General features: G+C 39.9%; 2 protein-coding genes across 3 annotated transcripts; one reads left to right on the top strand and one right to left on the bottom strand.

Annotated features, from left to right (window-relative positions):
- Nucleotides 1-22,647: 22,647 nt before the first annotated feature.
- Nucleotides 22,648-31,686, top strand: oc90 (otoconin 90). Its single transcript, XM_037531245.1, has 5 exons — nucleotides 22,648-22,855; nucleotides 25,970-26,068; nucleotides 27,561-27,732; nucleotides 30,245-30,351; nucleotides 31,142-31,686. Exons 1-5 carry the CDS (start codon nucleotides 22,648-22,650, stop codon nucleotides 31,552-31,554), a joined length of 999 nt encoding a protein of 332 aa, XP_037387142.1. The 3' UTR covers nucleotides 31,555-31,686.
- A 294-nt stretch (nucleotides 31,687-31,980) lies between these two features.
- Nucleotides 31,981-132,749, bottom strand: efr3a (EFR3 homolog A (S. cerevisiae)). 2 transcript variants are annotated; one of them, XM_017699223.2, is made up of 24 exons: nucleotides 132,670-132,749; nucleotides 132,221-132,378; nucleotides 105,795-105,871; nucleotides 104,412-104,539; nucleotides 104,155-104,305; nucleotides 93,416-93,537; nucleotides 90,182-90,331; nucleotides 81,846-81,953; nucleotides 69,673-69,751; nucleotides 63,932-64,067; nucleotides 60,033-60,200; nucleotides 58,990-59,104; nucleotides 58,509-58,560; nucleotides 55,457-55,629; nucleotides 52,904-52,979; nucleotides 51,902-52,063; nucleotides 51,419-51,550; nucleotides 50,294-50,361; nucleotides 49,136-49,263; nucleotides 40,895-40,980; nucleotides 40,735-40,783; nucleotides 40,527-40,630; nucleotides 39,631-39,680; nucleotides 39,415-39,520 (listed from the first exon to the last, which is right to left on the bottom strand). In XM_017699223.2, exons 2-24 carry the CDS (start codon nucleotides 132,228-132,230, stop codon nucleotides 39,415-39,417), a joined length of 2,430 nt encoding a protein of 809 aa, XP_017554712.1. In that variant the 5' UTR covers nucleotides 132,231-132,378; nucleotides 132,670-132,749. The 2 variants fall into 2 exon arrangements, with proteins under 2 accessions (XP_017554711.1, XP_017554712.1); XM_017699222.2 differs by lacking the exon at nucleotides 132,670-132,749 and having other exon boundaries at nucleotides 31,981-39,520; nucleotides 132,221-132,654.
- Nucleotides 132,750-142,976: the final 10,227 nt, after the last annotated feature.

Here is a 142,976-nt window from a genome sequence, read left to right as displayed (position 1 = left end):
AAACTCTGAATGTGATTCTGCAAGCTGACGTGTTTCACTTTGGCCAACCTGCATGTGCACATTGTAACTCCTGTGGTGGCAGATTTAAAGGAGCAGCTTAAAGGAGCATCACCAAATTCTTATAATACATTACTTGGTTGGACAGGTTCAATATTTCTTTTTTGGGATTATGTTGGAGCTCTCTGAAATCAAGCAGTTGTGTTCAAGTGCAAATTAAATGTTCAAATGGTTCATCTGTGTTCATGAATACAAGATATTCATTCGTAGGAGATATTTTATTATGATTTAAAGTTAAGGCTAAAAGTTATTGTTGTGCTTTTCCCTTTCACAACATGTTATTTCTTGACATCAAAATGAATAGAAAAAAAGTGGGAAGTGCAGAATCACATATATATGTAATCACATAATAACTTTTGAATTTTGTAGCAAAACAAAAGCAATATTTCAACTTCTAAGGTTTAAACTATATTTCAGGAGTTCTATCCATCTGTTTAGTCTGCAATCACAACTTTTAGCAAAATAGCCTGGTGTACTTTGGGATTTATTATATTGTGCTTTATGGTTTATTGTTTTCTAAAAACAATATCACTCAAAGCGGTGGGTTACAGTGATTTTACCACAGTTAAGTTACTTCACTGTAATGCTCAGCCAATTATGGCTTATTTCCCTACAAATGTCCAGGACTCAATAGTAGGTCCATACGTCAATTCTTCACTTGTTTAAGAATAGTTTAAGAATAAATCAGTTTGTAGTGTTTTCCATGTAATTAGTAAATAATAGGCCTTAGGCTGTTACAAACCTGGGATTTATAGGGTTGCACACTGTCTAAACACAGGCTAAAGAAGAATTACACCAACATCTCAAAATTTCTGTATAATTCAATTGAATTACTTTGTATACAAAGACAGTGCAAGTGACCTAAAATGAAATTCTATATTCCATAGAGTTAAGTCAGAATTTTTCACAGTGGTGGTGACAGGAACTAGACATCTAAAGCATTTAATGTAAGTTATTGTATGAAATAATTGGGAATATACTATCTCATGCCTGGGACATTGTTCTGCAATAGATTTGAGAGAGTTTTTGGCCTGAAACTTATTTTTAAAATACATGCAGGGTGTAGTAAGGCAAAATGCTACATAATAAACTTTTTTTTTAATTTACCATTATTTTACAACATTTCATGTGAACTCTTTAAACTCATGTTGGTTCACTTGTGGTTTTGGATAGTAAATAAAATGGCTATATTTTTAGTGTAGACATTGTGATCCCTAATTCCTAACACCACCAGTGTAAAGAAAATCAGTTTCTCATTAAAGGACCATTTCACATCAAAACAAGATGACTTTGTTTACATCTCAATGATCGAACAATGCAGCAGTTTAGAAAGTTTGTTGTAATTCCCCTTTAATGTGCTATCTAAACATAAGATTTGAGAGATGTATGAAGCCACCAGTGACTTTTATTTAGCCAAGTGTTGCCCTAAGAGATCAGGAATGGGTAGACAAATGAGTTGAAGCTATTTACATTTTTTGGATATTGTTTCATTGTTGTGTAGAATATACTTGTTCTGATTCATTATGCATGATTAGGAACTTGAGACAAAGTTACAACTTTCTTTCATGTGTGGAATTTTCTTTTTCACATTGCATTTCAAGGCATTTACTTAAATGAACAACTACACTTATGGAATTCTTGCGGCTTTTACGTCAATCCTACTCCTTGCCATGATATGATTAAGATATCTGCAATAATCTATATATATTTTTTTTTATACATATAGGACAACCATGCTGCTGATGCCAATACTCCTGCTCTCCACCTTCCCAAATGGTAAGATTTTAATATGTATTTTGTACTGTAATTGAGTATATTATGCTGCACTTTCTTGCACAGTTGCACTTTGTGTTGTCCTAATGCCTAGTTTTGGAGTCTTGTATTATATCACTTGCACTATTTGGCCCTGTAAACACAATTCCTCTCTTTTATGTTTGACTGAGGCCTTGGAAGAATGTTATTCCACTCTTAGATACCGGGATATGGATGAGATGTAGGCGTATAAAATGCACCGTTGTATTGATCTGAAGGCAGTAATTCACAGTGGCATTCCTGGGGGACCTGAGGTGGCACTTGCTCCCAAAGAAATTTACAACCCCAATTCCAATGAAGTTGGGACGTTGTGTAAAACATAAATAAAAACAGAATACGATGATCTGCAAATCCTTTTCAACCTATTTTCAATTGAATACACTACAAAGACAAGATATTTAATGTTAATGGATCAATTTTATTGTTTTTTGTAAATATTCACTCATTTTGAATTTGATGCCTGCAACACATTCCAAAGAACTTGGGACAGGGGCAACAAAAGACTGGGAAAGTTGAGGAATGCACATACACCTGTTTGGAACATTCCACAGGTGAACAGGTTAATTGGAAAAAAGTAAGTGTCATGATTGGGTATAAAGGGAGCATCCCTGAAAGGCTCAGTCATTCACAAGCAAGGATGGGGCGAGATTCACCACTTTGTGAACAACTGCGTGAGCAAATAGTCCAACAACGTTTCTCAACGTGCAATTGCAAGGAATTTAGGGATTTCATCATCCACAGTCCATAATATCATTAAAAGATTCAGAGAATCTGGAGAACTCTCTGCAAGTAAGCAGCAAGGCAGAAAACCAACATTGAATGCCCGTGACCTTCGACCCCTCAGGCGGCACTGCATTAAAAATTGACATCATTCTGTAATGGATATTACCACATGGGCTCAGGAACACTTCAGAAAACCACTGTCAGTGAACACAGTTTGTCGCTGCATCTACATGTGTAAGTTAAAACTCTGCCATGCAAAGCGAAAGACATACATCAACAACACCCAGAAACACTGCCGGCTTCTCTGGGCCCGAGCTCATCTGAGATGGACGGACGCAAAGTGGAAAAGTGTCCTGTGGTCTGACGAGTCCACATTTCAAATTGTTTTTGGAAATCATGGACGACGTGTCCTCCGGGTCAAAGAGGAAAAGGACTGTCTGGATTGTTATCAGCGCATAGTTCAAAAGCCAGCATCTCTGATGGTATGGGGGTGTGTTAGTGCCCATGGCATGGGTAACATGCACATCTGTGAAGGCACCATTAATGCTGAAAGGTACATACAGGTTTTGGAGCAACATATGCTGCCATCCAAGCAACGTCTTTTTCAGGGACGTCCCTACTTATTTCAGCAAGACAATGCCAAGCCACATTCTGCACATGTTACAACAGCGTGGCTTCGTAGTAAAAGAGTGCGGGTACTAGACTGGCCTGCCTGTCTCCCATTGAAAATCTGTGGTGCATTATGAAGCGCAAAAGACCCTGGACTGTTGAGCAACTGAAGTTGTACATCAAGAAAGAATGGGAAAGAATTCCACCTACAAAACTTCAACAATTAGTGTCCTCAGTTCCCAAACATTTATTGAGTGTTGTTAAAAGCAAAGGTGATGTAACAAAGTGGTAAACATGCCCCTGTCCCAACTTCTTTGGAATGTGTTGCAGGCATCAAATTCAAAATGAGTGAATATTTAAAAAAAACAATAAAATTGATCCATTAACATTAAATATCTTGTCTTTGTAGTGTATTCAATTGAATATAGGTTGAAAAGGATTTGCAAATCATCGTATTCTGTTTTTATTTATGTTTTACACAACGTCCCAACTTCATTGGAATTGGGGTGGTATTGTGCCATCATGAGTGCCTGCACACGGAAGCTGATAATTAATAGATTGTCAATCCTGCAAAGAGTTGTCGCTTCTTTTTACGAATCAGGAAGAAATAGTCTGTCTGCATGTGTCTAGCTTCTAACTGTGTAACTTCCAGACCTCTGTAACATGTAGTGTGATTTCATGCACACCAATACTGTAGTGTTCACCTCTGTTAAAAGAAACACTGATTTTGGAAACTACCTAAAAATAACATGCCAAAACATTTTTTGAACAAGCTGCAACATGATCATTCTCAGATTTTGGTAGTTATCTAATTATTCAAGTAGTCATGTAAACAACATATTTTGGCTTCTTAGACAAGATAAAGAGAGCTGGATTTTAGATGCAAGGTCTATGATAGCAAGACTTGGGGAGCAAAACAGAAACCAGCTACATGCTTGTTGTGATGAATAATTTAAATATTTTTCATCCTCTAGATGAAGTATATTCATATTTTCTGGATAACTGACTCAATCTTAAAAAAAAGCTGTGACATGACATTCGTGTTGTATGTCATGTTTACAGCACGTCTTATGCTGTTTGCATACAGGCAGGTTGCAATGTAGAATCATTGCCTGGCTCACGAAGAGCCAAAGTTTCTCCTTATCTGATTACCCAAATGCATGTTAACACATTAAATTAATTACTGACAAAATCTTTTTCTGCAGTTATCAGATTATTAAGTGTATGTAAATGCACTCATAGTTCTCTGTTCTTGGTACATTGTTTTGTTATTAAGTAGGTGAAGACTAACATATCACTACTTCATCTCAGCAGAACAAAGTTCATCTAAAATAAAAATGTTCAGGATGTTGTTCAAATGCATTACTTGAATACAGCAGTTAAAGCAGAAATTAAAATTCATTTTGGAGCTGATTTGCTTACAGTGTATTATTTTATATTGTTTAATATTTTATGTAATTTTGTTACACTCAGGCTCAGGTCAGCTTCAAACCCAAAACATCATACTGTGTTGTGGGTCAGGTTCAGACTCACAGGGTGATGCTGCATGTCGTGTCGTGTCGAGTTGGGTCACGTTCTGACATAAAATTCTCAGGCTGTATTCAGGTCTGTACCAAAATTGCAGTACCCTGGACCAAAGGAAGTAGGAATAGTTTTATATTGTTTTGCCTTAGATGCTAAGGATGTTTGAAACATTTTCACATGAAATGATTCTGAATCAACCTAAAATAATCAAATTAAGTGGTGAAATTAGAGACTTCATGATGTACTGAATTGTTCTCTAAAGATTCATCTTTGAACTGAGTTATTGGGAAAGATTTATACACCTACTAAGACTGCAGTACAATTCTTCTCGATTACTGACTCTAGTGATTGTACCTGTGAGCAGTAAAATGTACTGATGTATTGGAATGTCTGTCTATTGCAGTGCAAAGCAGTGCTGTGTTCTGCCCAGATACCAGTGACCTCAACACAGACCAGCTTCTGATTGGTGAGCTGATATCTGAACCCTTAACATGAAGCTAAAATAAGAAAGGCACATTGATGCTCCTGATCTGTAATATGAAACACACACACACACACACACACACACACACACACACACACACACACACACACACACACACACACACACACATTTTCTAAGCCGCTTCTCCCTCAGGGTCATGGGTGAAACAGCCGAATTTGAGAAGATTGTGTTGTGCGTTTACTGTGCATTTAACTCTGATGTTCCTCTCCTGTAAACACAGATATGGAGCTTTGGTCTGTGTGTCAGTCTGCTGTACATGTGTGTGTTGCAGGTTGTCTGGGTGTGCAGTTCAGCTGGCTTTATGCAGTGTTTGATAATTTGCCATCTGTGCTGAGGTTTGCTGTGTGGATGCGCTGTGAGACCGGCGTGTGTCCGGCTGAGCTGCAGGAGCACAGACACCATTGCAGATACACACCACTCACGCAACCACCTGCAGACCCCCTTGACCGGTGAGACCACAAAGAGAGAGAGAGAGAGAGAGAGAGAGGTAAGGTAGAGGGGAGAGAAAGAGAGGAAGAGAGGGAAAGAAAAAGAGTGAGAGAAAGAGAAACAGGAAAAGAGAATGGAAGAGAGGAATGGATAAAAAGTGAGAGACAGAATAAAAAAGTAAAGGTAGATAGAGCGGAAAAGCTGAGGGTAAGAAAGGAAGTGAAGGAGGGAGAATCAGGAGAGAGAATAAAAATGAGGGATAGAGAAAAAATTAAAAAAGAGGAAGAGAAGGAGGGACAGAAAAAGGAGTGAATAAATGGGGAGGGAGAAAGGAAGAGAGGGATAAAACAAGAAAGAGAGATAAGGGGGAGATAGGGAGTGAAAAAGGAAGAGAGTTGGACAAAAAGAGAAAGATGAAAAGGAGTGATACAGACAGCACAAGTGGAGGAGAAAAGGGAGGTGGGGTGGAGAGAACAAAAGCAAAAGTGTAAGAGAAAGAGAGGATGGGAGCAAAGGGAGAGAGAGGGAGCAAGAGAAAATAAGAGAAGGAGTAAAAGAGCACAAAAGTGGGGAGAGAAAGAGGGAGAGTGGAAGAGAGAGGGAAAAAAGTGGAGACAAGAGAGAAATAGAGGGACAGAGACAAAGTGGGGGAGGAAGGAAAGTGGAAGAGGAAGATGAGATGTGATGGAGAAGTGAAATTAGACTCAGCAGGAGAATAAAATTTTAAAGATGAATCAACTTCACAGCGGAGACTTAATACATGCAGAGAAAACACAAACATAGTAGCTAATTTAACAACTCACCTGTGTGTGTGTTTGTGTGTGTGTGTGTGTGTGTGTCTGTGTACATGTAGATGCTGTCTACAACATCGGAGATGCTTTCAGGAACTAGAAGGGAGAAGCTGCAGACAAACACCACCGACACACACCAGCTTCACCTGCGACTTCCTTACCAACAACAGTTGTGGTACACACACACACACACACACACACACACAGACATACACACACGCGCACCCCAATACGGCCTATTGTACTTTGACTTTGACAGGTTCATTATGTTTTATTCATTTTCAGTTATGCAAGTGATCCCGTATTTGAATCAGATTCACAGATGACTCATATTTTATCAGATCACTAAATGATTCATTTGTTGACTTCCACAGATTCACTTGATTTGTGTGAGGAAGGATTCTGTCTGTGTAACCAAGAAGCCATAGCCTGCATTTCCAACAGCTCACAGGTTCAAGTCAACAAACAGCAGGAGAAATCCACTGCAGGTAAGCCAACCTGTCAGGGTGGTACAAACAGCAGTGGCTCTTAGTGGGACCCTATGCACTGTCCAGTGGTGAAAGTATCAAACCAGGACGATGGGGTGGGCAACTAGGGCTCTTAACTGCTTTACTGAACCTCTTACATTTCCACTTGCACAAAACACCCCTGGGCACATGTGCAGCTATGATAACTTAATAATGTCCCTCAACCAATAACCTACATTACAGCACCACTTAACTGAGACAACAGTAGCAAGTAAATAAGCAAATTAACTAGTTTTTTAGTATGTTCAAAATTACTTTTGTATTGTGGGCATTTTTTTTGCACTGAGGCCCATATGATCCTAGTTATGCTACTGTTCAGTTGTGTCAGTTGTCTTAAGGCAAGGCTAGTAACAGCATACTGGTAACATGTTACAGTAATTTATTTTTGCTGTATTATTACAGTGTAAATTCTTGTAATCGCATTACAGAGTTATTAAGAATTACATTATTCATTATTAGACTCCAAGGGAGCAGTATTACTTATGGGCAATGCATTCAAAACATTTTGACTATTCTACCAAATGAACTGTTTAAATCTGGATCCTGCAGTAAAAACAGTAAGTGCTCTGTTTAAACCCAATGAATAAGCTGGGATTGTAATAAGCTAAATAAATTAAAAAATCATCATTTATGAGGTACTTTTTATTATCCCAAACTATAACCCCTACATTTCAACTTGTCAAACTAATCCTTACATTTATCAATTTTGTTTTTTTAAAAAGATTTCTGTGAAAGGTGAAGTTAAAAGTTTGATTTTTAAATATAAAAAAAAACCCAACAACAATGTCCTTTTTCATTTCACTACCAAAACTCAAAAAGTTGTAGTCCATTTGTGGAATCTTATTTTAGCCAGACTCCTGCATTCTAGAGCAGGAAGAGAGACTGCATCTCTGTCCCTCATGGCCACATGGTGAGCAGTTAGATCCCGTTGATTGTAAGTAAATGTGTCACAAAGTCTGCAAATCAGTGTGTAATCTAAAGAGTTGTCAGTACTGAAACACATATTTTTTGCAATGAAGTAAACTTGCATTTTAATGAAAATATGATTTTAACTGTGTACAGCTATTCAAAGCTGTGCTTGGTAGTCATGTACTGGCTTTTATACTCAAAATTATCTAAAATGTTCACTATGAAACTACTAGAAAATACTTAAACATTTGGTACAATTCAGTGGTGTTATGAATGTTTTGGTAGTGACAAAATGAAATGTTCAATAATTTATTATAATATCAGTTTATCGCATTTAAGACATACAGTCACCCAAAGTAAATTGATTCAATTCAGTTAAAAATTCCAAAAAGTCCAAACTGTGCTGGATACTCAGGAAGCATTTAATCATGCTAAAATGAAACTTGTGGCTAAAAGTCCCTGTGCCGAAAAGGGTATGTTCCAACCTCACCTAGAAAAGCCTGACGTGACATTTTGAGGCAGCTGTTTTTGTACTGTTAATGTTTTTTCCCTTGCCCTTTCCCACTGACTGTTTGCAAAATACTGACAAGGGCTGCCTACCTCAGTTACTGTTGCTGCTATATCGGTCAAATCTGTTGCATCCGGGGTGTGCTTACAGACTAAAAAGGTCAGGAGCACAAAGAAACATTCAGAAGTACATTTTTAGAGTAAAAAGTAAAGTCAAATAATGAGAGGCGAGATTACCTTTTCTAGGAAGTAGAAATGGGAATGAGAAACTGTTGGGCCTGTCTTCGGGAGATTGTGAATGTGATCCCTGGTGACGCTGCAGCCATCTGTGACCAGAAGTGGCTGTTTGTGTTACCTTTAAATGCACTCACAATCATCAGATTCATCTACTTGTGGAAGGGGTCAGAAGCACAACTGACATTACAAAATGTTCTTCTATACATTGTGTAATTACACGTGTCCACCTGGGAGGTCCAAAACCCCAAACCTTTAAGCTTTAAGCAGTTATTATAATTACATCAGTACTGAAATAATTTCAATATCTTTGTGCCTTCATGTAAAGGACAGGTGGAGGAGAAGAAAAAAAAGTTGATTATTTACTTCTGGCTATTTGGGTTGATTATTTGCTGAAAATGAAAAGAGCAGAAACATCTTTTACCCCATTTTCACACTGTGTTCTTAATGATAGTCCATGAGCATCTCTCTCTCTTTGACAGGTCTTCCTTATAATGACACCATCACCAGTGATGCGTTCAACAGAACAGGTGAGAAAGACTTACACACACATTCCAATGGTGTCATGGAGAATTATACCTCTGTCAAACCCAGGCAATTAAAACACTGACCTTTAGAAATGATTAAGAAAAAAAGAGAAGGTGAGAAAGAGAGAGAGATAGAGAGAGAGAGAGAGAGAGAGAGAGAGAGAGAGAGATTTAAAGTTTTACTTTAATACATAAATGCAAGCTTACTAGTCATTTTCACTGACCACATCTAAAAAGTAGGTTACAGAACCTAAACACAACACACAAAAACAAATAAGTAAACAGGTTCTCTGTATGACAGACCACAACCTTCAATCTGAAATAAGAACATGAGTCATAAGAAGATGTGACTTAGGAGAGAATTAGCTAGCAGGTTCAGAGTTGGACAAACACTTTGAAAAAGTAGGAAATGCTGAATACACTGTCCAAAATGTATTCAGTAACATATTCTGTTACAATATATAAAACATAATACATTTAGAATACATTTAGAATACATCTTGTGGGAGCATACTGGAAAGTTTTTTTTAATTCTTCACTTTTACAGGTTTGGCAGTTTTGTTCATGTAATTAGTCTGTAAATATATTTCAGGACTAATAACTTGCTATTTTTGTCTCTCATTGCCTGCTTTAGTTCAATGCTACTTCTAGAGTCCAGTACAAAACCAAAGTTAATCACAGATCAAAGATGTCCACTACTAAGGAACGTATTAGTCTTATTATCCTTGAAAAGAGTTCAGCAACACAAGTGATCAATAACTGGCTCATCACACTGATTTATCAGTCTACTCAGGCTTTAGTCGGAATTTCGGTTTGTAAAGAAGTATTAATATTAATTGAGATCTTCTTTAGAGTTTGTCTAATGAGTATGTTTGCTACATGCTGTGTTCTTTTTTATTGGTAAGTATTCTAAAAGTATTATCCTAAAAATTTAAAAGGTCATTTTGAATTTACAAAATGCAACTTGGACTGAATACAGATACTTAATTTCTGTATTATTAATATGTATTCCCAATACTTGTATTCTGTTACATCCCACCTCTGATTAGGTTGCTGCACTGTAGCCGGTGGGCTGTTTGAAGTTATAGGTCACGTTCACAAGGGCATTAGAGTATCTATAAACAACACTGTTCTTGCCATTGATTTCAATGAGAGCACTGCATCAATGCACCAACGCACCAACGCACCAACACACAGCACCACGCACCAACACACAGCAGTGCATAACTACGCAGAAGCCAATAGTAGATGGTCTAGGGCGTGTTTATATCAGTTTACACTTAGAGCTTTAAAATTTAAAGATCTCTTAGGACAGCCCACAGCTGGTTTATTACAATTTTCACTTACAGATCTTCAAGAGTGAATGTGTTTCCTGCTGTGATATGGACATTTTATGATGGCTCTTGAGAGCTCATTCGGGTTGAAAAGCCGTGATCCTTGTTAGTCTTGTGGAGCCAGACATAGTTGGTCTCTTATTTAGAATGCCTGAAAACTGAGAAATTTGGGCTATATGTTGGTGGTGATGTTAGCGTGCCATCGTTTAAAAAAAAAAAAAAGCAACAAAAATTTGTTCTTTTGCAAGATATCTGCATTCTCTCAATGATGATGATTATTGCAAGGGAGTGAAAAATCATTGAAAGGGAATGGAAAATTATCACAAGAAACACAAAACATTAGAGAACTCAAAAATGTGTGATAAAATGTAATGCAATTATTATTATTATTATTTTTTTAAAAGCATGGCCCGGGCTCCGTAGAATGTAGACTACTTATTAGGATGGGAACAAACTGAGCGTGTTGAATCACTTTTAAGAAAATCTGAGAGCTTTTCTTAAATGAACATTTTGATGATAGAATGTGAGCTAACAACTGCATTTCACTACCTAGTTTGTTTTGCTTGTGTTATCCATTGACTCTAACCTGTTTAGTCTAAGCATTAACAGACTTCATTGGTGACTCTTTCTGATTATATTGTGAGGTGCAGCAGGAATGCATGCAATAAACAGGCGGCCTAGAATATTTAGGCTATTTAAAGGAACACTGAAATATATAATACTAGCATTCCTTCACTAAGTATGTTAGAACAGCTATATTGCAAATGCTGTCAAAGTAAACCAGTATTCAAAAAAATAAACATCTCTCAAATATATAAATATCATCACTAGCTTCCATGATTTCTAGTCCAATAAGGAATAAACCTCAATCTCCATCCACAAATTATGCGTACAATAAACCAGCAAAATGTGACAAATACCAGAATGCCTCATGGAAACGATCACAAATACAGCCAAAATCAGCCATGGTTTTTGGTCTTGATCTCAAACTGTCTATAAATGAGCCTTAAAATTAAAGTTTCTCATTGCAGTATTTGTTACACCAGCTTTACATTAATATTTACAAAGGACATTGTTTAGAATAATTAGCATCCTGTATGAGTCATTGCAGTTATGGACCTCATGCATTAAATCACACCTTCATGTCACCCCCAGGCAATCAAAACACTGACCTTTAGATATAAGTGAGTGAGAGAGAGAGAGAGAGAGAGAGAGAGAGAGAGAGAGATTTTAAGCAATACATAAATACAAGCTCACTAGACATTTTCTTCACTAACCACACCTGGAACGTAGATTACAGCACCTAAATAAACAAAACAAAAACACCACACTTAAACAAATAAGTAAACAGGTCCTCTGCATGACAGACCATAACCTTAACACAACAATCTGAAATGTCTCTGAGTCAGTGGAAGATGTGACTTGGGAGAGAATTACCACCATTAGGTTGCTGCCCTCAAGCCTCAGGGCTGTTTGGAGCCTTGGGTCATGTTCACAAGGGCATTTGGTTCTGCATAAGAAATGCTCTACTTGCCATTGATACACAGCAATGCATTAATGGACAACTGGCACCAAACACATAGCAATACGTAACTATGCATGATGCAATAGGAGATGGTCTAAGGCATGTCTTTGTTGAAGGAGCAACTAATTGTCACTGTCAGCTTACATCGAAAGCTGCCAGCCTATGGTCAACCCCTCTCCTGACCAAACTCTGAGACCCTGTTTCCTGTGACTTGTATCTGGATTGTAACCTAAGATTTGAACCACATGTATTTATACTTGGTAATCAAATTCATCTTCAGTTAGTTGGATTGAAATCCAGTTGCTGTGGGGCACATAATATGGAAATCATCTCATATGCAACAAGCAATCACCAGTGTTGCCAAGATGCACAAACAGCTGTCTTAAACATCACAGCTTTTCATGGCATTTTTAATTTCCTCGCACTTTTACAAGAAGGCTGTTTAGAATAATTAGATTCCTGTATTAGTCATCACAGTTATGAACCTTGTGCCTTAAGACATAATGTGAGGTAAAGATTGAGAAAACTGGTGCTTTTTTAGCTCAGGTCTATAAAGTCAAGTGGCACTCTAACGGCCATTCTGTTCCCATATGTAGAACAGCAGAAGGAGGTATGGCCACAGTACTGGGTCGGGTTTTGGTATATGGAATATGGCTGTGAGAGAGTGATGTATTTGCACTGGTCTGGCTAAAATGTATCTCAGACCAACACCTGAAGTGGTTTCAGCAATCAGATTTAAACTGTCTTGGGTGTGTTTACATCTGCATTTCTGTGTGGATAATCTCTATCCAGATCTGATCCTGATACTCAAGATGAAAGGCATACCACCAACAGGTATACAATAGTCTCTGAATGCAGATAACAACTGCTCATTCAGTGTGGGAGTATCTCCCACCTAAGGCATAGCAAGAAGCTTACAGATTCACCAGGATTCACAGACCAGCTTTTTCAGCCATCTGCATATTTGCCTATTTTCATAGATGGCAGTATGTCAGTTTCTGAAGCCACATAAACAGACTCTTTAAAATTACATAATTTGATGATTTAGCCATGTAGTTTGTAAGATGGCATTTGGCTAATAAGTTTTGCATAAGCATTAGGGGAGAGCACGGCACAACCTAACACATTGTGGTTTTTGTTGAATAAGAATATTTAAGCTGGAATAATCCCACTCTTTTACACAAGCAACATGTACATATCCTCTACAAATGAACACTTGAACTTTGTTTCCGGCACCTTCCATTCATGTATGATTCCACTGAAAATGACGGGAAGCACAATGTTACAATTTTACCCCATGGGTAACTATAACAGACAGAAGGTCAGCTCTAACACTTGCTAGAAAAGTCTGAATTAATGCAAAGTTAATCATTCTAAATAACAAAAAATATATATATATATATAATAATAATAATAATTATTATTATTATTGTTATTATATATTATTAATATTAATAATAATAAGAGTTGTAAGAAACAAATATATTTTCCAACCATTCAACATAACATATCTATCTATGAGACAAACAGACAGACAGATCAATTGATATATACACACACATTTTATTTAGTGCATTTTATTATTATACTAATTTAAAACCAAAATACTAACATCTGTAGAAAAAGTAGAAAAATGTTTTCAGATGATTTCTCTTTTTCATTTAAACAGCTGTGTGTATGTATGGAACAAAAAGATGCACTTTATTTGTGTTTATTAACAAAGGGTGGCTTAGTTGTAACCCCATGTTACATCTAACTCTGCAGTACGGAGGCTGCACTTAAGCTTAGCCAGCACTTTCTGTAAACTTGACATATGCTTCAAAACAGTGCTGGACTGTTGGCAACAAGATGATTATTAAGGTAATATTAGGTTGGATTCTGTGTTGAAAAAATGACGTACATAGCCTGAAAACAATCATTGGCACAGATCTCTTTAAAATGTTGACGAATCACTCTGGGATGGCTAGAAAATATGTTAATGTGGCCAGAAGGACACGCCACTTGACCTTCTTTAACAACGTAAAAAGTCTGCGTTCATTTATGCCTCTCTTTAAGGTTATTACCCACACTCCCCTACTTGTTAGATACATCAGCCGCATAGCAACAGTGCAAAACTAACGAACACAAAACACTGGACAACATTTGGGTTAAAGGAAAGAGTGTTGAAAACTATCACTGTAACATTATGACATGTCCCTCACTTCTTCAATTCTGTTTCTGTCTCTCTTTATCAGAATGGATGAAAGCATTTCCTCAAATGTCAGATATGGATATAATACCTGATGGTAATAAACAAAACACATTACTCATTTAAAATAAGCTCACAATCAGAGAGTCAACATTTGATTTGTACATATAACTTTCATGTCTAAGTTTTTCAACCTTTCTCTTTCTCTCTCCCTCTCTCAGCCCTGTATGCCACTGAAAATGAGACTCTGGGTAACTTCACTGATGGATTTTCACTGGTTAATGACACTGTGGCAAACTACACCCTCAGCCCAGGAAATTCTGAGAGACCAGCACCAGGTAAAATTGTTCATCAGGCCTTTCTCTGAAGAACAGTGCCCCTCTTCTTCTTTATGAAAGTTGGTTTTCAATTCCACATGTGCCCTGCTACATATAATCCATCCACTCATCAAACTTCTCACTCAACCCTGGTGCCCTGGGAATTAAGGCATTGACATCCTGGAAAAGACCTCTCCCATGCAAATAACTGCAAAAATCTTTGTGTAGATTTATAGTGACCCTTACTTCTAAGAGGACAAATGAACACCAACCATGCCAGTAAAATGCCCCCACAACATAACATACCCACTAGATCCCAAGCCACACATGCACTTCTTTTTTGAATCACTGAACTTAAAATGTGCAGGGGTTGTTGCAGTAAGACCTGTCTTGCAAATGCAAACTGATGTTCTGTGTTGATATTCAAAGTCAGACCTGTTCTTCTGTTTGTATATCACACTGTTTCTATTGAAATAAAATTTAAAGTTGCACAGTATCAGTATTAGCACCAATACTGGATCTTAATTGCAGTTTGGCATCTGTGATAGAGAATAAGGATATCAAGAAGAAATTTGTCATGTGGTGGAGAAAAAATAAGCACATAACCTTGTAATCTTGAAAGACAAACACTGGCAGTCTGTAACACTCAGACAGGGTTGTCAGATGCACATGCAGAGAGTCTTTTAATAAACAAAGTCCCTAGATCAAAAACATAGAATTAATAGGCAAAGAGTCCAGGAAAAACAGGAATGACCAAAACACATTGAAGGTAGCTCGATAGTAACACAGAGAGCGCCAATACCTCGCAAGAGCGCTGATTAATGCATTTTAGGCAGGTGTGTGTTGGGAGGAGTCAGCCTATCAATAATATGGAGAAGCTGATCTCAGGATGGAGGAACGGCCAGTCGAATGGGTCATACTGATGAGCTCAGTTATTTTGAACATGGCACAATCATAGGACGCTACCTCTGCCACAAGTCAGTTTGTGAAATTTCTGTCCTGCTAGATGTGCCCTTGTCAACTGTAAGTGTTATTATTATGAGATGAAAGTGTCTAGGAGCAACCACAGCTTAGCCATGACGCAGTACACCACGCAAACTCACAGAGTCAGCTGGCTGAGTGCTAAAGCGCACAGTGATCCTCTGTTGAATTTCTCACTAAAGAGTTCCAAATTGACTCTAGAAGCAACATCAGCAAAAGAACTGCACATTAGGAGCTTCACAAAATGGGTTTCCATGGCTGAGCAGCTACACAAAAGCCTAAGATCAAAATCAAGCTTTGAACAGAGAGGTGTAAAGTACACCATCACTGGACTCTGGAGCAGTGGAAACATATTTTCTGTAGTGACAAATCATGGTTGAGTCCTGCTTGCAGTGACAAATCATGGTAGAGTCCGGTGGAGGGGAGATAATGCTTTGTGGTTGTTTTTCAGGGGTTGGCCTAGGCCTCAATTCCAGTGAAGGGAAATCTTAATACTTCAGCTTACCAGGACATTTTGGACAACTGTATACTTATAACTTTGTGGGAGCAGTTTTGGGAAGGTCTTCTTCTGTTCCAGCATGACTGTACCCCAGTGCACAAAGCAAGGTCCATAAACGCATGGCTTGTTTGGTGTGGAAAAACTTTACTGGCCAACACAGAGCCCTGACATCAACCCCATCTAACATCTTTGTGATGAACTAGAATGGAGATTGTGAGTCAGGCTCTCTCGTCCAACCTCAGTGTCTGACCTCACAAATGCTCTTCTGGATGAATGGGCACAAATTCTCACAGACACACTCCAAAACATTGTAGAAAGCTTCCCAGAAGAGTGGAAGCAGTTATGGCTACAGATTAGGGGCCAACTCCATATAAATGCCTATGGATTTAGAATCAGATGTCATGAAAAGCTCCTGTGGGTGTAATGTGTAGGTATCACAATACATTTGTCCACATATAGTGTATAAACAGTGCAATGGTAATGCTTAACTTTAAGCAATTTCTCAGTAATCTTTCATGGTGCACTTAGTTACAGTCTAAGTTATTGCTAGCTGAGATTGTGACAGAGAGAGTGAACATCAGTGAGAGATAGGAAAGGAGCTGCCAGTCTTTTGTCGTAATGATAGCTTTTCGTATTGAATTAGTCTTACTCTAATTTTCTGATAGACTCTGGTACTGATGACTATAATATTTACTAAACTCTAGCAGATGCTGACACTCGTAGATGTAAGCATAAGTGTACAAGATACACTTACTAGATATATGACTTGAGAAATGTAGGTCCAAAACCAAATTTAGCACTGTTTTTACCAAGCTGGAGAAGCTTCTGCATGCTTACATGTAGGTTTATGTATCTATTACTGAGTTCAGTTTTTACCTGTTTTGCATAATAAAAATCTATAAAATTAACTTCAGTTGTTATAGTTACATATAAGAAACAAAAGGATTTTCATAAGCTCCTAAAATAGGTTATGGTTTTATACTGATTTTACCAAAATAAAATAATTTTAAAAAGTGGAATTGTAAAATATCAGGATTTATGGGCTAGTTAGGTTAGCTACAGTCAGTATTGATACCAGTACTCAGTTTTGGCAGATACTTAAGGATCAGGTATCTGTAACAGCAGAGAAAAAAACGGTATGTGTGCGTCTCTACATTAAACAATAACTAGTTAAGCAGTCTTTGTGATGGAAGCTCCTGCCAACTGTCCCCCAAAGTCAAGGTCAGCTGGGTTTGCTTAGCATTTTTATACTTGATATATATATATATATATATATATATATATATATATATATATAAAATTTTATATAATTTTATATAATAGGATAAGCTTTTATAATATTGATTTGCATCAAGCTCAGATGTGAATATTGACTGATATTGACAAAGTCAGGAATAATGTGGTAGGAAAAATAACACTGTTTAACTGTAGAAGTACTAGGATGACTGCAGATATCTATTACCCAAGAAAGGTCCAATGCTAGACAGTGAAAACTCCACAATGAAGGAGGTCAATACCTTCCTGGCTAAAATGCATTTAGTACATTTTGCAGATCTGAACCTGATGATTTTAGCTTTAAAGCCATTTATGCTTTCCTTCTTGCAAATTCACTGAGCATTAAGTGAAGTTTGCACTGCTATGTTCTGCTGTTGTTTTAATAATTTCACTTGCTCTGTGGGCTGTCCCTCAGGAGCAGAGGATCGAGGGACAGAAGGGGAGGAGAGAGAAATGGAGTGGTGGAGAGATGCAAAGAAAAACCGAACAGACTTAACGGAGCAGCAGCTGAGTGAGGCCTTTAATGGTGGGTGTGCTGGGTGGTGATCTTAGAGTCTGCTGGGACACAGATTTATTGCTGAAGCCCACGCATTCAGAAAGAAGCAGTGATGGAGGAGAAAAGAAAGTAACAAAGAAAGAAAGAAAGAAAGAAAGAAAGAAAGAAAGAAAGAAAGAAAGAAAGAAAGAAAAGGCAAATAAATTTAAAAGAACTGAAAAGCATTTTTTCTGTAATGTGTTGTTTCTCTAATAGTTACAGTGTTGGAGACAGTGGAGGTTGTTGGAGTTCAAGTGGAAAGCTATTTAGCCACCTTTACTCACAATGCCATCGGTGTACCACTGAATGGTAAAACTGTAAAATAAATGAACACATACATAATATAGCATACAGGTACATATAACAGCTTGAGCTTGAGAAAATTTATAGGAACATTTTAGGTACTCTATAATGGCTGCAGACTAAATTAGAGCTGCAATTAGCAGTTATTTTTTACAACTGACTAACTGAATATTTTGTCACAGTCCTGTCATCTTTCAAAAATCAGAAAAGTTCTTCTTTTGTGGTGTAAGAAAACAATGGATGTTCTTTATAGTGTAGTATACATGGACATTATATAAACTAGGAATGCACCAGTTATGACTTTTTTATGGCAGATTATGATTTTGTGACCGCTAAATTGGCTAATGACATTTTGAATTATTTTATTATTATTTTTAAAGCAACAGGCAACAAACACCTTATTCGAGCAGGGTAAGTTTTATCAAATGATGTCCAGTAATGTAGTTTGTATGGGACTTAAGTGGTTGGATTGGACTAGATCCTCAATTAAGATTAGAATTAAATGGACCTAAACACACACACATGCACATCTTCTAAGCCGCTTATCCCTCTGGGTCGCGGAGGGGGCTGGAGCCTATCCCAGTAGTCACTGGGTGGAGGGCAGGATACACCCTGGACATGTCACTGGTCCACTGCAGTGTGGACCCAAACAAAGAAACAAAAACAATTTTACAGTTAATACCATTATGTAAGTATAAAGAGCTCAATTTTAGAGATTAGTACCATTGTTCAGGATTTGTTAATACATTACTAAGCACTTGATTTGAACAGGGCTACTATTACTGAAGGAGCTCTGAGTTTTTCCTTTGTTTTACCTTTTTGTCCTATAATTTCCCAACAGGTTCTTATACTGAAGCGGATGTGGGAGAAAACACAGCGATACCATGTAAGTTAAGTCTTAATCTTTGTACAATAAAATGACATAATATAGTGCAGTTCTGTTAAAGCTGTGGTTGCTTTCTGAGTATTTGTGGCTTCTTAGCTTAGCCCTTTGCCTTTTTTTCTGAAACTATTTTGCCTGAAGTTGTTTTAAATAACTCAGTTCATCTGATGAATGAGACATTTGTCTTTCAATTTTGTGTCTGAATCCTGACACTGTGGTGTATCACATGAGTGGCTATTTGTAAGATATCTGCTTGCTGCACAGAGTGTGTTTATCCAGCACAACAGTATACAGTGATGGGGAGTTGATTCTAAAAGCATAATTTCTTCAATTCCAACCTGCCTGGGAGTGGGGCTTGATTCCTGGCCAAATTCTTGGAGTGGACTCTTAAATTCTGTCAACTCCATGTATTTTCATCATAAACAGCTTGAAGGACAGTTTGACAGAGGTGTGTCTAGTAAAGGGAAGAATTTGAGTAGCCTGACTTTGTTAATAACCAACATTTAGTGATATGGCAATGCTACTCGCCAGCACAAAAACGTTTTTGTTAAGCCTGCCTCTACGCTGCACCACTGTGAGCCCTAAGTCTGCAATAGAAAACTAAACTCTTCATTTTATTCATAATTAGGGTTGCAATAAACAGTTAGAAATGGAACAAGAAACAGTGTGTTATCTGATGATAATGTGTTCATAAATGTGTAATCACTTGTAATCATTTGTTAAGCTACCTCATATATACATACTGTAGGTATAACAGCAATACCTATTAGGTATCTGTACATTTTCATCATGTCACGATAGTCTGTAAGTACTCAAAAATTGGGTAAACTACAATCCCAATTCCAATGAAGTTGGGACGTTGTGTAAAACATAAATAACAACAGAATATGATGATTTGCAAATCCTTTTCAACCGATATTCATTTGAATACACTACAAAGACAAGATATTTAATGTTCAAACGAATAAACTTTATTATTTTTTGCTAATATTCACTCATTTTGAATTTGATGCCTGCAACACATTCCAAAGAAGTTGGGACAGGGGCATGTTTACCACTGTGTTACATCACCTTTTCTTTTTAACAACACTCAATAATCTCGTCAGACCACAGGACACTTTTCCACTTTGTGTCAGTCCATCTCAGATGAGCTCGGGCCCAGAGAAGCCGCAGTGTTTCTGGGTGTTGTTGATGTATGTCTTTCACTTTGCATGGCAGAGTTTTAACTTGCACTTGTAGATGGAGCGACGAACTGTGTTCACTGACAGTGGTTTTCTGAAGTGTTCCTGAGCCCATGTGGTAATATCCGTTACAGAATGATGTCAGTTTTTAATGCAGTGCCGCCTGAGTAATCGAAGGTCACCGGCATTTAATGTTGGTTTTCTGCCTTGCTGCTTACTTGCAGAGATTTCTCTGAATCTTTTGATGATAATATGGACTGTAGATGATGAAATCCCTAAATTCCTTGTAGTTGCACATTGAGAAGCTGTTGGACTATTTGCTTAAGCAGTTGTTCACAAAGTGGTGAACCTCAGCCCATCCTTGCTTGTGAACGACTGAGCCTTTCAGGGATGCTCCCTTTATACCCAATCTTGACACTCACCTGTTTCCAATTAACCTGTTCACCTGTGGAATGTTCCAAACAGGTGTTTTTTGAGCATTCCTCAACTTTCCCAGTCTTTTGTTGCCCCTGTCCCAACTTCTTTTGGAACGTGTTGCAGGCATCAAATTCAAAATGAATATTTGCAAAAAACAATAAAGTTCATCTGTTTGAACATTAAATATCTTGTCTTTGTAGTCTATTCAACTGAATATAGGTTGAAAAGGATTTGCAAATCATTGTATTCTGTTTTTATTCGTGTTTTACACAACGTCCCAACTTCATTGGAATTGGAGTTGTATATTTAGAATGCTTAAATCTCTGCTTTATTTTTTTTTGTTGCTGGCACAAATGCTTTTTTGGTCAAAATTAAGTGGAGTCGAGGAGAAAACATGAAGTATCACTAGACAAATGTCACATTTCTCCAGTGTCATCTATCTTAGGTGCAAAAAATGTGGTGTTAATGTAGCATATCAAAAGTTCTGTTATGTTTACATTGGAATACTGCTGTCTTTCTTTGGGTTGCATGAAACAAATTAAAAAATGAACAACTTTTTGAAACGGGTGCCGTCACCATGGTCACTCGATTAACCATCTCTGAGCCTGTTTTCAGCACTTCAGGAAGGTAAATTGATATGTAGGCAGCTCCATGATAACTGAAAGGAATGATGATGGTATATAAGAGGAATCTGTTACCAACACAGGTCTACTTTGTCAGCTAGGTGCTGCAGCTTTATTTCAAATCTAACATGGTTTGCTAATGTGATTGACAGGGGAGGAAAATCTGGATTTATTTCCAGTGACACTACCACAGAATCCCCAGCGTGTGTCCGTAGAGACACACACATACACACTTGACCCTGAGGCTGAGAGAGCGCACAAACATCCACTGAACTCCACTGCTGCCATTACACCCACACTCGCACAGACACAGACATATGCCTCGCTGAAAGAGGAAGAGGAGGAGAGTCAAGAAAAGAACGAGGAAGATGTAGGTGTAGATACAAAGTTTATGACAGACAACCCACCACTCCAAACGACAGCAGCTCCACACACCTGGGGCACAAGTCACTCGCTGCTTGGCCCCAATGATGTCACTGGTGACATCACTGCAGCATACCTGAACCATACTACTTCAGTTACAGAAAGCATAGAGAAGCCTGAGAAGGAGACAGAGGGAGAAAGAGACAGCAAGGAAGAGAGACATAGAGAAAGTGATGAAGATGAGGAAGATGAAGTGAGTGCAGAGAAAGCAAGTGATGTGATGAAGCAAGACAAAAAAGAGGAAGAAAACAGTTCACAATCTATGCTCTACTCAACTACACAAGTCCCAGCTACAACCCGTCAAATCACATCTCGCCCAATAATTCTGCCCTTCACAGTCAGTCAGAATGCAGCTGCTATCCCTACTGTTATACAGATGTCTTCTAAAGGAGAAAGGGATGAAAGTGAGGACAAGACAAGTAAAGAGGATGAACAGACAGAAGGTAAGAAAGAAACAGAAGGAAGGATAAGAGAAAAGGTGGAGGTTACCACTACAACACCCACTTCAGCTACCATGCACAAATATACCACCATAAGGCCTCTCTTTGAAGACAAAGAGAAAAGAGAAATAGAAAGCCAGGAAGAGGTTGAGGATGGAGAGAGTGATGAAAACGATGTGCAGATGAGTGCCAAAACGAAAGAGAACACTGATGCTCACACCTTAGCAAGCATTACCCAAACTTCAGCCAAAACCACAGAGGTCAAGTCTGACGAACCTTCACAGATGATCTGGACACTGGCCCCTAAAATCAGTATATATGAGAGATTGACCACACATACTCCTCATACACCACACCTTCCACATACAAGAAGCACACACAGGCCATACACACAAAACACTTTACACACGCAGACCACACATACAACACGCACAACATCCACAGAGACTACAAATGTACCACCCACATCACATAAACAACTCTCAAACATACGCACCAATACACCACCTGCAAAACCTACCCATGCCTACAAACCCACTGTGACGACTGCAACAAGACCTACCATCCCAATGCGAGTTCCCATTACACTCAAAGCTGAACCTGGCCTGGGACAGGCACCCCCTCCCAGATCCCCTCACCACAACTTAAAGCCCCCCACCATGCCCCCTCCACTGCCCCCTACCACACAGGAGCGCTCTGAGGAGGAAGAAGAGGAAGAGAAAGATGAAGAGGTGAAAACAGAGCTGTCTGACAGTTCCCAGGAGACAGAAACAGACAGTAAGATCCAAAAGACACACATTTAAAGCATTCTCTGCTGGTACTTCTGGACACATAATCAGTGCTATTTATAGAATCCTGGTTTCACAGAGATGCCTTAAGTCTGAAATCTTCTCTTATCTGCTCAGTCACCATGACAACTTCAGTTAGGACTGAATTAAGGAGAGAAGCTGTTACACAACAACAGTTCTTAAGATCATAATCTTATCCTAACTCGGGTAAGAAAACAGTATTATAGAAACATCCTAAGTAGACTAAATTTCCTAAATTCTGTCCTAACTGTAAGACAACCCCAGATGTGCCTTAATTTCTGTTTAACCCTGTTTCTGTCGTTTTATGCAATGAAAGCCAGCGTATTTCATTATAACTAGCATAACAACATTATATTTATCTACAATGAAAACGGGCTTTTGACTTATGAGATTTTTTCTAACAGTGTGTTGAAAGCCTGCACTGACATGATCTCTATTGCCCCCTTTTATTACTCTAGTGTGTTAATGTTGCTGAAAATCATAACTACACTGCAGATAAAATATTAGAGCTATGATGGTGAATAATGAGGAGACAAAGCTGAATGTGTGTTTGTTTATTAGGAGGTATAATGGTAGCATGGCTGACTAAGGCCAGAAACATACTCAACAAAAGGACGCAAATGCAGATGTGAATGCTCGGTCCTTCTGTACAAACTCTCCACACGTTCTTATGGTGCTGTGGAGTGAACACTCAGTACTAAAGGGGGCGATAGAGTAAAAATCAGAGAGGGATCTACTGTTATTCCAGCAGGCTCAACAGCTAAATGTGGACAGTAGAGGAGAGTGAGCTGCTTTACCTCTTTTCTTGGATTGGAAATGCGATCCATCCATCCATCCTCAACCGCTTATCCGGATCCAGGTTGTGGCAACCCTGCGGAGAAAGATTTCGACCGCTTGTATCCGCAATCTCGTTCTTTCAGTCACTACCCTACTAAGCTCATGACCATAGATGAGAGTCAGAACATAAGTTAACTGGTAAATTGACAGCCTTGCCTTCTGGCTCAGCTCTCTCTTAACCATGACGGACTGGTATAGGGTCCGCATTACTGCAGATGCCACACCAATCCGCCTGTCAACCTCTCGCTCCATTCTTCCTTCAATCATGAAAAAAATCCCAAGATATTTAAACTCCTCCACTTGGGGCAAGAATTCACTCCTGACCTGGACAGAGCATTCCAACCTTTTCCGTCTGAGAACCATGGTCTCAGATTTAGAGGTGCTGATTTTCATCCCAGCCGCTTCACATTCGGCTGCAAACTGGTCCAGAGAGAGCTGGAGGTTCCGGCCTGATGACGCCAACAGGACCACATCATCCGCAAAAAGCAGACGTGAAATTCTGAGGCCACCATACTGGACACCCTCCGCCACTTGGCTGTTCTGAGAAATTCTGAAATTCTTTTATGAACAGAATCAGTGACAACGGACAGCCCTGGCAGAATCCAACCCTGACTGGAAACCGATCCGACTTACTGCTGGCTATACGAACCAAGCTTCTGCTCCGTTTGTACGTTTGTAGCCCCTCACCCCGTACTCCCGGAACACTCCCCACAGGATCCCCCGAGGGATGCCGTCGAATGCCTTCTCCAAATCCACAAAACACATGTAGATTGGTTGGGCGAACTCCCAAGCCCCCTCCAGGACCCTGGTGAGGATAAAAAGCTGGTCCTGTGTTCCACGATCTGGGTGAAACCTGCATTGTTCCTCTTGTAGCTGAGACTCAACTATCGGTCAGACTCTCTTCTCCAGTACCCCTGCATAAACCTTACCGGGTAGGCTGAGAAGTGTGATCCCCAATAGTTGGAACACACCCTCTATACCGTCTGCTATTCCAGGGGGACCACCCCAGATGTCCACGTGATGTTGCAGAGGCATGTCAGCCAAGACAGCCCTACAACATCCAGAGCCCTCAGGAATTCCAGGCAGATCTCATCTACCCCCGGTGCTCTGCCACCCAGGAGTTTTCCAACCACCTTGGCTACCTCAGCCTGAGTGATGGACGGACCCTTGCTCGGATCTCCAAGCTCTGCCTCCTCTGGGAAAGGATCATTGGTGGGATTGAGAAGATCCTTGAAGTATTCCTTCCACCATCCATGATGTCCCCAGTCGAAGTCAGCAGCCCCCCAGCCCAACTGTATACAGTGCTGGTTGGGAACCGCTTTCCTCTCCTGAGGCACCTGACAGTTTGCCAGCACCTTCTTGGTGCCTGTTGATAGTAATAGAACTGTGCAAGGCAGCTGCGATGAGTTTGGGTAGTTACTTGTGTGGATGTTAGTGCCTGTCTGAAGGACAACACAATGTCAGTGAGAGCTTTGGTAACAGCTTTTGTTGGGAAGACACAGCTCTCTCTGGTTGGTCTTAAGACTGAAAAGATGGAAGGGTTATCCCTTTAAATTACCCCACCACCAAGCCCAAAGTTTTATTACAAACTTTTATAACCTAAGAATAGCTCAACTAGTTTGCAATTAAGTCCCTAAATAATAAGCCTTAGAATATAATAAGCCTGGAATTTTAAGGAGTTAAAGTGGCAGTAGAGTGCACAAAAGATTGGACAAATAGATTTGATCTTCTACTTAGTGATGCAGCCTTTTTGTGTAATTTACTTACTTACTGTGAAAAATAAATAACTTGTGCAGAAAGTGTCTTTAACTTAAGGAATCATTAATTATGAAAAAATTAATTTGTTGTACCTAATGGTGATCAAATGGCTTGACACCAGAACTTGCCACTAATACTCTACAGCTTAATAGGTTTCAAATAATTTGCAGGAATCATTTCTGGATGTCTCCTTTTGGATGTCTCCAGAAAGATGAACAGAGCTATAGACAAAAAAGTTCTAATAGAAGAAAAGAATGGAGTTGCAATAAAATCAACATCTAGTATGCCTCATATTTGAAAAGTGATCAAAACTCGAGGCAGATAACCTGATCAGAAATTATTATGAAAAGATAATTACAGGGTCATTTAATGGCCTTTTAAATATTGAATAAAACGTCTTAAAATACCCTCTGCTGAATGACTGTAGTTTGACAACCCAGGGTTATCTTAATGTCAGTAATAACTTTCTGTGTGTATGTGTTTTCAGAGTCCCCTCATCCCCAGAAGCGAGCGATGCCATTCTTTGCCTGGTCCCTGCTGGAGGCAGCAGGGCTGTCTGAGGCTCAGCTACACACACACTCAGAAGGTGAGAGGAACCTCCTGGAGCTGATCACTATAGAGCTACTGAAGCAGCTGATCATAAATAGAATCACTTTATTGGTCAAGTACTTGCAGTGCAAGGAACTTGTTGTGGTTTATAATTTGGTGTATAAATGAATAACACAGAATACAAATAGAAAACAAAAAATTCAACAACTACAATACATAGCCACAAAATATAACAAAAATAAACACAGCAACACCTGTATGAGCTTGTTGGACATCCTAATCCAAAGCCATGGGCACTACTATAGAGTTGAAGTGGCAGGTAGTGTTCTTCTTGCATCTGTCAAATATCAATCAGATTTCCAGATAGTGATTCATAAATCCAGGCAAAATGTTTCTACTGCTCTGGAGTCTACAGGAGACACTCTTTACACCACTCCATTTGTTACTTGGCTTTGCACATAGTAATCTTAGGCTGCTAGGTCAAGCAAACCCATTTCATGAAGCTCCTGATGCACACTTCTTGTCGTGATGTTGCTTCCAGAGGCAGTTTGGAACTGGTACTGAGTGAATTCTGCTGCATATTACACATACCACATCATGCCAATATGTGCAACAGTGCACAGGTATAGGCTCCTGAGTTGCACAGTAGGCTCAGCCAGAGTTTTGCTCCAATTGTAATGAAACAACATTATCTAGGTAGTGAAGGCTTTTGGGGTCATCTGCATATTAGAGTACTCTCCCGTCTGGTACAGCTTCCTGTCTAGGACTGGGCTCCTGGTTTAAGCGATGACCCTAGGGAGAGGACCTATCTGTGGCTGCAATTCTTTTTCACTCATCATTAAGTACCAAGGACAAAGTCAAAAAAGCACACTAGAATAAACATGAGTGAGTGCTTCTGTGTGTGGAAAGAAGCATGGTGTGTTTTCCTGCCTGGAGGTTAATGATGTATGTATCTATGATGTAATGATGAGGTAATGGAAGTACAGCTGTGGAAAGACAGAGGGTGTATGTGTATAGCAAAAGAGAGTAGCTGACAACATTCTAGATCAATGGTCACCAATCCAATCCTGGAGATCCATGTTCAGATGTCCTTGGCTGAGCTGACCATGTGCATTAGTGTTCATTAAGGAAAGCAGATCTCCAGAGAGGGTTGGTGGGCACTGCTGTAGCACTAGTGAGGAAAGATACAGCGTAGCTTCTGACCTCGCAGCTACTATCACAGCTGCACACACAGCTACAAAGGAAAGATAAAGAGCAATGATAAGAATAATAGCTGCCAGTAGAGCCACTGAATAAAGATGCTACATAGAGATAAAGACCAAACAAACAGAGCTAAGTTACTATAATAACTTCATGTAGGTCTGTATAGTGTAAAATTACAATACTGTGTAAAGTACTGATTTTTGTTTTTTGAGTGCTGAGTGCTGAGCTCTTTTCATATACCTTGAGTCATTTTTTATAGTACATTATAGTGAAAATAGAATGATTATGATCTCATGTGCATGTATCTTATTTGTGTGTGCTTACAGAGTGTAGCATGTCATTTACCCAGTACAGCTCAGAGGGAGCAGTGATGAGGGAATTTGAGGCATTGGGGCAGATGCTGCACTGTCTGACCGGCCACTGTCCTCATGAGTACCAGTACTATGGCTGCTACTGTGGGCAGCAGGGCAGTGGTATGCCTCAGGATCAACTGGACCGGTAAGCCAACACATACACACAGGAGTACAGGAGAAGTCTGACACACATACACACCAAGCAAGGAGTCAGGCACCAAACTGACCTGACCAGTTACATCAGACACATAAAATGTATAGGAGAAAAAAAAGGATACACTGATAAACATAATACAGGTATATATACACCAACCAACCACTTCATTAATTACACCTCCTTGTTTCTACACTCAGTGTCCATTTTATCAGCTTTACTTACCATATAGAAGCACTTTGTAGTTTTACAGTTACAGACTGTAGTCCATCTGTTTATCTTCATGCAACCCCAATTCCAATGAAGTTGGGATGTTGTGTAAAACACAAATTAAAAACAGAATATGATGATTTGCAAATCCTTTTCAACCTATATACACTACAAAGACAAGATATTTAACGTTCAAATGGATAAACTTTATTGTTTTTCGCAAATATTCACTTATTTTGAATTTGATGCCTGCAACACATTCCAAAGAAGTTGGGACAGGGGCAACAAAAGACTGGGAAATTTGAGGAATGCTCAAAAAACACCTGTTCGGAACATTCCACAGGTGAACAGGTTAATTGGAAACAGGTGAGTGTCATGACTGGGTATAAAGGGAGCATCCCTGAAAGGCTCAGTCATTCACAAGCAAGGATGGGGCAAGGTTCATCACTTTGTGAACAACTGCATGAGCACATAGTCCAACAGTTTAGGAACAATGTTTCTCATCATCTACAGTCCATAATATCATGCAAAGGTTCTGCTAGTAAGCGGCAAGGCAGAAAACCAACACTGAATGCCCGTGACCTTCGATCCCTCAGGCGGCACTGCAATAAAAACCGACATCATTCTGTAACGGATATTACCACATGGGCTCAGGAACACTTCAGAAAACCACTGTCAGTGAACACAGTTTGTCGCTCCATCTACAAGTGCAAGTTAAAACTCTGCCATGCAAAGCCAAAGCCATATATCAACAACACCCAGAAACACCGCCGGTTTCTCTGGGCCCGAGCTCATCTGAGATGGACTGACGCAAAGTGGAGAAGTGTCCTGTGGTCTGACGAGTCCACATTTCAAATTGTTTTTGGAAATCATGGACGTCGTGTCCTCCGGGCCAAAGAGGAAAAGGACTGTCCAGATTGTTATCAGCGCAAAGTTCAAAAGCCAGCACCTCTGATGGTATGGGGGTGTGTTAGTGCCCATGGCATGGGTAACATGCACATCTGTGAAGGCACCATTAATGCTGAAAGGTACATACAGGTTTTGGAGCAACATCTGCTGCCATCCAAGCAACATCTTTTTCAGGGACGTCCCTGCTTATTTCAGCAAGACAATGCCAAGCCACATTCTGCACGTGTTACAACAGTGTGGTTTCTTAGTAAAAGGAGTGCGGGTACTAGACTGGCCTGCCTGCAGTCCAGACCCGTGTCCCATTGAAAATGTGTGGCACATTATGCAGCGCAAAAGACCCCGGACTGTTGAGCAAGAATGGGAAAGAATTCCACCTACAAAGCTTCAACAATTAGTGTCCTCAGTTTCCAAATGCTTATTGAGTGTTGTTCAAAGGAAAGGTGATGTAACACAGTGGTGTTCTTTGAACGTGTTGCAGGCATCAAATTCAAAATGAGTGAATATTTGTAAAAAACAATTTAAGTTTATCCGTTTGAACATTAAATATTTTGTATTTGTAGTGTATTCAATTGAATATAGGTTGGAAAGGATTTGCAAATCATCGTATTCTGTTTTTATTTATGTTTTATACAACGTCCCAACTTCACTGGAATTGGGGTTGTACTTTGCTAGGCCCTTGTGTGTTGTGTTGGTATGAGTGGATCAGACACAGCAATGCTGCTGGGGTTTTTAAACACCTCATTGTCACTGCTGGACTCAGAATAGTCCACCAACCAAAAATATCCATCCAACAGCGAACAGCTATTGCCTCTGATAAATTAGGAGTGGACAGTGAGATGACACAAACTCTAAGAACACTTTACAGCCTCACAAATTATGGCAACACATGCAAACAGCATCAGTGACAGATGGAGACTTTACAGTAGTGGTTCCATATGCAGTCCACATTTTTGTAATATCCCTGTGTGTTGCAAGTTTGGTTGGACCAAAATCTGGACTGTCTGGAGTCCCTAATGAGTGGTTTGAGAACCACTGCTTTACAGGACAGTCGCTAAACACCATAAAACTACTAGCTGAAAAACATGGCCACATAATTAGAGCACCTCTATAAGCAAGTCTCAGCATGTGTTGAGAAATCGATTATATTCAAGGCCAGTGTACAAAAATACATAGGAGTAAAGTGAGCAATGGAGTGCTGCTCATTCACTCATTCCCTTAGGAGAAAAAACAAAAACTGTGTACTATCCTATTTATACACCAATCCAAGCACTGAAATGAATATATTGTCAGATGTTTTCAATATTTTGTCCCGCACCTATATACAACACATAAATGGAACTGTCATATAGACTATAGATTGTCATTTCTCTTCCTCTTTTTCTAGGTGCTGTTTTCTTCATCAGTGTTGTCTGGAGCAAATCGTGTTGTTGGGCTGCAGGAGAGACAGGAAACACAACATTCGTGTCAGCTGTAACAATGGCAAGCCCCGGTGTGAGTTGCAGGATTTAAATTTATGTATACATCTCAATTAGCTCAATTATTATAACCCTGAACATTACTGAAAACCTCCTGCTAAACATAACCCAGACCTCAATCACAAGGTCCGAAAAAGGTTTGCCACATTTTTATTATGTAACACTAAAAATGTTGAAAAACTGAAGGGAATGAGCAGTTGCTGAATTTTGTTTTATATAAAAGTTTTTTGTTTAACACTTTCTTCCTCCAAAGATATTTGTAAATTTAGCAGTAAATTTGAACTTTTACAGATGGGACTAGTTTTCTAGAGGGAAGAACATATAGTACAATACCAGCATAGTGGTGTGTGTGGAGTTTACACAGGTTCTTGGCTGAGCATAAGAACCAGACAACATTAGGGAAAGTAAAAATAACCAGAATGCCTTTTGATATACAGGGTGAGTCAAAAGTCACAGGACACCGTTTTATTTTAATTTATTTTTTATGCTGTCACAAGCCTCAGCATATACAATTTGTTTGAGATGACCCCAGAGATAAAAGTCGATAATAAAATAAAAAATAAATAAAATAAAACCTGTCCTGTGACTTTTCACACCCTGTATTTATGAACTTAGAGCTCAGTGGAAGGGCTAGCAGCCATAATGCATGCTGAATATTGTAGGGCGCTAGTGGATACTGCATAACACGACAGATATCCTTAACTGTAGTTTTAGGCCCGAATGCCCCCACACTGCTGTTTACCAGACCAGACTAACCCACTCAGCTATAAGTAACTGTGTGTGTGTTGTGTGTATCTTGGCTGCAGGTTTGGGAGTGAGCGTGTGTGATCGGCTGCAATGTGTGTGTGATCGCACCACGGCAGAATGCATGGCAGCATCACACTTCAACCATTCAATAAGCACTCAGTGTTCTGGTCCCCGCCCACCCTGCACACGTAGGCCCCACCGACTGCCACAGCCCACCAATGATGACTCCAGCCAGGAGAGTTCAGAAATGACCAAACCACAAGCAAACAAACACCCTCAGCATCGTCCACATCTTCTACACACACAGGGTAAACCTGCACAAGCAAAGCCCACTGGTGACACTAGTGAGGAAAAGGGCAAGGAAGAGGGGAAACCAGAGAAAGAGGAAAAAGAGGAAGAGGAGAAGGAAGAAGAGGGAGGAGGAGAAGAAGCAGAAGGAGAAGAAGGGGCAGAAGAAGAAGGAGAAATATGAATGTAAAATGGCTTTCTAGCAGTTATATAGTACACTATGTGGTGCACTATACTGGTTGTGGATGCGGGTCCCCCAGTCCTGTAGAGCCACTTCTCTGCACAGTTTCATTTTTTTCACTTCTCATCAAATGTATTCAGTAACAGGCTGAATGTGTGCAGTTCTATGGACCATCAGAACTGAAGGTTGACATCTCTGCTTTAATTGAAGTAGGAAAGCACACACAGGGTGGCTTTTTTTTTTTTTACTGTAACTTATCTTTCCTGAGGGCTACTTCTTGTTAGTAGTACACACAGAAGGTATTTAAACCCACATACAGTTCATCAGCATCCCCTTAAGCTGACGCAGCAGTAAAGGTTACATAATTCTTAGATAATTTCTCATTTCAGAAATACAGATGTCTTTAATAAATTCACACTTGAGAAGCAGTGGAAGTTTGAATATAAAATCTTTATTGAGATTGCTTAAGCTTTTTCTATTGTGCACATAAAAGTGGTTAACAATCTAAGCACCCCTAGAGTGCTGTCTCAGAGAGGTGCTTTGCATTTGGCTGCATTAAAGCGCCTTACTATTAATAAACATTAACAAGGAAATACGAATTCCACAGCTGTGCATGTATCACACACAAGCCCACACACACACAAACTCACACACACACACACACACAAACTCACACACACACACACACACACACACACACACACACACACACACACACACACACACACACACACACACACTCTGTGAACTTGCTAATCATGCTAGTAGTGAACACTCAGGGCCTGATGCACTAACTGAACGCACTCTGGCTATGTTATGTACAAAATTGTATGTGTATGCATTTGAGAGAGGATTGCACAAATGTAAGTGGAGATATTACACATGCAGCTGATTATATACTCTGTTTGAATCACTAATGCATTTTTTCTTCAATTTTAAAAGCAGTTGTAAATTTGTGTTGGGGTCTTGACAGGTTTATCTCCAGCTTGTTGATAGTTCCTTTAATTCACTATGCCTTTAATCCCAGCTCCTCATGAGCGAAATGTTATTGAGCGGGGCTGCATTCATTTTGCATGATAAGTTGCAGTCACCAGAATATTAAATTTAGGCACATTCTAACAAATTGAGGTTGCATCAATGTGCATTTTGCGATGCACCTATGCACATATGTATATCTGGCCCTGAGTATTCAGCGGTCCTGCAACACATGAACACTTATTCTAGCGCTCAATGATGCAGATTAAAATCTAGACTTCAAAGACATCCATACATACTGCCATAGCACACAGACTCGCATGAAAGCAAACTACATTGTTTCACTGAGCTGCAGTTCCCTCATTAGCATTTGTCAAAAGTAAAAAAAAAAAAAAAAAAAAAAAAAAAAAAGTAAAATCGTAACTAATTATAATGCTTAGGCTAATATAAGTGACATTTTCCCAGTGACAATTATAAGACTAAGATCTCTTTATGCATTTAATCACTGCCTTTTATAACAAATTATATGAAATATATAGTAACAAAAGCCCAGCATGCACAAATGAGTAAACCTCTTTCCTTACAAACACACACACGTATACACACACACACACACACACACACACACACTACTGCACCATTATTAAATGTGCATTACAGTTAAGACAGTTGAATAATACACTGTGTGTCTACAGACAACACCTTCCCATTAAGATCAAGACAAAAATATATTGCACTACTTTTACAAAATAGATCATTAATACAGACGATATATTAATACAGACATCTTCGTAGAATTAAAGGTTTCTGTCTACTATCCCATTAAGCAGAATAAAGCTATAGAGCAACATTGACTGAAATGCAGCAAATTAACCCTCAAAGGTCAAAGGTTAGATGATGACCCTAAGGGTCATTTTCCATCTCGTTACCCTTCTCTGCCAGATAAGACTGTGGGCTGTCTTGTCTATCTGAGTGACCCAATCAACTGAGAAATCGATCCTCCAGAAGATTCAATCAATAACCATACATTTTCCCCTTTCATTTACCACACTGTGAAGTGCCTTTTACCTACAAGAACTGCAACCGGTCATTCCTACAGTACCCACAATGCACCATACTATCCTGGCCTGGGTTTCCTGAAAGCATCTTAACATAAAGATACAGCAGACAGATCATCACATTGATCAGTTCAATCTGCTTTTGTGAAACTAGGCCCTGTTCGAGCCCCCCTGTGCTCCTCAATCCCAGTCCTGCATTTCCCATGTACTGCGGATGATCTTGTTTTAGCTAGTCTAATATATCTGATTGAAAGGGTACCTCAAAAAAATCTGCATAATTAAATGGCTAACATGTAATACAAGTCATTCAGAGTAGTTTGCTATAAAATGCTTAATTCCAGTGAAACTTAGTAAATCAGAATTGTTCACAGCAGTAGTGATGGGAACCAGACATCCATCAAAAGCTACATCACAGAAAGTTAATACATTAAATGGTAATGAGTACTTAGCCTGACCTTGTTTTAAAGCAGTTTTGACTTTTTTTTTAGCCTACAACATATTTTTGTCACTTTACTTATGTAGAATAGTTTTTCTTTTCTTTTTTTTGTTCTTTTCAGATTTACCACTATTTTACCATCATCAAACTTGCATACAAATACTTCAGAAGACCTGTGCACGTAGCTGGTTTTGGATATGAAATAAAATAACCATATTTGTGTTGTAGAACCCTGGTTTCCATCACCACCACTGCAAATAAGTCAGCAAGTTTCTCTACAAATGAACCACTTCGCATCAAACCACTCAGAATGACACTGTTTACATTTGATATATTTCAACCAGTGAATTATGCAGACATTTAGAAAAAAATGAAGGGATTCCCCCTGTTTCTACTTTCTACTGCATTATTAGGTTAAATTTACCCACTTAAAACCTAAGACAACACTGAATGATGTGGGATGTAATTAAAATCACAGCTCTTGCGATTTTAACTGAACATTTTCATATTATGATTTTGATGTAAAGACAAATAATCATTCAGCCCCAAATGGGACAACTAGGAGAAGTCTTTTTTCCAAAAATGCCCTACTGCTGCCTGTCCCGACTGGCCACAGGGATGTGTTGGATTGTTGGAAAGGTCACAGTGGATCTTCCCTCTTACTTTTTAAACTCGCCCAGTGTGTTAATTTAGCAGTAACAGGAAGAAACTTAGCACAGCAGGGCTAACAGGGTTAGCAGTTCATCAGAGGATGGCAGATGCTGTTCTCTGTCAGGAGCTGCCAGCAATTACACAAAATATAAAACATTATTATTATTTTTTGTCAAGCATTTAGTGCTGAAGCAAAGTACTGTAAAACCACAAGATAATTCATCTCCATTAGAGTGTGTAAGTAGGTTTGGGTCAGGTTTGAGTTTCAAATGTAACGATATCAGAGGGGACTCAAAGTCACAAGTGTACAAGCATAACATATACTCTTTGTTGTCTTATTTAAGCTTCAGGTTTAGAACAACAGTTGTGCAGCATTACCCATTTTTTTGGCCCTTGGGTTGCTAACTAACTAGCATGAAAACAAAGTTCCATAAACAATAAGGTATAACAGATTATTTAAAGTAGTTTGCTACTAAGTGAAATATTTTAGTTTTGAAGCATTACATGTTTTAAAGTATTTTATTGCTATGGCTTAGCTTTGTCCATCATTTTTTCAGGTTTGAAAAGAAAATCATGTCAGATTGCAACAGGTTCTGCTGCTGAAGTCTACATTTAGACTTCCCATGGGTTAACAGAACAAGTCAATTAGGCATGTTCAAAAATGATAAAGGTGGTTTAAGAGTTCTCAAGAGTTAAGTGCATTAGATCAGGACAATAATGAAAAAGTGCAGTGCATGGGATCCCCAAAAAGACCAGAATCAACCGGAATAAGGAACTCATAACAGTAATGCCAGGACAGTGTTGCTCAAAGCCATAAAAATCCTGAAGGCCAACTTGTCATTGCACCATTGTACCACATCTAACTTTCTCTCCACCCTTAAGCCCACTTTTAGGAAATATTAGTTTTCTTTTATATTTGATATGTACCATCTTCCATTAGCAAAAATACAATCTTATCTAAACTAGACATTTACAATTCTGATTTGCACCAAACTCACCAGCAAAATCAACTCAATAATCAAAAACCTTCCTATAGCCCTTCCACACCTACTAACAAATCTCTAGAACATTCTCCTCCATTCTCACTGATCCATTTAACCAGTTAGTTCTTTTTAAAAAGCCACCCGCTTTTAATTCACAATGTTTTTAATTGTTGTTGTTGGTTTAATAGGTGTGGAAAGATCATAAAACATCCAAATCCACCAGGTAAATCAAACTATTTCTAATTGACCTCCATGCTTCACCCAAAAATGCACTCTTTCATAGCAACTGGTTGGACGAGCTTTACATAATGTTAGTGAATAATCAATGGTCACTGCTAATAATCTGGACTAGGCTGCTGTAGCTAATTGAAACAAGGCAGGCTGCAAACCATAATTGGCCACCAAGCTATCATTAGCTGGCATAAAAAATAAACATTCTTTTAATAAAGAACTCCAATTGTAGGTATTTTGACAAAAGCTGAGTTGTCTGCTACAGGTCCTCATCAGGTAGCTACAAACAGCGCATTTGTGGGCAGGGCTTGGACAGGTCAGTTTCATCATTCCAGTCAGGCTCATAAAACAATCACAAGTCGTGCAAGTGCCTTGAAAAAGGCAAACATCCGCTGAACAATAACAATAACTGCACAAACACAAGACGTGGAAAGCAAAGAAGAAACTGCATCAAAGCTCTTCAGAAACCAATTCTACGCCAATATGCACAAAAGGCTCACTTTTGAATCTACAGAACAAAGTGAAACCTCAGAAGACTGAGGATGATTTATACTAAGTATTCAGTGTTGACACTTCTATTTAAGACAAAAATTTTGAGAACATTATTCGCCAACACTAAAAAATGTATATTAGGTTGATAACAGCATAAGTGTCAACAGCATCGTCTGTAAAAAGCTAACCAAGACCTACATTTATATACAGCACAGTATTCAAGCTTTGAACAGTCACAATATAAACTTCAACATTCCACTTTTATTAGGTAGATATTTTTTGCTTCGCTAGAAGGATTAGCAACAGTTGCTAGGAGCAAATCTAATTCTTTACTATCTTTAGCTCAAGACTGTTATGTCTTTGATGTTATGCACAAGAAGGACCTGATCTTAATGATACATCTATAGAAGTGGCCATATTCAATGGACCATCAATTAGCTGAGCTGTGTTCTGTGCATTATCTTTCATTACAATGCAAAAATCTGTAAAAGTGTTGAGGAAATTCCAAATACAGTACCGTTTCCAGAGTACTGTGCAAAAGCCAGAGTCCACCCTTCATTATTGCATTTCCAGGCAAACTAATTATGTTTTTCATGAGATGTTTCGGAAGAGGTTAGATAAGGTAGATAGTCCACTTGCATACTGAAGGAGAAAGTCAAGGGAATATTAGTGAAAAACACAGGAGTTTTCAAAACTAAAGTAAAAAAAAAAAAAAATTGAAAAGACAACCATGCTAAGTCCTGTTAGATCACCAAAACTGCCTTTACACATCTCATCTTTGAGAGAGAGCAGAAAAACCAAGCCCCACTCTTCCTTCAGATCTGAAAAAATCCAGAAGTGTTTTTGTTCATTCTTTTTGAAATTGAAGCTGCAGAAATTCTCAGAACAGTAGACTGACTACACCAGAGCCAAGACCTCATCACTGAATGTTTTTGACCGGGAATTAAATAGACAATGGGTGACCTCTGACCTTTGCACAGTAGTCTACGTGTACGCATACTTCAACTGGTCGCTGCACGTAGCCAATTTGATGAGTTTGAGCATAGTTTTTGAGTACATAATCACTATGATCACCATTAATCTCCTCTAAAAGTGCAGACCCAGCAACAAATTGTAAATTACTATATAACATCTATAAAATTATTTTAAGAGGGAGAGACATTCCCCCAGTACACTCTGTAGAAAAAATGATTCAGAAATTTCCAATCCTGTTCTTGATAACTTCACCAAGTCCGTATTCCAGCTCAAGCCACACAAAGGCTAGGTAATCAAGGACTAGTTCAGGTATTTTAGGACCTGGAAAAGGACAATAATGGGGGCAGCTGGGACTCCCTGTAGACTGAATGCCATTACTTGACATTTAGTGGTACAAATTATTAGTTCACACCCTGAAGGTACTGAACTCAGTCAGCTGTGGATCAAGTATGTGGAAAGAGCACGGATTGTGGTGAAAATTCACATAGTCTGAGGGACAGAGTTGTGTGCTATTGAGGCTCAAACTAGCCTTACATTCAGAGAGAGAGAGAAAGTTTCTGAAAATGTCTGTATGCTTACATCACACAGAAATAAAGTCTCTTGGATCACATTAAGCTCTATTCAGAGTCACTGAGACATGTAAACGATATTTTTAAGTGGAACATGAGAACCATTGAGGCTATGATTTACAAAGAGACAGTAGGCTTTAAATGACTCGCAGCCTATGAACCAATACAACTAAAACCTTAGCCCCACACACATACACACACACACATCCCTAATATAGAGCTGGTGTACGTTTGAAGAGCTGCAAATGTACTGAGCACTTTTACATCAGAATGACATGCTGAACAATCTAGTACAGTCACTTTTTGTCTTAAATAGCACAGAGGCAGATGGACATACATGTGAGGGTCATCTCTGCCATCATCAGTGGTCAATGTTTATGGTTTGAAGTATTGGGAAGTATTGTAAGAATGTGCTGAAACAATAGATTAGTGATAGATTAGTGATAAAGTTTAGCAGTGAAATGTTAAGTGAACGGTTTGGGCAAAAATCTAATTTACACAATCTTCCACTTTCCCAGACTTCATCAGCCTAGAGACGTTTGATGTCTACATTTCATTTATTTGGTTTAAAACTTGAGCTACAAGGCTAACAAACACTAGCAGTCAATAACCACCCAAATCCCTTGGATTGATACTCCCCCAATGCATATTTCAACCCTCTCAAATTGCAACAGGTTCTTTGATATGGATACATTTCACATCTTATGGCACAGCATGAGACTGGTCTATATTCAGCAACAATGAATGTAAATGTTTCTGCATCAAGAATCAGAGAACCGGTTTCCTGTTCCAAAATCCCTACTACGTGTTGCGCAAATGTCCGTAGCTTTGTGCCAAGCAAACGCTGATAAGCTATCTGGTAACATTGTGAGCGGGATGAGACCCTAAAACACTCAAATCAGAACTGGTGTACAATCAAACCGAGCAGTTTGAGCACTGGCAGGGAGAAGAGTTGTGACCTTAAAAAACATATTCTATAAAATATCAGAAAATTAGTGAAGGAAGTACTCAGAGGAAAAATGTGAGAATTTTCTCATTGTCTTCTGTACTATGTTGTTTGGACAACGTATCCTAGCATAAACGTTCATATTACACTCAAGAAATAAAAGTTTTAGTGATTTTTTTAATGAAAAGATTTGGGTGACTATTGACTGATAGTGATCAATAGCGATACTGGCAACACAGCTCCAACTCTAAAATTAAATAATAATAAAAAAAAAAATCATCAAACTATACACACCAAACATGTCTTGGCTAATGAGCTGCATTTGGGACAAGTAGAACACTGAGTGACTTCGATTTTTCGCTGACACATTCAGTTTAATGTTTACTTGTATGGCTATTTAGTTTAAGGTTTAATGGTGTTTGTGATCTGGTGAAGGTCGAAGCTTAAAAGTGAGTGGTTGTGATTTAGTGAAGGTCAAAGTGTTGAGTGGTTGTGATCTAGTGAAGGTCAAAGTGTTGAATGGTTATAATCTGGTGAGGATTAAAGGTCAGTAGACGCAGAGATCGGGAAACTTCATCTCGTAGACGGGCACAGACTGGTACTGGGTGTGGCCTGATGTCACGGTAACTGTTCCTGATGGGCTCGGGGGTGGGCTGCAGAGAGATGAACAGGAAGATAGACTAATCATATTTCATATTACCTGATAAACAGGGTTTTCTAAAATAAAGAACATGTTTAATCAGCAGATTAAATAGGAACTCACCGTATGGTTAGCTCAAAAATCTGAGCCAAGCGATCATGCAGCATGTTGGCCTAAACACAGAGAAGGGAAAAAAAAACCTCATCTCACCAAGTGTCATATACTACTGCTCCCAAATTTGTTGCACACTGAATATATTCCACTGGCCATCAGTCTAATACAGATATTAATATTGATCTGTACAGCAGAGCCTCTTTAGAAAGTAGCATTACTGAGTATGGAGAAAAAATAATACACTAAAATATGGCATGCCTGCGCTTCTGCGAGTCACCCTATAAAGCCTAAATCAGAGGCACCAGGATGGATTTTGTGGGATTTTTTTCCAGACCACATCCTACATCTTTACGTATTAACATCATCAGGCTCAAAAAGAATGTCCAACTAGATGTTTGTGTCTAAAATGCAATATCAACATAATACTAATATAGATATGATGACAGTATGACAACACTATGGAAGACATGTGCTTCAACGTGTTTTGACTGAGTTCTATTTGAATACTCTTTCAACACACGCACAAAATTCAGACTCAGCCACTTGTGGGAGTCCGAAGCACAATGTTTGATGTCACAAAATGTTCTTCTGCACATTGCATGCAATTAAGTATTGCCATCTTAGTGGTCCCCAAATCCTATATAGGGTTATTTTGAAGCTGCTCTGTGACGACATCCCCCTTATGAGCCTTTCTGACAGTGAGAAATATGCATTATCTAGTTTGACTACAGATATAGCTGTGAAATCAGGAGCATTTTTCTGATACTGGATAGACTTGAGGTTATTCCTGTTGACCTATAGGTGTTTGAAAAAGTTGTGATGTTCAATTATACTACAATAAACGTGCACACACACACACACACACACACACACACACACACACACACACACCCACACACACACACCTTTGACTCGCAGTGTGCAGCAATCTCCTCAAATGGAGCTTTCTGAAACTTCTCCATCACCTGCCGCCTCTTCTCTCTCTCCTGCTCTTCCAGACCTGTGGTGTCTGAGAGGACGCAAAAAAAGGAAAAGGAAGAGTCATAAATCCATGCATGCACAAAAATACACCCAGAAAGAGAACTGTAGGTAGAGTCAGAGAGCTAAACTTACCAATAGCCTTCTTCAGAGTCTCAAATGTAATCTCCTCTGCCAGTGTTGACTAGAGCACAAACATACAGCTCTTAAGTGATTTACTGAATTTATGCTACTAATAATTTATGTAAACAATAATAAAAAGTGTTTTGGTGTGTTTATGTGCTTGTGTCTGTACCTGGTCAGGTAAGCTGTTGGACAAGATGTCCACCTGAAGTGAGATGGTGTCAACAAAACTTTTCCTCCGAGTCAGCCGGTCTTCATCTGTGGGTTAAAGGGGAATATGACATCACATCACTCAGGGACTTGTGATCACTTGTGACTTGGGCTGGATATTGGTCAAACATTTTCCATTTAGATACTTTCTTCTAAACTGAAATTGACTGCCCTACTTCATAAGCGTAATTTGGAGAATATTAATACATTTATTGACAGCAGTGGACCACAGGCTAATCAAGCAGAACTGACATTAATAACATACATGTGGAATGCAATTTAGACAGCCAATCAGTGGTCTAGATTTTAGAACAAGCATGCAGTGCTTGATACACAGCAGTACTGAAGTAATTCAATCCGTACCATAAAAATGCTGAATTTCGAAACCCTTGTGACCAATAAAAAAAAATGCCACAGCTGCAATCAAGCCAGTGCATCAGCGTCATGAGGAAAGGGTGATTCCTTAAGTTCCTGCCTAATTAAATTGCTGAGATGTCTTTCAGACATTTACTCATTCATTTTTAACAGTCATGATGATAACAACCAGGGGTCATGATGTCTACAACTCAGACATCTCCATTTCATTTACAATCCAAATTGGCCAGTGAACCCATAAAACTCCTCTGAGTTTTTATATGTTGATAATGGTAAAATAGTGGAAATATATTTTGCCTTATAACAGCCTGCGCACTTTTCCTCCATGAATGGATGTAAAATAATTTTTAAGCCAAAATCTTCTCCCAAAACTACTAACTAAAACAATGTCTCAGGTATCAGGCAACAGATTCATAACCATTTTATGCAATAACAATCTAAGAAGGAGCTCTTAGAGATGTTGCTTCAGACATCTTGTTCTTATCAAGTTTCCTTAGAATGTAGTATTTCAACCACTCTGAATGGCTTTGTTTACATCTTAACCATTAATAACAATTGCATTTTTTAAAAACTTAATTAACCACTCAGCAATATTAAAATTCAGTGCTTTTGTTTTAACTAATATATTAATACTACACAAAAACAAAGTATATTGAATGCCAATATTGATCATCCATCCATCCATCCATCCATCATCTTCCGCTTCTCCGGGGTTCGGGTCGCGGGGGCAGCATCCTGAGCAATGAAGCCCAGACTTCCCTTTCCCCAGCCACTTCCACTAGCTCCCTGGGAGGGATTCCAAGGCGCTCCCAGGCCAGCTGGGCGATATAGTCACGCCAGCGTGTCCTGGGTCTTCCCCGGGGTCTCCTCCCCGGTGGACTTGCCTGTGACACCTCCCAAGGGAGGCGTCCAGGAGGCATCCTAACAAGATGCCCGAACCACCTCAACTGGCTCCTCTCGACGTGAAGAAGCAGCGGCTCTACTCCGAGTCCCTCCCGGATGACCGAACTTCTCACCCTATCTCTAAGGGAGAGTCCAGCCACCCTGCGGAGGAAACTCATTTCAGCCGCTTGTATTCGCGATCTCGTTCTTTCGGTCATTACCCAAAGCTCATGACCATAGGTGAGGGTGGGAACATAGATCGACCAGTAAATCGAGAGCCTTGCCTTATGGCTCAGCTCTTTCTTTACCACAACAGACCGGTAAAGAGCCCGCATCACTGCTGACCCAGCACCAATCCGCCTGTCAATCTCCCGCTCCCTTGTACCATCACTCGTGAACAAGACCCCAAGATACTTAAACTCCTCCACTTGAGGCAAGAGCTCATCCCCGACCCAGAGAGGGCTCTCCACCCATTCCCGCGTGAGAACCATGGCCTCGGATTTGGAGGTACTGATCCTCATCCCGGCCGCTTCACACTCGGCTGCAAACCGATCCAGTGAAAGCTGAAGTTCACGGCCTGATGTCCCCAATAGGACCACATCATCTGCAAACAGCAGCGATGTGACCCTGAGGTCACCAAACTGGACACCCTCCATCCCCTGACTGCGCCTAGAAATTCTATCCATAAAAATTATGAATAGAATCGGTGACAAAGGGCAGCCCTGACGGAGTCCAACTCTCACTGGGAAAAAGTCTGACTTACTGCCGGCCATGCGAACCAAGCTCCTGCTTTGTTTGTACAGGGCCTGAATGGCTCGTAGCAAAGAGCCATGTACCCCGTACTCCCGAAGCACCTCCCACAGAATACCCCGGGGAACACAGTCGAATGCCTTCTCCAAATCCACAAAGCACATGTGGACTGGTTGGGCAAACTCCCATGAACCCTCGAGAATCCTGGAGAGGGTAAAGAGTTGGTCCAGTGTTCCACGACCAGGGCGGAACCCGCACTGCTCCTCCTGAATCCGAGGTTCGACTATAAGCCGGACTCTCTTCTCCAGTACCCTTGCATAGACCTTACCAGGGAGGCTGAGGAGTGTGATTCCCCTGTAGTTGGAACACACCCTCCGGTCCCCCTTTTTAAAAAGAGGCACCACCACCCCAGTCTGCCAATCAAGTGGCACCACCCCCGATGTCCATGCAATGTTGAAAAGGCGTGTCAGCCAAGACAGCCCCACAACATCCAGAGCCTTGAGGAACTCGGGACGGATCTCATCCACCCCTGCAGCCCTGCCGCCAAGGAGCTTTTTAACTACCTTAGCGACTTCGGCCTCAGTAATGGACAAGCCTATTCCCGTGTCCCCAGACTCTGCCTCCTCACTGGAGAACATGTTGGTGGGATTGAGAAGGTCCTCAAAGTATTCCTTCCACCGCCCAATGACGTCTTCAGTCGAAGTCAGCAGCACACCATCTCCACTATATACAGTGCTAGTGGCACACTGCTTTCCCCTTCTGAGTCGCCTGACGGTTTGCCAGAATCTTTTCGGAGCCGACTTAAAGTCACTTTCCAAGGCCTCACCGAACTCTTCCCACACCCGGGTTTTTGCCTTGGCAACGACTGAAGCCGCAGATCGCTTGGCCTGTCGATACCTGCCAGCTGCCTCTGGTGTCCTACAGGCCAACCATGTCCGGTAGGACTCCTTCTTCAGCTTGACGGCATCTCTCACCTGGGGTGTCCACCACCGGGTTCGAGGATTACCGCCCCGACAGGCACCAACTACCTTGCGACCACAGCTACAGTCAGCCGCTTCAACAATGGAGGAGCGGAACATGGCCCATTCTGAGTCAATGTCCCCCACCTCCCCCGATATCTGGTCAAAGTTCTGACGGAGGTGTGAATTGAAGATCAATCTGACAGGTTCTTCTGCCAGACGTTCCCAGCAAACCCTCACTATACGTTTGGGTTTGCCTGGTCTGACTGGCATCTTCCCCCACCACCTGATCCAACTCACCACCAGGTGGTGATCAGTTGACAGCTCAGCTCCTCTCTTTACCCGAGTGTCCAGTACACATGGCCGCAAGTCCGCTGACACGACTACAAAGTCAATCATTGAACTGCGGCCTAGGGTGTCCTGGTGCCATGTGCACTTATGGACATCCTTGTGTTCAAACATGGTGTTCGTTATGGACAAACTGTGGTTTGCACAGAAGTCCAAAAACTGAACACCACTCGGGTTCAGATCAGAGAGGCCATTCCTCCCAATCACACCCCTCCAGGTCTTACTGTCGTTGCCCACGTGAGCGTTGAAGTCCCCCAGTAGGACAATCGAGTCTCCAGGAGGAGCACTTTCAAGCACCCCTTCCAAGGACTCTATGAAGGCTGGGTATTCTGAACTGCTGTTCGGTGCATAAGCACAGACAACAGTCAGGACCCGTTCCCCAACCCGAAGGCGTAGGGAAGCTACCCTCTCGTCCACCGGGGAAAACCCCAACATACAGGCGCCGAGTCGAGGGGCTATGAGAAAGCCCACACCTGCCCGCCGCCTCTCACCATGGGCAACTCCAGAAAAGAAAAAAGTCCAGCCCCTCTCAAGGAGATTGGACCCAGAGCCCAAGCTGTGTGTTGAGGTGAGCCCGACTATATCTAGCCGGTATCTCTCGACCTCGCGCACCAACTCAGGCTCCTTCCCCGCCAGTGAGGTAACGTTCCAAGTTCCAAAAGCCAGTTTCAGCAACCGAGGATCAGAACGCCAAGGCCCACGCCTTCGGACACTGCCCGATCCACAATGCACCGCACCCCTACTACTGCCCCTCCCATCGGTGGTGGGTCGATGGGAGGGGCCAATATTGATCATATTAGATTTATATTACTCAAGAACCAAAAAAAAACTAAAAATGATCAATTATAGTTATATGAACATAAAATTAAACCAATATAAACAATACAAAAACATTACATGTGAAAAATGCAAATAAATGGGTGTGATCAATGTGAGTAGTAGGTAAATTTGCAATATGCATTATCATCACTCAGATGTCCAACTATTTACTGTAGATTCATTTTGAAAGTACATTGTGATCAAAGATTATTTAAAACAAGTTTAATTGAGTAATCACTACATTTCTAGTCAATTTAAGAAGAAAACATAAAGTAGGAACTCAAACCAAAAATCACTAATCACTACTACTAGACTCACCAGGTCATCAGTCCGAGGGAGCACAAAATTACAGCAGATTTATTACATAACACGCACTGCTTCATCACTAAACATTTTCATACTAGGCTCTAGGGGTGTCAGACTCCAGCTCTGGTGGCCACGGCACTGCAGAGTTCAGCATTCTACTTCTTTAAACACCCCTGACTCGCAACAGCTCATGCCTGAAGTCCATTAGTTCAACTAGGCATGTTAATATTACCGTTAAGCAGCTGAGATTAGTTAGTTAACTTCTTTTCTTTTTTTTAAACTGTTGAGCCACAAATTATATGATGTTAATGGATGAGCACTTAGTTTCTTTCTATTGTGAAAACAGCAAAGCCTGTTGTCTGTTTTGCATTTCTACATGCTTTCGCCTTCACGTCAATTGTCCATCAGGTAGATATTACTTGCATTCAGTGTAACTGCAGCTTTAGTAGGAGGAAATATTATTAAACTAATAATTATTACTATTATTAGCACAAAAAATATTATTATTATTATAAATACATTATTGATACATAATGCATTATTAATAGATTCATCTTAATAAATATTAACTACCTATAGTTAACAAGGGCAAACAATAAAATAGACTGAACAATAGCAAATGATGCATTCAATTTAAAAGATTTCAAAACACCTGACTCGAAAAAAACACTGTTAAATATTTTTCTCTACAGAATGCATAAAAATACTGTAAACATGTACAGTACTGTGCAAAACTCAGATACCACCCCCCCATTTACTTATTTCCAGCCAAAACTGCTGTTTTTCAGTGTTTAGTGTGCTGCTCATTGCCTGTTTAAATCTCCGGTTCATTCCCAAATACTTTCAGCTTTTCAAAGAAATCTGCAAGGATATGTTGTCTCACCTCCAATATTCTGTCTTAGAAATTTATTTCCTGTGTCTCATGATTCAAATTAATCAAACATTTTCAGTGAAGCTGAGGTTCACTGTATGGCAAATACAAGCAGCTTCTGTTTGATTTGCAGATGATGTTCTTTGCTGTCTTTTTCCATTTCTCAGTAACAGCTACACATCCGTTCAGACTAATAATGTTGAGTTGTCTTCTCACAGTGGAAGCATGGACAGAAAAACCCGTGAATTTTTCCTAACCTGAAGCAAGAGTGAAGCTTGATTTCCTCCTCTCTCCAAAGATGAAAGCTTTAGGTTCTGTTTTTTTGATGGTGACATCTTTGGTGGTCTACCAGCTAACTTTTAATCATTATGTGAATTCCTGTACTTAATGGCTATTTTGGCTGGAAATTAAATAATAAAAGGTGGTCTCTGACACAGTATTTTAAATGAGGTGTCTACCAGACTGAATTCAAAATATGCTATATCAATATGCCTATTCTCTGCATGGTTGTAGCCCTCCAGGATTAGACAGGCCTGACCATCAATAAAGGGAACTTCAGCAGATATAGCTACAGCACACCTACTGTGGTTGCCAGATACAAGACTGAGACTATGGTTACTTATATCTGAGACTATGGTTGCTAAGTAACACAGGATTCAGGTAGCTGAGGCCTACTTGTATCAAGTACTGTGCAAATACTACAGGAATATCCAAACTATAAACACACATGTACACTCACACGTACACAGACACTTCTCCTCGCTACTACACTATGTGTACCTCTGGACGTCTGTTTGCATCTGTGCAGAATCTTTCCTACTGTATAAAGCACTACGGTGAGTGTGCAGGCACACACATACAAACACACACACACACACACACACACACACACACACACAAAAGAGAGAGAACATGTTTGGGATAGCTTGAGACACCACAAAACAGAACACTGACCAAAAAACAAATGTGTATCTGATTTTGTAGCTAACAACTACAGCTTTTCTAACCAGTTATTTTTATTTAGATTATATAAATGGATAAACAGATATATAGGGCCATAAGAAGTAATCTACATTATCATTATTGACAATAATTAAAAATAGCTGGCAACAAATCCAATCTCATTTACATCACATGATTGAAACAGTATGATGCAGACAGCGTAAACTGAAGCGCAGTGTCACACCTAAAGCAAAAAATAAAAATGATGAAATAATGTAATGTAAATAACAGCGCAAGACTTTCTGCTTTTCAGCTTATTCTCTGTAGATTAGCAGAGAGAATAAGACGCACTGGCTGAAGGGATAAGCTGTAGTGAAACTGCATGGCTAAACTGCAATTAGGAGAGCTGCTTGTACGCTAATGCATACAGAATAGTTTGGATGTTTTTTATCATTTTTTAAAACGCTGCTTTCAGTGTTTGAATGCGGACTGATGATTTTGATATTTAAAAACCCAGAAGCTTCATGCATGATTTTTGCCATTCTATGTGAGCTGAACTGTTTTAGGTCTTAAGCTGAAGGTGGCTGATGATTGGACTGTTAGTGTGATCTGCAATATCAGATTTCATTACATGCTGGCATCAACCACACAGAAAATATTTCAATCATTTGTGCTTTATCATTAGAGCATAAATACAGAAGAGCAGCCTTGGACTGCCATGTAAAAATGGCTTGTTTTGTTTCTTTTATTATTTTCATTCCATTCAAAAAGAGTTTTCAATAGCAAGGCAGAAAATCTGCTGCTCTGACACTGAGAAAACCCCTTAGATAATATAATTTAGAATTTCATGTTTTATGTATTTTATAGAAGAAGGATAAATCTTGTATTGTATTTGCCACAATGAAACATCATTATGAGACTAATATCTGCAAGTTTTTGTTTCCCAATACAATGATTAATCAAAGTAATATTGGACTAACTAATTATGAAAGCAGTTGTGACTTGCAGCCCTAACAATATCACTGTGCTCAGACCTATTCGATGGAGAGGGGGAACAAAACTTATTTTTTTTTCCTTTATCTGTTTCTGGCAGCAATATGTCAAAATTGTGACTTTGTATATCAAAGTGATGATTTAAATACACAAAATATTGATGCAGTATATTTAAAATCATGATTTAGTTTAATAGAATCTTGACCCAATTTTTTTTACTTCCTCAGAATGACCTATTTCCTCAAAATATTTACTTACTATGTCAATATATTCACTTATTTCCTGAAAATACCCACACTATTTCAAAACAATGACTCATATCTTGTAATAATGTTCTATTATCTCAAAATAATGAATTACATCCTTGAAATGTAATAATTCATTGTTCTGACACAGAATCTCAAAATCAATGTTATATTTCAAGATGCAAAGTAAATTTTTGATGATTCTATGTCAATATTTCATGAAAGTAACTCATTATTATGAGAAAATTTGTAATTATTGTAAGTAATTCAAGTAAGTAATTATAGCATATTTTGGGATACTAAGTCAATATTTTGTGAAATTAAGTAATTATTTCTAGAAACTAAGTCAGCATTTTAAGAGAAACAAACCACAGGTGATTTTTCTCCTCTATGTGGTGGGAATGAGCTTCCAAATATATGTTGGACACTCTCAAGTAAAATCCTTGCTGCAAGGACAATTGGGGGGAAAAAATGTCACAGCTTCACGCAAGAACAAAATGCATTCTGGTGCAATCCACACATCTTTCATATATACTTACACAGCTGAAGTTCTGACTAACATATTAGAATTATTTTATACTTGGGTCTTTCTAGGGTTAAAATACTGATTCCTTGGTGCACTGTTTGGTTGAGGTGTTTGTAAATACAGCTTCATTTAGACATGGTAGAAGTTGGTGTTATAGAGAATACAGGCTATACGTGTGCATGTGTACCTGTAACTTGTGGAACATATGCTACGCCAAGTCTCTCTGCGTTGTATCCAGGTCCAGAGAGAGCATCGGCAATGTCTGTTGTCTGAAAATACATGCCACTATCCTCACGGTCCAGAGATTCAGGCAGCCTGTAATACACACAAATACATACAACCATATGCACAAAAATACTTAAAGACTACACCTTAACAGAGTTTATCTTAAAACATGATCAACTAAACTGTAGATTTCTGAAATTATTAAGGCTGTGAATCTCTAAGAACGCCCACCGAATCATTTAGTACTCCTGATGCCAAGATGCAACTAAAACAATTCTTTATGCATTTCTATTTTTGATTTCTACAAAATATAATTTTTTTCCTGTATTTTTTGCTAACAACATTTGCTGCAGCTTAGATCTACTTTATGCATTATATTTTTAATATTACCTGATTTAATTTTAATCAGATAAAATTCACATGAAATACTATTACATTAAGTAAAAAAAATAAATAATAAAAAAAAATCTTTCACTTCTTACTCTTTCAATTAAACTTTAGGCTACAACATGAGCTCTACAATTCAGCTACAGATGCCTGTAGGAAACTATTAAATATTATTTTTTCATAACTATACAACTCATATGAATGATGGATACACTTCAACATTGTGCTGCACTCTAGGAACCCTCCAGCATAGTTATTGTACTTTTGTATACTGCAGTTTTACAGTTAATCACACATTAAAAATGTAAACTTCAAGCCTAACCCAGAATAGTACCGGAATACCTTGTTTGTTACTTGGTTAGCAATGTCCAAAGCTGATTGTTAAAACAAAGCCACATTCTCACATAGGGTATGTTTACTATTGTTTCTTGCCTTTTATTTAGTATACATAATATTTGTGACCCATTAGTGCCTGCATGCATCAATGAGATTTCTTTCCTCCTCCAAGCCCAGCTGTGCTTAAGTATTGTACTATATAGTGTTATAAAAATCTGATTCTGAAGACATTTTGTGAATCTATTCAGATGTGAGTCTGATAATATTTCAAAAGAGAATTGCAATTCATCAGAATTTCTTATTTGTTTCCACGTCTAGAAATTATGCATACATATCAACTTACGAACACATAGTCTGATATGCACATGCGTACACACCTGTCTCTCTGAATACTTACACACACTTCTCTCTGAACACGTGTTCAGGCAGCAAGTAGGGAGCGTCCATATTCCTCAACTCAATGACCTACGAAGAGGAGAAGGGAAGTCAGGTGCTGTATTTATATGTGTGCTTTTGGTCATCACGAATGGATACTAACAGGCCACTGAGCACTTGCTGTCAGTCTGTAGTTTGTCACCAGCGTCTGGACGAGATCTCGGTCTAAGCTGTTTTTGTCTACGGGGAAAATAGACGATGTTTTTGAAAACTGCCCCTTTGTCCTCCATGGTTCACAGCAGCGTGGCCTCTATTTGTAATATATGTGGGGCATCAAAAGAAGATGTCTGCCAAATTTTGAACACAATCTTTTGGTATGGTAGCTGACAGATTTTTAACAAATAATTCAAAATATCTAGAAAACGTTTTCACTTTTGGAAATGACATACACTTAAATAGTTGTTAAGCTCAATGCACTAAATCATTTTGTAACAACAAAGTTCTGACAGATTATCCACATGTGCCAACTGAACTTGATCCCTAAATAAACTTTTTCAGAACATGTGAATATTCAGGAAATACGAGGAACTGTATTCAAATTTGACTTTGAACTCATATGAACCCAGTAGCTAATGTACTTTTGCATCAGTCATCACAGCAACACAAAAGGCTTAGTCACAGAACGTAGACTGCTTGCATCTTACAACACAGATGCACAGATATGCAATCGGAAAGGAACTGACAAAATCCAGACAGATGTGAAGGTATGTAGTATAACCTCCATGCTTCATTTCTAAAGCACTTCAAAGATTTATATCTTAATGCAGACAAAATGTGGAGATTGGTCAAAATTATGACCTATGGTAAATACTATGAAGATTAGTTGAATTTGCTTGAATTCTCACAAATGCAACATTGCAAGTTCCTGGGTGGTTTGCATAATGATGATTTTCAAAACTGGGATTAATTTTTTCCCCTATAGACAAAAATAACAGACCCAAAGTTCCTTATTTGGGCTTCTGGCAATAACAACATGATGCGCAAACTTCCTGGGTACAGTCAGTGTAAGACTTCACGGGTATAGTAATGAATGAAAAGTAAACCTCTGTGTGTGTGTGTGTGTGTGTGTGTGTGCGCGCACATGCACCTTGCTCACGTGCTGGCAAAAGGCGGGGTTGGCGATCATTTGGCTGAGAAAGTTGAGGTAGGCCGCTACTAGTGCCATGATGCCACAACAAATAAACATCGGCATGTTCTCCTCATTGGCTAGAGCCATATCCTACAGCCAATCACAGCACAGATTAAAAAAAATAAAAAAATAAAGACAATAAAAAAGATGTTAAATGTGTGCATCCCTACTAATCACAAAACACAGGTTTGACAGGGTACTACAGTACAGTCTTCAGGGTTCAGATTTTTGCTCTATCACCAAGCATAGTGAGTTAAGTTGGAACAAATAATCTGGATTGCTTGGAGGTTCCTGAAGACCCGTTAGAGAAACACTGCCTCTAATATACATGTGAATGGCAGTGGCCCAAATCTGAAGATGTATATAGATATAATAATATTTATAATTATAAAATAATAATAACGCCAGTTTGTGTATGTGTCTCTGTGACTGTGTGTGTACCTGCAGTGCGAGGGAGAGGCGTATGAGGTCTATGACGACCTCCTCGTTGGCCAGCTCTATAGTAAGTAGAGCCAGAGCAGTGAAGAGAAGCTCAAAGTTCTTCTGCACGTTATCCTCCTCTTTAGAGCCCAGATAAATATGCCTGTACAACTGTTGCCCATGCTATAGAGAGACAGAAAAAAATATATTTACTGTGAAATTTGTTTTGAGATTTTTGTTTTTACTTTTTTTTAACTTGCAGTGTTGTTTTATTCTTTTTTTTATTTATTTATTTTCAAGCTACAGTACTAATGCTAAAGCATCTGTATAATTTGTTATAATAAGTTTGTTTTTATATTTTATAATACGTTTATGAAAGACCATAAGGTCCAGAACAGAACACCAGTCAAATGGTCAGTTTTCGTATATATTCGTATATATTTCGTATATATATTCATGTATAATGTAACGATACAATTGTTCACTTCAGAGATCAGTTATGTGCAGACTGATGGACGGCATGCTCTATAATAAAGACTATGTCACTGCAACTCTGTCTCCTGACTATATATAGTTGTAAATCTTAAAAGAGGAGAGAGAGTGAGAGAGGGAGAGAGAGGGAGGGAGGGGGAGAGAGAGAGTGAGAGAGAGAGAGAGAGAGAGAGAGAGAGAGAGAGATCTAAACAGTATAAGAACAGTATACAAAAGTAATAAAATCAAAAGTAGTTTCTCTGTGGAATGAAACCAACTTGAAATTAAACAAACTGCTCCTCACGTTACGATGCAAAAGCATGAATGATCTGTGCTTTCAAAACCTAATGAACTGTTTTTAATCATTTGTGTTTTAATTAAACAGTTATCAGAGTTTTCATTAAAGAATCATACATAATTTCAGAGCTATTTCTCTAGCTGCAAGGTTCTGGAACTATTCCTGAGAACTTCATTGGTTTCCATAGCAGCAGTACTTGAGAAGAAGCAGGCAAATGTGTGTGTGTGTGTGTGTGTGTGTGTGTGTGTGTGTACCTTTTTCATGAAAACGACGTCTTGTTTGGAGATCTTCTCTCTCTTTATCTTCAGAGCAGCCACATTAGGAATAATTCTAGAGGATAGAATAGAGACCTTGCTATAACACACACAGATAGAAATTCTACACACAGATATTATTATTATTATTATTATTATTATCATTATAAGTTCAATTTATATAGCGCCTTTCACAAACCCAAGGACGCTTTACATCATCATCATAGAGGGGAAAAATAAAATAAAATTCACACTGCAAAGAGGAAAAAAGGAAGGTTTTTAGTAGGGATTTGAAGGAAGACAGAGAAGAGCAATTACGAAGAGTGAAAGGTAGAGAATTCCAGAGTTTGGGGGCAGCAGCACTGAAAGATCTGCCACCCATAGTAGAAAGTCTAAGTGAGGGAACTATGAGGAATCCAGTATTAGATTATCGGAGAGCACGTGAGGGACAATATAAAGAAATGAGATCAGAAAGGTATGACGGAGCCAGACCATGTAAAGCCTTGAAGGTAAGAAGAAGGATTTTGTACTTAATCCTAGAACTAATAGGAAGCCAATGCAACTGTCGATATGTAATATGTAATACTTAAGCAATAGAACACTAAAGGTCCTGTGTTATTGCTATAACATCACATAAAGCGATAACACAGGACCTTGAGTGTTCTATTGCTTTTATACAACAGTTAAATAAATAAAGTAAGTAATTAATACACTGGGCCGTGAATGTGGCATTTAATATATGTTTTAATGTTAGTGATTCCTTCCACCACATTATACAAGTAGCTTGTTGCTACATCAGAGTAACGAGCTCCACTCACTCGCTGCACAGCTGGCAGTTCGTTCTCCAGTTCCTTACACAAAATTCCAAAACTGACCAAGGGACAGTTTGGGACTTTAGTGTAGTCTCATCTTCAGGGTCTGACCAAATTGACTGTGGGTCAAATGTAATCTTTAAAATATCCATTTGTGCACAAAGTAAGAAGTAAACATATTCAAATAGCCTGAGCATCTCCTATCAAAGTCGCTGCTTGGCAACGGTGTATCAGCAGAGTGATACAGTGTTTGTGAAAAACCTGTGCTATTATTTCCCCATAACATCACAGGTTTTTCACAAATACTGTAACACTCTGCTTAGAACACTTCTCAAGCAATCAGCTTGCATGACCGAAACTTACTGTTGTATAAAGAAATATACAAAATAGGGATGCAAATTTTAATTCTGTTGACCGACAACAGACTACCATTAGTTGTGATGCAAGAGAGCAAAATATCAGTTAAAAAATAAAGCTCCAATTCTATTGACTGAGCAATGTTTAAAATACATCTGTTGAACTCTATATTAATGCACAGAAGAACATAGTACCAAGGCCAGGCTTATGCATGTATATGAAAGCAGCCTGAAACCTTATTAAATTCCAAGTTTTGTTTAAATGGTTATGAATAAATAACAAAAACTTATAAGTTAACAAAGACTCAAATATATAATGATAGACTACTGAAAGTCTAAATTCTAAGTATCAAAGATGTATTAAACAAACATAAATGCCATGACCAGTGCTAGCTGTAGCTCAGTGTAACTCAGGAGTTCTTGCCACCCCCCACATACCTCTCTATAATCATAGAATCTATAATCACAGCCATGTGTGATTTCCTCATGTCTCCCATCCCACTTTCTCTTGGAGAATATGAGCAAAATGGTTTGTTTTATCTCTTGTGAATGCTTACTTTCACTTATACTACACTATTTCAGCTGTGCTACAGCAGGGTGTCCCATACACAGGCTGCAATTCAGCACCCCCCCTCCAAAAGTACACTATGTGGCCAAAAGTATGTGGACTCCTGACCAGATGCTACACAAGCTTGTCTCATTCCAAAACCATGGGCATTAATAAGAAGTTGACACCCCATTTGTGGCTATATGACCTTCCACTCTTTTGAGAAGGCTTTCCACAAGGCTTTGGAGTATACCCATAAAGGCAAAACAGCATTTGTGAGGTCAGACACGAATGTTGGATGAGAAGGCCTGACTCAAATTCAGTGTTTGAATTCATCCCAAAGGTGTTTAGTGAGATTGAGGTCACGCTTTGTGTAGGTCACTGGAGTTTCTCCACACCAAGCCAGGCAAACCATGTCTTTATGGACAGAAAAAATGTTTCTGTATAATAAAGCATAAACATTACTGAGCCCAAAACCTGAAAAACAGCCTGAGACCATTATCCCTACTCTACCAAACTTTACTGTTGACACTATGCATTGCGGTAGGTCCTGGCATCTACCAAACCCAGAATTGTCCATAAGAGTGCCAGATTGTTAAGTATGATTCATTACTCCAGAGAACACATTTTACACCAGAATCCAGCAGTGGTGTGCTATAGACCACTAAAGCTGACACTTGGTATTGCACACAGTGATGTGCAGCTGTTTTTTAAACTGAGCACTTCTATAATACATATATAATAAAAACAAGCACACAAGCAGATGTACACTCAATCAGATAAGCTCAAATTCATGCACATACACTTTCAAACACAAACAAAAAGACTGGAAATGTACCGGATGCCACGGAGTTTGGCTCGGTTGTCATGGCGATCAATGATGTTGTGAAGGATCTCAAGAACAAGCTGCCGTAGCTCACTGTCCTCCATCAGAGAGATGGAGCAGAGGGGCTCCAGAAACGCTGCTGGCAAACCTGCACTCATCGTCTTGCATTTAAAACCAGACGTCACCTACACAAACAGGAGCATGTGATCATTATTCAGATAACATATTACACCAACATAAAATATGACACACCCTTACAGTCTGATAAATAATTTAATTATGAATTGCAATGAATAACTATTCAATCAAGTAGTTCATTAACAGTAGGATATGGCTGTCAAGCAACACAATGGCCATCATAATTATTTTTAATAACTTTGTGTATTAAAATAGAGTTCAATTCATGTCGTGTTGTTTGTACAACCCCAATTCCAATAAAGTTGGGACATTGTGTAAAACATAAATAAAAACAAAAGACAATGAATTGCAAATCCTTTTCAACCTATATTTAACTGAATACACTACAAAGACAAGATATTCAATGTTCAAATGGATAAACTTTACTGTTCTTTGCAAATATTCACTCATTTTGAATTTGATACCTGCAACATGTTCCAAAGAAGTTGAGACAGGGGCATGTTTACCACTGTGTTACATCACCCTTCCTTTTAACAACACTTAATAAGCATTTGGGAACAGAGGACACTAATTGTCGGAGCTTTGTAGGTGGAATTCTTTCCCATTCCTGGGGCTTCCATTGTCGTATTTTGCGCTTCATAATGCGCCACATGTTTTCAATGGGACACAGGTCTGGCAGGCAGGCCAGTCTAGTACCTGCACTCTTTTACTACGAAGCCACACTGTTGTAACATATGGATGTAACGGGGTAACGTACATAAACATTTTATGTAATTTCCTTTTCTGCCTATAAAGGTCTGTGTTCTAAGAGCATGCGACATGAGTGAGTGGTAATGACACAACCAAAATGCTCAGAATCTAGCTCTCTAAACCAGCTGCGAAACTAATCCATGAAGTGGAAAAAAGGACAGATCTCAACGGCCATTCCAGTAAACAACTTGGAGGGAAATTGCTAAAGTGCTGGAAGGTTAGTTAGATAAAGGAGACTTAGCAAATGCAGGTTAGCCAATACTGATCTTGCCCAACACTAAGGTGGTACAGAGCTATTCCAAGTTTGCCTCAAACTACATAATGACAGCTCTGGCTAAGACAGCTATTTTCTCATAAGTCTGTGATTTGTTTGATTTGACGTGAAGCACGCATTTGGTATTTCCAGTGTAGACATCCTGAGGGTTTTGCAAAACAATACATTTGGATGCTCACTGTGAGGACACGGTTAGAACCGCTCTATACTATTGGCAGCATAAAGTGAGGAAGTTGCATAAGCAAACATGAAGAAGTAGTTGCTATCTAAAACCCATTCTGAATAAAGAAAATAAAACGTAGCCACTTTACCCCAAAAAAGTAGCCTGCCACCAGTAGCATGTGGTTTATTTCATGCTTGCCTTCTTTACATCCTTGCCTGCCTAAGGCCAAGACATCACTTGGGTGACCAAAAGTTTAAACCTAGGTTGGGGGGAAACCCATCCACTTCCAGGTCTGCAGACTGGACTCACTGGATGTTGTGATTTGGCATAACTGTCAAGACTTGTGGCCACAGTACTGGTTTAACTCTGGATGTAGATAAGCAAATAAGTTTCCTAATGTTCTGTATTACTAGCTAGCATTGTCTCAGTTGCATTTATTACAGAGAATACAAGACAGTGTGCTGGCTAACTAGCTACCCACAGGAATTATTTAGACTGCACTTGCCGTTAAAGCTGACCTTAGTTTAGTATGTGCACCTGTACAAAGATTTTTAAGGAGGGTTCAAAACCACTCACCAGTTCCTTACAAGAATTAATCAGAAAGTTTATTTTTTATGATAATGCTTAAAAAGACTGTTTCCTCTTTTTTCCTCCATCACTCTGTTGTTAAGTTTTATTAAATATGCAAATGAAATAAATATGTATGCAATAGTGCAAAGTATTAATAAATAAATCACAATAATAAAAAAGAAGGCTTTATAAAATGCAGTTATTGCAGTAGAACATGTCTTGACTTTTCTTATCCTTAATGAATGCTTGAATAATTCAGACATTATTCACTTGAAAATCTGAAAATGAAAACATTTGGTACTTGCAGCCTTACAAAAATGTAGTTTTGATATTTATCAGTGGTACGCTTATTAGTGCCATAGTTAGTTACCCACTGTGTCTTTCTACTGTAGAGGCTGATTTTAACCCTTTATTATGCCCTTTTTGTCTTGTATGAATCTGTACACCCTACAGAATAAACCTAGACAATGATATATCAATAGAGGTGGGAAAAAAGCCACATCATTCCCTAACTAAATGCCATGACAGAACATGCAAATGAGGCTCTTCTGGCAGAGAACAATTAACATGTTTCGTCTCCATAGCAACTGATGACTAAGTCAGGGAACCTAATCGAGGTAATTATCGTTCCCCGAGTTCTTTAACCAGTGGTTCATTCGCGGCTGTTTAAGGTGACAAGCAAGAAAGCAGAACTAAAAAACAATTACAGGCAAGAAAATATGAGTTGTTGTTATACAAATATACACAAACAAAAACTGGTGAGTTTTGACAGACAGGTTTTTGCTCTTCAGTCCCAGCTGCAGCTGTATACTTGCTCGCTCGCTCACTTGCTCACACACACACACACACACACACACACACACACACACACACACACACACACACACACACACACACACACACACACAGTGGGTGGCTGTAATGTCAGAGAGGCAGCGCCAACAGTCCACACCTGCGTCACTTGTCTCTCTTGCCTGCGTCCCCAAGCCGAGACACACATATAGGAAGAACCAGACAGTACAAGCAAGTTACAGAGCTAATGCACCACACCTAGCAAAGAGCAGCATGACTAATATTCACTGACAGATGTGACGCATACATGCCAGTGCTTATGTCCATGTTAATAAGCCCGACAAACAATTTGAGAGTTCAAGTGAGAGGAAATGTACCATAATGAGAGAACTGAGGAGCATCGTCTGAATCCTCTTGGTACCCTGGTGCCTGGGAGCGGGAGCGAGAGCACGCGAGAGAGAGAGAGAGAGAGAGAGAGAGAGAGAAAGAGAGTAATGTAGTTTAAAAGAAGTTTTTCTAGCTTTTCACTCTATAGAGTTAAAAGAGTTTTCTTTCAAATTTCACTCTGGATAATGATCATTAAGATAGACATCTTTAGCATTAAGTTGAGACACCCTTTTAAACAATTGAGTACAGTAGATTTTGACCTCTATGTACTATGTGTAATGAAAACGTAAAGCTAAATTTAGTTAACAACCCCCAAATTTTCAAAGAACAGCAACAACCATGTGTAAATTAACAGCATGATGTCAGCATATCTTACTGCCCATCCATAAGCCAACGCTGAAAACAGTGTTTTCAGAAATCCCCACTCTGGAGTCTCCATTTCTTGCACACAAGCTACATACAGTCTCTTACCCAATTTTGACAGTGTCCAGAGTGTGGCAGGGTGTTCCATATACCGGAACCTTCCCCATGATGAACATCATCACCTCAGCTCGCTGATAATCTGGTAGATTACCTCCAAAAAACCCTGAAGACACATACACAGAAGCACACAGGCATACCATATGTAAAAACTTCTAAATGTAATAATAATATATATATATATATATATATATATATATATATATATATATATATATATATATATATATAAAACATTATGTAGTGTCTAAAGAGAAAGTGTTAGTGCTTTGATGCTTAACCCTCTACTGCACGCATGAGAATTGAAAGAAAAAAACTTTTTATTCACTTTTCTTGTATGAAATCAAACTAATTATTAAATTTAAAAATATTTTTAAACAATAATGTGTGCTGGGGTATTTTCGGGGTATGTTGCCCTGTGGCAACATTGTGTGATAATGAGAAGAAATTATATAAAACTGTCCTCCCTGAAGTGACTGGCTGAATCCATTCGACTGCCCTACAATGTTACTTCTAGGCAACATACTTTTGGCATATTTTCGAGAAAAAAGATACTGAAAGTTAAAAAATTTACATTTACATTTATGGCATTTGGCTGACACTCTTATGCAGAGTTACAATTTGATCATTTTACACAGTTAGGTGAGGGTAGTGTTAGGAGTCTTGTCCAAGGACTCATTTGTATAGTGTAGGGTGTTTACCCAGGCGGGGGGGTGAACCTAGTCTACAGTGTAGAAGGCAGAGGTGTTACCTAATACACTAACACCAACCCACTACACTACACAAACCAACAACCAAAAAGAGAGGTTTAAAAGTGTCCATTGAGAGATAATATGACCAAATACATCTTTTTATTGACTTACTCAAACTCTTCCCTTTATTATTAACCCTGTCATTGTCGTTAAATATGTATAATGTCAGTGTAAAGTAAGGAAAATGGGTTTGTTGCCTCATTGTGCAAGAGAGGCTTAAGTTGTTTGACCCAGTGTTGGTAACATTAGGGATCAGAGTTGAAAGCTGAGAGGTTCACTGACCGATGGTCTGGATGATGGCGTTTTGGACAATGCGCTCCTCGTTCTCTTTTCCACGGCCGGATGAAAGACTCGTACCAGAATTCCTCCGGGAGCCCTCACCCAGCTCAAAATCTACACTCATCCGCAGGTGCTTCAACAAAGTGTTGAAAACCTCCAACACAGTGGGGCCTTGAGGAACACACATACACACACATGCACAAACATATTAGTATGAGCATATTAATCACTGCCACCATCATAACAAAACCTTGTAACTCCAGAATGGTAACTATTAGGGAGCTGGAAAAATGTTACTAACTTTAATGTACAGTACTGTGCCAAATGTAATTTTTTTTCTAATTTTAGTCATCTTTTTACATAATTTAAATGGGGCAGCTGTCATTTACATAATGTGAATATTTCATGATGAATGTGCTAATAGTGATGTTCCAAAATGATATATTTAAAAGACAATTTCACAGAAGCTTCAAGAACTAAATATAATATCACACTTTACAGTATTTAGTGTATACACCGCTTGCCTTTATTGCAGCTTCCATTCTTTTTTGGAAGAATTCCTTTTAAAGAAATTTCACACCTCCAAATTCCAAATTTTCTTCTTTTTTGTCCATTTTCTATTCTCAGTAACAGCTTCTTGACAGCTACACATTCTTGCAGGCATATGACATTGAGTTGTCTTCTTACAGTGGAAGGATGGACAGAAACACCTGTGGATTTTATCTGAAGCAAAAGTGGAGCTTGATTTTCTCCTCTCTCCCAAAGACAAAAGCTAATGGTGACTGTTTTGATGGTCTGCTAGGTCTTTTGCTGTTAAGAGTCCCATTTTCTTAATTGTTTTTTGAAAACTTTTTTCTTGGTATTAATATCAAACTTAAATTTTTTTTTTTCTTTATTCTTGTGATTTCCTTCTGAATGTAAGTTAGCATATATCTAATTTCAGAAGTAGCTCCTTTAGTTAGTTTAGATGCACATGCAAACATCATGTGCAAGGCAGCTGAGGGGAGTTTGGTTAGTTGCTTGTTGTGAATGTTAGTTTCTCTTAGTACTAAAATGCACTTGTCATTTTACAAAAGGTTAAAAAGTAAAAAAAATAAATAAAAGAATGGACTTACAAGATTTTGATATGACAGTGATGAAACATCACCAGATGATACTAAAGGCAAGGCTTTGGTAGACTAGACTAGATGCACAAGACTGTTACTATTGCTAACTGTTCTCTAACTATCAAATCATCTACTTTCACACGATCGAGGTGCCAAATATTATGTTCTAGAAAAACTCATGGTAACACACTTTCATATTGTTCACATATGCCACATGTAAATGGATCAAAGTAAATGCAATTACAATTCTGCAGATAATTTCTTTAGCAACAAAAAACTCCCACAATCATCACTATCCCATAATAACCTAACCTAAAGGAAAGCAGCCATCCCACTAAACTTAAGTGTAGTTACTATACAGTACAACTAGGGGGAGACAACTGGCAACAACAGAGCAAACCATCAACGCCTTCAGCCAAAAGCAAATGTCCTACATGGCCATTTTTGACCTCCAGTCCACCTCCAGTCCACTACAGCATCAATGTCATTCAGTGTCAATATTATGCCAGATGGCTCCAACAACTGGAAATTAGGGTTCTCTCTATATACACAAACACACACATATATAAATATATATACACTCACCAGCCACTTTATTAGGTTCAGTTGCTTGTTAACACAAATAGTTAATCAGCCAATCACATGGCTGCAACTCAATGCATTTAGGCATGTAGAAGTGGTCAAGACAACTTGCTGAAGTGCAGACCGAGCATCAGAATGGGGAAGAAAGGTGATTTGAGTGACTTTGAACGTGGCATGGTTGTTGGTGCCAGACGGGCTGGTCTGAGTATTTCAGAAACTGCTTATCTACTGGGATTTTCACACACAACCATCTCTAGGGTTTACAGAGAATGGTCCGAAAAAGAGAAAATATCCAGTGAGCGGCAGTTGTGTGGACGAAAATGCCTTGTTGATGTGAGAGGTCAGAGGAGAATGGGCAGACTGGTTCGAGATGATAGAAAGGCAACAGCAACTCAAATAACCAATCAAAATATCTGAGGAATGTTTCCAACACCTTGTTGAAAGTCTGCCACAAAGAATTAAGGCAGTTCTGAAGGCAAAAGGGGGTCCAACCTTTTACTAGCAAGGTGTGGCTAATAAAGTGGCTGGTGAGTGCATATATATATATATATATATATATATATATATACACATACACAGACACACACACACATATATATATATATATATATATATATATATATATATACATATACACACACACACACACACACACACACACATATATATATATATATATATATATATATATATATATATAAGTTGTCTATATATATATAAGTTTTATATATATATATATAAGTTTTATATATATATATATATATATATATATATATATATATATATATATATATATATATATAAATTTTTTTCTTTTGCAAAATTCCTCAATTTATCTAAAGAGGTGAAATTGTGTCAGCATTAATATAGATGAGACACTGGCTCTCCTCCCCGGCCTTGGAAACATTTTATTGGTGAATAAAAGAACATTATTTCTAACCTCTGAGACAGGAAATTCAATAACAAATCACCGGCTCCCTATTGGGTTACACACAAATACAATGGGGTCATGAGTTGTTCAATTTTCCTCTTCAAAGCTGAGAAATAATGGCCTTCAGACAGAAAGCTCTCATTGTATTCCCTATAGTCACCCTTCATTTCATTTCAATAAAGGCCTTTGATCTTGATAATTAGCTCTGCACTACACCAAACAAAACAATTCAACATTTCCAAACACTGATGCAATTATCTGTGTAACCGGGGCTCAAACGATGATGGACTGGGAATTTTGGGGAAAAAAAAAAAAAGGCTGTTGTGCAGAACCTTTAACTAATCAAATAGCAAATCAATGCTGATCATTAGTTGATAAGCAGCCAGCTTATCCTCCTACAGAAAACACCCTTTACATCCCAAAAAGAGCAATTCAGAACAGCAAGCTCAGAGAAACAGGCTGAAGGTTTGAAAGGTTCTGCTGTGCAACCTACCCAACCAGAGATTGGGTGGAGTGCAGGGTGGATTAACAAATGTGCAAGCACTTTGACTTTTAGGAGCTGTTAGGCCTGAGAGATAAAGGTGAAGAAAGAAGGAAAAAAAGAAAGAAAGAGTGAAAGAAAGAGGGACAGGTTGAGAAAGAATGCAAGAAAGGGAAAAAGAGACACAAGTGAGAAAGAAAGAGAAAAGAAAGAGAAAGACAGAAAGAATAAACAAATGCATGAAAGAGAAGTGGAAAAAGAAAAGAGAAGAAAACAAGCATGAAAGAGTAAGTGAAAGAGAAATGAGACAGAGAAAGAAAGAGAAAAATATATAAAGATATTTATATATGGATACACACACATATGAATGCATACACACACATACATTTATAAAAGAAAATGAAAGAAAGAGAAAGAAAAAACAGTGAAAAGACAAAAGGAAGGGAAAAGAAAGAATGGAAAAAAGATAAGCAGAGAGAAAAGAAATACAGAAAAAAGAAAAAGAGAAAAGAGAGAAACAGATATGTTAGGAGAAAACAAACAGAATAACATGCAGAAACAGAGTGCAAACAGATTTCAGTTATTTGTGTCTTGTAAGCTGTAAGATTTATGATGAGTTAAGGCAGCAGGAAAAAGAGGATGACAGAACAATGGCAAGATGACAAGAAAATCACCTACAAACAACAAAGCGTGCCATGATTTTTCAATCAAAAAATTAGGATCAACACTTCAAAGCAGCTGTCTTGTCTTAACACACACACACACACAAACACACACACACACACGCACACACATATCTTACCAATGGAGCCCTTGGCTGCTATGGCCACCGTCTCCAGCAAAACCTGAACGATACCTGCCCGCACACGAGGAGTGTTCTTACTATGTGTGTCCAGGTGATTGAGCACCTGCTGGATTACATGATGTGAGTGCTGGGCCTGAAACACAAACACACAGCTTTTTTTTTTTTTTAAATACAGTACCATGAAGTGGAAACATACATGTTCCATGTGTTACACATACCTGCCATGTCAAAACCTCCTAATTTCATTTTATGTAGGTATTTTTATTTTTTGCTGTCAAATAATTAAAATAATGAATTGCATTTAATAGCATTAGTGTAGTTTACTGTAATAAACCACATTAATTTATTTGCACCAATCTGACCAATTTAGAAGGTAGTGTATTTTGGTATGGATGCAGGAATGGCTATGCATGTTTGTTTGGGCACCCTTGGTTTTGTTGATTGTCTAAGTAAATCATCTACAAAGAACACATATCTACATAATTAATGCAATTACAGTTCATTTGCTGAAGGTAATTTATTAAAAAACAAACAAAAACAAAATTACACTGCTTTATAGGCAGTGGGAGATTGAGGGGAGGCCCTTGGTGGCCTAGGCCCCTGCAGCAAAAACTGGGTCTTGGTACGCATAATGTAATCTCCCTTGGGGGGGTTGGGGGGTGGGGGGGGTTGGGTTGTTGGAGCTTGTGTAGGAGGTTGAGAGGTACCAACTAGATATAGTTGGGCTCACCTCCACCCACAGTGTCAGCTCGGGAACGAAACTCCTGGATAGGGGTTGGTCCCTCTCCTACTCAGGGGTTGAGGGGCATCTCACACAGGGTGAGAGGCGCAAGGCAGGTGTATGGATACTCATGAGTCCCCGGCTGGCAGCCGTGCAGTTGGATTTTGTCCTGGTGGACGAGAGGATCACCTCAATGCGAATTAAAATCACAGAGAGGAAAACTCTCACTGTTGTCTGTGCTTACGCACCAAACAACAGGTCAGAGTATTCTGCCTTCTTGGAGCATGTGGGCGGGGTTCTGGAAAGGGTCCTGTCTACAGGCTCCATAGTCTTACTGGGAGACTTCAATGCTCACGTTGGCAATGACTGGGAGACTTGGAGCGGCGTGACTGGGAAGAACGGCCTGCCCAATCTATACCCGGAAAGACCGTCTGAGGCCCCTGTTTGGAATGATTTCAATTCCCGCCTCCAGGATAGCTTTTCTCATGTCCCGGGGGAGGTAGAGGACATGGAGTCTGAATGGACCCTGTTTAAAACCTCCATTGTGGAAGCTGGCAAGCGTAGCTGTGGCCAAAAGCTTGTAGGTGCCTGTCCAGGCAGTGACCCAAGAACCCCCTGGTGGACACCGGTGGTGAGGGAGGCCGTCAAGCTGAAGAAAGAGGCCTTTAGGGACTGGATGGCCCGAAGGACTCCCAACTCAGCAGATAGGTATCAACAGGCAAAAAAGGTGGCAGCTGCAACTGTGGCAGAAGCAAAATCCAGGGCATGGGAGGAGTTTGGTGAAGCCATGGAAAAAGACTTTCGGTCAGCCTCAAGGAGGTTCAGGACAACTGTCAGGTGACTCAGAAGCAGTCGGGGTGGCTGCGCTAAAGCTGTATTCGGCAAGGGTGGAGAAACTGTGACTTCAAATGAGGATATTGTCAGTCAGTGGAAGGAGCACTTTGAGGAATTTCTTAATCAGGGAGACATGCCTCCCTCACAGGAGTCAGCACCAGAGGCTTCTGGCGTGTCAAACTCCACTTCCCTGGTCACTGAGGTAGTTGCAAGCTCCTCAGTGGCAAGGCACAGGGGGTGGATGAGATTCATCCAGAGATGCTTAAGGCTCTAGATATTGTGGGGCTGTTGCGGGCTAAGATGCCTCTGCAATATTGCATAGACTTTGGGAACGGTACCCTAGGACTGGCAGACAGGGGTGGTGGTCCCCATTTAAAAAAAAAGAAAAAAAGGGGACCAACGATCAGGGTATCACACTGCTCAGCCTCCCTGGGAAAGTCTATGACAAGGTGCTGGAAAGTAGACTTTATAGGTGCTGGAAAGTAGACGACCAATAGTTGAACCTCAGATTGAGGAGGAAAAATGTGGATTCCGTCCCTGCCGTGGAACAATGGACCAGCTTTTCACCCTCTCACGAATTGTTGAGGGGGCATGGGAATTTGCCAACCCAGTCTACATGTGTTTTGTGGATTTGGAGAAGGCTTATGACCATGTTCACAAAGATATCTTTTGGGAGGTCTGTGTTTGTATACTCGGTATTAAGTCAGACTCTTTCAGTGTTGGCATTGGACTCCGCCAGGGTTGTGCCCTGTCTCCACTCCTACTCGTGATATTCATGGACAGAGTGTCAAGGCGTAGCCAGGGTCAGGAGGGCATTATGTGTGGAGGCCAGAGGGTGGCGTCTCTGCTATTTGCAGATGATGATGTTCTTTTGGCTGGATCACATGGTGATATAACTAGCAAAAGTTATAGCACATTTTATATTTTGTTTTTTATGTTTTATTTTTTTCCAATATGTTAAACATGCAAATTATTCATGGAAATGGCAGCAATAAACCATCTTTAGGTCTGTTCAATGTAGAGGATGTGATAACTTATTTTATTAACTTTTATTTTACCGAGAATCAAATGTAATTTGACCAGAGGTGTTCAAAGTTTTATGCACAATTTTATTTATTACTTTCAATAACTTAACTCGAACCTGAACATGAAAACATGTGAATGCAGGGTGACCATGAAAATAAGGCAAAAGCAGTAGCTAAATTTCATCACTGAAATCCAGTGAGAGCAACAGTGGCTGCATGCGCCATCTCCACTGCGACTGTATCTCTCTTGGTCTGGGATGTCTTTGTTACTTCTTGTTCCAAGACGATATAAAGCTGTACACCATTTCTTTTGACAGTTTGTTGCTTGTGGATTTATTTGTTGATTTGAAGGTGTCCAGAGCATAGCAACAGCATGGCAGTATCTAGGTCTCAGGGTGGAGCTGTGGATGGGTTGAAGAGTCAAAAGTCTGTGGAAACCTGAATGTAAGCAAAGGGGTCTTATTTATAAATATAAAATTGAAGATAATTTGATTTAACACTTTGTCACTGCATAACTCCATGTGTGTTACTTCATAGTGTGATGTGTTCACTATTATTCTAAAACATGCAAAATAGTAAAAGTAATGAAAACCCTTCGATGAGTAAGGGTGACTAAACTTCTCATTGCTACTGTACATTATGTGAACATTTCATAGTGAATAGAACAACAAAAAATTATGCAAAGTCACTGGGAATAAAATCTTATTTAAAATGTTTTGTATTTTCAGTAGAACATCATCAACAGACGAATTGTACTTTACATTAAATCTTGACCCCAGTGAATTGTCAAGCTACAAACCTATTTCCAACATATCATTTATTTTTTAGAAAAAGCTGTAGCCCAGCAATTCTGTTCCTATCTACATAAGAACAACATATATGAAAAATTCCAATCTGGCTTTAGGCCCCACCATAGCACAGAGACGGCTCTAGTTAAGATAACAAATGATCTTCTTCTTGCCTCTGATCAAGGCCACGTATCTCTGCTGGTACTACTGGATCTAAGTGCAGCTTTTGACACTATAGATCATTCTATTCTCTTAGACAGACTACAAAACACGGTTGGAATTAGAGGAATAGTGTTATCCTGGTTCACATCCTACCTCACTGACCGGTTTCAGCTCATACAATTAAATAATGTATCATCTAATTATACAAAAGTGAAATATGGCGTTCCACAAGGTTCTGTTTTAGGTCCTCTGTTAGTCACATTATACATGTTACCATTAGGCTTAGTTATAAATAGACATGGAATTAGTTTCCACTGCTATGCTGATGATACACAGCTGTACATATCAGCCAAACCAGATGATAAATCCAGATTAAATAAAATAGAAGATTGTGTAAAACATAAGAAACTGGATGCTGCAGAATTTCCTTCTTTTAAACCCAGATAAAACAGAAGTTCTTGGTCCAAAGGCTGCTCGGAATAAATGCTCAGATTTAATATTAAATCTTGCTGACTTCTCTGTAATGCCTGGTTCAGTAGTTCATCTTGGTGTGACGATTGATTCAGATCTAACGTTTAATCAACACATAGGTAATATTACAAGGACAGCATTTCTTCTCCTCTGAAACATTTCAAAGTTAAGAAATGCATTATCCCTACATGACACTGAAAAATTGGTACATGCCTTTATAACTTCAAGGCTAGACTACTGTAATGCAGTGTTGTCAGGATGCTCCAATAGGAACCTAAATAAACTGCAATTAGTTCAGAATGCTGCAGCTAGAGTACTCACTAAAACCAGGAAATTTGATCACATCAGCTCAGTTTTATCAGCATTACACTGGCTTCCTATCAAATTCTGTATTGACTATAAAATTCTCTTACTGATTATTATGAACCACCTCGCTTACTCAGATCCCAGAATGCTGGTTTTCTACTTGTTCCTAAAATTCAGAAGACTTCAATGGGTGGAAGAGCTTTTTCTTACAAAGTCCCCAAATTGTGGAATAATCTCCCAGTTAATGTTTGGGACTCTGACACAGTCTCAACCTTTAAGTCTAGACTGAAAACATATTTGCTTAGTTTAGCTTTTGATAATTAGCCTTCCCCTTTAGATAAAGGCAGCAGATCCAGGGGTTCATGGGCATGAGGATTGTTGATGGTGGAGTGGGGGGGGTCCCAGTGTCTCAGGGTACTCTCATATCTATGTTATCTTTTGGTTCTCTCCTTTTAGTTTATGCTGTTATAGTCAGATCTGCCAGAGTCATCAACCACACTCATATTTATTACAATCATACTCCTGAGTAGAACTAATTTTGTCTCTTTACTCTTCCTAAGATAATGACTGCCCTCCCATCCTGCTGAAGACTGACCATCAGGGCCTCCTCCTCACCATCACCAACCTGCTCTCCTGTTCATTTGCGCAAGCTCCAAACACCCTCAATTACATCACTGTGCCATCCAGATGTACCAGCATTGAGATAGGGTGGGACTGTTTCAGCTCATTCCCACTTTTCATAAAGACTCAGTCAGAAACGGACTCTACCAGTGCAGTTTCTAAAGCTTTACCATCCAGTGTTCAAACAGAGATCCTCTTAGCTTTTATTTGGTATTTAGCTTATTAAATTGTAAATACTGTTTGACCAGAGGAGGATGGGTCTCCCCTTGTGAGTCTTGGCTCCTCCCAAGGTTTCTTCCCCCAGACTGAGGTGAGTTTTTTCTTTCCACCATCGCCTCTGGCTTGCTCACTGGGGCATATGTTATAACTGTATGTTTTCAAACTTCTGTAAAGCTGCTTTGTGACAACATTGTTGTAGAAAGCGCTATACAAATAAACACACTGAATTGAATTAAATGTAGTTAATGTAGAAGTACTTTAAAAAGTGAGGGGGATAGTTTCTCTTAATTATCGCTTAACAATGACATTTACATAGGAACATAAATGTCTTGCACTCACACACAGCCTGACGTACACACACAAGCACACAGACGCACATAAGCACACACACACTCTTTCTGTCGCCCACACACATTCAAACAAACCTCTTTAAACACTTTTTGTAGATGTGAATCGATTGTCTCTTATCTTTAATAGGTGCTGTTGAACACCTGGGATCAGCAGGCAAGAAAATCAAAGAAAAAGAGGGGGTGGAGCAGAACAGAGCGAGATAGGGAGTGCAAGAGGAAGGAAGAGATTGTGCTGTCTTGCCTGTATTGAGTACATTATGATCCTGAAGCAGGACACTGCAAATTCATTTGGATCCCACAAACGATGATTATCCAGATGCCTAAAAGAGGGGAAGAGAGAAATTAAGAGTGAGTAAGAGAGAGACAGAGAGAGAGAGAGAAAGAAAGAAAAACGTGGTTTACATCACACATACACACTTTCTTCTTAATTAAGGCCTGACTGAATTTTAAAAGAAAGAAAGAAAGAAAGAAAGAAAGAAAGAAAGAAAGAAAGAAAGGGAGGAAGGGAGAAACAGTGAAAAAACAAAGAAAGAAAAAAAGAAGGGCAAAGAAAGAAAGACCAAGGAAGGGAGGAGAAAAAGAAAGAGAAAGACAAAGGGAGGGAAAAAAGAAAGAAAGAAAAAAAAGAAAAAAGCAGGGGAAAGAAAAAAAAGAAGGACAAATGGAGGAATGAAAGAAAGAAAGACAAAGAGAGGGAAGAGAGAAGGAAGAGAAAAACTGAAAAAGAAAGAAAAAAGTAAAAGGAAAAGAAAAAGGGAGTAAAAGAGAAAAAGAGAGAACGTATAAAAGAAAAAAGGGCTGTCAGGAATGTGACTTACTCCATACAGAATAACAGCAGTTACCACCATAAAGATCCCCAAACTGTGGTACACTTCAATAATAAAAACTTTTTAAAAGTTATTTTAACACGTATCTTAACTTTCATTTCCTGCTGACCCCACAGGACTTGTATCCTCTACAACAGCTCATGAGAATATATTACGCTAATCATTTCATTTGCATTTACATGACCTTTAGGATGGATTAAGATTCATCCTCACAAACACAAGCATGAACAAACATGAAGCACAGCCTCTATAAGCAAAGTGACATATTTCAAAAGCTTTCAGAAAATACTTACTTTCCTCATAGTATGGACAGCAATAAAATATATTTATTAATTTGAATATTACTAAATAAATAAAAAAATATCAGTTGAACATGTAATAATGTTTCTAACAAACTGAACATGATAAGATAATGAAAATGCCAGCCACTGTTTTAGCCACCAAAGAAAATCCTCAATAAGGAGCCGGCAGATACTGTTCAGATAGTGGAAAGGTTAATTGGAAAGCAAATCACTCAATACGCACATGCCCAGTTCCTCATATACAGAAGACCTGGCCTCACAAAATTACACTACAGCTCATGTTCTAACTAAGCCTGGATTGTTAAAACAAAACAACACATAAAAACCCAAAACAACACATTTTTATATAATGGCAAATTGCACCGTCAAAACTCATTTTATGTTTATTTATTTATTTTTTTTGCTGTGAAATCATTTAAATAATTCATCACAATCACAGTAGTTAGTGTAATTATTTGAAACAAACCATTTTTATGCTCAAATTTGGATTTTTTTTTTCAAGTTTAAAGGTGCATTTAGGTGTACTTAGAACTCTTTTAAATTCTGAATTTTACTATCTACAGAATTTGCTACATTGTATCTTTACAACTCCCAGTGAAGTCTTTTCCTCTTTTTTAAGTACTACTAAACCAACCTTAACTTTTAATGTATGTTAATGGAGAATTTATTTATTCCAAGACATTCTGGAGCATTTTTATGTTTATTCATCATGAAATTTTGACACAACGTAAAGGGCAGCTGGTGATTTCAAATTATGTCTAAAAATGAACATACAAGGTTTTGTCCTGACAGTGACAATATGAAAATTATTATATATCGGCTTCAACCTACAGATCTCATATTGATGCATTACTGGATTTAAAACACAAAAAATATCAATCAAAAGTGCTTAATGTCACATTACAGCTTAGTATACTTTGACACCAAGTTGTAATGGTACCAGTATTGGAATGGTAGGAGACAAAATGTGTCCTTTTATGTTTTGAACTTGAGTTCATTTTACAACTACACTTCCCATAATCCTCTCTCCTGGTGTTTTATGTGTCATTTTTCATATTGCGCTTTTTATCACCATTTTCTTTTCTTACTTTACTCTTTTCCAAGGCATCATTCTCTCTTCTTCTCTCTCCTTCCCTCTTGCCTGCCTGTAGCCACCATGGTGACGTCAATCTGCCCCCCCTCCTTCAGTCAGAGCTATTTTTAGAATGCCTGGAAGAATGCCTCTCCAATCTCTCCTTCTAAACCTGTCTCTGTCTGTCTCTCTCTCAACCACAAGCATCAGCTTTATTTCATATCAGAGACACAGATCTCTCCCCTAAAGCTTAAACCCCTTTTCTTTTCGCACACTTCAAAACCTCCACCCTCCAACACACACCCACACTCACACAAAGGCTCAAACATCTCCAGCTGCACAAAATTAAAGACGGCCTTTTCACAGGCAGACACCTACCTGATAATGTAAAGATGTTAACTAAAACAATACACTCACAAATACCATAGAAAGAGGTAGGATATAACTCTTGAACACAGGGGGAGTGTGTATGTGTGTGTAACAGCTACAACAGAACGCCTGAATGTGATGCTTTGATATTCTGCTCTCACACTCATCCAGCTTGGTCCTAATTGGCCGATGACTGAGACAAGACAAAAGCGTCTCATTAGCGAGCCCTGAGAGCACAAACATAGCGCATTAGCCTCCGCCGCATCTGTCAGAGCCAAGCTCTAACAAAGCCCTGATGGAGAAAGGGTCTGCTAGGTCACACAGAGAATAGAACAAAGTCTATAATCTCACGGCCATGGTAAACACATACGTATTTACATATACAGTACTGTGAAAAAGTCAGATAACACCCTTCATTTATTTTGCTTCTAGTCAAAAGCTTTTAAGGACAAGTTCTTTGTTTTTCAGCGGCAGGAAAAAATGCAGGAAACATATTCAAAGGAAAATGACAGAGACCTCAACAACTAAATATGATTTCACATGTTTCAGGATTCAGTCTGTCCACCCTTTGCAGTGAGTAAAGCTTCTGTTTTTTTCTCTGGCAGACTTGTGCTCAGTTTTTTAAAAGAAATCTACAGGGATATTTTTCCACACCTCCAAAGTTCTGTCTTGGTTGGTTGTTGGTTGCATATTCTGCTCCTTATGACCCAAGGAATCTCAAGCACATTTAGTGATGTTAAGATCTGGGCTATATGCTAAGCAGTCACTGGGGTGGTACCATTCAAGCATTTTTAATACCTTTATGCTCTTTAACTACATGTACATTATACATACATATCTATCTATCTATCTATCTATCGTGTGTGTGTGTGTGTGTGTGTGTGTGTGTCCAATTTTTTGGAAGTTTAATTTTAGAAACTCATGTTCTTTCCCGTTCTCCATGGATTACCACCTTGTCGTGGTGGAGGGGTTTGCGTGCTTGAATGACCCTAGGAGCTATGTTGTCTGGAGCAAAAGCTCCTGGTAGGGTCTCCCAAGGCAAACTGGTCCTAGATGACAGGTCAGACAAAGTGTGATCCAAAAATACCCTTACGAAAATAATAATAATAAATAAGAAAAAAAAAAAAACAGGACTTGTGTACCCTACCCGGATTAGGGTTTCTGTGGCCCCTGATGAGGCCTGGGGAGGGGCGCGCCAACAAGTGTCTGGTGGCCGGGCATTTACTCATGGTGCTGAAACTGGCTTTTGGAACTTGGAATGTTACCTCACTGGCGGGGAAGGAGCCTGAGTTGGTGCGCGAGGTTGAGAGATACCGGCTAGATATAGTCTGGCTTACCTCAACACACAGCTTGGGCTCTGGGTCCAATCTCCTTGAGAGGGGCTGGACTTTATTCTCTTCTGGAGTTGCCCATGATGAGAGGCGGCAGACAGGTGTGGGCTTTCTCATAGCCCCTTGACTCGGCTCTATTGTCCTACTGGGGGACTTCAACGCTCACGTGGGCAATGGCAGTGAGACCTGGAGGGGTGTGATTGAGAGGAATGGCCTCTCTGATCTGAACCTGAGTGGTGTTCAGTTTTTGGACTTCTGTGCAAACCATGTCCATGACAAACACCATGTTTGTACACAAGGATGTCCATAAGTGCACATGGCACCAGGACACCCTAGGCCGCAGTTCACTTTGTAGTGAACTGACTTTGACTTTGACTCGTGATTGACTTTGTACTTGTGTCATCGGACTTGCAGCCATGTGTTTTGGACACTCGGGTAAACAGAGGAGCTGAGCTGTCAACTGATCAGTTGGATCAGGTGGTGGGGGAAGATGCCGGTCAGACCAGGCAAGCCCAAACATATAGTGAGGGTTCATGGGAACGTCTGGCAGAAGAACCTGTCAGATTTAGCTTTAACTCACACCTCCTTCAGAACTTTGACCAGGTATCAGAGGAGGTGAGGGACATTGGCTCAGAATGGGCCATGTTCCGCTCCTCCATTGTTGAAGCAGCTGATTGTAGCTGTGGTCGCAAGGTAGTTGGTGCCTGTCAGGGCGGTAATCCTCGAACTCTGTGGTGGACATCCCAGGTGAGAGACGCCATCAAGCTGAAGAAGTCCTACTGAGCATGGTTGGTCTGTGGGACACCAGAGGTAGCTGGCAGGCATCGACAGGCCAAGCGATCTGCGGCTTCAGTTGTCGTCAAGGCAAAAACCCGGGTCAGGCGATTCAGAAGGGGAAAGCAGTGTGCAACTAGCACTGTATATAGTGGAGATGATGTGCTGTTGACTTTGACTGGAGACGTCAGTGGGCGGTGGAAGGAATACTTTGAGGACCTTCTCAATCCCCCTGACATGTTCTCCAGTGAGGAGGCAGAGTATGGGGATACAGGAATAGGCTTGTCCATTACTGAGGCCGAAGTCACTAAGGTAGTTAAAAAGCTCCTTGGTGGCAAGGTGCCAAGGGTGGATGAGATCCATCCAGAGTTCCTCAAAGCTCTGGATGTTGTGGAGTTGTCTCGGCTGACATGCCTTTTCAATGTTGTGTGGACATCGGGGGCAGTGCCACTGGATTGTCAGACTGGGGTGGTGGTGCCTCTTTTTAAAAAGGGGGACCAGTGGGTGTGTTCCAACACCAGAGGAATCACACTCCTCAGCGTCCCTGGTAAGGTCTATGCAGGGATACTGGAGAAGAGAGTCCGGCTTATAGTCGAACCACGGATTCAGGAGGAGCAGTGATTCTGGAGGGTTCATGGGAGTTTGCCCAACCAATCCACATGTGCTTTGTGGATTTGGAGAAGGCATTCGACTGTGTTCCCCAGAGTATTCTGTGAGAGGTGCTTCGAGAGTACAGGGTACATGGCTCTTTGCTATGAGCCATTCAGGCCCTGTACAAACAAAGCAGGAGTTTGGTTCGCATGGCCGGCAGTAAGTCAGACTCGTTCCCAGTGAGAGTTGGACTCCGTCAGGGCTGCCCTTTGTCACCGATTCTATTCATAATTTTCATGGATAGAATTTCTAGGTGCAGTCAGGGGATGGAGGGTGTCTGGTTTGGTGACCTCAAGGTCACATCGCTGCTGTTTGCAGATAATGTGGTCCTATTGGGGACATCAGGTCGTGAACTTCAGCTTTCACTGGATCTGTTTGCAGACGAGTGTGAAGCGGCCGGGATGAGAATCAGTACCTCCAAAACTGAGGCCATGGTTCTCAGGCGGAAAAGGGTGGAGAGCCCTCTCTGGGTCGGGGATAAGCTCTTGCCTCAAGTGGAGGAGTTTAAGAATCTCTGGGTCTTGTTCACGAGTGATGGTAAAAGGGAGCGGAAGATTGACAGGTGGACTGGTGCTGGTTCAGCAGTGATGTGGGCTCTTTACCGGTCTGTTGTGGTAAAGAAAGAGCTGAAGGAAAGGCTCTCGATTTACCGGTCGATCTACATTCCCACCCTCACCTATGGTCATGAGCTTTGGGTAATGACCGAAAGAATGAGATTGCGAATACAAGCGGCCGAAACGAGTTTCCTCCACAGGGTGTCTGGACTTTCCCTTAGAGATAGGGTGAGAAATTCGGTCATCCAGGAGAGACTCGGAGTAGAGCCACTGCTTCTCCACGTCAAGAGGAGCCAGCTGAGATGGTTCGGGCGTCTGGTTAGGATGCATCCTGGACGCCTCCCTCAGGAGGTGTCACAGGCAAGTCCAACTGGGAGGAGACCCCGGGGAAGACCCAGGATACGCTGGCGTGACTATATTGCCCAGCTGGCCTGGGAGCGCCTCGGAATCCCCCCGGGGGAGATAGTGGAAGTGGCTGGGGAAAGGGAGGTCTGGGCCTCATTGCTTAGAATGCTGTCCCCATGAACATGAACCCCAGAGACGCGGAAGATAATGAATGGATGGATGGATGTTCTTTCCCCTTATTTCATTTTGACTTTCCCTTACTTCTTCAAGTTATCTTACATGAAATATCCTTCGATACAAATATCTCCTGAGAAATAAATAGCTTTTAATTAATGTCTGGTTTTGGATATTACGCTCAAGTCAGCTAAATGAAGGGTAGTCTGTACTGTAGCACACAGAATTAAGGCCCAACTGATAAACAACTGATACCGCTTTTGGGGGCAGTCGTGGGCTGGAGGTTAGAAAACTGGCCCTGTGACCGGAAGGTTGACGGTCCGATCCTCAGTCCATGACTGAGGAGTCCTTGAGCAAGACATCTAACCCCCAATTGCTCCCTGGGCGCTGTGGTTAGGGCTGCCCACTGCTCCGGGCAAGTGGGCTCACTGCCCCCTAGGGTGTGTGTATTCACTAGTGTGTATGTGGTGTTTCACTTCACGGATGGGTTAAATGCGGAGGTGGAATTTCCCTGGTTGTGGGATAAAAAAAAGTATCACTTAACTTATACAAGTTGGTTTATAAAATCACTAAATCCACCTCTTGTGGATTTATCAAGCAAAAAAAAGTAGTGACGGTCAGTAACGGTCTGTTTTATGTCAATAATATACACCTCTGATGTGAAACATATTCCATTCGTAGGATTTACTGGTGTTGTGCTCATGAGCTAATTTTTATAGAGACTGCTAAGTTTGCACTAACCACCTGTTAACTTCTATTATAGCAATTCATCCTGCACTGTCAGTACAGCTGTTAAAATAAAATATTTGTCTGTTTCTTTTTGGATACATTAAATTATATCAGCTAATATTATCAGCATTATCTGAAATTTTTGTGCTTTAAATGAACAGTCATTGAACAGTTAACCAAAAGGAAGGAAAAAAAGTGAGTTTAATGTATTGCTACAGGGTTACCTGGTTAAGTGACATCAGTGGTGTTACACAAAAATTGAGGAATGCATTTCATAATATGCATTATGATTAAAAAATATACAAGGAAAATTAGCTTTTCATGCTGTGTGAATAATGGAGGCTACATCGCCAAATGAGCTAATGACCTAATAGAGCGAACCAGTGTAGCATGGGATGTTGATGAGGAATTGCCATCTTTTTACAGACGGATGACATGCTTAGCCTGCCAGAGAAATCTAAGTTCATTGCCTCTGGACCTACCTACCAATTAGTGTAATTAGCCTAGTTAGTGAAAAAGCTGTGGCAGAACAGGGCATGCACTGTATGACTAACCATGTGATTTCAGTATTCAAATACAGGCACCTTTAACAGTTATGCCTCTTTATACCCTACACAGAACCTAGCCTTGGATGAGGCTGCAAAACATGCTTAAAATGTTTCTGAGGTTAACACATGATTTACTTAAGTTGTAGATCATGTGAACTGCACCAAAATCATTAGAGGAAAGTCTGACCACTCGGTAGCCACCTCGGCAATGCTGCTGTACAGTTCTTTTCAGTCATACAATACCAGCTATCTCTTTGAAAGGAGAAAGGCCACATTTTGGTTTCAAAAACATATTTGAAATCACCAGTAAAATCTGACAAATATCTCATAAATGTTTTGCAGCATTTGGCTCAATAAAGTAAAAAAACAACTGCTTTTGCAGGGCATTCTGGCTTCAATGTTGGTGCAAATCTCCACAACTGAGCCCAACCAGCAACCTGTCTTCTCCTTCATATTGTCTCTGACTGCACATAGACCCATTTTCTAACTGTTATATTCATGAGGTGCAGAGTGGGCTATCAAAAAGCTTGGGATAAACAAGAGAAAACTGAAGTTCACTTATGAAGAAAGAAAATTAAGTTCTTTCCTAACAAACATTCTACAAAGGTGCATTTGTTTGGTGGATCAGAAAACAGAATTAGGGAAACAGTTTCTTAATAATATGCAAGTGCAAACAGAATGTAAGACAGTTAGCGTTGGCTCAAATAATTCAAACAGTCCGGTATTCATGCCTGACAGTTCTCCACTTATGCCTTTTTTTTACACTTTCCATTTAGGCTAAAATAGTGTGGATGCACTCATGGAGCACTTTAAATTATCACATGGCAAGAAAAAACGCTCGATGCAATGGAGGTACAACAAGTTTAAAGGAATCAAATATGTAAGCATAGTGGCTTTTTGTCTTTGCAGAGGGCAACGCTAAAACTGGTGAGCTCAGACAGATAAATACATACATTTATTTGACAGTTACATACATTTCCACTTTGGTCCTTAAAAAGCGTTTAAGATGAGGCAGGCCAAACGCTGTTGGTCCGTTGCATGACTGAACTCAACCTGTCTGTGACTAAGTTAAACCCAGCATTGACTGAGCTTAACTTGTGTGTTGGCCTCTGTGCTGCATTCCATGATTAAAAAAATGGCAAACTTACCAAACAAAACAAGTGATATGAGTGACTTTAAAACTGTATTTCAATGAGAGGGCATCAATTGCTGATTCTGTCATAGCAGCACAGCGTGTAAACAGCTGGCCTTCAGTCTGACTGCTAATTCATTGTTGCCAACTACATTACATTTCAGTTTACTTGCTGAGTTTAGTATATTGGAAAACAATAAAATGTAAAACACAGAATGTGTAAATTTAAGAGGAGACATTTTAGGATGTATTTTCAGTAAACAAAATTTTGCAATAAAATGTGCAGAAATTGGTATAACTTCAAAATCAACAAATTTGACCATGGTGCCCACACTTTTCATGCAACTATTCTGAAATGCAGTAAGAAATGTGCTTAAAGTTATAAACACAATGTAAATTAAAATGTAAATATCATTTTCAAACGTTAGTTTTAAAAATAAGTATTCAATCCTTGTTTGTACGTACTTGAAGCCGGCAAATGCTGTTCAGGCCAGCCTTAGAGACAATGTGTAAAAACTGAAAACTAGAGACATCAGCGGACATTTCTGCTCCAAGCTCAATCTTTCACCTCGCTGTCTGCCTGCAGTGGGTGAAAAACCCTCCCATAAGTAGCCTGCCTCCTGGAGGAGTTCACACAGCTGCTGCCTCTCAAAGACTTCATCATACAGACAAGCTGATAACACACCACAGCGCCTCTTACTCTGCTGTTCGTGTGTGTGCGTGTTTGAGAGTAGTGACTGAGATGTATTAAGAAAGCAGTGCACAGAGGTCAACTCTCTGCAAAATCTGTAGCTTCTGGCCACTGAGTACGTGTGACTGACTGGGTGGTGTTGAGTTGTTTATGTTTTCAGGCCAACTGCACACCCTACAACACGCCTAAAAATGCATGCGAGTCACTTCTGTTCAGTATGAGTGTGCCTTCAGGTGAAGGTTTCAAAGTCATGCTCGATTTATTCGGAGGTTCAATCTACTACTGCCTATGTAATCTTCTGCACCCACATGCTGCAAGCTTTACAAGCCACCAGCCATGTCGTCTCGACAAGCCCAAGCAGCCCTGGGTTTCATCTGTGACGTCTGGATTCAGTTTCAGAGAGGGATTGAGGAGAGCTAATAACTGAGAGGATGTTCAAATCACTAAGCCTGACCAATACATTGGTTGGCTGATAACACTGGCCAATACTGACCCAGTACTGGAATCTGTTAAAATATTGAATATAATTCAGCAATAGTCACCAACTTTATTTGGTCGAGGCTTCGCCAGGATTCGAGCCCATGATCACCTGATTATAAGATCATAGTAGGATGGAACTTTGGATGTGGCACTTTTGAGTCCAATGTGTGTCAACCCCTCTTTAACTATATGACAGCAATACAGGCTAAACTGTTTAATCTGAATATGCAACACCATCAAGGTTAAAATACCAAACCTAATAAAAAAAAAAAAAAACTAGAAGATAATTAACAGAAGCCAAAACTGCCAAGAATTTGTGTAGTTTCTTACACAAAGCTACAACATGTACGCTATTTCAGACTGTGACTGATATTATTGGTTATCAGAAAACAGACTTATGTTCTCATATTGTACATCTAGCTCTAAGGAGACCTGTCCCCTAAAACAATTAGATACTTTTGTATCTGTGATTTAAGCTTAAAATTTCACTGGAACATGAACGTGGAGACCAGAGACTTCTCCAATCATTAGTCACAAGACCAATGCACATGTTTGAGTGTTTACACAACTACAAGCACTTTTACGCATCAAGAGTGGATCTTTGGATGTGTTTTTGGATGTGAAAGTCAAATATTCAACAAATGCCCAATATAAAAATATTATATATAATATGTGATTACGGTCTGCTGTCACACTCTTCTTCATGACTTGTTCTTAAAGTTCTTCATATAAAAGTTATTTATTGTATTTATTTTCTGTTTTTGTATGTACTAATATTGGGTAGCTACAAAGCAGTTGTTACTTGGCAACTGGTGCTCAGTGGAATGACAGAGTTAACACTAGACTGCTTCTCAGAACAGAACATACTGAGCTGCTGGAAATAACTGCTGTAGAATGTAATTTATGAAGCATGTTTCAGGTCAAAATGCCAATTTTATTCATGTCCCATGCAATGTCATTTCAATCTTGCTGAATTACAAAATATTGATATCAATAACACTGATGAAACACCTTTCTTTCCCCCAAATTTACACAAGCCTACTTTTGATGGAAAGAGTTGGTCCAAGTTTAAACTGTGTGAATGGAGAAGCTAGTTAGTCTCACTGATTATTGAAATCACATGAAAATAACTGGCTCTTATTCTCATTTAACAAGCATAATGCCTGATACTGTTGCAGGAAAATCACAGGCAGATAGCTTTGCTAAGTATTGGAGAGTGATAAATACTATACTTGCTAAGTGGCTGAATCAGTATTACTCTGCCAAAGATACAGTGAGTGACCCTTTCAAACTTTCCTTCTGTCAATTTGTATCTATGGTTGCGCCATGGTCAAAACTCCAACATGACTTTGGCCTGCCAATACGTACTGGAGATACAGTATACACAAGCTTTAAGTTTGGTCAAGTCTTCTCAGATATTTATAAATATTTCTAAGACATAAACTCAGTAGCACCCAATTTAGGCACATCTCCCCATATGAATAAGAATGAAACCCCAAAGACAATGCTAAGTGGACAAGCTAGAGCCAAGTTTTGAGTGCATGAGCAATTCAAAAGAAAAACAAGGACTTAACTGGGACTCACGCTTAACTGACTCATGACTCGTGAAATTTTGTTGTCAGAAAAAAAAAATTGGGAAAAAAAATTAGGAATCTAAATAAATTTTAATATAATACTTCTTTTTTACATTTGCATGTGCCTTTATGCTACAGTCATATGCAGTCATTACTGCAATGCTGTTTTCCTGCAGCTCACAGTGGCATCAGGTAAGATACAGCTTCTATAATAAGTCTTTCATTACAGAAAAACCTTCAGTCTAACGGACTGAATGAAGCACTATATGCACTAAGTGCAGTGTTTAAAGGAAAGAAACAAAACAATCTAAATCCATTGGCTAGTATGTGGTTTGGATACTGGACAGCAAGAATGCTGGGTACCACACTAGATAATTTAGCTGGATTTATCAGATAATCTATCTTAAGTTTCAGTAAGTTACAGAGCACATTTCTTTTAAACTTACTCAAACAGTTGGATTAGCTACAATGCTAGCTAGCACATCTGCTATACAAACTACAGAGTGATCAACTGAGCTGTTTTGCCTGTTTGCTTTAAAGACTTTAAAGTATTTATTTAAGACTGTGCTTCAGAGTTGTTCTTCAAACTTAGTTTTTTTTTCTATAGAGAAAGGCTATATATTTTAAGCCGTTTTGAACCTGACAGGTTTTAGTTGGGGTAACTTGGTATAATGCCAATGGACTGCAGCTAATAATGAGACTAAACTAAAATTCTCTACAAAACACTCAATCAGGATTGGACACCCCTGCTGTATAAACATCTGGTCTTGCTTTGACACAGCAAAATCTCTAATTTCTCTGCAAAGGCTCTGTCACCAGTGGTCTCATACAGTAGATGGTGTGTGTGGTAAATGTACTTACACTAGCACTGGACGAACAGCATTGTTCATATTGCCATAGGCAGCACGACCAAGCAACTCCCGAAAGCAGCTTTCAGCTAGAGCTGCAGGGTTCTCCTCTCCTCCAGCCCTGAGAGAGAGAGAGAGAGAGAAAGAAAAACATGGTTTACATCACACATACACACTTTGTTCTTAATTAAATTAGAAGATTAGTGATAAGCAATGAAGTATGAGGAATTTTAATATATTTTTACAGTACAATTCAATCAAGTTCAATATCAGAGCTGAATATCCAGGCAAGATACACCCTGGACAGGTCACCAGTCCATCGCAGGGCAGACAGATAGACACAGGCAGTCACTCACACACTCACACCCAGGGGCAATTTAGCATGTCTAATCGACCTGACTGCATGTCTTTGGACTGTGGGAGGAAACTGGAGAACCTGGAGGAAACCCACGCAGACACGGGGAGAACATGCAAACTCCACACAGAGAGGACCCTGGTCACCCAGCCGGGGAATCGAACCCAGGCCCTCCTCGCTGTGAGGCGACAGCGCTACCCACTGTGCCACCATGCTGCCAACTTTAAAAGTACTCATTGAAAAACTTTTATCCATAATTCTTACTTCCTAAAATGTCAGGCAGCTCAATCAAAAACAAACTTTCATTTTGACATGCTTTCACAAAAGAGGGGCCAGTGTAGTGAACAATAAAGAGCAAGACCCCATGTAACCTCCAGGTCTGTAGACATTTAACAAATTTTGGGAAAAATAACATTTTTTGAATCATGGCTAATCAAGTTTATGGACAAAGGTTTCTGAGTTTCTAAGTAGATGTATGTTCAATTTAAAACTTTTCAGAAAGTTTTAACCCCATTTCCAAAAAAGTTGAGACTATGCAAAATGTAAATAAAAACAAAATGCAATGACGTGCAAATCATTTACAGCCTGTATTTAATTAAAAGTAGTACAAAGACAACATATCAGACGCTGAAAGTGAGAAGTTTTATTGTTTTTTTTTAATATATATTTAGAATTTGATGTCAACAACATGTTCCAAAAAAGTTGGGACAGGAGCACCAAAGGCTGGCAATGTGTGCAAAAAAAAGTGGTTCATTGGCTACAGGTCAGTAGTATGACTGGGTATAAAACAAAAAAAGTCTTTCAGAAGTAAAGATGAGGAGGGGTTCACCAATCTGTGAAAGACTTGCACAAGCAAACAGTGCACAATTAAAGAACTTTTGCTTTTTATCATCTAAGGTACAATAACACATAAGGTATAATAACATTATAAGATTCAGAGAATCTGGAGAAACCTCTGTATTCAAGGGACAAGGCCAGAAAACAGTATTTGCTGACCATGATATTTGGGCCCTCAGACAGCACTGTATTGAGGCTTGATTCTGTAGTGGACATCACTCAAAAACACTTCTGAAAACCACTGTCTGTGAACATAGTTCGTCACTGCATCCACAAATGCAAATTAAAACTCTAAAATGCAAAGAAGAAACCATATATAAACAGGATCCAGAAATGCTGACACCTTCTTTGGGCCTGGGCTCATTTAAAATGGACTGAGGGGAAGTGGAAAAGTGTTCAACAAATAAACATTTAAAATCTTTTTTTGGAAATCATGGACGCTGTGCCCTCTGGGTTAAACACCACTCAGCTTGTTATCACTGCACAGTTCACAAGGCAGTAGTCATGATCATATAGAGGTGCATTAGTGCACATGACATTGGTGATGCACACATCTGTGAATTTTAATTATTTCTCAGTTTCAACATTTGATATGTTGTCTTTGTAGTATTTTCCTTTAAAAAATATGGTTCACATGGTTCACACTGCATATCATTGCATTCTATTTTATTTACATTCTGTACAGCAGCCCTATTTTTTTTGAAGATGGGGTTGTATATAAGCAGATGTAAAAATGCACACTTTTAAATAATGTTTTTAATTGTTATTTTAGAAATCTTATTTGTCATGGACCTATGAACTAGTCTTTGTCCTTTGTAATCTAGGTTACAAGCATTATTATAAAAATAACACATTTTCTCGGTGTCACACCACTAAACCTGGTGAACTGAACTACCTAAACATGACTATAAAAGACAACGACAAAGGTTAATGATGATGATTATTATTACTATTATTATTATTATTATTATGTTTAAAGACATAACATTATGTCAAACTATTTTATTTAGAAATTTAGTATGTTTAATGTGCACATATGGATGGACAGTTGCACCACCTGCCCTTTTTAGTATTTGGAGGGCATAAATAAATTTTACATGTACAAAAATATGTTCATATAAATGACGTATTGTAGAATAATGTGATATATGGTATATATTTAATAGTTCAGTGAATGGCATGAAACATGGCATGTCATTGACCCCCCTTGCTCACACACGAGAGAAATAGAGATAGAGATAGAGAGAGAGAGAGAGAGAGAGAGAGAGAGAGAGAGAGAGAGAGAGAGAGAGAGAGAGAGAGAGAGGAGCTAAAATAATAAAAAAACAAAAACAAAAAAAAAACAAAACAAAAACACATCACACACACTCACAAATATACATATCCCACACCCATGGATTGATGAAGGAATGTCTGAAGAATAAAAAATTCATGAGAGACCAGGCTATATTTAACATAAGGTCAGCTGAAAGAGCTGTAGATAACACACACACACACACACACACACGTTCCAGCCAAAGCCACTCAGAATACAGATAAACAGGCACAAAATCTTCCATTTATGGCAGTTAAAAAGTGCTAGACAAAGGTTACACTGCATTTATGCAGATTTCGTATTCATTTGTTATTTCACTGTTTTGTATCCTCTTTGTCTGTCCCTCTCTCTCCCTCTCTCTCCCTCTCTCTCCCTCTCTCACACACACAAACATTCAGCTCACGTTCAGCCCCTGAAAAGCAATTAACAGGCTCAAATGCCCTTGACCAGTGAAAACACACAGCTACAGGAGCCAGAACACAATAAAATCACATTCTTAATTTCCTCCACTACACATGAGTGTGTGTATGTTGTATTCCTCTATTTATAAGACAGCTTAGTCAGAATGAATTATGCATACAAGGTCAAAGGCTTGCAGTTAATGTCATTTTGAGAACATAATGTGAAATGTGTTAATGTGAGTCCTATTATTTATTTATGTGTAATTATATCAATAAGTCAGACACATGCGTACAATGCAGCTACTGAGTTATATCAATAAATCAGACACGCATGTTGCAGACACTTTACAAATGAATCCAGATGAAATCCAGGTGCATCACTGACGCAAATAAGACGTCATTAAATGTAAATGATTAACCACCTACTTGTTAACCAACAAACAGTTGTTTGCTCAATACCATTAGTTATAAAATGTCACTTTTAACTTTTAGTTTTAACTTTATCTAGTTCGCTCTCAGTCCTCTTTACCAACATGGCAGTTATCCCCTTTAACACCATTGCCACTGGGTTAATTGTCCATCATCAATGATGTCACTCTATGCCCAGGCCTACTGGCCATTCAGTCTACTGTCTTGGTAACAAAGTGGACTACTTCAGATACAACAGACTAGAAAGCGGGAGGTGATCGAGGGTCTTCTGTAATCTCAATTTTATTTGAAATGTGTCACTCAACTAAATGTTAAATGTTAGCATGGTTTGCATTGTTTGTACGCCGTGATATCTGCACATATTTGTGACATAGTGGTATAATGGTTTTACAAAACTCATAACAAAAGAAGCATTTTAACTGGTATCCCGGATGAACCTGTATATAGCTCACTTCTACAATAATGAGCATCCTACTGGTGCAGTCTCTAATACAAATCAATCAATCTGATAGGCTTCCAGCTCCTTATCATCAGCCACTGTAGAGAGACTGAGATGCCCTTACGCACACAACCAGTCCATTATCTTTACACATTGACTTTCCATGCATACACACAAAAGCCACTTATTATCTAGGACCCATTTGCATTCTGAACATTGATTCCCACTGCACACATGCCACCACACATTCACACACAAAAAGACAGGGACACACACAATCAGATATGCCTGAATGTTTCTATACATGCATTTATGCTTCTGGTATCAGCATGATCTGACTTTCTCTTCATTTGCGCGCTCTCTCTCTCTCCCTCTCTCTCCCTCTCTCTCCCTCTCTCTCCCTCTCTCTCCCTCTCTCTCCCTCTCTCTCCCTCTCTCTCCCTCTCTCTCCCTCTCTCCTGTTACCACAAATCCCTCTCTTGCCATTTCAGCTTTTGTGAGCTAATTCGTTTCACACTTCCAATTTGACCTGAAAATACATTGTGCCTCTAACCTCCATAAATGGCTCAGAATAGCAATCCTAAAAGGAGGCCCCAGTGTAACACAGCACAATACAATAAGTCTGCACGATGAGCTTTGAATTTCTGCTGAAGCACAATGAAACAGAGGTAATGGAATCAAAGCTATAAAAAGGTGTCCTTTTTCACAGATGGAAAAGACATTTTGGATTTGCTCTTACTGAGCCTCTTTTTCCCCCCATTGCTTGCAAAATGTTTCTAGTTAGAACAAGAACACACATAAATCTTTTTGTCCAAAGAACAGAGAAAGATTTTAAAACTGTAGCGAGAGCTTTTTATTCTCTTTTCATTCTCTTTTCTTCCTATTTATTTGCCAAATAATGACACACGAACTCCCCATTTTTGTCTAAAGTAAATCTAGTCTGATTCAACAGTGTAACCCCTAAGTATTTGGACAATAACAGATTCTGCTCTTCCGGTTATGCACTCCAAAGTCAAATGATAAGCTTTGTTCATTCTCTAAGGGCACAAACTTAAATATGACATTTTTCTGCCAATTCTGAGCAGAAAGCACTTTGCGCTCTCCACTTAAATAAGAGTGAATCAGTCATTACAGCACAACGATAGCGCAGGGAATCTCCAACAGCTCAGAGCATTTGTCGTTGGTTCAACAACACTGAATGATCTCCAAAATCACATTGAAAGAGCCGTGAGTACAGAGACGCCAGACAAACCTCAATCGAATATGAGGTGAATTAGACTGTTGCATTGTTGTTGTCCATACAGCTGGAGGAGGTCATATTGAGCACTTGTAAAATTACGTAATAAACTTTATGCTCATTTAAACCATTTATAGTTTACTGCATTGTTCTGTTTTACAAGTAAAATAAATCATTTTGAAATCAGATTAATTGTTTTGAAGAATCATCATCATCATCGTTAACCACTTAGTCCAAATAGGGTCGTGGTAGCAGTTGAGAAAGCAGAGAATCCCAGATGGCCCTGTCCCCCACAACCTCCTCCAGCTCATTCCTGGGGTCCCCAAGCCGCTCCCAGGCCAACTTGGAGATACAATCCCTCCAGCGGGTCATAGGACGACCCCAGGGTCTTGTCCCAGTAGGCCATGCCTTGTACAAACCCATTGGGAGGTGTCCTGGGGGCATCCGCATCAGATGCCCGAAACACCTCAGCTGGCTCCTCTCAATGCAGAGGAGTAACGGCTCTACTCTCAGCTCCCCCCAGATGACTGAGCTCCTCACCCTATCAAGTAGAGTGTAGCCCGCCACCCTGCGAAGAAAGTTCATTTCCGCTGCTTGTATTCGTGTTCTTGTTATTTCATTCATTACCCACAGCTCATGACCATAGGTGAGGCTATGGACGTAGACCGACCGGTAAATGGAGAGCTTCACCTAATGACAGCTCACTCTTCACCACTACAGTCCAGTACAGTGACCGCATTATTGTTGCCACCTGTCCCAGCCTGCATGCCATCCTTTTCCGGGCTATAACCATGGACTCGGACTTGGAGGTGCCGATCCACATACCAACCGCTTCACAATCAGCTGCAAACCGCTCCAGAAAGGGACGGAGGCTTCCATGTGATCCAGCCAAAAGAACATCATCATCTGCAAATACCAGTGACGCCACCCTCCAGCCTCCACACAAAATGCCCTCCTGACCCTAGGTACGCCCTGACAGTCTGTCCATGAATATCACGAACAGGAGTGGAGACCAACGCTAACACTGAAAGAGTCTGAATTAATGTTGAGAATATGAACACAGCTCTCACTCCAGGAGTATAGAGATTGAATGGCCTGGAGTAGTAGCCCGGCACCCAGCCCGGAGGAGATATCTCGGGGAACACAGTCGTAAGCTCTCTCCAAATCTACAAAACACATGTAGACTGGGTTGGCATACTCCCATGCCTCCTCAACAATCTGTGAGGGGGTGAAAAGCTGGTCCATTGTTCCACAGCAAGAACAGAATCCACACTGTTCCTCTTTAATCTGAGGTTCAACTATGGCACAGACAAATTTCATCCACCCCTGGCCTTGCCACTAAGGAGTCGGGGGCAGTCGTGGGCTAGAGGTTAGGGAACCAGCCCTGTGACCTGAAGGTTGCCGGTACGATCCCCTTGGGCTGACAGTCCATGACTGAAGTGCACCTGAGCAAGGCACCTAACCCCCAATTGCTCCCTGGGCACCGTGGATAGGGCTGCCCACTGCTCTGGGCAAGTATGCTCACTGCAAGTGTGTGTGTGTGTGTGTGTGTGTGTGTGTGTGTGTGTGTGTGTGTGTGTGTGTGTGCGTGCGTGCTCACTAGCGTGCCTGTATGTGGGTGTTTCACTGCACGGATAGGTTAAATGCAGAGGTCTAATTTCACAGTGTGCAAACACAGTGACAAATGGTTGTAAATTCTAAAGATTCTAAAGGAGCCTGCCAACTACCTCAGTGACCTCAGAAGCTGTGAGGGAGGCATGTCTCGGATTAAGGAGTTCCTCAAAGTGCTCCTTCCACTGACCGACAATAACCTCATTTGAAGTCACAGTTTCTCCTTGCCGAATACAGTTTGGGCGCAGCCACCTCGACCTCTCCTGAGTTGCCGGACAGTTGTCCAGAATCTCCTTGAGGCCGAACAAAAGTCTTATTCCATAGATTCACCAAATTCCTCCCATGCCCTGGATTTTGCTTCTACCAACGTTGCAGCTGCCAACTTTTTTGCCTGTCAGTACCTATCTGCTGAGCTGGGAGTCCTTTCGGGCCATCCAGTCCCTAAAGGCCTCTTTCGTCAGCTTGACAGCCTCCCTCACCACTGGCGTCCACCAGGGGGGTCTTGGGTTACCGCCCCGACAGGCACCCACAAGCTTTTGGCCACAGCTACGCCTGCCAGCTTCCACAATGGAGGTTTTGAACAGGGTCCATTCACACTCCATGTCCCTTATCTCCTCCGGGACATGAGAAAAGCTCTCCGGGGATTGGGAATTGAAATCATTCCAAACAGGGGCCTCCGAGAGTCGTTCCCAGCACACCTTCAATATTTGCTTGGGCCTACCAAGACTGACCATCAGTCTTCCCTGCCATCTGATCCAACTCACCACCAGATGGTGATCAGTTGACAGCTCAGCACCTCTCTTCACCCGAGTGTCCAGAACATATGGTCCCAAGTCAGATGAAACAACAACAAAGTCGATCATTGACCTTTGACCCAAGGAGCTCTGGTATCATGTACACTTATGAACATCCTTGTATTCAAAATTGGTGTTCGTTATAGACAATCCATCCCTGGCACAGAAGTTTAGATCAGGCAGGCCGTTCTTCCCAGTCACGCCTCTCCAGGTCTCCCAGTCATTGCCAACATGAGCATTGAAGTCTCCCAGTAAGACTATGGAGTCTGTAGGCAGGACTCTTTCCAGAACCCCACCCACTTGCTCCAAGAAAGACAAATACTCTGACCTGTTGTTTGGTGCACAAGCACAGACAACAGTCAAAGTTTTCCTCTCTGCGATTTTAATTTGCATTGAGGCGACCCTCTCGTCCACCAGGACACACTCCAACTGCACGGCCACCAGCCGGGGACTTGTGAGTATGTACTAATGCTGCCTGTGATACAGCAAAAATACTGACTTAAGTGTATGTTTCTGCAGGTGTGTAGTATTAAATGAGTACCCTAATCAATTTTTCTCCAGTCCTTATCTCCTACATTTTTCATAACCAACTTTGTTTTGTTTAAGCCCATGCCTACAGCTACAAATAAGAATAGCAAGCAACTAATGCTGGTTTGCATAGGCAACTAGTGAATAAGTAGTGTCATTATCTGAATCACTTTATTTAAAGAAATGTTTTAGCCCTCAGATTTGGAAAAAAAAAAACGTTATTTTTTTTACAAAAAGCTGAGAAATGTTATTTTCCGCAAAGTGACTTGTTGCAAGTAACTTCAAGGTGCAAAGAAAATGTGGTACACAGTCAGATGCTTACTGTGACACATAAAAGGAATGATATATCAAACAGAGCATGAGTATACTTCTATGAGTCCTTTTGTCTTACGTGTGTGCGTACCTGTCTGTGTCATCATTATCCTGCATGTTGAACAGCATGGAGGGAATGAGCTTGTCCATATGTTGAGGTTCCCAAATGATGGCCTGCAGTTCATCATTCACAGTTTTTCTCACCACTCCCTGCAAGCCTTTAATACCAGCTATACGGATCCTGCACACCCACACACAAACCAACACAAATAGACACGCACACAGAAACAAACACACATTTACTAAAGTTTACAATAAAAGACAACACAACAGAGCTAAAATATTTGTCTGAGAGTGATTAGCCTCAGGTGTAGAAATCTGTTCTACAACAACTGGTTAAGGGTCTGTGTTTCACATTTGACTTATAGCCCATCTCTTTAAGCCATTAAGCCCTACACTGACGCAGTTCCACCTTTGCATACTTCTGTGTTTTGCAGATTAATTGTATTTGTTTCAGACAGAACCATAAAGTACAACCTCAACTAATAAAGTCATACAATAAATATTTCTAAACACTATAAACAAGCTTAATTTCGTGCAGTTTTAGATGTTTTTAGTGTTAAATCATGATCATCAAAAGAAAACTGTAAAACAAAAACCTGCACAAAACCCTTGCCTAACCTTAAATACAAGTAATTTGAAGTTTTTACTTATTTTTGTTCTTAAGTTATGCCCTCTTTACTGGGCACATGTCCCTGTGCGTTTTGTGTGCAGCACTCCTTATATATGAAAGTTCCCTTGGCACTTTCAAAAGAGCACTTTGCAAACCACCACACAAGAAAGGAGTCAAATTATTTAATATTTTTTTACATAGTCTGTTTCATCTGCATCATGACGCCAATATCACTCACATCTTCTAATAAAAATGATTTGGGAGCTGAAGAGTTGTCACACTCTGTGTTGTTTTGTGCTGCAGCAGCAGTTCTAGAGCCTTGGTTGCAGGAAACATCATTTGTTTTTGTCTTGCATTTCTTTTTCTTCTCTCTTAAAGTTAAAGTCCTAAAGAAAAAACACTCCCACCAAGACTTTCCGTAATTTCCCTGGCACTTTGAAAATTTCTGAAACATCAAGAAACTTGCCAACTCCAGGTTTTTTACAGAGGTAGTGAAAACCTACATACAAGTTGTTTATTTTGACAATTTTTTTGTCACTAGCTAAATCAGCATGGTTTTGCCCAGTCCTAGCAGCTGCTCAATCAATTTGTAGTAATGTACTGATCCCAAGCACTGTATTCATAAGCTACTACTGTTTACTGATGACTGAACACTAACTGTCACTTCATGCTAAACTACCATGAGCTATTTATATACAACCCGAATTCCAATGAAGTTGGGACATTGTGTAAAACATAAATGAAAACTGTGCAAATCCTTTTCAACCTATATTCAATTGAATACACTACAAAGACAAGATATTTAATGTTCAAACGGATAAACTTTATTGCTTTTTGCAAACATTCACTCATTTTGAATTTGATGCCTGCAACACGTTCCAAAGAAGTTGGGACAGGGGCAACAAAAGACTGGAAAGTTGAGGAATGCTCAAAAAACACCAGTCTGGAACATTCCACAGGTGAACAGGTTAATTGGAAACAAGTGAGTGTCATGATTGGGTATAAAGGGAGCATCCCTGAAAGGCTCAGTCATTCACAAGCAAGGATGGGCTGAGGTTCACCACTTTGTGAACAAATAGTCCAACATAAGAACAATGTTTCTCAACATGCAATTGCAAGAAATTTAGGGATTTCATCATCTACAGTCCATAATATCATCAAAAGATTCAGAGAATCTGGAGAGATCTCTGCAAGTAAGCAGCAAGGCAGAAAACCAACATTGAATGCCCGTGACCTTCGATCCCTCAGGAGGATATTACCACATGAGCTCAGGAACACTTCAGACAACCATTGTCAGTGAACAGTTTGTCGCTCCATCTACAAGTGCAAGTTAAAACTCTGCCATGCAAAGCGAAAGCCACATATCAACAACACCCAGAAACACCGCCAGCTTCTCTGGGCCCGAGCTCATCTGAGATGGACTGACACAAAGTGGAAAAGTGTCCTGTGGTCTGACGAGTCCACATTTCAAATTGTTTTTGGAAATCGTGGACATCGTGTCCTCCGGGCCAAAGAGGAAAAGGACTGTCTGGATTGTTATCAGCGCAAAGTTCAAAAGCCAGCATCTCTGATGGTGTGGGGGTGTGTTAGTGCCCATGGCATGGGTAACTTGCAAATCTGTGAAGGCACCATTAATGCTGAAAGGTACATACAGGTTTTGGAGTAACATATGCTGCCATCCAAGCAACGTCTTTTTCAGGGACGTCCCTGCTTATTTCAGCAAGAAAATGCTAAGCCACATTCTGCACATGTTACAACAGCGTGGCTTCGTAGTAAAAGAGTGCGGGTACTAGACTGGCCTGCCTGCAGTCCAGACCTGTCTCCCACTGAAAATGTGTGCCGCATTATGAAGCGCAAAAAACGACAATAGAGACACCGGACTGTTGAGCAAGAATGGGAAAGAATTCCACCTACAAAGCTTCAACAATTAGTGTCCTCAGTTTCCAAATGCTTATTGAGTGTTGTTCAAAGGAAAGATGATGTACCACAGTGGTAAACATGCCCCTGTGCCAACTTCTTTGGAAGGTGTTGCAGGCATCAAATTCAAAATGAGTGAATATTTGTAAAAAACAATAAAGTTTACCCGTTTGAATATTAAATATCTTGTCTTTGTAGTGTATTCAATTGAATATAGGTTGAAAAGGATTTGCAAATCATCATCTTCTGTTTTTATTTATGTTTTATACAATGTCCCAACTTCATTGGAATTGGGGTTGTATATGCAGAGTCATATTTTGTCTTTGCTTGGAGACCAAACAATGCTTTAACCTGTTTATCCAGCCTAATGCTTTTGGCAATGTCATTTAAAGTAATAAATTGCTGAATAAATTAATTAAAGTGGTATTTAAACTTAATTAACAATAGGTCAGAGCTAAAAATAAAGGTATTTTTATTTATCTAAAGTCTTTTATTTAAAATCTACTGATCTCTATGCTACAAGGAAACTTAACAAATGCTGCTATTAGCATTGTGTCTGCAGTTGGTTACTGTGGGTCATGGCTTATGTTTAGACCGAAGCTGTCGACCTATACTTGTCAGGCCTGGTTACAATTTTAAATAGCTCACTCCAGTACTACTAGTTTTTCTTATGGTCCCGTAAGACTGCTACTTACAAAGTGAATTCTATTAAATACAACTTTTATAAACACAAACCTGGTGCGTGTCTCTGGATCTTCATGTGTAGAGTGGCACATTGCACTGAACTGCGAGACAAAAAAGTCGTAACGGCGATGATATGATGGCGTATCCTCCTCAATGTTTGCAAACTTCACAAACTGTATAAGGAAAAAAAAACAATATATGCACATTTTAACTCCCATATCTCTCACTTTAAGATGGAAAAAGAAACGTTTTACTAAACGATAACATTACATTTACAACATTTAGCAGACGCTCTTATCCAGAGCGACTTACAAGAAGTGCTTTGTCTACCAATAGCTTAGAGAAAAAGACAGTCCTGAGCTCAGGTAGTACTAGAAACAAAGTCACTGTAGATACCCAGAAAAAGGGAAGAGTTGAATACAGAACTCTGTGCCATACAATGCAATACAATATAATACAATACAGTAAACTACAATACATAGTGCAATACAATAAATAATATATATATATAAAATAATAAATTAATATATAAGTGCAGAACAATATATTGCAAACAATATTTAATTCAATGCTCATTAAAGTGCTGTGTAAAGAGATGTGTCTTCAGTCTGCATTTAAAGACAGCAAGAGATTCTGCTGTACAGACAGCCAGTGGGAGTTCAAAAACACATATATGCATGGTACAACACTGTATATCATATATATATATATATATATATATATATATATATATATATATATATATATATATATATACACACACACACACACACACACAAACACACACAGGCCACTTTATTACGTACATCGTTTCAGTTGCTTGTTAACACAAATAGCTAATCAGCCAATCACATGGCTGCAACTCAATGCATTTAGGCATGCAGAGGTGGTCATGACAACTTGCTGAAGTGCAGACTGAGCATCAGAATGGGGAAGAAAGGTGATTTAAGTGACTTTGAACATGGCATGGTGGTTGGTGCCAGACGGACTGGTCTGAGTATTTCAGAAACTGCCGATCTACTGGGATTTTCACACACAACCATCTCTAGGGTTTACAGAGAATGGTCCGAAAAAGAGAAAATATCCAGTGAGCGGCAGTTGTGTGGACGAAAACGCCTTGTTGATGTGAGAGGACAGAGGAGAATGGGCAGACTCGTTCGAGATGATAGAAAGGCAACAGTAACTCCATCCATCCATCCATCATCTTCCACTTCTCCGGGGTTCGGGTCGCGGGGGCAGCATCCTGAGCAATGAGGCCCAGACCTCCCTTTCCCCAGCCACTTCCACTAGCTCCCTGGGAGGGATTCCGAGGCGCTCCCAGGCCAGCTGGGCGATATAGTCACACCAGCGTGTCCTGGGTCTTCCCCGGGGTATCCTCCCCGGTGGACTTGCCTGTGACACCTCCCAAGGGAGGCGTCCAGGAGGCAGCCTAACCAGATGCCCGAACCACCTCAACTGGCTCCTCTCGACGTGGAGAAGCAGCGGCTCTACTTTGAGTCCCTCGTGGATGACCAAACTTCTCACCCTATCTCTAAGGGAGAGTCCAGCCACCCTGCGGAGGAAACTCATTTCAGCCGCTTGTATTCGCGATCTCGTTCTTTCGGTCATTACCCAAAGCTCATGACCATAGGTGAGGGTGGGAATGTAGATCGACCGGTAAATCGAGAGCCTTGCCTTATGGCTCAGCTCTTTCTTTACCACAACAGACCGGTAAAGAGCCCGCATCACTGCTGACCCAGCACCAATCCGCCAGTCAATCTCCCGCTCCCTTGTACCATCACTCGTGAACAAGACCCCGAGATACTTAAACTCCTCCACTTGAGGCAAGAGCTCATCCCCGACCCAGAGAGGGCTCTCCACCCTTTCCCGTGTGAGAACCATGGCCTCGGTTTTGGAGGTACTGATCCTCATCCCGGCCGCTTCACACTCGGCTGCAAACCGATCCAGTTCACGGCCTGATGTCCCCAATAGGACCACATCATCTGCAAACAGCAGCGATGTGACCCTGAGGTCACCAAACCGGACACCCTCCATCCTCTGACTGCGCCTAGAAATTCTATCCATAAAAATTATGAATAGAATCGGTGACAAAGGGCAGCCCTGACGGAGTCCAACTCTCACTGGGAATAAGTCTGACTTACTGCAGGCCATGCGAACCAAACTCCTGCTTTGTTTGTACAGGGCCTGAATGGCTCGTAGCAAAGAGCCATGTACCCCGTACTCCCGAAGCACCTCCCACAGAATACCCCGGGGAACACAGTCGAATGCCTTCTCCAAATCCACAAAGCACATGTGGACTGGTTGGGCAAACTCCCATGAACCCTCCAGAATCCTGGAGAGGGTAAAGAGTTGGTCCAGTGTTCCACGACCAGGGCGGAACCCGCACTGCTCCTCCTGAATCCGAGGTTCGACTATGAGCCGGACTCTCTTCTACAGTACCTCTGCATAGACCTTGCCAGGGAGGCTGAGGAGTGTGATTCCCCTGTAGTTGGAACACACCCTGCGGTCCCCCTTTTCAAAAAGAGGCACAGTGGCACCACCCCCGATGTCCACGCAATGTTGAAAAGGCGTGTCAGCCAAGACAGCCCCACAACATCCAGAGCCTTGAGGAACTCGGGACGGATCTCATCCACCCCTGGAGCCCTGCCGCCAAGGAGCTTTTTAACTACCTTAGCGACTTCGGCCTCAGTAATGGACAAGCCTATTCCCGTGTCCCCAGGCTCTGCCTCCTCACTGGAGAACGTGTTGGTGGGATTGAGAAGGTCCTCAAAGTATTCCTTCCACCGCCCAATGACGTCTTCAGTCGAAGTCAGCAGCACACCATCTCCACTATAAACAGTGTTAGTGGCACACTGCTTTCCCCTTCTGAGTCGCCTGATGGTTTGCCAGAATCTTTTCGGAGCCGACTTAAAGTCACTTTCCAAGGCCTCACCGAACTCTTCCCACACCCGGGTTTTTGCCTTGGCAACGACTGAAGCCGCAGATCGCTTGGCCTGTCGATACCTGCCAGCTGCCTCTGGTGTCCTACAGGCCAACCATGTCCGGTAGGACTCCTTCTTCAGCTTGACAGCATCTCTCACCTGGGGTGTCCACCACCGGGTTCGAGGGTTACCGCCCCAACAGGCACCAACTACCTTGCGACCACAGCTACAGTCAGCCGCTTCAACAATGGAGGAGCGGAACATGGCCCATTCTGAGTCAATGTCCCCCACCTCCCCTGATATCTGGTCAAAGTTCTGACGGAGGTGTGAGTTGAAGATCAATCTGACAGGTTCTTCTGCCAGACGTTCCCATGAACCCTCACTATACGTTTGGGTTTGCCTGGTCTGACCGGCATCTTCCCCCACCACCTGATCCAACTCACCACCAGGTGGTGATCAGTTGACAGCTCAGCTCCTCTCTTTACCCGAGTGTCCAATACACATGGCCGCAAGTCCGCTGACACGACTACAAAGTCAATCATTGAACTGCGGCCTAGGGTGTCCTGGTGCCATGTGCACTTATGGACATCCTTGTGTTCAAACATGGTGTTTGTTATGGACAAACTGTGGTGTGCACAGAAGTCCAAAAACTGAACACCACTCGGGTTCAGATCAGAGAGGCCATTCCTCCCAATCACACCCCTCCAGGTCTTACTGTCGTTGCCCACGTGAGCGTTGAAGTCCCCCAGTAGGACAATCGAGTCTCCAGGAGGAGCACTTTCAAGCACCCCTCCCAAGGACTGTGCATAAGCACAGACAACAGTCAGGACCCGTTCCCCAACCCGAAAGCGTAGGGAAGCTACCCTCTCGTCCACCGGGGAAAACCCCAACATACAGGTGCCGAGTCGAGGGGCTATGAGAAAGCCCACACCTGCCCGCCGCCTCTCACCATGGGCAACTCCAGAAAAGAAAAAAGTCCAGCCCCTCTCAAGGAGATTGGACCCAGAGCCCAAGCTGTGTGTTGAGGTGAGCCCGACTATATCTAGCCGGTATCTCTCAACCTCGCTCACCAACTCAGGCTCCTTCCCCGCCAGTGAGGTAATGTTCCAAGTTCCAAAAGTCAGTTTCAGCAACTGAGGATCAGAACGCCAAGGCCCACGCAGGTTTTCATTGCAAGTGCTCAATTGTTGCAGGAAAATTGGTCTTATCAATATTGATATCAAAGAAAACTGCAAATGATCCATCTAACCAACCACTGCACTGTGAGCTTTCTGACTGAATCACAGTTTCAAAGTTTCTGTTGATAGGTGTGTCAGATCATGAAATTTTAGCTGATGATTAAATGCCATATAATTAATTGTGATTAACAGTTTAATTGCCTCTTTTGTTCACTGTATGCAACAATTGTCTATACAAACTTGAAATTATTTGGTCTTGGAGACCAAACAATCCATTAAACTGTTTATCCAGCCTAATGCTTTTGGTAATACCATTTAAAGGAATAAATTGATGAATAAAGTCACTAAAGTGGTAGCAAAATTAATATAAAGTGGTAACAAAACAAAATGCACCTAATTTGCATTGTTTGTTGTGACATAATCATACGATTGCTGCTGAGAAAAATAATTACCAAAACAATATGGGGACACCCCTCGTAATGAAGCAGTAGATTACAGAACAGGACTGTTGAATGCTGAAATCTGCAGCATGTAAAAATCACCTATCTTTTGTTGCATTACTCACTACAGAATTCAATGGGACTGTGCGAGGGGAGCTTTGTGAAATGGGTTTACATGCTGGACAGCTGCACACACACCCAGCATCAGCACATCACCACTGGACTCTGAAGTGATAAATTAAACTTCACTAACTGGCAGTCTACATACAAGAATACATAACACCAATAGTAAAGTTTGGTAAAGAAGAGATAAAGGTCTGGGGCTGTTTTTCTTCCCAGAAAACTAAAGGCAATTACAGCTGCAAAGGGGTAGAGGGCAGCTCTATATTGATGACAATGGTTTTGGAATGGGATGTCCAACAAGCTCATATAGGTGTGATGGTCAGAAGCCAAGTGCTTCACAAAGTGCTTCCCAATAGAATAACACAATATATTGCAAGGCAATAATACAGCAAGGCATATATCACAATCACAATATGTAATCACAACCCTATTCAATGGTATTCTGCCCATATTGTACTGCCCTAACACACATACATGCACACATACATGCACACACACACACACTTGCAAACACAGTGGGAGAGTGTGAAAGGTGAACTCATTATTAAGTTCTCTCATTGAAAGAGGAAATTATTTATATCAGCCGGAGAGATGTTACATGCCACTACAGGCAGCTGTGTGATTCACAACTAGTGCGAAACTGAGTGAGTATGTGTGTGTTTGTGCCTAAGTAGAGGTAGAGTGGGCAATATCACCATATGTTATTGCAATAACATTACAATATGCTTTTCTGAGTGTACAGTGGGAATACTCAGCGCTTCTAGAACACTAAACATGTATCATAACAATTATAAACCAATTACAGACAATGTGTGCAATATCTGAGAGCTGTGAATCAGGCAACTCGCTTGAATTATGTTCATAAATTTCATAAAAACTTTGTTGTTGGTTTGGTTTGGCAGTTGGTAAGTCTTGGTATATCCACGATGCAATACAGTTATTGTTATTCTGTATTGTTCACTTTACTCTTGGTATTCAGTACCTGGAGTGTGTGTCACTTACTTGGTGCTCTCTTGTTTCTAACCTGAAAGAACAGTTTAACATCTCTAAAAAAGTAATAAAGTAATTTCATTTAGGGAAATTTTATCTGCTTCACAACACAAGATTCCCTAAAGTCAGTGGTTCCCAGCACAGTCCTCTGGGCCCCCCAGATGGTCACATGTTTGCTCCAATCCAAGTCACAAGACATGCAAGAAAAATGTGGACTGTGTAGGGGGACCCTGAAGACGTGCTGTCTTAAGGGTAATTTTAACCTCTGAAACCCCTCTCATTCAGTTCCATATTCTCATAACTACATAATGTACATATTAGTTTAATAGCAATTACTGAAGAAATTATAACAGCTACTGAATAATAAGTTGTGAGATTAATAACTGAAAAATAATCCTACAGGGCTAAAAATTCTGTATATAATAACCGTCCAATCAAAGTCAGATGTTCTTTTAACAGCGTTGCAACACTATGGAGGCACTTATTATGAGGATTCATTATCATTATATATACGGAAATATTGTGATACTGAATTTTATAAATATCCCCCAGTAACACTCAAGGGTTTTCAACTTGTTTGCAAGGCTCAGAAAAAGTGAACTGTCATAGATATGTATCACAGAAATGTCTTTAATCTTTGTAATTCTGGCAGATTGTTCACCCTGTTCTCAAGCTGTAGAGTGGGCAATCTGTGCAGAGGTAAATCTCTACATTGTGGCCTTCTTGACTTGAACACATGGGTATTCAGACAATGGCAAGCGGTATTCATTTTTTACCATTAATTAATTAATTATTTTTGTATCAAGCATTGTGATATTACAATATTACTCGACACTAATCTGTACATACTGATAATCTGTGCATAGTGTATTTTGTACTTTAATCTCATTGTACAATTTTTGTTATTCTTTTTTATTCTCCTACTTTATTACTCTTTTGTCTCTTTCTCTCTCCTCTTATTATTCTACTTAACTTATTACTATGTCTGTCCTAATGGTAGCAACTGCCAAGACAAATTCCTTGTAAATGATATCTTGCTTGGCGAGTAAAACCATCCATCGTATTCTGACTCCGGGAGCACCTCTTTTTGGTTCACTAATAGAGCAGGAGCTTCAATCAGGGATTTGGACAGCCGTTTCTGTTTGTAAAATCATTGATAATTTATGGTATTCATTTATCATTTATACTATGTTTGCCTTGACTCAGATTCCTCCTTCTAAATATATAATATTCCAAGTATCACTAAGAGCCAAAACGTTAGTTTTGTTTCTGCTGCTTCCAAAAAAATAAAATAATCTATGGCCACGTTCCTTTATTGAGATATTTTCTTTATGAACTTTTCTTTCACGTTTTAAAACTAGCTCACCCAAAATATCTGCCTTCTTTCTTGAAACCTTGATCTAATTTTGACATCAAAAGGCTGTTATGTTGTGTTTATTGTGATCAAAAGAAGTCTGGTAAAACAAATGTGAAAATTAAATGCATTCTGTTTGCTAAGTCGGAGTTGGTTAATGCAATTAATGCTCATGCAGAATAATGAGCACAGGGAGAGAAAGAGAAAGAGAGAGAGACACACAGAGAGAGAGAGAAAGACAGAAAGAGAGAGAGAGTTTAAGAGGGACAGATGGAAAGATTAGGCTCAAAAAAGAAATGCTGAAAAACACACTTTCCTGACACAAAGTCAGAATGCTGACAGCAAAGCATTTCACACCTTCCACCCACCATTTTGCCAATTCTATTAGCCCTCCCTTTCCCTCCTCTCCTGCTTCCTCTCTGCACTCCTTTCCTATTCCCTACCCTCCCCCTCCCTCGTTCACTCTCACTCTCTCACTCTCTCTAACCAACCTTCCAACCTCTGTTAAATTATGCAGCATGTCTCCCGTCCAGAGGCACCACTTCAGATCCCTCTAAACTAACTCTGACAAAGAACATACTCACTGAAGGTTAAAGGCATTAGCCCAGCATGCTGGGTTTCTGTCTCGCTCTCACTGCTCATACTGCTGTGCTTCTGACTATTTCTCACCCTCTCTGTCTCTGCTGTCTATCTCTGTCTCCCTGCTCAAAGTAAATAAGCCATGTAGGAATGTGTGAGGAGAAGAAAGGCCCAAACTCTGATTTTCTGCAACAGCAATAACTCTCCATGCTGCAGTAAATGAGTGTTGCTCGCCTTTAGAAACATTATAAAGGAACAGGAGACAATTCACTGGATGAAAAATGAACAGGAAAATTTGTAATGCAGGGGAAAGTCCTATCCTTCAAAAAAAAAAAAAAAAAAGCCAATCAGCTGTCTGGTAAAGTAGCAAGCGGTAAAAGCCATCCCTCATTGTGGAGATATGCACAAGCACAGCAGCCAGAGCATGTTTGTGCTCTATTTGAGCTGGACACTAAAAACTATTTATGTGGTTGCTGTTAGATTTTACCTGAAATGTCAAATATGTTTTTGAAACATTAATGTGGCTTTCAGTGTTACAGCTTTCTCGCTCATCCAGGAGAGAGGTGTCCGACTGGAAATAACTGCCTGGGGTTGTTGCCAAGTTGTTGCCAAGTATTTCAGCACACTGTGCCAGAATGGTTCAACCAAGGGGCATTCCCATATAAGATGCAAAAAGATTCCCATTTCTTTTTTACACTTCCAACATGAAGTACGATTTATTAGTTCTATTGTGAAGAGCCTACAAGGTGTCCAATAACACCGGTGCAGAATTTAATATTGAATAAATTTCCCCCTATCTTCTCTGACATATTTGCCATTTTGTGCTATGATTTGACCCCAGGCATCCTCATTAATTTCACACTTAAGGTCTCTCTGCCAAATTATTATTAAATGATCACATATGCAACTAATTAAATAAATTGAGTTTTTAGAAAATATTGATGCCTTATGGTTAAAAGGCATAGAATCAATCAGGCCATTGTCCTCCATCAGCATGTGAATGGCAGCTCTATTCTTTGGTGTTGCGATACCTAAGTATTTACTTTTATCTAATATCCGATCTAAGACCTGATTGAAATCTCCTGCCCAAATTATTTGTCCTTGGGCATTTCCCAACATACTATTAAGTCCAAGATGGATCCTCCTTGTTTGGAGCATAGATATTACATAACGTTATTTCCTCCCCATTTATATTGGCTTCTATACAACTAACTCTGCCATTACCATCCTTATACTCCTTCAACATAGAAAAGTTCAACCTCTTATGGACCAAAATAAGAACTCCATTATGCTTGCTGGAAAAAGAACTATAGTAAACATGTCCAACCCAGTCTCTTTTAAGTTTTGTAGCTTCATCATCCTGTAGATGTGTTTCTTGAATTAATGCTATATCAGCTTGTTTATGCTTAAGATATAAAAGTACCTTTTTTCTTTTCACAGGATTCCCACCACCATTAATATTCCAGGAAACTACCTTAACATAAACACTATTTGCCATTCACATGATAAGAAAATAAAATTGAAATAAAATATTGGCATAGAAATTGCCCCATGTCATCTGACCTTCCTAATCCAAAAACACAGGTTATGACTTTTGTACCACTGAGCATTATTTGGATACCTGTAATTTTAAGATGAACCAACATGACCAAACAGGTCAACAAAAATTTTCCCTCCACAGCAGAGGAGAAAACACGAACAGAACACGAATCTCTCCTGCAACCAGCTGAAGAGTCTCTTCTCGTTAAATCCACGTCCGTAAAACAAACAACTACAACAATAACAACAACAAAAAAAAAGAATTTAACTTATGTCAGTGGAATGTCCGAGACGCCAGCTAGGTTATAGCCTAAACAGCTACACAAAGTTATCCAGCCCCATCATACCTCTCTCAATCTCCTTATGCTGGTGGATGTTTCTTAGTTTATTCTCCTTCAGTAACTTGCTGCTCAATGAACTTGACAGCCTCTGTTGCGACGTCAAACTTTCTGTTCCTTCCCTTCCACGCGAAACGGAGCGTTGCAGGAAAGGCTAATCGGAACCTCACGTTCTCGTCACGCAGTAGCTGTTTCGCCATTGTAGAAGTTTTCCTCCTCTCAGCCAACTCCTTCGTCATGTCTGGAAACAGGGAAACGTTGCATCCATTCCACACCACACCTCCATTCTCCCTCGCAGACTTTATCTCTCGCTGTAGAACGCAGAAATCTTATCATAATCAGTCTCGGAGGCTGGTTTTCATCTGCACGAGATCTGGGAGAGCAGTGCGCTCTTTCAATTTCGAATTCGTTGTCAATGTGCATGTGCAGGCCCTCTGACAGTGTCTTGTCAAAGCATAAAGTCAGGTTATCCCCTTCAATGCCCTCCTTCAAACCTAACAGTCTGACATTATTGCGGTTGCTCCTATTTTCCAGATCTCCCACCTGGCTCCACAGAGTATCTATGCACTTGCTATGCAGCTCACAGCTCTGTTAGCCGTGCTAGCATGGCATTCACATCATTTTTCAATTCCTCTGTAGTCTCCTTAATCGTTGACACATCAGACGCAACTGTTTTGAGTGTCAAGCTCATTTTACTAACTTGAGCAAAGATGTATTCCAAGTTAGCATTCTGTACAGAGTCCCATTTCGGGCTGGCATCACCAGGTTCGGATTGGTTAGGATTTCAGGTAAGAGAGCTTAGGACAACTTCTACTAAGCAGCCATCTTGCTCGTCGCTCCCATGTGACTCCGTCCTTTCCAGTTTTTAAAGGGAAGAACATGCCATTGCTGACTGGCTTCAATTTGAGATTTTGTATTTATTGTTGTACATCAGACAGCTTTTTAACAATCCAAAACAAAGCAATATATCTGCTTTACAGGCTGAATAACAGTAAAGAGCATGAAGACATTCTCATGTGAGGTAATTAAATGACCCATTGTAGACAGCAGATGTCTTCTGAAAAGCAAATGCTCCATATGTGGACGCTTAGTAGCGCAGTAAGCTAATAATTATGTAAAATGTATAAGGCAGTAAAGTGCTAGTTCAGCTGCATGGCTAAGCTACACCACAGCTGCAGTCAACCACACACTTAATTCTGAGAATTAGGGGATACTTGATAATTTGAGCACTTCTATGTAGATTTAGCAAACATAACAGTGACTTGGAAATCTGCTATTTTGTTATGTATCCTACTTGTTTTCTTTACAAAATAATAGTAACAACTTACAGAGTTGGTGCCCAGCACTTGCAGATCTGGTTCCTTGGACTCCAGAAGCTTGGCAACCATGTGAAGGAAACTTTCCACAAATGGTTTAATACTCTGAGAGTGACAGGCCATCAGCAACTGATCCAACGCTTCCATCGCAATCACCACATACCTATACATGTGCACACACACGCACACAGACAGACAGAAATGTTCAGTCATACTGCTTCTACATGATAACTAAACATCAGTACTGGCAGACTGTGCGTGTATCGCACCCATAGCGGTGTCGGACCACATCTCTGCTCAGGCGCTCGGCAAGGTATTCTCCAATCCGGTCCAGCTTCTCTGGAGCAGATACAGCAAAAAATGTCAACTTCTCCATGTCAGACTTCACCAATCCATCCTACATAGAGGGAGAGAGAGAGTGAGTTAGAGAGAGAGCGAGAGAAAGAGAAAGTGCGAGAGAGAAAGAGCGAGAGAGTGAGGGAAAGAGAGAAAGGAAAAAAGGGAGAGAGAGAAAGAAAGAAAGAAAGAAAGAGAGAAAGAGAGAGAGAGTGAGAGGGAAAGAGAGAAAGGAAAAAAGGGAGCGAGAGAAAGAAATAAAGAGAGAAGAGAGAGAAAGAGAGAGAGAGAAAGAGAGAAAGAAAGAGAGAGAGAAAAGAGAAGGAAACAGAAAGAGAGAGAAAGAAATGGAGAGAGAGAAAGAATGAAAGAGAGACGAAGAGAAAGAGAGAGAGAGAAAAGGAGAGAGAGAGAGAGAGAGAGAGAGAGAGAGAGAGAGAGAGAGAGAGAGAGAGAGAGAGAGAGAGAAGTTTAGCTGTGGGAATCCCCTGGGCTCATATCATTACTAATCGTGGAAGTCGGCAAGAGCAGCTTTAAACCATAAGCCCCCTGGAGCACTCCCACCTACAGCTCTCAGACTGATAATTTACTTAATGAGCTTCTGACCAGCAGAACACATCACTGCCCTAAGCAACACCGGCAGTACTGTGACATTCATGTCACAACGCCATCACATCACTCACGTTAAAAAGAACCCTCAAGAAGCCTCAGTCTGTGTATATGTGCTGAGCAGGGATATGTACGTTTCTCATCACTATAGGGGTGCCGTAAAGGGGTAGGGGGGGAGCAGGGGTTGAGATACTGAAATGATTCCAAAGGCCCTAGAGAGAGGCACAAACTTGGTTGTTGGTTTTTTTTTGTTTGTTTCTTTTGAATTTGCATGAATTGCCACCATGTTTCTTCCTTAATAAGACTAGCATATCAATTCACGCTGAATATTGTCTTCCACTTTTCCCAGGTTTACACATATGTATATATGCCAAAATGCAGCAGTTAAAGCAAATTTTAACCAGCTGAACACAGTATTATAGATAAACAATCATGTTGCTTATATTCACATTCATGGCTGACATGGCTTGCTACATGCCAGAGACTGCAGCAAAAGACAGGATTATGGAACTATAACAAAATAAAGAGTTCTGAAAATTGTGGCTTGTTTTAATGCTGTGACAAACAAAAAGGTTCTGCTAAGCGAAATGAAGGGAGGCAGGGGGAATTTTCTAAATTTCTACCAGCAAAGTGTGTCTAAGGGCTTTGAAAGAGAGAGCGAGTATGTGTGCGCATCCGTGTATTTGTTTCCTAATGAGGTGTCCTACCTTCGGGTCCTCAGGGAAGATGTTATCCACCAAGCGTTTATAACGGGGCCGACAACGCCCACAGCATCCACATACACCTGCAGAGAGAGATGCCTTTTATTGTGCATTTCAATACACATACACACACAGCCCTAACAGCAGGGATGTTATGAATGGTCATGTAGCTGGAGGCCTGAAGTCACACTTTTCTTCCCAAATCCAGATGATTTAGTGTAAAGGAAATTTCACCACACCACCAGAAATAAAGAGTAAAAAAAGGACGAAGGGAAACAAGTGCTGTTGTACAGACCAGAGGTGTGTATGATTCATCAAACACTTGACTAACCACTCCCTATGTCAGCATTCAAACACTGAAAGTATTCAGGTATTCATTACGTTGAAATTCTGCGTAATCCTATTATGTTCTAAGAGGGCTGTAAGGTGCTCATTTTTGTGATTTTGCTACTACAAAGCAATAACAGAAGCCACAACACAAGCTCACACTGCCAAAGACACATTGCTAAAGAGGAATTCTGTGTAATTAAAACTCTGAGGTATAAATCCCCAGAGCCGACAGCACATGACTGAGGTGTCTTTGAGCAAGACACCTAACCCCCAACAGCTCCCCGGACGCTGCGGATTGGGCTGCCCACTGCTCCGGACAAGAGTGCTCACTGCCCCCTAGTGTGTGTATGTGGTGTTTCACTTCATGGATGGGTTAAATGCAAAGGTGAAATTTCCCCGTTGTGGGACTAATAAGGGTCACTTAATAATTCAAACACATCAGACAAAAAAAATTGCTGTGTAAATCTATGTGTAAAGGTCTTTACTCTTTCAATGAAGAGCCCTGAGATAGGCATAGTGTTCCATTTCAAACAACTAACTAAACCAAGTTAGACGAAGGCTAGTATTCAAAGCCAGTTTCATATCTAGGACTTCTAGAAGCCCTGGAATGTATTTTTTTCCCCCTCACTAAATTGGTCCAATCCATTGGAATTTGAAATGTGATTGGTTGATTTCACTGCCTAATCATATACATGTTGAATCAGATGCCTGATGCCTTAGTTAAGCTCCTCAAGTCCTAATCAAAGAGGAAGCTTGTTTGGCTGTATCTACCTAGAAACAACAAAAATCCCTGATTGGATCATTTTCTGCTGAACAATTTAAGATCTGGTTTAAGAAACCATTTGTTTCCAACCAAAACTCAGCAATGAAATAACGGTATTACTCCAGCACTCCCCACTGCTCGAATATCAAAATTAGTCTGAATGTACATTCCTAACGCAGACTCATCGTTACACTTCTGCCTTTTTTACGGAAGTTTCCACACAAACTTTGTGAAAAGGCAGTAACATATGTTAAACACAAACACACACACATAACCATGACCCGCTCTTCAGGCCTCAAGGTAAGCTTCACACAAGACTGGATTTTCTGGTCCATAAAGCAAACTCTGTGCATTAGCATATCCTGCATCCTGCACCCAACAGCATCAATGCCACCCTTCACAATGCGGGGTAAAAATGCATGTTAAATAGAAGTAGGCATAATAAACTGAAATATGCATATTCAATGGCAGAGTTTTAAAACACAGTAAATAATTCAGCTGTTGAAGCTTGAGGAGAGTGGAGGAGTGTGCGGGTGTACAAGAAGCGATGAGGAGGGAAAAAGAGGAAACCTAACAATGTATTTTGCACTGTTTATGCATATGCTGTGTAACGACACCAGAAGGGTTTTTTTGCAGCTACTGCCTTTTTAGGGTTCTAAGCACCTAATACTATTGTTTCTGTTAGGGATTTTTTACCTGACATTAGCTTTACTATTTGTAATACAAATACAAATTTGTCAGCAAATTAGGAATTCAGCCTCAGATGGATTCCCCTGCATAAATAACCACCGTGCCTAAATTAGAGCTGAAGCGGTTGACCTTGAGCAAGCCTCTGCAGCCATTTGGACAAGCGGCCAGACATATCACCAAGAGAGCAATCACACTTTCCATTGCCAGTAGTTACAGAGATGATTATGCGTTTATTGTGAGCATGTGCCTCCGTTTAGTGTGTGTTTGTGTGTGTGTGTGTGTGTGTGTGTGTGTGTGTGTGTGTGTGCGTGCATGCATGTGTGTAAGAACTGACAATTCTCATTTCTGTGTGTGTGCGTGTGTGTGTGTGTGTGATGCTGTCTAAAAGGCTGCTTAATAATTAAAAGATGGAAGAAATCTGAGTATCAGAGCAGCCACCAGACTCCTCTCATATTCAACACCTCTCCCTCTCTCTAGATAAGCCAGACTCAAACTCATTCATGCCCTTTCCACTGTATGTGTGTGTGTGTGTGTGTGTCTTGAAAATGGGGGTATTGTAAAGTGAGAAGGGAAAATGGGGTTGACCATTATCAAACATTCGATCCCTTACTGAGAGAGAGAGATAAAGAGGGGACAGGGAAAGGGAGAAAGAAAGAGAGAGAGAGAGAGAGAGAGAGAGAGAGAGAGAGAGAGAGAGATGATGAAAGGATGTGCTATGCATTATTTATAATACTATTTTTAACATCTTATTTTGCTATCTTTTATATTTAACCCCTTAAACTACAAGGGCCCATGTTTTGGCCTAAACTACAAACTTGCACATTAGTCTCACAGCATGAGAGCTAAATCACCCTGAAGACCCTGATTTTTCTTCATGTTAAGTGTTTTTTGATTACTGTGCTGTGTGCAAGTCACATAATTCACAATTGTTTTATTCATCTTCTTGGTGGCTGTAATCTAGCACCATTTCTGAAGATGTCTAGGAAGTCAGGGTAAAGCACAGCCTCCACATGCTGGAGTTTTAACACAGTGTTACAACAAAACATTCCATAATAAACAATATGAGCAGTCCATTTCCCTTCATATGAAATATATGTCAATTTTAATTGCACTGTGCTCATATTTGTTTTTCTACTCTGTAGTCAAAAAGAAATGTCATGTTTGACATGCATGCCTTTCACTGATCATGTTTATGTAAATGCAGATGTGTTTATGTATGTTTATTCAAGTTTAAAACAACATAAATTTGCATTGAATTAAGGTTCTGCATTGATTTAGATGTTTTAGCCACTGTTACAAGCAGCCCCTCAGTTCTAATTACTTTGCCTTCACAAAGGTAGTAACAAAGGTTTCAACATTCTTGCTTAAACACTTAATCTGTCTTAAGATAAATAAGAATGAAATAATAAACCTGCAGTGTAAGCTATTAAAAACCCAAGCAAGTGAATTCTACCTTAACACTCATGGTTATTCTTCCACAGTAAGTAATAAAGTGATATAATAAATGGAAAAAATAGCATTTTTTTCTGCTGCAGTCTAAGAGAAATCACAACATAAAAACATGCACAAGCAGTGAGCCAGCAAACCTACACCGACACACACACACACACACACACACATATACCCAGTGTGCTAAGAACGGAGGTCCTCTGCCTGCTGCATCTGTATCTGAAGGTTCCATCTGCCTCTGAGCGTGGCACCTGCCTGTACCTCCTCATCATGATCTTTGACCTTTCCCACAAAAACAAAGACAGCAGACAGCGACCTTTCCCCTCTCCAAACACTGACCCTGCGAGAGTGCAGAGTTAGGCGGAGAGGCAAACTCAAGATCACCCGAGAGGAGCGCACCTGTATCGTCTCCACCTCCCTCCTTCTACCTTCCCCAGTGACTGACAGCCAAGCGGACCAATCACTTCACTGCTTTACCTGCCAACACCTGTAATCACAAACCAATCAGGCCGAAAGCTTTCTCCAGCCAGTACCATCTGTGTGTGTGTGTGTGTGTGTGTGTGTGTGTTGTGTGCATGTGTGTGTATGTACACCTGTGTTGATTTACAGCTTACCTAGTGACGCAACGTCACGGATGTTCCAGCTGAGCCTTACAGCAGTTTTTCAGGACACTGAAACATGAGTCCCTATGTTTATTTAATATTTATGGTTGTATTAAAAAGTTTACACACCCCTGTTCAAATAATGTGCGACAATAATGACATCCTTAGGGAACAAACACCAATCTGACATCACCTAGACATGGCACCATGTCTATTTGAGTTCAACATACTGAGCAAAAGAAAAAAACAAACTAATGTGGCATAACTTTTGCACACACAATATATTACATGTTCTGCTGATTTTCTGAATGAAAACAAGTCAAGGACTAAGAACTAAACTAATAATATTCTTTTTCTTCTAATTTTTGCACAGGCCACATTTTATGTTGTATTGTTTCCCTCCCAAAATGTTAAATTAAGCAAATAAACAGTGATTGTGATGCAAAAATGTACAGAAGTGTGACCTCGGTAGATGACATTTTAATTTATTTTTTACTTAAAAATGAGCAAACCTGCAATCTGACCAGAGTTTCCCAAAATGTATATAATATATGCAAAACCAACTTGTGCTTTCTTTTTCTACAACACGGATTGCAGTCTGGGCTTTTTTTAAATATGAGAAGCATAATGTTTTTTCACCCCCTACCTTTGGATCCAACTGACCTTTTCAACCAATGTGTTTTTGTAGGTAGCATTGCAAGGTTCGACAAGTTTGCCAAAACTTGACTGCCAAGACTGCCAAAAATCCCATTAAACCTAATAAGTAAATATAGCACACAACTCTGCTTTGGTCAACATATCTTAATAACTTACTAACTGTGTTATTGTTGCTAGTCCTGTCACAGTTATTACATAATCGCCTAATTGCAATTATTTGAGATGGCTGCAATTATTAAAGCTGACTACAATCATTTTCCTCAGTAATTAGATTTCACACTCACATTATGCTGCAACATCCAAAATAGGCATTAGATTAAGGCAAATAATTAAAAAGACATGATTCTGTAACTGTAGGTGTCTGTTTGAATTAACAGCTGGGAAACAAAACAGCTAATCTGCTAATTTGGCCAGTTTTATATTGTACTTTAGAGAATTCTATTCATACAATGAACAAAAAAAGACAATTAAATCACTAATCATAATTGTTTGTGTGACCATTCATTGTCACCTAAAATTTCAGAATCATGACAGCCTTAGTTGTGGCTAATTGAAACTAGGTCGAAAAAGACAACAGTGTAAAAATGTACCTAAGTATCGAATAACTTGGTCTCAAATAAAGATCTATCCAACTTGACTGAGCTTCAGCCAGTTCCAGCTAAATAATCTTGCTGACCCAAACGAACGACTAACAAAAGAAGTTCTACTAAGTATTGAGGATCATTTCAGTTCTATTTTGATTTCATAAAATGCTCTGATTGTTTTCAGTTGTACACTATGCTGTAGAGTAGGGGTATGCTCAGACTAGTCAGCTAATAAATCCAATTGTCCAAAAATCATGACTGCAGGATCCAATTCGGCTGCTAAAGAGATCTCAAAAAGTTTCCAAAGAGCAAATGCTTTGAAAGCATGGGAGTAATTCAAATTAGCATCAAACAAAAAGGTGGTTTGTACACTATGTGGGGAAGCATCTATACAATTATTTCAGCCCAAGTACATGCTTGAGTACATGTGATTTAGTACTTACTGATACAGCGTATGATACCATACCAAATTAAGGTTAAATCATGAAAATCTACCTGATTTTAAATGAATTGCATTAGCTAGCTAGGCTACATTAGTTACCTTGCATCAAGAAGCACTGCAGGGGAGAAGAGCAGGCTTTGTTTACTTCACAAAAGTGTACAGCTGTCAATAAAGTACGATTCATAGTTTTGATGCTGCTCATTGGTCTCTTTCAACACCAGTCTCAGTAGCGCAGCAACAGCAGTAATCACAGCCGAGGCTAATGCATTTAAATTGACATCCCCAACACTGTGCACACACATAGATGCTATTCTGGATGATGGCTGACCGCCAGAAAAGGCAAAAAGACAGTAAGTGCTATATATTCATGTTGATTAATTACAACTAACAGGAAGAATTTTAAAATGTTACCCTTGTAGCTGCTAAAACACTCAATATTACAGTTATAAAGGCATCTGCCTGGTACCATGTAATTGTCTTTGAATAAGTGTTTGAGAAAGTGTTTCTGGGTTCTGGAGTAGAATCTGGGCCTATTCTAGGAAACATTTTTTTTGTGTAAGGAATGCCATAATTTTATGTTTTTGAGGAAATTAATTGGAGGAAAATTGTTTTGATTTATCCCCAAATCAGTACAACTGTTGATACATTAATCAACAGAAAAAAATAGTCCTTAGTGGCAGCCCTACATCTTGTTAAAATAAAAAACTGCTAAGCTTAACCATCTGAAGGAACAAGAACACTACTGATACCGTAGCCTTGCACTGCTTTTTTTTTTCGAATAAGTGTAATCTGATTTTTCACGAGGAAAGTAATTTCATGTGTCGTATCTTGCGTTGCAACAGAATGTTCTGAAGCTAGACAGAATACCAGAGCTGATTCAGGACATGGACTAATGTTAAAAGAAAACTGACAAATATAATTACTTTCATGCACATTCAAGTCACAGATGATGCTTTTTCAGACATTTAAATTGTCTGACTTGATTGACAACTGCAATATGGAAAGTGTCGGCAATTGACAACATAATCGGCACTTGGCTCAAGCCTATACTTGGTGAGAGAGGGAGGCTGTGTAATTTTCTTCACGATGGTAATGACTAGTGGACTACTTTTTTGAATGTCTAATCCACTGGTAAAAATGAATAGCTATCAACTACTACCGCAGCTGCTGTTGTCTGAAAATTCTCAATTAAATACGTCTTGTAAATAAAATATTTTTTACAAAGTCCAAAAGAGGGTGAATGCTTTATACAGATGCTTATTTTTGCTGTTATAAGGTTTCCTGAAATCAGATTGAAAAAATAAAAATAAGTAATAAAATTTAATATAAAAATAAATAATAAAATTTGATGAACATGTAACAATCGCAGCTGAACAATGTAGAAAAACAAATTCATTTGTGAATTTTTATTTAATTAGTAAGAGAAGATCCTACTCATGTTTTCCACACGTGTTGTGTAACTAGGTGAGTGTCTAATACTGTTTTTCGCTTGAGTTGCTCTAAGTGTTATTTCCTTGGTCTCAGGGGTGCTTTTGCATAGCTCATGTTGTTTTATTATCAGTCTAAACATAAAGATGGTGCCCAAGCCCTAAGGTTAAAGAAACAATTCACTGTGTTAGATAAAGTCTGTGTTTATTTCTCCATGTGATTGTGTTTATCTCTGCATGTTTATCTTTGATTGTTGATGGAGGAAAGATTCCATCCCTAACGTTTTATTTTCAGTGAAAAAACTGCCGAATTAAAGTCCAACATAGGAAATAATCTGGACATGTATATCATCCTACCATGCTGTGTACAAAGGCAAGAAGAGGAAAAGAGTGACTTTGAAAGAGGGTTTAATACTGGAGCACAGACAGCAGGCACTTCAGTCCAAAAGACTGCTCATCTGTCTAGTGTTTCAACAGGAACAGTGACGAAAGTGACATCCGCATTTACATCTGTAGGTAGGCCGTCAGTAAATAGGGCTGAAATTGTGGTTAAAAGATCACTTTCAATGGCTGTGATGCTTGTGTTTTAGAGTGGCATGTACAGAAAACAGAAGACTCTTCCTTAGGTGACGTGAAAAATAATGTGATAAGTGTTTTCAGGAGTTGGCGGCACGGTGCCGTGGTGGGTAGCGCTGTCACCGGGGTCCTCTCTGTGTGGAGTTTGCATGTTCTCCCCGTGTCTGCGTGGGTTTCCTCCGGGTTCTCCGGTTTCCTCCCACGGTCCAAAGACAAAGACATAGACAGAAGCAGACACAGAGGAATGCCAAGAACTGGGTCGTGACTTGAGAGGGGTCACAATCCCAAAATACATCTTTGGATGGTCACAGCTCAAAAACATTGAGAATTGCTATTTTATTGTGCTCTGTTCTCCTGAACTGTCCCATGTTGATGTTTTTCCTCTTTTATATGAAACTGTTATGCTTATTCATCAGGGTGATGTTAAGCAGACTCTGTAATTTAATCAAGAAGCAAGTTTCACTGTTGATTCTTTTTTTTTTATTTTGCCAGTATCAACCGGCAAGTTGCCAGTAGTAGGTAAACCTATTGCAGTTTTGCTTAGTAAGCCAGGTTGCTTAGCAACCACAGTGGCCATAACGTAAACTAGTCTTAGCAACGTTCAACTTAAGACCAGTTAAGACCATCTTCATCAAGACCTGTTGCTGCAACCAGCCCCAAATTTCAACCCAACTGAGCTTTTTGGACCAAAGTGTTAAAGAGCGCCCTCTATGGGAGGCAAATCCTGCCAAAAAGGAAATGAAAATGGAAACAATAAAATGTAAATGCAAACCTCTTTTCGCTATTTCTTTTTCCAAACATCTACGCAAATATCCTGCCAAAATTGAAAATGAATTGCCTTCATTTGCAATTTCATTTTTCACGAGCATGTGACAAAAATAAAAAATAAATTGAAAACACCTATATGTCATTTCATTTTAGTCATTATTCTGGTTTTTCACGGCCAAATCTAAAATGAAAATGCTAACAGACAAAAGAAAACACAAACTTCACTTTGGATTTGGCTTTTCTTCATGAAACGCAGAACACGTGTCAAAACTAAAATCAAAATGCAAAGTTTACTTTCATATTTCTTTTTCATAGCGATCGGCTGCAAATCTGACAAAATTAAAATGATAATGCAAAGTGCCAGTTTGTGATTCTGTTTTCATCATGGACGCGCTTTAACTGTCAGAGTGAAAAGGATAATGAAAACGAGCATCAGCGCCACCTGCTGGAGATTCACTTTTCATTTTCCAGTTTTCTATTTCTTTTTCTAACTGACAAACATGCAAATATATGTTAATTAGCACTAGGCGGGGCTACGGGGTACATTTTAGGACAACTCCAGCAGTCCGAAGAAAAACACGTCATGTCTCAGATCTGATGACCAAATGGCCCCAGAGACAAGGTATCAGACCAAACGGCCTCAGAAAAACTGAAAATGTTAGACTGACATTTATATCGAGATACACCATAGTTTTCTAAGTCATATGAACCAGTCTATGCTCAACCAGGCTTGTGTTTGGTCTGATAACTTTCCTCTGAGGCCGTTTGGTCTGACAGCATTTGGTCTGATGTTCAGTTTCACCAGATCTGAGTCATGACGGTGCTTTTTCTGGAGACTCGAAGTCTTTCATCTTGAGGAATGATGGCGATTCTGACGCAGACGGCTTTAAGATGCATAGGTGATCCATATAATTATATTTAATATGTCTGTATATGTATATAGGCGCGTGTGTGTGTGTGTGTGTGTGTATCCGTATATTTGTATATAGGTGTGTGTGTGTGTGTAAGACACACAAATATTACGTAACAGTAAATGACCTCAACTGTGTCACCAGTCAGTCACACACTCTCCCTCTGAAACTGATCATACACACCCAGCTCGTCAATGATGGGCGCCTTGAGCAAATCAGAAGCACTGAATCACATACTGAGTGTGTGAGTCACAAACCCCACCCATCAACCACAAGCACTAACTATGAGTGACAAACTCACTGACCAATCCGAAAAACCGGGAGCTGAACAGCCAATCAAATAATCACATTTGCAGGCGAGCTAAGGCTAGGAGCAGTATAAAGTCTGCCACTGATAAATAAGACCGTAAACAAAAAGTTCATAAAGTTCTACACCATTTTCCCTTTCTCTCCCATGTTAGTCCACCCATTACCAGGGAGAATGAATGAAAGGGAAAAAGAAAGAGAAAGAGACTTTGTACACAAAACTTTGGATATACAAATGCAGCATCATTCATCATGCCAATAAAACACTCTGAATTGAACTCAACTAAATTGAATTGAGAGCAAAAAAAACTACAGTGGCCAGAAAACAGAAACTCTCACATAATAATGCAAAACAGAAAAATCTTCTGAATAACCACAATAATAACAAAAGCGTCTCTTTTGCCCTCACAAACACAGGCAGTGAGCACAGCCTTACCAGTGTCAGAGCCTTCCGAGTCCATAGCTGCATGTGTCCATTGGCCCTTCTCTCTCTCTCACAAACTCTACCCCACCCCCCACACACCTCTCCCCTCTCTCTGACCTTGCGGGTCTTCTGTCATCTTTACCCTCTCTCCCCCTCCCCCTCCCCCTCCCCCTCCCCCTCTCCCTCTCCCTCTCCCTCTCCCTCTCTCTCTCTCTCTATGTTGAATGATGGAGGAGATGAAACTCTTTAGAATATACACCAATAAGCAGACAAGTGCTATCAACATCAGTTTTCCTAATAAACGTCTCCCAGATAGATAGATACGCTGTATTTACAGACAGCAGGCCCTGAGTGGTATGAGGTAGTCTAACAGCACATACACTGAACAAAAATATAAATACAACACTTGTTTTTGCTCCCATTTGTCATGAGCTGAACTCAAAGATCTAAGACTTTTTCTATGTACACAAAAGGCCATTTTCTCTCAAATAGTGTTCACAAATGTGTCTAAATCTGTGTTAGTGAGCACTTCTCCTTCGCCGAGATAATCCATCCACCTCACAGGTGTGGCATATCAAGATGCTGATTAGACAGCATGATTATTGCACAAATGTGCCTTAGGCTGGCCACAATGAAAGGCACCACCATTTGCCTCACGCAGTGCAACACATCTCCTCCATATACAGTGGGGAAAAAAAAGTATTTAGTCAGTCACCAATTGTGCAAGTTCTCCCACTTAAAAAGATGAGAGAGGCCTGTTATTGACATCATAGGTAGACCTCAACTATGAGAGACAAAATGAGGAAAAAAATTCAGAAAATCTCAGATTTTTAAAGAATTGATTTGCAAATAATGGTGGAAAATAAGTATTTGGTCAATAACAAAAGTTCATCTCAATACTTTGTTCTATATCCCTTATTGACAATGACAGAGGTCAAACATTTTCTTTAAGTCTTTACAAGGTTGGCACACACCGTTGCTGGTATGTTGGCCCATTCCTCCATGCAGAGCTCCTCTAGAGCAGTGATGTTTTGAGGCTGTCGGCGGGCAACATGGACTTTCATCTCCCTATGGGGTTGAGATCTGGAGACTGGCTAGGCCACTCCAGGACCTTGAAATGCTTCTTACGAATCAATTCAATGCCCTTGCTGATGGAAGGAGGTTTGCACTCAAAATCTCACAATACATGGCCTCATTCATTCTTTCCTGTACACGGACCAGTCGTCCTGGTCCCTTTGCAGTGAAACAGCCCCAAAGCATGATGTTGCCACCCCCATGCTTCACAGTTGGTATGGTGTTCTTTGGATGCAACTCAGCATTCACTCTCCTCCAAACACGACGAGTTGTGTTTGTACCAAACAGTTCTACTTTGGTTTCATCTGACCATATGACATTCTCCCAATACTCTTCTGGAACATCCAAATGCTCTCTAGCAAACTTCAGACGCGCCCAGATATGTACTGGCTTAAGCAGAGAGACACGTCTGGCACTGCAAGATCCGAGTCCCTGGCGGCGTAGCGTGTTACTGACAGTAGCCTTTGTAACGTTGGTCCCAGCTTTCTGCAGGTCATTCATCAGGTCCCCCCGTGTGATTCTGGGATTTCTGCTCACCGTTCTTGTGATCATTTTGACCCCACGGGCTGAGATCTTGCGTGGAGCCTCTGATCAAGGGAGATTAGCAGTGGTCTTGTATGTCTTCCATTTTCTGATTATTGCTCCCACAGTAGATTTCTTCACACCAAGCTGCTTGCCTATTGCAGATTCAGTCTTTCCAGCCTGGTGCAGGTCTACAATCTTGTTTCTGGTGTCCTTCGACAGCTCTTTGGTCTTCACCATAGTGGAGTTTGGAGCTTGACGGTTTGAGGTTGTGGGCAGGTGTCTTTTCTACAGATAACGAGGTCAAACAGGTGCCATTAATACACCTAATGAGTGGAGGACAGAGGAGCCTCTTCAAGAAGAAGTTACAGGTCTGTGACAGCCAGAAATCTTGCTTGTTTGTAGGTGACCAAATACTTATTTTCCACCATTATTTGCAAATAAATTCTTTAAAAATCAGACAATGTGATTTTCTGAATTTTTTTCCTCATTTTGTCTCTCATAGTTGAGGTCTACCTATGATGTCAATTATAGGCTTTGGCCTCTCTTGTACACTGCAAGAGTGTTACAGCTCCAGCCCAGCTTGTTGTACAAGTGCACATCCAGATATTTGTTTGTCCCAACCACCTCCACATCAACACCATCAATAGTGACTGCTGACAAGACAGGTTTGGACTTCCTAAAGTTCAACACCATCTCCTTAGTCTTACTGATGTTTAGCTGCAGCTGGTTCAGCTTACAGCAGTCAACTAAGTCCTTCACCAGCTTCCTGTATTCCTCCTTCTGTCCATTCCTTGTGCACCCCACAATGGCTGTGTCATCCGGGAATTTCTGCAGATGACACGACTCTGTGTTGTACCTGAAGTCAGAGGTGTACAGGTTGAACAGGAATGGAGCTAACAGTCCCCTGGGGTGCCCCAACACTGCACACAGCCTTGTCTGAGACACAGCCCTGCAGTCGCATATACTGAGGTCATCCAATCAGATAGTCCATTGTCCATGAGATGATGGATTCATCACCTGCATCAGCCATAGTTTCTCCCCTAACAGTACAGGCTGTATGGTGTTGAATGCACTGGAGAAATCGAAGAACATGATCCTCACAGTGCTGCCTGATATGACCAGGTGAGAGTATGTTCTGTCCAGCAGGTAGATAACTGCATCATCCACTCCAATGCCATTCTAGTATGTAAACTGCAGAGGGTCAAGAGCTGTTCTGACCAGAGGTCTCAGATGAGCTAGCATCAGCCTTTCAAGTGTCTTCATTAAGTGGGATGTCAGTGCAACTGGTCCATAATCATTCAGTCCTGTCGGTTGCCTTTTCTTGGGGACAGGAACCACATAAGATGTTTTCCACATAACTGGGACTCTCTTCAGGCTGCAGCTCAGATTGAAGATGTGCTGAAGAATTGCACACAGCTGCTCTGCACACAGTTTCAGCTCCCTGGGTTAAATGCCATCAGGTCCTGCTGCTTTGCTCTACTTGAGTTTTTTCAGTTCAGCCTTCACCTGATTAGCATTGAATGTAACATCAGTGCAAGTTCCAGTTGTGTTTAAAAAGTTGCAAAAAAAAGTGCAAGTTTAAAAAGTTGCAAAAAAAAGTTGTGTAACTGCTTTAGACCCTGCCTCAATATCAAGAAAAGAAAGAGAGTGGGTAAAAAGATTTGACGCTATTTACAAAAAAATAGAAGACGCAGACATGGAGCTACTGTAACAGGCAGCCACCTCCAGCGGCGCCAGAAGTTGACCTAGTCCTGTTTTTTGGAATTTAGGGCAGCACAGTGTATGAAACGTAATATACGATTTATTGTGTTCACAGTTTTTGACAGTCTTTTTAAATGTGGTGCTATGTTTGCAACTTAATGTCAGAAAAAATAAATAACATGACACATCACCCTCAATGACCCAGAAGAATAAGCGGCTTAGATTATGGAATGCGATATCACATTTAGAGAAAACATCTTGAAGTGCTGTGATTATGCATTTGTGCCATATCACCCTTTTGCCCTACATTACATTTTTTTTCATACTGTATATAAAATTTATTAATCTTTTCCTTTTCCCCAGAAATGGTATTTATGTAGTATTTTGTAATGAAACTTAATATAATTTTCTAAAATACATTTTTAGAAAAATTCCATTTGAGACTTACTTGTCTGCAATTTGTATGCTGGCTTGTCTTTTTTCTTTTTTCTTCATTTGCAAAAATAATTTTTTCCAGAGAAATAGAAAGAGAAAAAAAACATCACTCAATTTTTCATAGCCTTTTTAAAGGAACTGCAAAAAAAATCAAATCTACATCTTACCCCAGATGTAATTCATCAACCAAGACATGTTTGGAGTCCAAACCTTTTCTCCTTAGTTTAGCATTGGAGCTAAAAGTTTAAAACCTGCTAGAACAGTCAACCCAAAACATTTCCATAAACAAGTGCAGCTATTCTGTGTAGCTAAATGCAAAGGACATTCACTTTAAACAACAAGTGAGCCAAATTCTGATTCCTCATCACCTATACACACGTCATGGAGGCACACGATAGATTCACGATATAGATTTTGACCATAGATATATGTTTACAAATAGAAACTACAGAAATTATGAATGTAATCTAGCATCCATGATGCATGTGTACAGGATTCTGCAGAGGCAACACCCATTGTCTATAACAGCTTCCTGTCGTGCTCAGCTCCACAGTGAAGTGTAGTTCATTTTTATAGTGAGTCATACTAAAACGTAGGGGTGGGCGATATGGCTCTAAAATAATATCACGATATTTCAGGGTATTTTTGAGATAATGATATTTTGGCGATATGACAAAACACTGAATAATATTTAATTAATTTCAAAAACATGCTATTGCAACAAAATAAATGTTAACGTTTTATTTAGTATAAATGTTTCAAACATTCAGTAGACACAAAAAAACCCCAACTGATTCAGAATGAGATATTAGTCGGATTATTAACAGATTATTTGGATGCATTTAAACGTGGATGTTGAGCACTCTTCAATAGAGTATGGAATGGAATACGTCCATTTAAACACCTAAATCGAAATAGTCTAGTCCGATAGAGGCCATTCGGCATGCAATTTCTATCCAATTGAACGTGGTGAGTAATCCTCTAAATAATCCGCTAAATAGAAGAATAACAGCCATGTAAACGCCTGAATCCGATTACATTCCAATCAGAACGTGTAAGTATGTTCTGCGCATGCGCGTCGCGTCACAGCGAAAGGTTTACACCGTTTACCACCGTCTGCAGAGGAGACGGAGTTTATACTCTGAGCTTTAAATGACGGCGGTGGGAAAGACGTCCAGTTTATTTGTCTCAGAACACGACATCTTCCTCTTGACATCATTTTAAAGCCATTAAAAACAGAAGCGCACCAACTGGAATCTCATCTCACGCTGACTGGACCTCACGTGATGTTCGCTGTCATGGTAACGTTTACTCTAAGCGCTACTCCACGCGTTACTCCACGCATGCGTGTCATTTTGCATCGGATTCCTTGTAGCGAGCATGTAAACGAAGATTTTCATCGGACTGTTGAATAGAGTGAGCATATAAACACCTCAGTCTGTATCTGTAATCCAACTGTATTCAATTGGATTGGCAAAAGTCTTTGCGTGTAAACATAGCCATTTTTGATTTTCCTCATACTCAACTGAGTGCTTCTGCTTGAGGTAGTGAAACAGATTAGGTGTGTTCCCCCTTTTGCTGTTACAGGCTTCTTGTATTTCTTGCATATTACTGTGATCTGTTATACATCTGAGATTTCATAACAAAACCACCTCCGCACTACTGAAGTCGCTCGGCTTTTTGGGAGAAACTCCACCACAGACCTGCTTTGCACCATAGCTACTTCTTTCTGTTCCAAAATGACTCACGCAACAAACGTATGCCACACGCATGACGTCATCAAGTCAGAATATCACTGTTATCACGATATGGATTTTTTTCATTGTTTAGAAAGTTATACGGTATTATCGTGAACAATACGATATGGTACACCCCAACTAAAACGCATTGACAAGTCGGCGTGATCTTAATGAAGACCTATATGTGGTTTGAGCAGGTTGAGAGAGGTTTTAAGTTTTAAGGATGTGTTTTTCTAGAAAGAGATGGGTATTGGTTTCTAGAGTTTGTTGGCAAAGTTAGCCTGTAGGTCCAGCGCCAAACTAATGAAACAAAATTAAGACACTAAATATGTCTTGATCGAACATCTGTATCTGGGTTTAAATCTGTTTACATTTTCACCAAACCATTCTTTTAAGTGTGGCACTGCCTTGCTGGTGCATTTTGATCTAATAACCTGTTCAAGAACCTCAGACAAACAAAATTTTGTGATTTATCTAGTTATCTAGGTTATATTTTTCTTAGTAATTGTTATTTATACTGTGCACTATAATAAATAGCCTATGAGAAATTGATTTTTACAGTGCAGTTGATTTAGCAGCCTGCTCCTATGAGAAATGAGTTTCTGTGACACGGTCAATTCTGCCTTTAGGTTAGAAGGCGAGGTGTGAGCATATGCATGTGAGTGTGTGTGTGTGTGTGAGTATGCTGCAGGTTTATCCTTGCTGTGTGGCTTTCTCTGTAGTAGCAGCCAAAGGCACACTGTGCTCAGAAGGAGACATCTGCACGTTCTCCACCACACCCCTCTCATGGTGTGAACACCCCCACACCCACACACACACACTCTTATGCATGCACCAAAACATACAGTACTGTGCAAAAGTCAAATGTCCATTATGTATTAAGTTTTATTTTTTAGACAATAATTTATTCTTAATTATTGTAAAACATTATATTTATTTATTTAATGTATGCTGAGAGCATGCTGGTGAAAGTTCCGAGAATGTTCTGCTCAGTATTAAATACTTTTGTCAAAAAATGGAGCCCAATCTCTTATCTATTTATCACATACAGTACTGTGCGAAAGTCTTAGGCAACCACAAAATCTATTTATTTGTGCAGTATGTGTTTATTTGCTGAGAAAAGTGTTGTTTGAATAAATAAAATGTATGGAATATTAATTAATAATGATTTTATATATAAATAATAAATAGTGATATTATGGATGTTAGTATGTCTGTTTAATCTTTTTCAAACTTCTCCTGGAGGAAGCCCAGTATTCTATGTAGTTAAAAAGCAACTGATCAAATTTGACCAATAATTGCTTTATTAAACTGTGCTCATGATGTAAGTGATGATATTAAAAAGTCTCTGTGGTGGCTGTGAAGGTGTCAAGGAAAAATATGGACCCAAGAAATTCTTATTACTTTTTATTGTTTTTATGTTTATTTGAATTATGAATATGACTTTATTCTAATGTATATTGTGATAAATTCACTGCTGAGATAAATTGTTTAAAAATTTGCTTAGATGCCTAAAACTTTCTCACAGTACTGTATGTGGTTCACACACATGCATTTTAAAGTCAATGTGAAACAGAAACTGTAACGTATTTAACTTCCATACCATGATGAATTTCTGAATGAACTTCTCTGTGGGAGTGGTGGGAAGAGGAGGTAAAACATGAGTGTATAGCTTATTATTACTTTCACCCACCTGCTGAAGCACCATGACAATGACAATTCACAAGTTTAATTGGTGTGCAAAAGTCACTACATTTTGATGGAACATTACCAGACTACCAAAAACCAAGAATTTGGTCATTTAAAGGACGATTTGCTTATTTGTAATTCAGAGCAGTATCACAATCACAACATACAGTAGTGTAATAACAACTCTAGTAATGTGTATTATTAGTATATTAGTATAGTAGTACATTAGCATATCAAAACTTTTTATAAAATGATCAAAATACAAAGAAGGATTTTCTCATAGAAAGAGCAAATCTAAAGCAATGAGATATAATGAAGATAATAGTCTTAATACTCTCTCATTCTCTCTCCATGCACACATGGAGCTCTGTGCTTTGAAGTTATTTTTTGCCCTGAATTCATCTTTAGAGCGAGTTTTCCATATCGCATATGAATGAGACGATGCCAAAGGGAAACGAAGGAACATCAACACAAATCAGAGAACACATCAAACACACACACTAAACAGAGCTGAGATCAAACTCTCTCTCTCTCTCACACACACACACACACACACACACACACACACACACACACACACACACACACACACACACACACATCTAAAACCAAAGCCTATAGAAGATCAAACTTCCAAAAGCAAGAAGACCCAGACCACTTCACAACTAAACACATTAACATCTCAAAGTGCTGGGTGTGTGTGTGTGTGTGTGTGGTGTGTGTTTGGGGGGAGGGGTGGGGGAGCAACAGAGCAAGAATGAGAAAAACTGGACTTAAACAATTATTATTTTTAATATTGTAATCACTAAGTTATATGCTAGTCTACATTATCGACAAGTGGGTAAATATAATCTTATAACAGAGTTTGCGAACCACCTGAAGACCAATCATATAATAGTTATTATCATTATTTTGCAATACATGTGATATAAATGGCACACTTATCTATAGCACCAGTCTGGTCCTCAGTCAGTCCACATTTTTGCTCCAACCTTTGGAACAGAAATGTGGGCCACGTGGGGGCCCTGAGGACGGACTGGAAAACACTGACCTATGGACAATTCCTGAGATTGCTACAATACAATGTACCATACCGTGTTACAGCACTGCTCATTATATCATTGTATCATGACATAACATTTTAGCTTGTGGCAAGTGTGTTAGCTTGCGGCTAGACAACTTTTATTCTAGATGCTGAAAATGGAGACATGAACATGTTTCATATAAAGCACATATTTCAGCTGCTTATAATAGTCAATTACAGTAATGACTGAAATAAATGTAAATGTAATGAATGTAACATTATACTGAACTACTATTTATATTCGATTTACATTCTGTGTGAACATTTAGAATCTGCGGAATGTTTTTCTGACTATTTCACAGTCAGTTATGCCACTGTCTTGTAAAACTGGCTATCCTTAATCTATGCAGTATTAACCAATAAAATCAATAATAAAAACCAAAAATTATTATAACAAATTATCCCAAAAGACAAAATTATTATAACATCAAAGTACTGAAGTATTTTAAATATTTGTGTGTTGGTGCACCTTTATCTCACAGCAGGGACTTTTTTGTTTTTCTGAACCTGAACATAGCCCAAGAACATTCTGCCAAGACATGGCCCATATTTAGCATGAAGTGCTGAATCGAAAGCCAAGCCTCACAAAATTCATCACCTTTAAGCAACAACAGTGCTCTTCTGAAGCACCAAAAGCCAGCGGAGTGCTAATAGCGCTCCTTTATGGGAAATCTTAAACCGAGCATGAAAATACATGCATTAGAGCATAACTGCATACCAAAAGCTAGGCTGCAGTCTAGGTGGGCTGCATTTATAGACCGCTACATAACCCATGCCTGATTCATCAGTGAGATCCTTCGAATACAGCCCAGAAATACAGCCTCCGTTCCAACAATCTCCAAAGATGCTACTAGAGTGTTCTAATCTATCTTCATGGTCTTCCCACATCCAACTAAATGACAGTTCACCCCAGAAAAAGATACTAGATGAAACCAATATACCATATACAAAAAACATTTCTTTAAATGTGTATCAGTTTAAGAGAGTGTGAATTGAATACAGGTTGTGAAATGTACCTCTTTTCAGTGAATTTAACTGTTTAAATTTTATTACAAATTGTTTTGCCTTCTACATTCCACACCATTCACCAGCTTATCATTCACATCAATAGTATTTTCTCCATTCAATTTTGTGCATCAACTTTTTCTGTCTCCTCTATAATGCACACATACAACCATCCCAAGTCAAATTACATTTGAGAGTTGTTCTAAATTAAATCTACTGGAACAGTGCTACATTTCTGTTTATTTCAGTTTAATATACTGAAAAATATAATATACATAATATACACAACATAAAATGTGCTATAATACAAGTGCATTTCAGATATTTTTTTCAATAAGCACAATGTACTTTTCCACACAGCTGTGTATTTAACTGTGTATTCTTTTTCTCACTTATTTCACACATCCTTTCTCTCTTCTCTTCTTTTGCTCACTCCTTCACACACACATCCACTCTTTCCATGCTGTTGTGATGTCAAGAATAAAGGACTCATCATAAGAACCTCTGGTGACTCAGATTTGTCTGTTCTGTTTGTGTCTATGTGTGTATGTGGAGCCAGACGTGATCTTGCAATGGGGACAACTTGGCAAACTTTTGGTGCAAACAGGGTTGCACCCTCTTCTTAAACCCACCCCCAAAATTCCTTTGGTCAGTGGTCTTTTAAACAGAGCACAATCAGAGTCCTGTTTAAGAGGAACCAGGCCCCCTTTAGTTTGTAAGTTTCTTTAATTTTGTTAAGCAAAAAATAGAAACAACTTATGAGTGTCTTTCTTTCTTCTTCTTCTACAGCAAGCAGGTTTTGGGTAACATGATGCTAACAATACTGCTACTGAGTGGCTGGGTAGCTGATCACTGGCTGAGAAAAGCAGTTCTCTGATGTCATGAACGTACATGAGGCACTGTTAGAAGGTCTGGAGAAGTCGGGTCTGTTCAAAAGAGCTCAAAAATATAACACTAGTGTTGAAATGTTTTATGCTGTTCTGTGCTCAGAAATTTGGCATTTGTCTATACAAAAATTACCATGTTTAGATTTTGCACAAAAGTTTCAAATAAGCCCAAATCTAAACATCTGTACAATGCTGATAATTTTGCTTTACCTGCAATTATCTGCCGACATCTGCTGATTCCAATATATAGCGCATCCCTACTATTTCATGTAATATGAATGCTATAAAACAGCTTGTAAAACAATCCTATAGCCTACGCACTGCATCCTCTGCAGATACACAGAGATGGAAGAGAATTGCAGGGTACAAAGATACTGCAGGGTGCACAGCACATGCTGTTCTTTGCAGCCAGCACTAATGTATGAATGCAAGTGCTGTTGATACTGCAACAAAAGTTAACCACATAGACCACTGTGTCTCAGTTTCTTCGCTGCAAACCCTACATTTCTTTGTTTGCCCTTTTCTAACACCTCTGAGTCACTCACAGCTAATTATCAAACCCTTTGCGAGATGAGTCAGGAGCACTAGAGCAGGGAAAACACACTGGAACTGAGGAACAGAGACGAACAGTTGGATACAGACACATTTTCACATATAGCTGTTAGAATGTAGCCAAAGCTATAGATCTGGTAAAGTGGTCTCAGCCTCTCAGCATGAGACAGGATAGGGAATACTTTTAGAGGCAATTTTTGCCCTTTTGACTGAAAAACAGGAGCATTTCATACATAAATAGAGGCACTTTGCATAATATACCATACATACAAACAGAAGCAGAATACCAACAATTTCCAAATTAGACAGTGAATAGATTAGGCATGTGCAGATGTCAAAATGTTATATTTAATTGAAGAAATGTAGCCTTTTATCACAATATTGCAAATTCTATATTCACAGCACAGTTTGTATATAGCAGTACTAGGAAAGGTGCCATTCATGTTCATTAATCATTCTGAGTCTTCTAATACTTGTTCACATAACATTTTTTACATATTCCTATTTTCCAGTGAAACTTTCAGTAAACATTCTGGCTGAAAGCCTAACTTTGAATATTACTGGATTAGCTTCTTAGCAGTTACCGTTGTTCTCTGGGAAATCTCTGTTGGAACTGCAGCTTGTTGGACTACATTGTATTGCACTGGTGATGTTTTAGTGTGCATTTAATATTGTGGTATAGAGAATTACCAAACACTGGCGCATATCTGGTATATACCAGCACAACACACACTAACATATCACAACATCAGTGTCACTGCAGTGCTGGGAATGATCAACAACCCAAATAATACCTGCTCTGTGTGGGTGCTGACCACTGAAGAACAGGGTGAAAGGGGGCTAACAAATGGAGGTATGCAGAGAAACAGACTAGTATACTAGAGTTCACCTATATGGCTGATAAAATGGACATTGAGTGTAGAAACAAGGAGGTGGTTTTAATGTACTGGCAGATCAGTGTAGAAATATGTTCATATTGATTGACTACATTACTCTGGAGCCTTTCATGCACTGCACTTTTAAGTTTAAAATGACAGAAATTGTGAACACAGGGAAGCATTTTGGCTCTTGATAAAAAATGAAAAACAGATAAGAAAAAAGAAAAGATGGAAAAGCTTGCGCTAAACTTCTGCTTGCGCTGATTTTTCTTTCTTGTCAGCATCATCAGCATACTGAGACTACAGTTATACAACGACAGAAGCCATATCCTGGCATAATGAAACAATGTAGGCAGAAAAAAAGCAGGCTATTCCTTTAAGAACAAAAACGTTGAAGAGCTGTTTAATAAAAGTGCCTTAAAATAGATCACTTTTACAGTGGAGAGGAGAGAGGTGGGAGCGGAAGCAGGACTGAAGCACTGAGGGAGTGTAGCTGCCTTGGAAAAGAAATGGAGCAAGCCACAGAGCACCCACCGAAAGAGAAAACGTAGTTAGCCTTCTAGCGATTATCTGATACCACACCATTCTACACTTAGACACTCATACCATGGGAAGTGTCATCCATTTCATAACTAGTCAAAGAACTGGTCTAATTGATTTTAGAACCTCCACTACAATTTCAAATATTTTAATATTATGTTTTATTCAATCTCTTGCATTGAAGGTTCATTTGAATGATATGATGCACTCTATGATGCTTTTGTCTTACAGATCACAGAGACACAAGAGACCAGGACCCAACTGATACAAACACTATTACCGATAACAGTAACAGGCTACATAGTTGTAGTTCATTCTATAGTTTTAGTTGAATTGTGCTTTACTGACAGATATGATTACAAGTTCTCAATGTTCACACAACTTAAATGGAAATAAACAGCCATAAACCATTGAAAAAACACTGGAGCACTGTTGGGGAGCCACCCAGAATATTTGTTTGGTTTCCGTTACATACCACTATTTTTTTATATGCTTTTAGTTATTCTTATGTTAAAGGTTAATACATTTGACATGTTTTTGTATTACTCACCACAATGGTGTTATTTTCAAATTCACCAATTCAGCATGTATCACTGTAATATAGCTGAAAGATGACTCTTCAAAAGTTTCCAAAAGGCTCAAGTTTTGCTTTGCCATCAGGAGATCATGAGGCTAAAACCCCAGTGCCATTGCAACTAATGACTCGGCATTTTGGCTTTTTCAGTGAGTCACACCAATTGACTCACTGATAAGAGTCAGCTTCAAAATGTTTTTTTTTCCAGTAGCATTGTCATTTTTCTTTGCAATTAGAAAATGTTGCAATATTATAACTCATGACTGACTTAAAACTTAAGCAGCTGTCTAGCAGCACCTTACTCTGCCTTGCAATTAACAACAAAATGATATTGCATGTTGTGTGTTATGAACAATTATAGGCAGACCACTGTTCAGAGGCCATGAATGAAGCCTCAGCTTATTTTTCTTTCATTGCATATATATTTGACAAAAATCTCAAAGTAAGTGATCTCTGGATCTCTGAGTTTGAGATATTTGATATAACTGACTTTATTTCTTCTGGATTACCAATGGTATTTACACCACAGCCAATATACTTAGCAAAGGAAAGCTGGTGTTGTTTATTTCTGTATTCCACCAAATAGTGTACACACTTAATGAACGCCATCATAAGAATGCAACCTGGTGGGAGTTGTTTAGACTATCCACAAATGAGAGTCAAATAAATATCTCATGATTCTTGCAAGATTTGCTCTAGATCAGGTAAAAGACAGATATAGATCAGTTGGTTTCACTGGATGCACTTCAAGTAAACACGTCGTAGGCTCTTAATAATTTGACCCATATCGGCACACTGACAGTTAGGTCTCAACATTCACTTAAAAGAGCTGATACATTTGTGAATGTCATATCACTAGCCGCACCCAAAAAAGTAATTTATTAAAGGAACAGTAATACGAAAAATCGAATTAACATGATTTATAACGTATTCCAGACGCAGTCGACCAGCCACATTTGATAACTGACATGTGCTTCATTAGTTTACAATGGGACTTGCTAGGCTAATGTTGCTAAATTGCTAGGAAATTGAAAATGCTATGTAAACATGTTGAAAAGAAAATGCAGAACCGAGGAGACGACTGTTGTAGTTTTGAAAGTGAAATGTTTTCCATTCTTGCTTGATACAGGATTTCAGCTGCCCAATAGTCATGTTTTTCATTTCATATTGCCCCAAATGTTTTCTATGGGTGACAGGCAGGCTGATTCAGCACCTGGACTCTTTTACTGTGTTGCAACGTGCAGAACGTGATTTGGCATTGTATTACTGAACTAAGGAGGACCTTCCCTGAAAAAGCATTGGCATGTTGCTGAAAACTTTATGTATCATTCAGCATGAATATATATGTATATAGATGTGCAACTCAGCCCTGTCCTGTGCACTAATGCACCCCCATACCATCATAGATGCTGGCTTTTGAGCTGTGCACTGTTAACAAGCTGGGTGGTCTTTAGCCTGGAGGACACAGTGTTCATTAGATCACAGGACACTTTTCCACTTCACCTCATTTTATGTTAAAAGAGCTTGGGCCCTGAGAAGGCTGCAGTGTTTCTGGATCCTGTTTGTATTTTTTTGGTTTCTTTTTTGCTTGGTAGAATTTTAACTTGCATTTGTGGATGCAGCGACAAACTGTGTTCAGAAATATTGATTTTCAGAAGTGTTCCTGAGCCCATGCACTGAGTTACACTGCAAAATCATGTCTGTTTTTAGTGCAGTGCCACCTGAGGGCCTGAAGATTATGGCTCACCAATATTGGTTTTCGGGCTAGTCTCTAGCACCCAGAAATTTCTTCGGATGCTTTTAATGATATTATGTACCACAGATAAGTTAAGTTAAGTGATACTTTTTTTGATCCCACAACCGGGGAAATTCCACCTCGGCATTTAACCCATCCGTGAAATGAAACACCACATACACTCTAGTGAACACACACACACACTAGGGGGCAGTGAGCACACTTGCCCGAAGCGGTGGGCAGCCCTATCCACGGCGCCCGGGGAGCAGTTGGGGGTTGGGTGTCTTGCTCAAGGACACCTCAGTCATGGAGTGTGGGCCCTGGGGACCGAACCGGCAACCTTCCGGTCCAAGGGCCAGATCCCTAACCTCCAGCCCACGACTGCCCCTGATAAATGATAAAATCACCAAATTCTTTGCTATTTTACACTTAACCAACAAGTGTTTTTTTTGTTTGTTTTTTTTTTTTTTTTTTAGCATTATACAGTTTTACCAGTCTTTTGTTGACCCTGTCCCAATTTTTTTAAAGCATTGCTGGCATCAAATTCAAAATTCTTCATGTAACCATTTCATTTGATATGTTATCCTCGTACTATACTTAATACAAGCTTTAAATTATTTGCACATCATTGCATTCTGGTTTTGTTTACATTTTGCACAGCACCCCAATTTTTTTGGAAACAGGGTTGTACTTTACAATCTTGTCAGCTAGAAATAAAAATAAAATTTGTTTTCTAACCCAAATAAATCAGTGTAGGATATAATTAGGTCTCTGTAGAGTCAAGATATTTTAACAAAGGAAATAATAATAAAAAAAAATCAAACCTTGACCTCACAACTGACAATTACATCAAACCTAAAAATATGGGGAACCGTACACCCCTACTATACACACATCTGTTCCTCAAAAAATCAACAGTTATATAAGAAGTACATGTGCCTTTCCAAAAACATGCTCTAGGACAACACATAGGGCTTAAGGTTACAAATGGAATCCACATGTGGAAGCTGTGTAGGTTCTGATAGTGATTATCATTTTTTCCAGCACTTGAAAGCTACAGTCATTTCCATCCAAACTTCCTTCACTGCAGAAATGCAGGAAGAACACAGCCCACAGACTTTGCTGAGTAAGCCACTTATTTCTTCTGTGACTAGCAATTTAAAGGGCATATAACATACATTTTTCCAACCTCTCTTAATCATATAGAATTAAATAGACTTGTTATTTTTTTCACATTTAAAAGTTTGGTCAAATTCCATGTTTTCTTTTCCAATACTAACACATACATATTGCTTTAAGTGAAAATGAAGTGAAAATAAGTCAGCACATCCTCTTCAATATGGCATATTTCTACTAATTTTAGTGCACTAATTTAGTTTAACATGCTGGGTAAAATAAAACATAGCATATAGCCATAAATTCTGTATTGGCCACATTTTATGTTTTATTTTTCCAAAGATAACTGTACATTAAAATACATAAGCATGTGCTCTCTGTAGAGGGTGTATGCTTATTTTCAACAAAGCATGTGATTTGACCAGGGACACCCAAATGTTTGTGTACCACTGCATACATAAATGACCTCTGCTCTGACTGCTTGCTCTGCATTACGCCTGATCCAAAACAGCAGACATAAACACTAACTTCAGCGTGAATGGGCGGGGCTAAACTGCTGTAGGTTGTATAGATGGATGAATGTAAATGCATTAGTTGTTTTGACATCAGAAAAACATGTCAAAACAACTGTTTTTGCAGCTTAATTTGCATATACGGACTGCATGGACTGGGGAGTGAACGGTATGTTTTGGAACTTTAGCTAACAATGTTTACTTGCGACATCCAACTCTTTTAAAAAAAGTTTCCACGACGTTTGCCCTTTAAAATCTCGACAAGGCCAGTGAAGCCCTGTAATTAGCCTGTACATTTCCTTCTAACAGTAAAAGTGAAAACCATTTGTTTCGGCTTACTGTTCTCAGCAACAACGCGGAGTACCCATGTTTTGAGATATCGAAAGTTGTGGTTAATGTCTCAGCGTATTCGCTTGTGGCAGAAGAGTGAAACAAACAAGACTGTTGCATCGCTTACCGGCAGGCATTCTTCTGCTAGCAGCTGATGGTGTAGACAGACTCCAGCGACTGAATCTTTTTAGTGGAGACGCAGGACGTGCTTTTTCACCGAAAAGCGCAGACAGACAGACAGAGAGAGACTCCCTCCGACTCTGATGCCCGGTCGACTCAGAGACGCTGTAACGGAAAACGGCGATTATGTGAAGTGAATTTCAGCCGTTGGAACACAAACACTGACAGTGTCAGCGATTAAAGCGACGGTTGGTGTGAACGCCTTGTCAACCCTGTCACCTGCATTCTGACACACAGGCGCTTCTGGCTAGCTAACTACCGTTAGCTCGGCTATTACTGCCCTTCTCTCAGCTTTTCTGACACGTTCAGTGGAACGTGTACGTGTTCCGCTGTAGTGTTCATCAGAAACAGAAGAACGGACATAGTAGTTAAACTGCAGGAGTTTACAGTAAATACCTGTGGACGCGCGGAGGGAGATTAACCCTTGAGATTAGCGCTTCCTGTTTTAGGTTGCGTTACGTCGGAGTGAAACGCGGAAGTGAGAGCTGCTGAGCGAAGAAGTCAAGACATGTATCACACGGCTTTAGTGTCCTCAACGAGTATTTTCTGTTTAATTTTTGTTTAAGTAGCGAGGTGCGAATTAAATGATGAAGGGTAACGTTCATGTATGTTCTAAGGAACTTCAGAGAGCAAATTAGCCTACGTTTGAGTGACTCACTGCTACAAGTCTGAGTACATCTCTCTCTCTCTCTCTCTCTCTCTCTCTCTGTGACAAGATTTGGTTTGTGCTAACGATGTCATGATACTACACCTTCTTTTCCAACATTACTGATATAAAAAACTTGAGTATCAGCTCATAATCATCTGATTTTTCAGTGCGGTTTGAGGTGAAATGGTTCATTTGCAGAGGAACAAATTACAGTGGTGATCATAGGAACCAGGGGTCTCCATAATTCCAGCACAAATATAGCCATTTAATGTACTACCCCTTAGTAAAACAGTAGTAAATCTAGAAAAAAAAACGCTTTAATGGGGACTAGTTTTCCTTATGACACCCTGCATGTATTTCTCCACCGTTAATGGATTTTAAAAAGTACAAGAGGTTTATCTCAAAACTATCATAGAACAGTGTCTTGGAAACCATCAAGCGTATTAAAAACCATTTTGTTCAGACATTTTTGTGATGTAACTTTTAGAGGCATTAAACCATTCAGATGTCTGGTTTCTGTCACCTCCACTGTGAACAATTCTGACTCTGTAAGTATCTCTAGAACAGTACATCTCACACCATACCAATCTGGATGACGTTGTTTACGTCTTAACCACTTCACTATGCAGAAATTTTGAAAAATCGATGGAGATCCCATTTAAGGTGAGCATTTAAAAGTAGACTGTCATGCTCAAACTACTCACTCTTCTACCCTGTTTCAGTCTACATTTATTACAGGATTTAATCAGATTCCAATAACTGATCCAACATTTTCTGCTGATATCAGCCAAATTGATACTAATATGCCATTTCTAGCTAGTGCTGGCTTGTGTGTGTGTGTGTGTGTGTGTTTGTGTGTGTGTGCACTCGTGTGTGTGTGTGTGTGTGTGTGTGTGTGTGGGGGGGGGGGGGGGGGGGGGGGGTCTTAAGCTTAGGCTCTTTGAGCTCAATAGAATTATATGTGATTAAGAGATTTGACTCTACAGATGGTTGTCTAAGCATCTGTTAACACAGTCACACACCAAAATATACCCTTTTCCCTTTAGCACATTATGAAAACACTGTGACACACACTTAACACGTTAGATCACAGAACATACTGTCCAACAAGAGATTGTGAGAAAGTGTGCGCGAGAGAGAGAGATTGAGAGAAAGCAAGCATGAGGGAGAGAGATAACTGAGCTCTTCTGTTGCATAATAAAACACTGAACTGTCAGACACATAATCCTATTTCCTCACATAATCTCCATCAAAGCTGCATGATTTCTCTCTGTGTCTCCGTCTCTCTCTCTCTCTCTCTCTCTCTCTCTCCTGCTCCTTCTCCTTCTCTCTGTCTCTCAATGTTTTTTTACTCCAGTGTCTGGCATATTTAATGAAGATTAAAAATTTGATGTTTGATTGATTGAGCAGTGTATGTAAGGTGAGTACACCCCTTACATTTCTGCAAATACTTTATTATATCTTTTCTTGGGACAACACTATAGGAATTAAACTTGGATATTAAAGTAACTTAAAGTAGTCAGTGTACATCTTGTATAGCAGTACTGTCCTCTCAATATAACACAGCCTTTAATGTCTAAATAGCAACAAAGTAAGTACACCTCACAGTGAACATGTCTAAATTGTGCTCAAAGTGTCAATGTTTTGTGTGACCACCATTATTATCTAGCACTGCCTTAACCCTCTTGGGCATGGAATTCACCAGAGCTGCACATGTTGCTACTGGAATCCTCTTCCACTCCTCCATGATGACATCACGGAGCTGGTGGATGTTAGACACGTTGCACTCCTCCTCTTTCTATATGAGGATGCCCCCAGGTGCTCATTTGGGTTTAAGTCTGGAGACATACTTGGCCAGTTCATCACCTTTACCTTCAGCAAGGCAGTTGTCATCTTCGAGGTATGTTTGGGTTGTTATTGTGTTGGAAAACTGCCATATGGCGCAGTTTCCAAAGGGAGGGGATCATGCTCTGCTTCAGAATGTCACAGTACATATTGGAATTCATGTTTGCCTCAATGAACCGCAACATGCAGCCCCAGACCATGATGCTACCACCACCATGCTTGACCATAGGCAAGAGACAGTTGTCTTGCTACTGCTCACCAGGGCGCCACCACATGCTGGACACCATCTGAGCCAAACAAGTTTATCATGGTCTCGTCAGACCACAGGACATGGTTCCAGTAATCCAGTAAATGTTCTTGGTCGGCTTGTCTTCAGCAAACTTTTTGCAGGCTTTCTTATGCATCAGCTTTAGAAGAGGCTTCCTTCTGGGATGACGGACATGCAGACTGAGTTGCTGCATTGTGCGGCGTATGGTCAGAGCACTGACAGGCTGACCTTGCTCTTCTTCTCTCTGCAACAATGCTGGCAGCACTCATGCGTCTATTTTTTAAAGCCAACGTCTTGATATGACTCTGAACACGTGGACACAACTTTCTTTGGTCAACGCTGGTGAGGCCTGTTCTGAGTGGAACCTGTCCTGGACACAACTGTATGACCCTGGCCACCATCCTATAGCTCAGATTCAGTGTTTTACCAATCTTCTTATAGCCTAGGCCATCTTTGTGAAGAGCGACAATTCCATTTCTCACATCCTCAGAGAGTTCTTTGCCATGAGGTGCCATTTTGAATATCCAGTGGCCAGTAGGAGAGAATTGTACCCAAAACACCAAATTTAACAGCCCTGCTCCCCATTCACACCTGGAACCTTGTAACTCTAATGAGTCACATGACAGCAGGGAGGGACAACGACATAATTGGGCACAATTTGGACATTCACTGCGAGGTGTACTCAATTGTGTTGCCAGCTATTTAGACATTGACGGCTGTGTGTTGAGTTATTTGCAGAGGACAGTAAATCTATACTGCTATACAAGCTGTACACTGACTAGTTTCATTTGTATAGTTTCATTACTATAGTGTTGTCCCATGAAAAGATATAATAAAATATTTGCAGAAATATGAGAGGTGTAATTTTGTGAGATACTGTATGTATGTATATATATATATATATATATATATATATATATATATATATATATATATATATATATATATATATATATATATATAAACCAGCCATTAGGGGTGTACTTGGTGTACTTCTGGTGCCGGTCCCAAGCCCGGATAAATGGTGAGGGTTGCGTCAGGAAGGACATCCGGCGTAAAACTTGTGCCAAAACTATCATGCGGATCACAAATATGATTGCTATACCGGATTGGTCCAGGCCCGGGTTAACAACGACCGCCTCCGGTGCTGTTGACCAGCAGGGTGCCGGTGGAAATTGGACTACTGTAGGTCGAAGACCATCAAAGAAGAGAGGAGGAAGGCGGGTTAGAAGGCAGCAAGAGAGAAGGAAAGGCAGGAGTGTGGAGGTTAGAGTAGTTACTCTGAACATAGGGACAATGACTGGTAAAGGCAGAGAGCTTGCAGACATGACGGAGAGAAGGAAGGTAGATATTCTGTGTGTCCAGGAGACCAGATGGAAAGGAAGCAAGGTCAGGAACATTGGAGGTGGATTCAAACTGTTCTATCTTGGTGTAGAGAGGAAGAGAAATAGAGTAGGGATAATCCTAAAGGAACAGCTTGTGAAAAGTGTTCTGGATGTAAAGAGAGTGTCAGACAGGATCATGAGCCTGAAGTTGGGAGTTGATGGTGTGATTTTGAATGTGGTCAGTTCATATGCACCGCAGGTTGGTTGTCAGAGGAGAAAGAGGAATTTTGGAGTAAGATGGATGAAGTGGTAGATGGTGTCCCTAGAGAAGAGAGATTAGTGATAGGTGCAGACTTCAATGGACATGTTGGTGAAGGGAACAGAGAGGATGAAGAGGTGCTGGGTATGTATGGTGTGAAAGACAGAAATGTGGAAGGTCAGATGGTTGTAGATTTTGCAAAGAGAATGGAAATGGCTGTGGTGAACACGTATTTTCAGAAGAGGGAAGAACACAGGGTGACATACAAGAGTGGAGGGAGGTGCACACAGGTGGATTATATCCTTAGCAGGAGATGCCACCTAAAGGAGATTGGAGATTGTAAAGTGGTGCCAGGGGAAAGTGTAGCAAGGCAGCATAGGGTGGTTGTCTGTAGAATGAGATTAGAAACAAAGAAGAGGAAGAGATTGATAACAGAGCCAAAGATTAGATGGTGGAAGCTGAAGGAGGAGGATGTGTGCAGGCAGTTCAGGGAAAAATTGCAACAGGCCCTTGGGGGCAGTGAGGAGCTACCTGAGGACTGGGAAACTACAGCTACGGTGGTGAGAGAAACTGGCAAAAATGTGTTGGGTGTTTCGTCTGGTCAGAGGAAAGAAGACAAGGAAAGTTGGTGGTGGAATGAGGAAGTCCAGGAGAGTATTCAGAAGAAGAAGGCAGCTAAGAAAAAATGGGATAACCAGAGAGATGAAGGAAGTAGGCAGGAGTACTGTGAGGCTAGTCACATAGCGAAAAGAATGGTGGCAAAGGCAAAGACTCAGGCCTATGATGAGCTGTATGAGAGGCTGGACAGTAAAGAAGGAGTAAAGGACTTGTATCATTTGGCTAAACAGAGAGTTAGAGCTGGAAAGGATGTACAGCAGGTTAGGCTGATAAAGGATAGAGAGGGAAATGTACTAGTGAGTGAACAGAGAGTGTTGAGTAGATGGAAGGAGTACTTTGAAGAACTAATGAATGAGGAAAACTAGAGAGAGAGGAGGACAACGGGGGGAGAGATAGTGGATCAGGAAGTGCGGAGAATTAGTAAGGTGGAAGTGAGGGCAGCTTTAAAAAGGATGAAGAATGGAAAGGCAGTTGGTCCAGATGACATACCTGTGGAGGTATAGAGATGTTTAGGAGAGAAGGCAGTGGACTTTTTAACCAGGTTGTTTAACAAAATCCTGGAGAGTGAGAGGATGCCTGATGAGTGGAGAAGCAGTGTACTGGTCCCCATTTTTAAGAACAAGGGTGATGTGCAGAGCTGCAGTAACTACAGAGGTATAAAGTTGATGAGCCACACCATGAAGGTATGGGAAAGAGTTGTTGAAGCAAGGCTAAGGCGAGAGGTTCAGATCAGTGATCAGCAGTTTGGTTTCATGCCCAGAAAGAGTACCACAGATGCAATTTTTGCATTGAGAGTGTTGGTAGAGAAGTACATCTAGAGAAGGCTTATGATAGGGTGCCAAGAGAGGAACTGTGGTATTGTATGAGGAAGTCAGGTGTAGCTGAAAAGTATGTTAGGGTGGTGCAGGACATGTATGAGGATAGTGAGACAGTGGTGAGGTGTGCAGTTGGAGTGACAAATGGTTTCAAGGTGAAGGTAGGGTTACATCAGGGATCAGCTTTGAGGCCCTTCTTGTTTGCAATGGTGATGGAAAGGTTGACAGATGAGGTCAGGCAGGAGGCTCCATGGACCATGATGTTTGCAGATGACATTGTAATCTGTGGTGAGAGTAGAGAGCAGGTGGAAGAGAATCTGGAGAGGTGGAGGTTTGCACTGGAGAGGAGAGGAATGAAGGTCAGTAGAGACAAGACGGAATACATGTGTGTGAATGAGAAGGAGGCAGGTGGAAAGGTGAAGATGCAAGGAGTAGAGGTCGTAAAGGTGGATGACTTCAAATATCTTGGGTCAACCATCCAGAGTAATGGACAGTGTAGAAAAGAGGTGAAGAAGAGGGTGCAGGCAGGATGGAGTGGGTGATGTGTGTCAGGGCTGATGTGTGACAGAAGGAGAGCAGCAAGAGTGAAAGGGAAGGTTTACAAGACAGTAGTGCATCCTGCTATGATGTATGGTTTGGAGACTGTGGCTCTGTCTAAAAGACAGGAGGCTGAGCTGGAGGTGGCGGAGATGAAGATGCTGAGATTTTCGTTGGGAGTGATAAGGATGGACAAATTAAAAAATTGATTAGATTAGAAATGAGCAGATCAGAGGGACAGTGAAGGTAGAGCAGTTTGGAGATAAAGCCAGAGAGGCCAGGTTGAGATGGTTTGGACATGTGTTGAGGAGGAATAGTGGATATATTGTTCAAAGAATTTTGGCGATGGAGCTGCCAGGCAGAAGGAGAAGAGGTAGACCTCAGAGAAGGTTTATGGATGTAGTGAAGGTGGACATGGAGATGGTTGGTGTAAAAGTAGAGGAGGCAGTGGATAGGGCAAGATGGAGGCAGATGATCTGCTGTGGCAACCCCTAAAGGGAGCAGCCAAAAGAAGAAGAATATATATATATATATATATATATATATATATTATACATACATAAATAAAACTAGGGTGCAATGATATGCAAATCATGTAAACCATACATTTTAAAGGGAAAATACCACAAAGACAACATATCAAATGTTGAAACTGAGAAATTATATATACACATATATAATGTGTGTGTGTGTGTTTTACATTTTCAGTTTTACACAAATGTGACATGTAGCTTTTGAAGAAAGCACACTACAAAGTCAGGACTATTTTATGGGCCCTGATATTGCAGTATGTCCCCATTTTTCACTGTTTTTCCTACAAAGCCAGGGCATCTTATGACAACACGTTTTTATTGATGCCAGTAGTCTCTGTGAATCACATGAACAACATTCTTTTATAGTCAAACATTCATTAAAATGCATTCAGACCCGACTACAAATTCATACAAGTCACCTGACATACAAATTAATTCAAGCCACCTGACTGCTTTGACTGTAATGTTTGCTTCTGTGGCCATGAGAGTAAAAATTTAGCTGTACATAATTAAATGGTTCTTTTGTTTTAGTTTAGGACTGAAGATTAGGACACAGACTGTTGGTCACCATAGCAACGCGTTCCCATCTAGCTAGTAGCTAACGAATAGGCAAAAAGAGAAAGATTTAAGATGACTTTTGGTCATATTATGTTTTTTTGTAGTTTTTTTTTATAGCCTATACTAACAAATTAGGACATACTTAGACATATTTACAGCCAAAATTTTAAAATGGACATGTTGTGGCTGCTAAAGTGCTTTTTGTTGAAAGGACAAAATGGGTCTTCTTAACATTTGGGTTGACGATCTGGCCTAGAAGGATGTTTTTATTTTCATAACATTTAACTTCAAACTTCCTTTTGTTGAGGGTGTTGTCTTAAGTTGGAAGAAGTAACCCCCATTAAGATTAGCCAGTTTTTTTAGCTGTAACAGTTTTCGTAGTGCATCAGTTATCATGTTTCATCAGTTATCACATACAGTGAGGAAAAGAAGTATTTGAACACCCTGCGACTTTGCAAGTTCTCCCACTTAGAAATCATGGAGGGGTCTGAAATTTTCGTCTTAGGTGCATGTCTACTGTGAGAGACATAATCTAAAAAAAAAAAAATCCGGAAATCACAATGTATGATTTTTTTTTTTATTTAAGTGGAGGTGGACTTTTTAGAGGTGGACTAACAGGTCTTTGAGTGCCAGAATTTTTGCTGATTGACAGGTGTTCAAATACTTATTTGCAACAGTAACACACAAATAAATTATAAAAATAAAAATAAAGGCAAGGGCAGCTACAGCAACAAGAAACAACTGCACTATTTCATTCATGCTCATTGGTTTATTATTATTATTATTATTTCATTGGTCTGCTGCAGCAAAACATTGCATGGCCTTTAGTATTTGACAGCATACAACATGAGGCTTAAGTTGGTTCATATTGGTGTGTGACTGTTATGATTTCTCAGGCACAGTTAACTCATGGGTTATCATATTCTCCACATCTTGTAGTTTCTGTTTCTTGTACAGGCATTAGGCAGCACATCGGTAGTATTAGCAAAGGAGAGGGCAATGTGTGACACATTGGTGTTCACTGATTGACTGGAAATACATAGGAGGAGGTAAAACAAAGCAAACCAAGTGTGAAGCTTTCATTAGGAAGGTGGATCAGAATCTATCACCGGCCCTCACACCCTGACCAAAATTCATAAGAGCTTCATGAGTTCAAACAGGAGCTGTGAAGCAGTGCCAAACATGGTGCTCCACCAAAATGAATCGGAAGACACCCCAGTATCTTATTTATGCTTTTTTACAAGGTAGCAAAGTTGAAGACCAGCCAAGGTTGCTATCATGCTCTCAGTTTGAAGGTGCATCTAGTTTTCAAATGGCTAATAAATAATTGCTCACAAGATGAAAGGGCTTTTTGCAGATACACATGGACTTTTGAGATAAAAATTCAAAGGAACTTTCAACCATTTATGTGGCTACGCTGCAGTCTAGGTGGGCTGTGTTTGTAGATCAATCAGTAAGATCATTTGAACAGAACCAAGAAATGCAGCCTTAAAAAGGTCCTTAAAACTGAAGGACTAGTATTAATAGTAGTAATACTGACCAACTGCAGTATGTTCTGAAATACCAGAATCAAAAGAACCATTTTATTATGTACAGCTAGAGAGATTACTGGGATTGCAGCAGGACTGCCATAGAGCACCCATTTTTGGTTTCCTAAAAACCTTTCAGAGGATGGTTCCCAAGAGCCACTGCATAATGTAAAGGTTCTAGGAAGAAGAACACTTAAGTTGGTATAGAACCTTTACATTATGTGAATGTTCTGTAAACCCTTCTGTAAACACACACGCACGCACCCACCCATTTAAGCCACTTCTCCTTCAGGGCGCTATTATACAGATGCATAAATAGAAGAAGTAAAGAAATATAATGAAATATACTAAAACAGCCACAAAATATAATGTGCAGTGTGAAAAGAAGTAAGAAAAATCACATAGTATATAATGTTTTGCAGGTGACAAGGCAGTGGGGCATGTCACGTCTAGTGACATAGACGAGTGACATAGTGACAATGACTATGCACTGTAAACAATAACATGTTAATAGTTGTAAGAAAAAAAAGTAATGTTTTGCTTGCACATTTACCAACAATCACATCAGAAATGTTTTATTTATTTGTTTATTTTTATTGATCATAGTGGACTGTTTCGTTTCAGCATTGTGTAACACAACACAAGGAGCCTTCATAGGACAGTTCTATCAAAGATCCACTTTTCTCAGATGCAGTCTAGATTTTGGAAAGGAGCTAGTGTCACTACCGAGCACCTAGTAGTGCTGAAATTCAAGATTAGTTTATTGTAATATGTATTCAAAAACGTTTTAATTTCTGTTTTAAAAAAGGTGGTTGTTTGGTGGATAATTCACTTTTTGTCCATCAGAACATTAAACTGTGGCATAAAAAAAAACAAGGCACTTCTCACAACCTTTCCAAGTTTTAGATCTGTCCATGTAGTCCTTACTTTCAAATCATGTGTCATGTCCAGTCTTGTTACTTGACACTGACCTGGTCAGTGTATATCACTGCTGTCCAAAAAACATGTCATTATTTCCAAAATGACATCTGTACAGGAGAAGGCAAAAACGTTCCTGACTATTAATGCAAATTAATGTGAAGAGACTTTATTCTAAGCTCTTTTGGAACTTTCTGTTTGTCCAATCTTTATTGCATTTTCACAAAATGGCAAAAAAAGGTCAGCTGCTGTGCTCAAATAAAGTAGAAAATAGAAATGAAAAAAGTATTTTGTTGTTGTTGTTATTTTCTATACAGCAGTGACATCAAGACATTTCAAGACTCAGATGTGCTAAAGGCCACACGTTCGCCAGGAATCAAACCCGGATAAACTTCAAGGAGAGCAGCTACTCTGCTAGGCTCACCAGGCCATCAGGCCATATAAATGCCAACTGAGGACAGAAGGATATGGTTTGACTTCCAAATGACTCATACAGGAAAAACTGCTCATTAAGGACTTTAAGCATCTACACCTGCAGGGATGGCTACAGCTAAGGCTTGTTAATCAGAATCTTCCACAGACCTTTATAGCTAAAAAAAAAAAAGCCAAAACAGCTCCTGAAGGAGTTCAATTAGAGGTCTTGGAGCCTCCACCAGCTTCAAGGTATGCACACAGGAGACCACACCAACAGACTGAATTATGGCCCTTCAACCACCTGAACCAACTTTTCAACCAACACTTCATACAATTCAGCCACAAATACTTGATGGTGCTACCCATAATTAGGAACATGTAAAATAATGGCTACAGTGAGAACATTCAGGCCATCCTTTTTGCAAGACACTGAAT

The sequence above is a fragment of the Pygocentrus nattereri genome, chromosome 19 (genome assembly GCF_015220715.1).
Source record: "Pygocentrus nattereri isolate fPygNat1 chromosome 19, fPygNat1.pri, whole genome shotgun sequence".
NCBI lineage: Eukaryota > Metazoa > Chordata > Actinopteri > Characiformes > Serrasalmidae > Pygocentrus > Pygocentrus nattereri.
This window is presented reverse-complemented; position numbering and strand designations above follow the sequence as displayed.

What these genes read in the sequence shown, in the direction of transcription:
- efr3a (XM_017699223.2), bottom strand. An exon ending in TCCTCAGTTCTCTCATTATG is followed by an intron (nt 55,630 to 58,508) that starts GTACATTTCCTC and finishes CTGTTTGTGTAG; the next exon opens with GTGACGTCTGGTTTTAAATG. An exon ending in GCCAAACTCCGTGGCATCCG is followed by an intron (nt 52,980 to 55,456) that starts GTACATTTCCAG and finishes TCTATCCTCTAG; the next exon opens with AATTATTCCTAATGTGGCTG.
- oc90 (XM_037531245.1), top strand. Translation starts at nt 22,648, where the DNA reads ATGCGAGTTCCCATTACACTCAAAGCTGAACCTGGCCTGGGACAGGCA. An exon ending in GCTACACACACACTCAGAAG is followed by an intron (nt 26,069 to 27,560) that starts GTGAGAGGAACC and finishes GTGTGCTTACAG; the next exon opens with AGTGTAGCATGTCATTTACC. An exon ending in CCTCAGGATCAACTGGACCG is followed by an intron (nt 27,733 to 30,244) that starts GTAAGCCAACAC and finishes CTCTTTTTCTAG; the next exon opens with GTGCTGTTTTCTTCATCAGT.